Here is a 144,179-nt window from a genome sequence, read left to right as displayed (position 1 = left end):
AGCTTTCTGCAGGCGTCACAGACTAAACGGATGATTGCACCTTTATAGCCAAAATATTAATAGACCAGACATCATTTAGGGAATTTAACCGAAAAGACTTAAGAATATTGGAAAAAAAAGAGGGAAAAACAGGTGTCGTCATTCATTCTTCATCGTAATTTCAGCTTCTATCTCCACTGCTGCGAAACAACAACAAGTCCTCATCGCATCATCTCAGTGTTTAGTCAGAGCTCAGACAAATGAAATAACTGCACTCAGATCAGCTCTTCTTTATGTTATCAGTTTTCTCTCCTCCTCTCATCCCAGCTCACAATTACAAAAGGGCTTCCGGCCAAATCAGCGAGACGGGCTGACGTCCTTATCCGAGTCGCTGAGTGGAACAGATGCAGATGCGACTGTTAACGCGCGGCTTGTCGAGTGGATAACGTGGTGAGAGGGAAGATGTGCCGGAGCGCTCGCGGATAATTGCAGGGATGAGAATTCTTTTTTTTGTTTTGGGCAGGATGACAACAGGCCAACTTCATTCGTTGACAAAATACAGTGGGTACTTTTCCTGTATAGCTATAGCATAAAAAGAAACACTTCATTTATCTTGAAGAGCCGAAATTTACACTTCAAACTTCACGTGTGTCACCATCCAGGGTCTCACGTGGTTTTAATTTTTGTATTAATTGCATTTATGGTGTCCACTATCCTACCTCTGACGCCATTATGGCAACAAATGTTACGTAGTGCAGAAGTTTTTGCTCCTTCCTGATTCCTTCAAATTATAATGTGGAGAAGGTGATCTAGAGATACAGTTTGAGATGCATTTCTAATTTGAAATACCAGTAAGTATATAGTATATATAGTTTATTTATATAGCGCTTTTCTAGAAGATCGTTCCAAAGCTTAGGAGCAACAGCCTGAAATGATTTCTCTCCTCTGGTCCTGAGCCGTGTGCGAGGAACCATCAGTAGATTCTGATCCACAGACCTCAGAGCCCGAGCTGGGGTGTAAGGCTGGTGACAAGTATTCCTGAGCTTTTACTTGTGTGAGCTCTTTGGCTTGGGGGGGCAAAATTCATCCCTCATAGTAATTTTAAGTGGCCTGCATAAGCATTAAATACTTTTCTTCACTAGTTTATTAATGAAGTACACAAATGCCATTAGGATATTGAATGGTTGAATTTATTTTTTCAAATAATGAAAGGTTGAAATCATTTCAAATATTCAATATTTGTTATATTTTAATTTCAAATATTCAATATTTGTTATATTTTAATTTCAATTATTCAATATTTTTTAATTCTTAGGCTTTTAAATTCGTTATTAAAAAATATGAAGCCTATTTTAATTAAATATAAATTTAAAAAAACATCAGCCAAAAACCAAACGAGTACCGAGCTACTTAATCATATTTGCATAAACGATCAGGTGACGTCATCACTGATGCATCAGTTTAGATATTTTCATGACCAAGTATCAACTTTGTTTTAACAGCTGGAGTTTAAAGATCTTAAACTACATCTCACGAACGATCGGAAGATTCATGTGATCGGACAGGAGATTAAAAAGGAGATTATTGACATGAAGAGACATAAATCAGAAACATGTAGAGAACCAGACTAAGGAGCAGAAAGAAGGAAAACAGGAAGAAAAAGGGCAGAATAATACCTGACTTGAGTCATCGACTTCATCTCTACAGAAATAAAACTGGTCTTTTATTCGAGGTCAAAGGTTAAACTTTATTAACACTGAAGAAGAAACAAGAGTCACAAATAAACAGTGAAGTCAAAGAAAAGCAGATTCATCCAAAAACACGTGGATCACGTTGAAACCTCAGAGAGTCTCTGACCTCACATCTGCTGATGCTGAAGACATCTCCACAGGTACTGGGAGCTGCCCTCTACTCCTGCTCCTCCAGACCACAACAACAACACATACCATGAAGATCACAACACTGAGCAACACAGACCTCACTAGATGGTGATCGACCTCTGGCTCTCCGAACATTACAAGGGTCTTAGATGTGAATACACAACTTTTGTCTTTCATAATCACACACCAGAACTCTCCGCTGTCTTCCAGAGAGATGTTAGTGATCACCAGGCTTGTGTCTTTTTGTCCTTGATATAAAACAGATGATGGTCTTCCTTCAGTTCTGTTTGTCTTCATGAACCAGTGAATGTCATCAGGCCGTTTCCAGTCGCCACATTGTAGAGTCACGTTCTCTCCTCCAGTGAAGAACACATCAGCAGGCGGGTCAGACTCAGGACACACAATCAGGTAGTAATAATCATCCTGACGACTGCGATCACAGAAGTATTCACCTGTGTGGTTCAAGGTCAGTTATGGAAACATCAGAGTGTAGTTGTGACTCTCTTCATATTTCATCATTGAATTAATCCTCCACACATGTGGTTTGTTTTCACTGATGTCAGAGCAGTTCAGCTACAGATTCTCTCCCACCCAGTAATAAATAAACTTTTGTAAAGAAACAGAAACTGGTTCAGTACTTCACAGCTCTGATGGTTTTTCTCCAGACAGTAAAAATCGACCGAACCAGAACTTAAGCCTTGTTCTTCACTTGCTGTAGTTTGTATATTGAAGACGTTTAATCATCGATTAAAGCCAATTCATCGTTTCCTGTTCTGTGGTTATATTGACCTAAAGCCCACTGGACACTCTGGTTTGGTCCCACAGCGTCACAATCCAGCTCCAGTGTCCGTCCAACATAAGGGTTCAAGTACTGATGTCCTTTCTTTGGTCAGTCACAAACCAGGAGAGTGGAGTTTGTCTCGTGTGTCACAATGTTCTGATTCCAGGTTTGTTCTTGGTACTGATCTGAGTCTGAAACCTCCAGAGGGTCTATTGTAGAAGAAGCTTCTCTCTGCAGACTTGAGTCATGATGCTGTGAAGAGTTCCACAGAAGTTTCTTCTCCTCACCGCTCCATCTGGAGACCAAGCAGAATTCATCAGCAATTTTGTTCAGGATGAAGTTATGAGTTTCCTTCCATCTTGAGGATTTTAGCCTGGATGTTGTTGAAGAGCGCCACCAGCAGCAGGATCTCTGACGCCATGTCTTCATCTGTGAGTGAACTCTGCAGCTTCATGATCTCAATCTCTTCAGCTTCTAACCTACGATTTGTGGAACCAGACGATATCATCAGGAGGATGCTCTGCATGCTACTTCCTGTTAGCTTTATCAGGTGTGAAGCGTCAACGGAAACTGTTGTCCTCATGATTCACACTATTTTAATGCAATTCAGCTAAAAAAAAAAATCATTGCTTTATTCAATTTACTTTTTCACTTTTATCAGTTAATTTTCGCAAAACCTTGCACTTTTAAAAATATTAACACACTCACATTAGCATAGTTTAAAGGCATATAAAAGTCCTCCGACATATTTAACTTCTTTTAAAAATGAGCTGCAAGTCGTCTTCGAAAACAAAACAAAAACACCGTCTGCCCTTTGCCCACCCTGACTGACATCTTCACCTCTCGCTGCCTGGGCAGCCAACATCCTGAACCCTCGCTAACCTGTTCACCTGCTGCCCTCTGGTAAAGGTCCATCCAAACTGGCACAAACAGACTCAAGAAAAAGTTTCTATCCCTCAGCTATACGTGAACTGAATAAACACAAATAAGGGATCAATAAAGACATTTGTTCACACTTCGTATTTTTTATATTGAATTTAAAACGCTATGGATTAGATATTGAATAATTGAAATTAAAATATAACAAATATTGAATAATAACCTTTCAATCTTTGAAAAAAATAATTTCAATCTTTCAATACTCTGATGGCATTGGTTTACTTACATAGTTTATGGTGTTCACAAAAAACTCATAACATACAACAGGGGTTTTCAAAGCCGAGACTAGGGGCGCTCAGAAAATGAGAGGGGAATGTAAGAAGGGAAATTTATATATATTATACAACATACTCACAAAAAATATAATATTTTTAACCTTTTGCTCTGAACATACAACACAAAAACTGTTCAGTTTCATCCTTAACAAGTAAATCGCAGCTGCCTGGCAAACAGGAAATGGACAGATTTCTTACAGGAATTAGGAAAATAAAGAAGCAGACCAACTAGATTCTGCAGCTAAAAAAAGATTTCATGGTCGTCTAAAATATGAAAATCTGAGGCATCCTATATCGGGACTGGTATTACACACAAATAGGAAAAATTCCCAAGAATGCATAACAAATAATTATTGAAAAGTGTATAAAAGAAAGGAAATGCACGCGAAAAGTTTATGCTTCTTCATAAATGTTGCCGCATTTGCTGTGTTTTTGCAAAAAAAACGGGGTTACCATCCATAGGATAATGGTTTTTCGGTTGGCTTTGGCTTGTTGAACATTGAAAACCCCCTACAAAACATGTGCATTACATTGATACTATATGGCTCTCATTCATTTTCTATAAGCGAGGTTTGCTACTTCCCCACGACCACAGGCCAGCATGCACTGCGTCACCGTTTTTAAAAAGTTGGAACCATTTGTCACTTTTGCGAGTAGGTTAAACCAACTAGTGTGATGTTGCTGTAAAGGACGTTTGTGGTTAAAGTCGTGGAACAACAGATTCCATTTCCACTAACTCACATCCTAAGAAAAAAAAAAAAGACCAAACTTTTCAAAGATGCTCTACCACGAGATAAGGTGTCATTGCAGTTTCTGTTTTAATGAGGTCACTAATTATGCTTCCTATCTCCGGTCGGAACCTGATGGACACCGAAACCCAGAGGAGAAACGGAGAGAGAGGCGTTGCTTTAACCTCTTGATAGCTTCGCCTTCTCGCCTCTTGCTAATTCTCTGCTTTAATTTACGAGTCGACGTGATTGACCCAAATTCACCTCCAGAATTAATTCCAAAATTCCGGCAGCAGCAGCAGCAGCCTGGTCTTTGAGTCTCTGGAAGGTAATTTCAATCATTACTTCAGTGAATTGAATCTTCTGAAAGAATAAAACATGAAGGCACCATATCGAGGCATCTCAGATATTTTTGTGTGTGTGATGGTTGTTGGATCGATGCTGCCCAAATCTTTTGTTGTGCGTCCACAGATTTCTCCGCTTCAATGAACTCGTGCTAAAAATGTTGCCAACATCTCAGCCAGGAAACACAGTAGGAAGTGCGGGAAAGTTTCAGATCATCCAACAAAGTTCTCTCCAGCGAGTTCTGGACGAACACGTTTCGAGACTCAAATGTCAAATATTTACCGCTGATCCAAACACATTGGAGAGTCCAAGCTTGGCTCAGTTGCCATCAGGAGACGAGTCGACTCGCTGACCCTGGTTCGCCGGCTACGTTGTTCAAGATGGGACCAAGGAGGGGATTTATTTTGGAAACGTTGAAGGTAACAATGTTTGACAGTTAATTAAAATTAGATATGGCCGTTTGACAAGATTCTGACGGTGGCTCATGTTTAATGCAGACGGACGGGCGGGAACGCCGATCTTCAGCTGGTTCAAGGTCTGCCTGTGCAGGGAGCGTTCCTAGCTTGAAGGAGGGATGGATGCCGCACATTTTATCTGATAAAAAGGGCTATAAAAGGTGCTAAATGAATGGAAAGCACACAAACTTAAAAGAAATCGCCTTTGTTTCCATTGTAACAAACTTCTGACTCAATATTCCACAAATTATTGGATTTGAAACGACACAATTCCGGGTTGAATGTTGAATTCTAGTATCTTTAAAACATCTCTACAAAAAAGTCCAGAACCCCCTGGAGAGAAAAGACATGTTTCTGCCATCTTGTCCTTTCAATCAACAGGTAAGATGGACATTTGCCGACTCATGGAAAAAAGAAATTCAGCTTCTCCAAATCACATGGGTTGGCAGTTGAACCTCCTACTGATGTTGGTGACTGTCGACTTAAGACGAAAATCCCTAATGGTTTTTGAAAATACTTCGGTAACAAGGATTTAAAGAATGAAAAACACAGATGAACTTCTGCACCAAGTTTAAAAAGAGCTTGAAACACACATTCCTATGGGTTACGATTGATGAAAAACATTGGAAAAACAGGGACATTTTAATTATAAAGGGGGAAATATCTAGATAAATACTTACTTTACCAAACAACTTCCTAATTGAAGTTTTTGTGTGGAAATATGCAAGTCGTTATTTCAAACCACAACTGATAAAAACGAGGCTTACATAAAAAAACAAAGACAAATATTATGATCATTCTTATCCATTATTCTAAGAGTATCATGTTTTACACTTTGATAAGACTTTTACAACAATGCAAATTAGGCTTTAACCCTAGTGTTATCTCTGGGTCAAGGTGACCCAAAAAACAATGAAATCCCCATCTACAAATAATACATAAGCAGAGGTGGAGGTCATTCACCTTGACCCAGAGACAACAAAAGGAATACCAAACACCTTTGTGTTCAGGCCTCTGGGTCACATTAATTGCAACTGTAATTATAACACAAGGGTTAAGCAAAAAAATAAAATGCAGAAGTTTTTCATAGATTTGAATATATGCAAGTAAAGGGATGGATGGAAAACAGTCTCAAATAGAAGTCAAAAGACAGGTTTCATTTAAAGGGGTTCAGCTCTAGTTTCTTACAATTGTATATTGCATTTATTATTAATTTACACTTCAACATAATACTTTTATTTGGGGTTTTTTAGCGAGTAAATATTAATCCATCAAAACAATGTTTATGTAAATTGAATAAATGTTGTTGTAGCTTTCCTTGAATTTCTCGAACTCCTGTGTTGTTCTCAGTATTATCTTGATCTTTAATTATGTACTTTTTTGATTATTGTTTTGATTGTTTAAGCGCTTTGTGACCCTGGTCTCGAAAAGCGCTATATAAATAAATATCATTACTTACTTACTTAATACATGCGTAATGACCAATAACATTTATTGTTATTTTTTCATGTTTGGTTCCATTTGCTTGACGGCTCCTTACAATGTTCACAGAATATATTGTTGCCAAATTTTATTTCCTACCCCTGGTGTAAATGTATGTATTTTTCTGTTGTAGTGTAGAAGTGCTTAACACGAGTAAATAAATGAAAAGATAAAATGTAAGGATTAAAACTTTTTTTTAGCTAATATTTGCAATTCAATGAATAGTTAATTTATTGTATTTTATTAAGATAATTATATTTTAAAGTTTAATCACAAAACAATGCATGTAAATATGAGACATACAGCTGCTGGTCCTGATAAGGTGTCTGCTCGACTGCTAAAGACCTGCGCTGCTGAACTAGCTGAGCCACTCCAGCATGTCTTCAACCTCAGTCTACGGCTGGGGAAAGTACCAACTCTGTGGAAGACTTCCTGTATCGTTCCAGTCCCTAAAAAGATCCGACCGAGTGTGCTGAACGATTACAGACCGGTGGCACTGACTTCGCAGCTGATGAAGACACTGGAGCGGCTGGTCCTCAAACATCTCACGCCACAAGTCCAGCACGCGCAAGACCCCCTGCAGTTTGCCTACCAGCCAGCAGTTGGTGTGGAAGATGCCATCCTTCACCTCCTGCATCGGACCTACTCCCACTTGGATAAAGGAAGCGGTTCAGTGAGAATCCTGTTCCTGGACTTTTCTAGTGCCTTCAACACTATCCAACCCACTCTGCTGCAGGACAAACTGACTAAGATGCATGTGGACCCTGGTCTGGTCTCCTGGATTACGGACTATCTTACTGATCGACCACAGTATGTCAGGCTGAAGGACATCAAGTCTGACACTATGGTGTGCAGTACAGGAGCACCTCAGGGGACAGTACTGGCCCCTCTCCTCTTCACCATCTACACTTCAGACTTCTGCTACAACTCAGAGCTGAGTCTCGTCCAGAAGTATGCTGACGACACTGCCATTGTTGGATGCATCAGGGACAACAGCGAAGACGAGTACAGGAGTCTGATACGTGACTTTGTGGACTGGAGTGAGAGGAACCACTTGCAGCTGAACACCTCAAAAACCAAGGAGCTGGTCTTGGATTTCGGGAGGTCCAGGACAAAGCCACGTCCAGTGTCCATCAGAGGCGACGAGGTGGAGATAGTGGACAACTATAAGTACCTCGGTGTGTGGATGGACAGTAAACTGGACTGGCCCTGCAACACAGACCATGTGTATAAGAAGGTTCAGAGTAGACTGTACTTTCTGAGGAGGCTTCGATCATTTAACATCTGCAAGAAGCTCCTCTGCATGTTCTACCAGTCTGTGGTGGCCAGTGTCCTGTTCTATGCTGTGGTGTGTTGGGGTGGAAATGTGTCCAAGAGGAGTGTCAACAGGTTGGACAGGTTGATCAGGAGGGCTGGTTCTGTGGTTGGAATGAAGCTGGACTCACTGGTGACAGTTGCTGAGAGGATATCATTGAACAAACTACTGTCCATCATGGATGATGACAGTCATCCTCTGAACACTGTCATCAGTGAGCAGAGAAGCAGAATGAGTGCACGAATGCTCCTACCCAGGTGCAAAACAAATAGACTCAGGGACTCATTCATCCCTCGGGCTATTAAATTGTACAATTCTGAGTTCGGGGGCAGGAGTGGAGTGAAAGTATCTGGATGTTCTGTTCCATGTTAGTCTTTGTATCTTTGTCTTTGTTGTTTTTCTTTCCTTGACCTATGTCCTTTGTCTTTGTCTTTAGACTTAGATTGTGTCATCTTGTTCTTCCTCTTTATGTTCTTCTTATTTTATTTTTTATGTATTATTTTTTATTGTTTATGAAAAATTGCTGGCTATTGGTAAAAAACAATTTCCCAAAGGAGACCTCCTGAGGGATCAATAAAGTTTTACCTTACCTTACCTTACAAGTTTTTTATTCCTGAAAATAAATGCATAAACTAAAAGGGGCCCCCGGGGGGTTAATTAATATTAAAAAGGAGAATTTAAAGTAATAAATTCATCAGTTTTGTAGTTTAACTCTGACCTTATATGTGTCCGAGCTTTGCTCTGGTCTTTTCCCCATAGTCCTGATCCAGGTTTTCATAAAACTTCTACACGTATAGTTTCAAGAAAGTAAACTCACGACCGACACTTTGTATGAACCATGAGTGTGTGTGTGATTGACGCACACCTGAGTGTTGTGTTGCGACGAGAGACTCACCGACTGCTCCACGGCTGCTGGAGAGGATTAAGGGCTGGAGGGCACTCGACCGGCTTTTAAGGTCAAGTGGTCGGCGAACCCTCTGGAGCTTCGCGCCGGCATCAACTCTCACGACTGAAGGATTTGGGAACTTTTCTTTTTTTTTTCGATTTCTTGCCAGTCTGGATGAGCAGTGGAACCACAGAGAGAGACTTCTGAGAGATTTTCTTAAACAGCTAGAGGGGAGGAGGTTATATAAAGCCCAGGATCAATGTGCGGCATCGCTTGCTCAGAACTGGGCGAGATAAAAAAACATTCCTGGAGAAAACACGAGATTAAAAAAGAAGAAAAAAAAAAAACATTCCGTGAAAGCTTTAAAGTGTTTTCTTTATTACCTGTCATCGAAGGCTGTGAGGTTCCCGAAAAATCTGTGCTGCGATTGCGTCCACATAAAAACCGCCTGATGAGAACAGAAGGCCACGTCACGAGTCGCACAATGACGGTAACGATAGAAAGTCTTTGAGAGCGAGAGTCAACCGATGTGTGCGGGACGTGAAGGAACACACCGGGAAATAATCCAAGGTGTCAGAAAAGTGCCTTTTTGTTGACGGATTTGTGAGTCAAATCGACTTAGAAACTCCTAATAATGACCACATTGACAATCCCAGTGTCCAACAGTTCATCCCAGCTATGTGGTCCAAGGTGTGGGGGGGGGGGGACACCCTGGAAAGGACACATACAGACAACAATTCCATGTAAACTGTACGACTCAAATCATCGTCGATGCAAATCAAGATTTTTTTTTTCTGCCTCCTAATCCCACAATTAGAAGTGAAAACAGTGTCATTTCAATATAAAGACATTTCATGCAAGAATTATTACAAGCAAACCAATCATTCCAATCTCGCCAAAAAAAAACGAACATAGAACCCAGAGCTGGGAAAAAAAAAAAGAGCATTTTAAAAAGGTCTCGTTCCAAATGATTGGACAGCGATATGTCAATCAAACCTCCAGTCGTCCCGCCGCCACCGTCTCCCCCCTTTCTTTAATGCAAGAACATGTACAATGTTTCAATTTTCTAGAACAAAAATCTTCAGAATCATGATTAAGATCTTGTTTCAAGGACAGATGTCACGAGTGATACTTCACATTCATCGAGTGCTTCACAAGAGAAGGTGCCAACATTCTCAACCGCGTCTGTACAATTCAAATTTTAAAACAAACTCACTCTACATACGTTTTTTTTAAAATGATGGATTCAAGTTCCAGTCAGACAACGACATGATTCTCGTGATCATTTTTAGGATCAAGAATTAAAACGGTGGGTTCAGAGCGATTCGTGCCGGTCAACTCGATAAATATCCAACACAAGGTATAAAAGAAAAAGTATGAAACAACGACGTGAGATTCGAGATGATTATCGAGGTCAGTGAACGCACCATCTGGCGCGTTCGGCCTGCGGGGACGCAGAAGTCGAGCGCTGATGATTCAAGTTGAAAAATCAAAAAAATCTGAATTAAATTGAAACAAATCGCATGATAACAGACTGGACTTTGAATTCTATCAGTCTGGACCACAATAATGAACGAGAGAAGTCGACAAAACAATATTTGATCCATGAATACAGTCACACAGAGTAAGGTATGAAACCGTGACATTTTAACGTCCTAAATAATTAACCCTGAACAGTGATGAACAAACAATGCGTTTGTTTGATAAAATAAAGAACCTAATTCATAATGAATCCGGTGAACATCTGAAAGTGAGTGAAGCCAGCCTGTGTCTTCTCTGTCTGGCGTCAGGGTCCCCGGGGACATCCGCACGGGTCCCCGCAGACCTTCTTCCGGTCCCAGAGGAGGTGCAGCTCGTCGGCGGTGTGTTGGGGCGACGACAACATGTCCAGGAAGCACTCCTTCTCGCACAGCCAGCCCGAGTCCTGACACACAACGTTCCAACAAACATCAGCCTCGCAAACAAGCTAATAATAAACCTGGCCAGAAGGAAGTGGTCGTGGAGGAGATTTAAATAAAAGAGGTGGATATGTTGCGGAATAATTCTGATTGATTTTTAATGCGCGGGATCGTTTCACGGTCCGGCGGACGCCCGTTTCGAGCATCTGTCCCTCCGGTGAATGTCCGACTTTGAATTGATGTCGTGTTGCCAGACTTTTGATGGAGTGAAAAACAAGTCGGGGGCTGAAGCTGAACCGTCGCCGTCGGCTCATGAGTCGTGTCGTTCAGAAGCTCAAAATCTAAAGCACCTTCATCATGAACCGGTTCATCACAAAACTCATAACTTCTACACAGACGGGCAGGAAAACGGCTTCAGAATTTAGGAATCAGCACCTTTAATTTGTGGACTTTTCGCGATGTTTGAATCGTTTTAGTTTTTATGATAAATTAAAAAAGGTAGACAATATCAATTCACCTAATATCGCAAATTTTGAATTCTAAATTGGAGAAAATAAATATATACATTTCCTTTTTTTGGACTTTTTAATCATATTTTAAGTTCATCATAGTTTTCTATGGTTCCATAAAGTGTTTATAAAATACTTATACCTACTTAATACTTATATTATTTTAATTCTACTTTACAATTTACAGGCAAATACTCAAGACTTCTGTTCACTGTTGTGTTACAATTAAACTCCCCGCCATAGAAAGTAGCAGACATTATTCTCTGCAGCTGACGCAACAATGAAATACTGTGAAATGCAGAAGACAGCTAAGGACGAGAGGATACACTCGACTAAAGCTCCTTCTAAAGCTGCTGTTTGGATTTTTTTTCGCTTTCAAAACAAATGAAAGTAGTAACGACTTTGTCAGGAGTCATGTGGTCTTTATATTCTGTAACACCAGAGTCAAGTACTTGGGTGACAACGGTAATTGCAGTATTGCAATATATCGCAATGTATCGTTGCTAGGCACCGCGGAAAAGTTGCTCTGGTGTTGGTTCTGTTTATCTATTGTCCATTTTGTGTGTCATCTGACCCCCATGTTGTTGCCATCTGGCAATAAAAGTTTTTGTTCTAATAAATTGTATCATATCTAGAGTCTTACCAACAGACCTAAAATATTAAAACCTCTATATCAAAGTACATTACTCTACCAGATAAGTCGTGGGTTTAATGAAACCTTCCCGAGGGCCACAAATGACCCGCAGGCCAGACTAACATTAAATAATATTAATTAATTTATTAAGGCAACTTTAACTTCTTGTCACGTCCACTGACATTATGAGTAGATTATCGTTACTTGTACCGTATTTTAAATAAAAAAAGAATTTAATGTTAAACAACTGCAGATAAACAGGACGAAAGACACCGATTAATTCTTTAATCAATGGTCTCCTCACCTGGTACTTCTGAGGTCCGACAGCAGCCATCCAGATGCCCATGCTGACGTCTTCTCCCTGAAACCACAAACACATTTCCTTGAATCTTCCATTTCGAACCCGGCGCTGACCCGGGGTTGCGACCTCACCTGGTAGGCCTTCAGTGTCTCCGCGTTGCTGGCCAGCCACTGGATCAGGTCCCGGGACACCACGTAGCCGGAGCCGCAGGCGAACGCCGGGTACGCCGGGCTCGCGTATTCCAGCTCCTGCCACTTCCCGATGCGATCGACTGCCCAGCTCTGCCGGAAACTGGGTTGGAAAGAAGTCATAGAACAGGTCGGTGAGAACGTTGTTCGGGGGTCTCTACAGTAGAGGGGTCACACTCACTCACACGAGGGGGGAAACATTCAAGGTTTTAGGTAAAAACAATATTCTTATATTTACCAAGCAGCCTTTAACAGGAAGTGTGTTAAAGCATATTTAAAAATAAAAACATTTCAAAGCAAGACTGAAGTTTATGAATTTTTACAAAAGTAATGTAAATACAATTTTACGACGCTTTTTAATGAAACTATAAGAGTTTATAGCAGAGTTTTTATCGTGTTGGTTTCACACTGGACCTCAGATGAAGTCATTTGACAGTTGAATTAATCATCAGATCACATTTGTGTTTAAAGCACACTTATTATGGTATCTCCTGACCATCAAACCTGCGGTCCAGGGGCAAAATCTGGCCCACGAAGTCATATTATGCGGCCTGCCGAATGGTTGGCTCAAAATCAAAGCAGATCAATGTTGTTATTGTGACTCATCACGACGCCAGTGTTAAGAGATAAGATGAGGAAGAGAGATTATTGAGGTCAAAAATTATAAAGGGTCGTCCATTAACGGCAAAACTGATGTCACAGTAACATATTTTAGTTTGTTTTCGGAGAAGATCGCATCAGACTCATATACTTCCTGTTAAAGAGGTTTGGTAAATATATATTTTATTATGCCTTTGACCATAACTGTGACAAGATTTTTAACCCCTTGTGTGATCGACTTTGACACCTACGTCTGAACCCATGTAGCTAATGTCCTGGACAACATCAACTTCTGCTGTTGTGAAGTTAATAAGAATAATGCGTCTTCCCCTATGATCAGCGTTACCGCGGCGAGATGGTCTCTTATTTGCGTCGGCTGTTTTACTCATCGATAAGGTCGGCATGGCGACCTGATTAAGTCGCCTCATCATCACGCCGGGATCTCAAACGGCACGTCTGAGATCCCGTCGTGCACATTAAGAATCTCTTCGGCGACATCGGCAGGACGAGAAAATTCAACTCACTTTCCCCACCAGAAGTTGCTGCGCCGGAGTCCCTTGTGTTCGATCTTGGTTAGAACGGCGTCCACGTCCACGTAACAATCATCATCCGTCTTCAGGAGCAAGTGGAAATCAGCGTTTTCCACGGACCTGCGTGCACGCTCGATTAAATCCACAGTTCAAGACGTCAGAAGACACGAGAGGAGAAGTCTCGCAAGGAAACATCAAACAACAAGTCAGCTCGCTGGCAGATGACTCACAGATATACCCCCCCCACACCCCCCCCAGACTGCGATTGCCATCAAGTCAAACAGAGGAACATTTTCGTGCTGATGACATGCTTTCGTTTCGGCCCGCTGATTTCCTCCGAGGGCGTCGACCTCGGGGAGGCTGAGAACGAAGTCACTACTGTACCATTTATAGAACTGCAGCAGCTTGGAAGGCACGTTCCTGTAGGTGTCCACCACGTCCACGAACACCATGTCTCCGTGCCTCAGGCTCTCCCGGTGTAAGGTGGCGTCTTCCTGGCTCAGCCTGGAGGCGTGAAGGTCCATCCTGGCGGGGCGGCCGCGCAGGAGGCTGGAGAGACCGTCTACATCTGGAAAAAAAACAACTTTACTAACACCAGAAACTGAATAACATCACTTACTCATAAACAAGCCTTAAAAACCCATACATTAAATATCTAGAAAAGCACAAACTAAATCTAATTTTCACTTGAGATTATTGGCCAACATTTTTGTGTCAATAAAAGTAAAGAAAAATAACAGCTTGTTCTGCTACGCAAAGAGTGACAGATCTTCAAATTTGTATGCATCCAGATGCTAATTAGGAACACATATACATTGTAATATTCGGTCTCCTGTGACGTTATTAAACCCCACAAACTACTGTTTTTTTTTTAACTGAAAAAAGGGTTGTGAAACACTTCAATAAAAAAACAAAAACCTGTGTTGAAACTAGATCATATATTTTTTTAAGCTTCCCAGATATAATTTTTATTGGAACAAGGTACAAAAAATGTGGAATACAATATTTAGATTTCCGATTAAACGTCAAAACTATAAATATTAACTAGTGTTAAACAAGGGAAAGGTTCAGCAAAAGAAAAATGTATGGTCAAACATTTGCACTGTGTGTGTGTGTGTATATATATATATATATATACATACATACATACACACACTTTTTTTCCATGAAAAGTCACACTTATTTACCACCATGAGTTTTAAAATGAATAGAAAATATAGTCAAGACATTGACAAGGTTAGAAATAATGATTTTTATTTGAAATAATATTTTTTTTCCTTCAAACTTTGCTTTCATCAAAGAATCCTCCATTTGCAGCAATTACAGCATTGCAGACTTTGGGCATTCTAGCTGTTAATTTATTGAGGTAATCAGGAGAAATTTCACCCCATGCTTCTAGAAGCTGGATTGGCTGGATGGGCATTTCTTGCGTACCATACGGTCAAGCTGCTCCCACAACAGCTCAATGGGGTTTAGATCTGGTGACTGCGCTGGCCACTCCATTACAGATAGAATACCAGCTGCCTGCTTCTTCTCTAAATAGTTCTTGCACAACTTGGAGGTGTGCTTTGGGTCATTGTCCTGTTGTAGGATGAAATTGGCTCCAATCAAGCGCTGTCCACAGGGTATGGCATGGCGTTGCAAAATGGAGTGATAGCCTTCCTTATTTAGAATCCCTTTAACCCTGAAGAAATCTCCCACCTTACCAGCACATATTAATCTTTTTCTTTTATTGGCCAGTCTCAGATATGGCTTTTTCTTTGCCACTCTGCCCTGAAGGCCAGCATCCTGGAGTCGCCTCTTCACTGTAGATGTTGACACTGGCGTTTTGCGGGTACTATTTAATGAAGCTGCCAGTTGAGGACCTGTGAGGCGTCCATTTCTCAAACTAGAGACTCTAATGTACTTATCTTCTTGCTGAGTTGTGCAGCGGGGCCTCCCACTTCTCTTTCTACTCTGGTTAGAGCCTGTTTGTGCTGTTCTCTGAAGGGAGTAGTACACACCATTGTAGGAAATCTTCAGTTTCTTGGCAATTTCTCGCATGGAATAGCCTTCATTTCTAAGAATAAGAATAGACTGTCGAGTTTCACATGAAAGTTCTCTTTTTCTGGCCATTTTGAGCATTTAATCGTCCCCACAAATGTGATACTCCAGATACTCAACTAGCTCAAAGGAAGGTCAGTTTTATAGCTTCTCTAACCAGCTAAACTGTTTTCAGCTGTGCTAACATAATTGCACAAGGGTTTTCTAATCATCCATTAGCCTTCTGACCCAATGAGCAAACACATTGTACCATTAGAACACAGGAGTGATAGTTGCTGTAAATGGGCCTCTATACACCTATGTAGATATTGCACCAAAAAACAGACATTTGCAGCTAGAATAGTCATTTACCACATTAGCAATGTATAGATTAGTTTAAAGCACTGTTTAAACAGTGCTTTTCTTTCAAAAATAAGGAAATTTCTAAGTGACCCCAAACTTTTGAACGGTAGTGTATATATATATATATATATATATATATATATATATATATATATATATATATATATATATATATATATATATATACACACACACACACACACACACACACACACACACACACCTATCTATTATTATTAGCTTTCAAATATAATATTGAATAACTAAAGTAAGAGTTAATCAACTTCTAAAAAAATGTTTTCATTTTTAAAATCCCATCACAACACTTTGTTTTTATCCAATATAAATATAAATATATGCGGTCTTATAAAGAATATAAAGTCGTCTTCTACTTTATTGTATAGATAGATAAACTTTGTTAACAACTCTGGAGATCAAACAAAGAACAAAGTTCAACGAACACGGTGCAATACAAAGAACAAAGTACAAAGAACACGGTGCAATACAAAGAACAAAGTGCAAGGGCTAACACAATTAAAGTTTAAAGAACATGGATCAAAGAAAAGGATAGAAATATTAACATAGAATAGAATATTTACATTATATTCTCCTGTCCCCAAACTTAGAATTAAACAGTCTAATAGCACGAGGAATGAACGAGTCCCTGAGTCTATTAGTGTTGCATCATGGAAGGAGCATTCGTGCTCCATCTGCTTCTCTGCTCACTGATGACAGTGTTCAGAGGATGACTGTCATCCTGTATGTTAACACATACACAAGTATGAACTTTTGATAATAGTTGTAGTTTTATTGATTTGCTTTTCATTCGAAATGGTCCTGGTAGTTTGTAATGTTTTTGACCATGATACAAGGTTGTATGAAATTGTTTTATTAGTCATATTTGAAAGAAAATAAACCGGATTTCTGTCCCTTAAAACCTCAATACACAAATTTGAAAATGTCGTTTATAGTTCCCCCTGGTGGAACTGTGTGCAACTGAAATATTGTGGCTCGTTTAGCGATTTCTAATTTTCTGCGTGTAAACTTGTCTACAAAATAAGCCTGTTGTTGCCGAAAGGAACCTCATTTATTCCTTCTGGTAAGTGTCTCAGTAAATCATATGAAAATACCTCTTGACCCAGTGATGTAAAAATGTGGTTCTGGCCATGTGACACTCCAGCCCAGAGAAAGTTAGTAACATAATTAAAATAACAAACAAGTCATGACTGTTCAAATTAAATTAATCATCAGGAAATATGGAAGTATAATCACCATAATGTCTAAATGTTACGTAGTGTTGCTTCAATATAAGCAGCAGTTTCAATCCAAGGTTGCCACAGAAAGTTACCGTAGATGGTGAACATGAAACCTCCTGCCAAGCCAGGAAATCCAAGAGCACTTCGATGTGGAAGAATTCCCTCCGCGACCTGTGAAAGACCAGAAAGAAAATAAGAGTCATATCTCCTGCCGTTGTCACACTCGGACGCCGACATCCACCGGAACGTACGGAGGAGAACTTGATGACGCCGCCTCCGTCGTTGAGCCGCACCGACGGGTCGGCGCTCGTCAGTCCGTCGGCGCTGGAACTTTCCCACACCAGCGTCCCCTCGAAACCCTGAACAACAGATCCTCGCACTTTCAGGAATCACTTTAATAGAAACCAAAAGACGTTTTTTTTTGTGTTTTTTCCTTCTGTAAACACCAGAGGAAATGAAAACTCTGTGTGGAATACAGAAGCAGCACAATGAATACACAACGAGGTCACGTCCCGTCACTCCCCGGAGGAGCCTCGTCGTGCCAGTTGTATTCACATCCAGTCTATTTGTACTCACCGAGGTTTTCATCGTTCTCGCCCGAGTGGAAATTTAATCCTAATTGCAGTTTGAAGAGCACGTGTTTGCTCGCGCTCATTATGTGATTAACCTCTGATCTCATTTTACAATTCCTGCTCAAATTTATTCTGGTTCCAGTTCGATTGTGTCCCGCTGCAAGAAAATGGAAAAATTGCTTCCAGACAAGCGTGATTTTTTTTTTTTCCTCGGTCACATTGTCACACGTCCACGTTCAATTTGACGCCTTTCCCCATCCCGATGACGGATTACGATGTCGGGGCTTTTTATGTGCGATCAGATAACTTTTGTTAATCCTCTTGATCGGAGATTCGTTCGTCGGGAGCGTCGCGGCCGTGGAGAAGTCTGCGTGATCGTTTCCGGCACAAATAAGTTGAAATATTTATGTTGTTTCTCCCGTATGCGAAGATCAGCAGTTTCTTGGGAGGAGAAAACGCATCCGGAGACACTTAAAATGTCTGACGCATAAGTCAACCTGCTGCTTCTCTGCTCGCGCCTCCCAGAGGCTTTGACGACTTAAAATAAATAACAGGGATTTTTATTTTTGTATCAAAGCGAGACAAAGACGGTTTGGATTCTCTGATACGAGGCAAATGTATCCTTTATCGTCTTGACATTGGTGGTGAAAAAAACAATTAAAATTACAATTAAACAACATCTTTTAATGATTTTTGGCTTAGCTTTTAGTCTTGAGGAGTGTCAAGTGTTGCTCTCATCAACAAAATGATTCATCAATTCACAAAATCAAAGACGCAATCAAACGCTGATGGGAGTAGGCTGCGACGCGGCACGCTAGCTCGCCATTAGAAAGAATCAGGGCAAGTGTATACAGCATTACAGTTGATGCAAACTTGTTTTAATTTTTTTTAAAAACCCACTAAATATGGTTTACAAATGTCAACATGCGTCTATTGACCAAAAAGAGACGTGTAAACTTCAACACACGTGTGAAAGTAATGTTTTCAGAAAGAGTAGACATGGCTATGGTGCATTCAAAAGCCAAGGATAAATGATGCTCAAATGTTTAAAAACAGAGCAAAGTGACCCGTCCAGTTATGTCTCCCAGCCAGAGTGGATGCTTGGTTAAAAATTAAAGTGATTTAATGTTGATGTTGAGGACTAAAATGCCAGTAATTGAGATAAGTGTCAGAGGCGGGGATGTCAACAATACCAGGAAAAAACCTAAATGGGTTTTTTGAAGAACAACAAACATAGTCACATTAAATTACAACCTACAGTACCACGTTCCTGTATTTTTATAAACTGATTAAGTTCAATAATGAAACCAATTATTATCACTAGAGAACTAAACTAAACAATTTCCCGAAGAAGACCTCCTGAGGGATCAATAAAGTTTTACCTTACCTTGCCTTAGAGCCACATCTCTTATTAACATGAAGTTAAAAGTCCTACCTTGGGCAGGATGAACTGCTCCACTGGCTTGTACCACATCCCGTTGACAAGCGTCCCCGTGCTGATGGCACTGAAGCGAGCGGTCACCACCGCCTCCTGCACATTATAATTAAAAAAAAAGAAAAAAAAAGTTAAAACTTCACAACACGGCAATCTCAAGTCGGCGAGCCTCACCTCCTGATCCAGCTGCAGGAGCTTCACCGTCACATTGCTCCGGAGCTCGGGTCCTCGTGCGAACACGCCCAGCCGCGTGATCACCACCGGGTGCAGGACCTTGAAGTCCAAGGCGATGGCCGCCACATCAGAGGCCGCGAGCGCAGCGGGGTCCGACGCCGACACCACTTCTATATCCGCCTCCGCCGCTGGGACAGAAAGATCCGACGTTACCGAACAAGCGACTGGGGAGTCCATTAGCAACCGTCTGGTCACAAGCGCTTGTGAAGACATCAGCACTTCTTCAGACCGGCGTCTTTAAAGTAAACTTGTGATGGCCGGTGTGCCTTCTTAATTACAAATAAGCCCTTTTATTACCCGGGAGATCAATGAAAAGATCCGGGCGGGTAAAAAGGGAAAGCTTCCTCGCTCCTTTCAACGGCTCCTTCTCAGAGAGAAGATAATTAGCAGCGACGACAGTCTGGGATTTAATCAAACAGAATGTTGCTCGCACTGGCGATCTTAACGCTTCAGAATGTATCCGTTATTCCGCGACGAATACAAATGTGCTCGCTTGTCGACGTAAAGACTCTCTTCACGGCCGCTCTAAATTATTCAAAATCATAATATAACTTGGCATAAAAAGGATCAAAGATAAACAAATAAAAAAAAAAAACACCGACTTTATTAGACTTTTCAAACATGTTGGTGCCGTTGGATTGGTTTTGTTCAAATATTTATGATCCCAGGGGGGGGCGGAGGATCCTGACTGTAATGATTCCCGCGTCGATGCAGACTTTGACGCCGCTAAACATATGTCTCGAGGTGGAATGCGAGTTTGAAGTTCAGGGAAAATCATTTCTCCGCAGACAAACGAGTGCTAAATGATGAATAAATCTCTCTTAAGTGAAGTTTTTCTTTGTCACTTAATTGCAAAACATTTATATTGATCTTCCAATGATTCATTTATTCCTTCATAACCACTTCAAAGTAACATCTCAAGGTAAAACTTTTTTTTTTTCATAATTTGTCACAAAAAAAATTCAGAAATACCAAATCAAACAAACTTCATCGCCAAACACGAATAAAAATAAAAAAATCCTCTCTTGATCCACTTGTGCTCTTAATCGTCCACTTCAACTGCCTACTCTAGCTTTGACGAGCCATTAAAACTATCAAACAATATGAAAAAAATAGAGATGAAAAAGCTACTGAATTATGGCTCAATTGAAAATGTTCTTACTTAGTACTCCGTACCCATAACACCAACTACATAAGTTTACATTTCCAAATATTTATTGCATCGATTGCCGACCCATCGTGGGTTAAGTCTGTCGCTAAAAGTTCTTCTAAGTTCAGGAAGGAAATCTTTAAAATTGGTGTGAAGTTTTTTTTTTCTTCCCCCCCCCCATCTTAACGACGTTCCTTATTCACCCGAAGTGGCACTTGCTATTGGGTTTGCAGTTCGAATCCCGGGCTAGAGTCCTCTGCAAGGGAACAGATGGCTCTGCTCGCTGCAAGAGTAGAGAAAGAATCGTTGCCTCAAGTGGAGAACAATGGGAAGTGAGATTGATCGCGGAATCGTGGAACATTTGGTGGCGTAATGAGCTCCAAACTGTTGTGGGAAGAATAGAAGCTGGCAGGAGAAGGAGAAGTATATATCTCGGCTCGGGGGTCGCGGCTGCTCTCGGGCTAAACCACATTTAAAAAGTCACACGGTTGGATCCATGAGTGGGCGAGGGGACGGACCAAGAACCAGTCCAAGTCAATTTATGGCCAATATGAGTCCACATTAAGACGGTAAAGTCAGAAGTAAAGACTGTTAAAATGTCATTAAAATGGAATAACAATGGCTCCTTCAGCCTCCAACCTTATTATAGCGCCAAGCAAAATAAGAGAAAACAAATATTTAATTGACTCTTGACGTCGCCGATTCCAGACTCGGGCACCGGACTGCTTTCATTTTCTCTTCAAATAAAAGGCGAGGCTGCCGCCTTCCATTCTCGAAGCGAAGCTCGTCAAAGCCGTACAACCATTAACAGAGCGGAGAGCGAGGGAACACAGGCTGGAAAAATAAAACGGCGCCGTGACCCCGAAGGCCGTCATCTGCAAAAAAAAACTATTCTGAGGAGCGGTAATTATGTTTTCGTGAAGTCAGCGGCGCAGACAAATAGAGGGAAAATGGAGATTTTAGGCGAAGGTGGGAGACGGAGACAATTACTGCAGACGGCGAGTCAATTAAACACTTTGTTTCAGTGTTTGTTAAGGCTTTCGTTTTTCTCCCCCCCCCCCCCCCCCCCCCGAGCGAAGTGTCCACGTCTCCTGGTTGTTGACGGAGGTTTTTCTGGCTCTGGCCTTGAGAGAGGAAAAGAAAAGAAGTCCTCGAGCTGTGAGGGAACACTAAGAAATGCAGTTTCTTTCTCTCTCTCTCTCTCTCCTCATTCTTCCGACTACTTTCTCGGCGACCGATCTGAAAAAAAAATTCCGTACCTGGCTCTGTGATGTTCAGTAGGGCGCAGGAATAGGGGTCCTCTCTGTCCTCCTCCGGGAAGGGGCACCCATGTTTGCCGATGATGAACCTCACCCCCACTCTGCAAACCAACACTACTGTCAACTCAATATTGTCCGTAAAAAAGGTGTTCGGCTTTCCGTCCTATCACATGTCCATCTATCCGTCCTCTGTTACCATGGTTACCAGGGGGGGGTCGTTAAAGGCCAAAACACCTCATATCAGATGGCAGGAGGAAATGGAAGAAAGGGAGAACAATATTGGCCGCTGGTCAGGTGAAGATAAGGGGCTTGATGATGGAGTTATCGGTCAGTTATCAGCTGCAGGCTTTATTTCCTCCACGGCGGGGGAAAAAAAAACAAGTGAGGAGAGTTCCAGTCCACTGACCTGTGCTTGAAGTGGGGGTGATCCTGCAGGTAGCCCAGCCAGGTCTCTCTTATTGCCTGTCGCAGCTCATAATGATGCCTGGCTGATAGCACGCCCACCAAAACTTCATAGAAAGGCGGTGATTCATCTGCAGCACACACACAGATAGACAAGTTTGCAACAGCTCCGGTGCGAGATCGAGACTCGTCGTGGACTCTTTAGGCCCGAGGGTCGAGTCGTTTTATAAACTCAGAGGACGGAATAGATCAGAAGACGGAATAGACTTCGACGCCTCGCTGTATATGTGAGAAAACTTTATCCTTGCTCCTGACGATGATCATAAATTTTAAAAAAGATTTTATATCTCCATGTTTTTGGGAGGGAAACATGACAAATCATAATATAAACGTTCGCCTCGTTTATTGCAGGGGTTATGAAAACCAGATGCATTAAAATCCGCAAGTTCTTTTTTTTTTTTGGTTTAATTTAACAAAAGGTGTTTACAAACTCAACATTGCATTCAAGATGCCATCCCTCTCAAAAAAAACCTTCCAGCAACGGTGAATTGAACAATGCTTTGCCGCCCACATAACAAGCCTTCAGTCACTTTTGACATGACTACTGATGTGTCGTTTGAAAAAAAACAAAAAACAATATTGTAGAGACCCATTAACTGTTGTTAAATACAGCATTTTGTAAAAGGGCATCATGGGAGTTCTCGGTTTTGTCGGCACCAGATGGGTTCGGTAATTAGATCGTACCACTAAGTTCTATGGTTTTTCTTGTTTAATGCTGATAAAATCAAACATCCGTTTGTACCAGTGTGAACTAAGACAAGGATCTTGGACGTTCCGGACGGCAGCTTTGAACATACAGAACCATATGAAAAAAACTACACGTTAAACAGAATAACTGCATAAAGTGATCCATGATACGACAAGTGGGGACCAATGTATTTTTAGAAGCCTGAGTTTGTTTTAGTTTGAACTTCAAATTGGAGATTTAATGATTGCTTATAAAAGCAGTTAAAAAAGAAGTTTACAGCCTACTGAAGGCAGCTTTGAAACATTCCCAACCCATCAGTTGACAAGTTCAAAATACATACACACCAATTAAACGGATTCATTTTACAACCTGGATATTCACAATAGGATCAAGTAACATTTGTTTTTAAATGGCCAAATTCAGTTCACAATTTTGGAAAATGCAAAGAAAGCTGCGACAAACTGCCTGGACTTGCATCATGACACAACGTTTTTAATTCAAATTATCTCTTAGAATGACAATTAACTAAGATCTCTTTGAACGTGATCAAAGGATCAATATGGGGACCAAGACGCTGTCATGAAGGCTCTTTGACAGGCGACTTCAAGTGCGATCAATGGGTCCGAGTTTTCTTAATAAACGGCGACACAAGTACGTCGACCAACTGAATTCTTTAATGGCCTGTCATGACCACGTCAAGAACTCTCTGAAGAAGCTTGTTTGGGGCACTCTTGAGAAATCTCAGAGACAGATCCAACGTGTAATTGTGCAAAACTTTTCAGTGTTGAATACGGTTTCTAAGACACATGCAGCTCAGCAAGTAAAGCCAAAGTGGAAGTACAAAAAGCAAGGTGGCTGCAGAAGTACATGATGTCACATAGAAGCATAGCCACAAAAATACCTTTGTGGAATTAAAACATATTTACAACCTGGTTAAACGAACAGATCTTAAATAACTTGTAATTCATTGCGATAACCAACCGTTTAGCCAGTGACATAAATAACTTGTAATTCATTGAATTAAATAACTTGTAATTCATTGAGATAACTAACTTGTTAGTTGGACCAGCATGATTGTAGTGTAGATCCTCATCATTATCAATGTTCTCGCCTCAATGGCAGTAGAAGCAAGTTTCGAGGTTGTTTACTCTTTGAGCTTCGCTTCTGCAGTGACTCACCGTTGACAAGAGCATACAATTCAACAAGTGACTCAAGCGAGGGTCCAGACCACTTCTGAATATACGTGGACCTGAAACCAAAGCCGACCTTCTAGAAAGCGGAGCCTATTAAAGCCTGTGATCCCAGATGCAAGTGTGAAGCAGAAGCACTTCACTTACCATCAAGTTCTTTTCTTTAATTCAAGAAAATATGCTCGCAGGGTTAAAAGGCTGAGGTTACATTCCAACACTAATGGAATTCTACTGAAAGTCATTTTAACCTTGGCGAGCAAGAAGGCATCTTGGGAAATGGAAAAGGCCGCTAATGAGGTTAGATGTTTCCTGAGAGGACGAAACCACCTTTAGATGTGAAGAAAACATGTTTTCAGGAGTCTGTGCTGCTTTAGCATGAAATAAGTTGGTGAGATGCATTCAATGATCAATCCACAGGTGAGGGGAGGGAGGGCTCCTCGTGGACAATGATGTTTGTGGATGTCACACTGATTTCTAAAGGACCAACTCATGATAAGACAGTTTTGTTTTTTTTTTAGAGGGAGGTGTCCTTCTTCATTAAGGACTAGACATGCATTGATCGTGTTAGTATCGTAAAAACACTTCACATCAACTTTTGAGGTGCATATGTGGTGTCCAACAATCACTAAACATTTCAAAGGTGTGAATAATAATCAATAACATCCATAAAAATCATGTTTTGAAAGAAAACACGCACATGTTCATCTTAATTTTTCCATTTTCCACAGATTATGCATATTTCAAACCTTAACAGTTTTTGTGCTGATGTTTTTGTATGGAAGTATATTAGTGTCATTAGAATATTTAATGGTTGAATTTTACATTTTAACGGTGATTTTTTTATTGAATCGTTTTTTAAAGCCTTGAATCACTTTTGAATTAAATACAATAGTTTTCAGTGCCATCAGAATATTGAACGGTTGAATTTTACATTTTAACTGTGATTTTTTTATTGAATAGTTTTTTAAAGCCTTGAATCATATTTGAATTAAATACAATATTTTTTTTCTTTACAGTTTTAATGGAAGTATATCAGTGCCATCAGAATATTGAATGGTTGAATTTAATATTTCAAATATTGAAAGGTTGATTTTATTTTACATTTTAATTATTCCATAATTTTTAATTCACAGCCTTTTAAATTTAATATCAAACAATTTGAAGCCTTTCAATTCAATATAATAAAATTCAAAGCCTTTTAAATTCAGCATAACATTACCACCAGACAGATCAACTCAAATGCTTCAATTTTGTATATTGAATTTAAGACTTCAAAAATTTTAATATTGAATTTCAAATGCCTTAAATTGTTTTCTTATTAAATTAAAAATCTGTCATTTTTTTTTTATATTGAATTTAAAAGGCTTCGACTTAATATATTGTACAATTAACAATTGAAATTAAAATATAACAAATTCAACCTTTCGATATTTTAAATATTAAATTCAACCGTTCAATATTCTAATGACACGGACACACTTCCATTTTATTTGAAAAAAAAAAAAAGAAAAAAAGTTTAAAGAATCTTCACATCATCACAAACATTTTCCACAGAAAAGCAGAGACTCATCCACGTCACTCAAATATTTACCAATGGAAATTGGACTTCTGCGATCAATTAGATGTGAGCAAACAACAATGGCACGAGATTTGATAAGAAAATAAGAGACGATGATTTTGAGGTTATGAGTGGGAGTGACTGGAAAGGAGGAAATCTAAAAAATGACACGTGGAGAGACTTGGAGACTAAAGTAAGAAATGATTCAGACAAAGGTGGAGGAGACAAATAATATTTGAAAAGGATGGACAGAAGGACGGGTGATGAGGGTCGAGGTGAGGGAGGATGAAGAGCACAGGTGTGACGAGGAGGTTCATGCGACAAACCACGATGGAAAATTCTAAAGCATCTTAAAGAATTGACGGCGTTTTATTTAATGACAATGTCAATTACTTTTTGACAGTTTTAAGGGCATTTGTAAAACTAAGAATTCTGAATGGGTTTAAGAAAATCCATGCACAAAATGAACAAAACAATTGGGACTTAAAACAGAACTGAAAGAATTAAAACAGAAATTTCGGTACAAATTGAAGAAACGTGTTGTGTTATTATAATAATAATAATAATTTGGGAAAATGTGTTAAACAACAACGCTGTTAATGACACGTAAACTGATATTTAAGACGCGTTTTTCAGTTAGAATTAAAGTTGACGCCATGATAACAGTCCAATATTTACGGAGGATCTAAATCAAAAGAGGATCCAAGCCTTCAGTTCTCGCCTCAACTCAGCCACTGATTCTCGGATCGCTTTAAGTCCCAGCGACGCCCAGAAACTCTCGCAACTGTCAGACCCACAACAAAAACTACAACTACACCCTCAGGACTACAAAAGCTCAGCGGGAAAAGTTAGCTAAAGTTCGACGGCTCGCGGAGGTTCTGCCCGGCATTTTGTGTGCGGGAGAAAAAAAAAGTACCGGAGCGTGTGTCGTTGTCCAGCGGGGTCGCGGAGGGAGGTCGTCGAGCCAACCACAGGTGCACCAACAGGGCGACGGCACAGGGCAGCAGCGTCAGCGCTAGCCTCCGCATGGACGGAGCCCTTCATTCAGCGGGAGGAGGCTTCAGCTGTAGCGGCGCAGGAGCGATCCTTCCAGAGACTCCTGGTGCTACACTAGCGCTGAGCCCCGGAGAGTGAAGCGCTCTTCGGCTGCACCGCTTCATGTCTTCCTCCGCCGAGAGGAGAGACGGACCAATGAGGAGCCGGGGTTTGTCGGGCGCGATGAATCATGGGACATGGAGTTTAACACTTTGTAGCCTATTAGCACGAAATGTTTTATTGAATTGAAAATATGAGATTTTGTGGTAAATAGATGAGGAATATTTTATATTTTTAATAATAATAATTTGGGAAAATGTGTTGCTTATCCATGATGAACCAATAACACAACACTTTTCTTCAATTTGTACCGGAATTTCTGTTAAAAAAATGTCCGTCCTGTTATAAGTCATCATTTTTCAGCCCTGTTTAATATAATTTTTTCAATTATAATTTAAAACAGGGTATGAAATGCTTTAAATTAGAACAGGGCAGTGAAAATCCAAACTTAAAACAGGGTGAAAATATCATAACTTTAAAAAGCATGAAAAAAATCATAACTAAAAATAGCTCAGAAAATGTTATAATTTAAAACAGACTTAAAACCAACTTTAAAAAATGGCAGAAAATGTCATAACTCAACAGGGCAGTGAAAAATTAAAATACTAACTAAGAAAAAGGGCAGGAAAATGTACAACTTAATAACAGGGTTGGAAATTATACCATTAAACAGGGAGGGAAAAAATACAACTTAAAACAGGGCGAAAAAAAAAAATCATAGAAATGTGAGTGTATTTAAAAAATAAAAAAGAAGGGATTCAAATGGACACAATAACTGTTAAACATATACCCTTTACATGCTACAGAAATTGGTTAAAAGACAAAAAAAATCCAGTTTAAAATCCAGGTTTCAATGTATCTTTATAACTATTAATTTAAATTTGAAGCCAAAAACATGTTATTTTAAGCTCTAGTGAGACATAAAAGTGACTTGGCAGGACTTGTTTAGTCTTAAGTTTAACACTTGCATGTTGTAAATGTCAAATTTAACTGATACAATCAAAATCAAAATTCAGCCATAACCAACAGGAAGTTGTAAACAGCAGAGATTCGTACGACCAACCCCGAAACCGTATCAGAATTTAATTTTCTCCTAATGGTTTATCACACTTCTGTGGAAGCAAATTGAACCCGTAAAACACTGATAAGAGCCAGAGACAGCATTGCTGACTTCATCGCAATAAAGAGTTTAAATCTCGGCGCTGCAGTCCATGTTTTCCAGTTTAATAACGAAGCCCAGAAAAAAAATAAACTTGTTTAAATAGCAGAAAATATAGTCTTGCATACGTTCACGCTCTGAATCTTCTTCAAGAAGCAGTCGCTGAGGCACATTAATCATTTAAGCAGAATCTATTGTGCAGAGAGAGGAGCGTTTGAAGACGATCTCTTTGGATGGGGAGCCACATCTTCTGCTCAACTTCCTTTCAGGCTCTGAAGGTAGATGTTGTGTGAGTCCCAGACACCCTCATGCACCAGGTGCTCGTATTTCTGATGTAGTTCATAAAGTTTTTTTATTTAAAAAAAAGGTATAAAACTGATATAAATGAAGGTGGTGGACTCACCTGCCACGACCAGGTCCCTTCGGGCGGCAGCAGAGACCATCGAGTCGTCCATCGAAGAGTGAAGAGCTTAGAGTGTCTTCATCAGATCAAAGATGATTGGCAGCTCCAGACACCGTCAGGTTATCACTCACAAGAACCTGCTCTATAAGGGCATTAATAGGTAATAACTTGAAACAGATGAGCTGACCTTGATATTTTTTATTTTTTGTCCCATATATATTGAATTATTTTGTGTTTCCAATCATAGCAGTTCTGAAAACCATGAAAAGTGATCCAACTGTGTGTGAGAGTGACAGATAAATTAATCTAAACTTCGTGATTTAAAGACAATTTATCAACATTTACTCATTTACAGTTTGAATATTATTGAGTTTATACTGACTTTATCTAAATAGTATCTAAATAATCTTGAAAGCAAGTCCAGTCAGTAAATAAATAAATAAACTAAAATTAATTTATTAATTAAAATGGTTATATTCTCATTTGGTCAATTTTAACATGCTTTAATCATTTTTTAACAGCACATCTGTCTTCTGCAGTGTTTGGCAATTTTGTTATACAGTGGCTGTCGTGGGGAGCCATTAGGCGAAAACGAGGGAGCCAACAGTATAGAATCAAGTAATAAAATCAAGCTAAATAAGCCAAAAATTGTATAATTTATTGTATATATAATTTTCTTTATGTATTTATATTCACTATAATATTTTTTAGGTGCAATTCATACTTAAAAAAATTGACAAATTTGTATGTAAGTAAGTGAGTAATTAAAAATAAAAACCCAATAGTCATATTCAGAGTGAATAAAGTCCAAGAGCCAGGTCTGCTCTACTGGCCATGTCTACTTCTCTGTACTTGGTACTGTTCTTGTAAAAGTGTGGCTGATATAAAGCGCCACCTGGTGGACCACTTTGACAGAGAACACTTTTTTTCCTTTTAGATCGTCACACTACATATTGAAGATGGTTTCCTCACTCAAGTTCTCTTTTTCTTTCAACCAGTGACGTGTCTTGAGGTTCATGGTTGGTGAGGCACTGACTCCTTGAGTGTCATATTTACAAGTATATAAACCTAAAAGTTAAGCTTATTCAATTGGCTACTGGTTATTTCTCATCAGCATTCTTCACACACATATGACGTTTAAAAAATATATGATATAATTCATAATTGATTGGGGAATTTACCGTAAAGCTTAGTGAGAAGAGTGAAGAATCCAGACTGACGGCGTTAGACAAGTCGTGCTGTAATTACAGATAGACCCGCCTTTTGTTGCTTCTGATTGGTTAATATTGCGTCAGGCCTTCTGTGATTGGCTAGATTTACGCAAAACAGGAACAACGTTTATCATGGTGAAAAGATAAATATTGAGTATTATATGGATCAATATAAGCATGAGAAAAACTAATAATATTTAATTTAAGGGCCAAAATGTAGTTTTACTGTAGTATTGTATTTTTCTTAGTCTTATCTCTTTTTTATATGATTGAAATAAAAAAAACAACATTTCTGGTCTTAATTTTATCTGTAAATAAAGTCTATTCGTCTTTCCTTCGCCACACAAACCTCAGTAAAATTCCACGTTTATTTCCTTTAGTTTTAAAAGTTTCTCCGCCTCAATGGAGATGTTAGTAGTCTGTGGAGGCTCATTAGTGTGTGCCTCCAACTTTGCCTTTTCACTGCGGTTGAATTTCCGATTAGCGAAACTAAATAATACTGTTAAAAACATTAAACTTTAATGGTAAAGAAATCAGCCAGACTTTGGAAAATCAAGGCAAATAAACGCATCTGTGAGCATTAAATTGGCGACATTCAGAGTTTCAACACAGTTTGTCTTAGATTGTGCATTGAGGTGAGGCACTGCCTCACCTGCCTCCCCTGACTGCGTCCCTGCTTCGGACATATTCAACTCTAGAATAAAAACTCTCAGAGACTCGCAGTTTGCGACTAATTTCTCGACTCCAATAACAACTTCAACAACAGTTCTGGTGCAGGAAGACGAAAGAGGCGTCACATGTTGGGTAGATATTTCCTTTAATTCAGTTTATCCATCAAAGCCTGCTAATTAAATGCTATCGTAGTTGTAATGACTTCCAAAAGGAGAAAAAAAAAGAACGATAACACCACTTGAAATGATAAATACAGCTGCACATCGTCAACAAACTCCAGAGCAGCACCCCGAGAAATAAGTTGGATCATAATAAGTCGTCTGTGTTCAAGAAATAAACTCATGCAATATTCATATCTATGATTTTGGCACCGTCCTGCAGATGAGGTGAGAGCACCCCGAGGTCGAGCTCAGGTCACCGCAGAGAAAAAAAAAAATCAAATAACGCTCTTGTCTATAGTCACTGGAACGCGGCGGCTATTCAAGAACCGGAAATCTTATTTATACACAAAAAGTATCGTCAAAAAACCACAGAAGGGATCGGAAACATGTAAACGGACCCTCGTCTTAGAAAATACTGTTGCATGGTTTAGAAACGTCATCATACAGGAGCACGACACGTCAGGTGGCGCTCGGTGCCACAGATATCCAATAATACCACCGATAATGATAACGATCAGAACGATTCATCATAAAAATCTGCATTTTTTTTTGTGTGTTTTTTTTTTTAACGGAAACATGTGCTTTTTTTTCTTTTTTCTTCTTGACTAAGAGAGGTCTGACGCCCCCCGGGCAGACGTTGGCACTGAAACATACTGTACACCCTAGAAGAGACGCCCCACCAAAAAAAAACCGAGGCCAAGGACGGAGCGGGGGGAACATGCAGGCCTTTAGTGAGGTCAAAGGCTGCCAATCACTCGAGGTCAGGCAAAAAAAGGAGCTCAGGAAACAGGCCCAGACTGCAGGTTTAAAAAAGAAAAAAGGAGTCTGTGATTTGAAGTGGATGAAGAGCACGAGCAGTGGATCACGGCGAGCAGCGACACACTTTCATAAATGGACTAAAGGCTACTTTGTGAAAACCCAGACAGAAATGCATTCAAAGTCCTAAATATAATGATCATCTAATGACAATTACGACATCAAGTTGAAGTAGAATATGATGGGAGAAAGAAAGTAAATATCAATGATATCAATATATCTTAAAATTAAACTATTATTAATCGAGTTTTAATGTTTTTATTAAATCTATTCCATTATTTAGGCTTATAGAGCATATTTGCTTGATTATACATTTTCGATTAATATTTCCCTCATTTTAAATACGTTGTATACATTTATTTACAAAGATAAATTACTGAATGGATGAACACATGAATTACCAGAATTTAATTTAATAATTGTAAACTTTTTAATTATTCAATTATTTTAATAAAGGTATTTTTTCATATAATACATGCTTATATGGCTTAATCTTTGTATTCTGTTATTACAATAGAACACATTTGTCCTTTTCTTAAAATACTTTTTTTTGTCAAATTTAATTTCTACTTCCATATGGAAAACTACTACAAAACAAAACTTAAAAAAAAAAAAAACTTAATTCCCGGGTGAACACAAAGACTGGACCTATTAAACAATTTAAATTACTATACCATCATATTTTCAAATATTTGTTCATCACTCTTAACACTAAATAAATAAGTTCACATTTTTAACTCAGCCTTCTTAGCATTCATTTCCTTTGAATAATTCCAATATTGAATTTAGAAAACAATTAATTGGCTGCAATAGTGTTGAATATTGAAGAAACCCATTCACAGAAAAAGTGATTAATAGAGATCTGAAAAAATATGATTATCTCTAAGACGTATTGCAGTTATACCTTTGACCACAGGTGGCGCATAGATCGTTAGCATCACAGCCTTCTTATAAGTGCTAAAAATAAAAGTTTTTAATCATGAATTATGGAAGCGGACAGAAATGAGTGGAACAATCTGACTAACATGAGGTCAGTTATTCGATGATGATTTTTTTTTTAAATAAAATTGTCCAAAAAAAATGCTGTTGTTTTTGCTGGAGCAGCTCAAGAGGCTGCAGCACCACTGAGGGAACAGATAAGTAAAAATAAACTTCATGAGGGATTAGAACCACCAAATCAGTTAGTCCTGATGTCAAAACATTGTGCCGTTATTCACGTGTGCGATTTGTGCCATCACTAAATTTGAATTGGACGTAGATCACCTGAGCGTTCGTCAGCAGATGTGTGTGTGCTCTCACTATAGCAGCGTGGATCGGCGTGTTTCGCTCGTGTGCAGATGTTTTCAACAGATGTTCAGCTCATTGTTAAGGTTGACAGGAGAAGAATAAACGGAGGCTATTATAAGATTTGTTTTCAAGAAAAAAAAAAAAGTTCCTTCACTGACTTTCTGGAGATGGCGCTCACATGCTAATGTGATGAAAGCGTTTCCTGCTGCATATTGGGACGAGTCTGGGCCGAGGTTCTGTTTCCTGAGGCGTGATAAGATCTAGCACAAATGAAAACATCTCTCATCTCATTAAGCACTGAGCAAGGCTGTTCTCTAATAACAAAGCAATAACAAACCTATTTAACAAGACAGGACACTCGCTGGCTGCCAGCGTGGTTGGCTGACGCCTCCATTACCCATCAGCCCCCAGACATAGCCGACCGACAACAGAGTCCACCTGGCAACGCCTAAAAAAGGCCGGCGGCTTCAGGTGTGGTGAAGACGGAGAAGCCGGGCAATCGCCGCGCCTGCGCCCGTACAGCTGCCCCCTGCAGGTCATCAGAGGATGGCGCAGAAAAACTTCTTCTCCCTGAAGGGGTTCTCGGAGGCGGGGACCGGGACGATGAGGGGGTCGTCGCGTATGTGGGCGTCGCAGTACGCCATCAGGTCGGCGGCTGCTTTGGACACCTGGAGACGAACAGAGAGAAACATTGATTATTCATTGTCTACCTGATGTACGTTTGACGGTGGAGGTGTAAGAAAAGAACGATACACTTAAATATCACAATATTTTATCCACAATACTGTATCTATATTCAACAGAATTGTAACCTAATGTTTTTCTTGGCTTTCAAATCAAATTTTATGTTGCAATGAAGTTTGTATAAAATAGATAATTGACATGAAAATAGTCATGGCATTTTTTTTTGTTTTTGTGTTTCAATTAAACGTCTGGCCACTAGATGGCAGCAGTCATCTGCAGCCCTCAGCTAAAGAACAATTCAATTCCAAGAGATCCCGGAGATGACTGAGGACAAGAGGATACAGTCGACTCCGGCAGCTTTTAAATCTCATGTTTACAAGCTGCCGGAGTTTTTGAAACAAATGAAAGCAGTAACGACTTAGTCAAGAGTCAAGTACTCTGGCGGGTAATACTAAACATACATCCATGTTTCACAATATATTTTATTGTTGTCCCTGTATCATGATACGTATGGTATCGCTGGATTCTTACCAATACACACTCCTACCTGTAGGTATTACTAGAGATTATTTTCTTCCCCTTTCATTATTAAATACAGTTTAATTTTTTAATTAGTAATAATATTTCAATATTTACTTCAACAAAAAGAAGAGACTTGTGGGTCAATCTGGACTTTGACGGGCATACATTTTAAAAGTCTTCATAAAAAAAAACAACGTTTAAAAAATTATAAAATAATAATAATTAAAAAAGATGAATAACATTTTATTGGTAACAACTGATTAAATCCACAAAAAAATCAATTATTAGGCCCTAAACAACTCCCCAAAGAAAATGAAAGTAATATATATATTTAACTTATGATCAATTTAATACTTTCAATTCGCAATTGAACATTTTAATATTTGGAATACATGTTTGAAAGGTAGATTTGTGAGTGTGATATTTGCGGAGCATGATGAAAAGATTGATAATATGCTTACTTTTATCTGGACATTACAATTAGTCCCGGCTGTTTAAATCCGGGAAACTCATTTCAATGATTAAATAAGACATTTGAGTACACGCAAGTACTTTTACTCAATCATTCTATCTGCATTCCTAGGATTAACCCCCCCCCTGTAACCCTGGAGTACTGGGACTGTGAAGCAGGAGTTTTGCTTTCATAAAAGCCAGTTCTTCAGCACTGTCGCAAGAAAGTCCTCATTAAATCACGGCATTAAACCGAGAGGCGTCTCCTCGCCTGCAGCGCCATAGATTCTCCGATGAACTTTCCACATGTGAAGTGGAAGTAAAGTCTCTGAACATTAATTATGCGATGGCGGGTCTGAACTCCTCTTGTTATCATAATTGGCTCTCCAACAGCATCTGATACGGAAGATGTAGTTAAAACAAAAAAAAAAAGGATCAAGAATGCGATCGCAGAACTCCTCCAAAATGGAGATCGGGGGGGGGGCGGCGGAATATATGCGGCGAGGTTGGAGGCCACGGTCTCTCCGACAGGCATCAGCTGCTGTTCTAAAGGACACTGCAGGAATGGACGGAAGGTTCAGGAGGAAGCTCGAGGAGGACATCACGCTGCAGTGTCACGGTGCACTCGTGCAGAAGAACAAAACGTTTTTAGGCTTCGCTTCTTTTCTTTTAGACTAATCGTTCCACTGACAAACGCTGTTGTTGTGATTGGCTTAAAAAGGTTGTGCTTCTTGTTTGTACTGCGAGTGGTTAGATTTAAAAAAAAAATAAACTGTGATATTTGTTGAAATAGAGCTGCAAGCAGGCGTGACTCGAGTCAGCGGGAGTAATGGCTAAAATGCGTGTTCTTGTTTTCTGCTCCGAGTGGCTTTGAGACATAATTGAGTGAAGGTCTTTCACCATTAGCAGACATCTCTCTCTTTTTTGTGTCCGAGTCACCACGTGTGTTTTCTTAGTTAGTCATTATTGCCTTGAAGAGATTGTAAATTAATGGAATTCAGCTCCAGTGTTTCCTGTACAAGACCAATTTTGATCCCGCACACAGGAGGAAAATTAAGCCATTTTGTTTTCGTCAACAAGCCATTATGTGAGGAAAATGAGACAAAAAAGAGGAGAGTCGGGGTGTAAGCCTGGATCAGATCACTGATGTAAGCTCTGACCATGAATAGATCTGAAAGTAAGAACCAGAATTTTTAAAATTGATCCTCAAAGAAACTGGCGGCCAGTTAAGGATCGGGGAAATGTGAGTTCTTCTACTAGAGCGGGTCAGAATTCTCGCTGCCGAGTTTTGTCTTAACTGCACAGCTCTTTCTTGTAACCACGACAACCCACACATGTCAGTCACTCGCAACGCATTGTCAGACTACAAAGTGGAAAAAAATGGATTCAAACGTATGAAGCTCCGGATAGAAAATATCAAACGCAGAAGCCACAGCACAAGTTCAACAGCACAACCAAATTAAGCAACAACTGTTCTGCATTGTGTCGTACCATGTAAACATGAACATTAACTAACAGATCTCAATTAAATATCAGATTAAGTTAACTGAAAACAGCGTGTATTTTGGTCTGGAATGGGAAAACATCATTCTTGAGAATAAAAATATATTTTTGTTTTTGTTTTTCGGTAAAAAGTTGTTATAATGCTGTTTTCTTTTTAACGCAACGCCAGTCAGAGCTTCTTTAGGTTGAGGCAGAAAACCTGATGCTCATATTTACTTTGCAAATGTCTAAAATGTTTAATTCACTCTTCATATACAGAAGAACAAAAGCAGGAAGTAAATACTACAAGATTAGCGCTTCATGAAACGTCTTTAAAAAAATGTAATCAAAGGATAAGTTCCGATCAATGCTATAATGACTCAAAAGTCCGACTGCCTATCCGATGTAATAACCGTCTTAGTGGGCTCATCTTCCAAATGCTGTCTTACCCGGCGGGGTATCTCAAGGTCTGACCCATGTGTGGGATTTTCTTTTGCCTCAAGTCTCCTACCTGGTGAGTTTCCATGAATTTTAAGAGGCAAACAACATCTTCACACCTGCTCATTTCAAACTCCCCTGCCTCCATGACCACTGCCCCGAAATCTTTGAATATTGAGCTAAAAAAAAACAAAAAAAACCCCAACGAGCCTCTTTCACAGTCAGAGTTTTATCTCCTGTGATTGTCAGGATGCCGCGGCGAAGTTACGGAATCTCGTGAATACTAATTCTCTTTGTCGGTCGAAGCAAACTTTGCTGAGACAATTTCTGCGTCTCAGAATGTTTTTTTGCATCTTTTTTTTGCGGCCGCGGAGAAATCAATCGCTGTGAACGCACAAGTGCATCGTTTATGTTTTAACAACATTTTGTTTATTAGTTATCGACCCGCGGAAGATTGTATCTGTGGGATTGTGTTTCTGTTTTTCGGCGGTGGATTGAACCGACGCGGTGACTCAAAGTTGTTAATTCAGTTTGAGTGTAAAAACCCAGAGCCGATCGAGGATTTATAAATCTTCAATACCTTGGGAGGAAACTAGACCAAATCCGATGCAAGATGGTGAGTCAGCAGGACTGAATTATTATAATTAAAGGAGATGAATGAAGATATAATGACGCCACAGATTATTGCTCCGGAACACGTCGATAAGGATAACAAGCACATCTGCATCCTGCCTCCGGGATCGTGTCGAAGTCGACCAGCTTCTTCAAACCATCATATAGGTATTAACCCCTGACTGCTGTCTATAGTTACATTTACCAGGTCTGGACCACAATATTGGAAGGAACGCAAAAGGCAGATCAATCATAATAAAGTTAACAACAGATACAAGGTTTTAAAGCAACAGAAATTGCAATATTTTTTAACAAACTCAAAGAAGATACAACACAATTGTAAGGAAGATGTTGCTAGACACACACACACAATTTCACAGGAGAACAGGTAGAAAACAAACTTCACGAGACACGAGACACAATGATAACATGTTTACTTAAATTGAAAAGCACTGAATCTGCATTTTCGATAACATGTGATATTCAAAAGACATGTTTTCACTTTTTGTATCCGTCTAAACTGTAAAAATAATACAACTTTGTGTTGGTCTCTGCAACATACGATGAATACACCATGTTTTTCCAGTCACGGTACATTTAAATTAGCATTTACATTTAAATAGCATGTTTTTCTTATAGTTAAGAGTAGAGTGCAGTAAATTCAAACTATTTGATCCACCTGTGGAACGTTCAATACCCTAAAACTGTCCGATTGATTTACGCTGGCCATGTCAATCAAACTCAGCTGACATTTGTCAATACCATACCATTGAACTAAGACTAAAACCGACTTGCCCAAACAAACCAATACTACTCCTACTACTACTACAATGGAAAAAAGTATGAATACCAAGCATCTTTGGAGGCGTGGTTACGAGGGAACATTTTTAACAGTGCGGTGTTGACTCAAATGTTCATTTGGATTTGCAGCTTGCTAACACCGTTGTTAAGATCACCTACCCCACCTTCAAAATACCATCCTGTAAAGCGATTGACCTTCATGTGTTTGTGCCTCATCCAATCCCTCGATTTATGGCTATAGCTGCTTGTCGATTCATTTTCAATTGACCACTTATCACTTGCAGTTAACTAAAAGAGGAAGCAACATTTATTTTCATACGCTAACACAATAAAAAGTCACATGACCACAAATATTTTGCTGAAAATCACTACTTGTGAGTTCACTGTACTTCAGCTGTCAGTGAGGGAAAAAAAAGTTATTTACAAAAGCTTATTTCAGAACTTGAATATATTCTTATCCAGCTTGTTTTGACAGGACAACATACAGTCTTGTGTGATACAGATAAGATGCAATTGAGTTGAAGTTTAAAGTAACGTATAGAAAGATATTTAGAAAAAAGGGATTGATAAGGTGATTAGTAAGAGAGTTATTTGCGGTAAAACAGTTGTTAACATGATGTAAAACAGATTTTTGAGTAAGAGACTGACGCATGAACCACTCATGACAAATTATGAAGACGAGAAGGTTCGGCTCATTTCTACGCTCTGTGAACAATATTTATCTTACTGTCGTGCTGAGTCACGACTTGAAGCTGACAGGAGCAGGACTCTGGTGCGGATGATTGAGAGCTGCTGGAGCCAGACTCTGATGACGGCCGACGACCAACGAAAAAAAAAAAGAATAACTTCAAGGTGAGGAATATTTTAAAGTCATGAGTTTTTACAGGAGCAGCTGCATGAGAGGAATGTGGAGGTCTTGGTGATCAATGGAGGGATGAAAGCATCTGATCTCCACACACACACACACACACACACACACACACACACACGCACACACACACGCACACGCACACGCACACGCACACGCACACGCACACGCACACGCACACGCACACGCACACACGGCTTTGGACATTTGGCCGTGAGCACGAATGTCAGCGCGAACTTAGCAGCAGACGCACAATAGAAATGTAAACTTGGAAAATCTTTCATTTTCTTTTTGTTCCAGCTTTTGAAATTCACACTGTAAAGACCTCCAAATGTTTTCATACAAAAAGAGCAAATTCCATAAATCAAAGTAGCATTGTATTACAATTATAAATTGAGAAAAAAAATAGTTTTTATGCATTTTTATTTTGTAAAACAATTGTAGAGTCATTCAACAAACTATTTTATTTCTCTGGTTTGTTAGAAAGAAATTACATATATATTAAAATATAATTATTTTGTTGTCAAACAGATAACTAAGTGGGGTTATAAGGTTAGTATTCATAATTCTAATAATGAATCATTAATTATTAGAAAAGAATAACATATATTATAGAATACTAATATAAAAATAATGAGTAAATTTTTGTTCGAATTTAAAAAAAACACATGAGTTTTGTGCTATAACACAATTTATTAAAATTAAAATTATTAGTAATAGTTCGTAATATGTAGCTTCACAATTGTTGATTTTCAATTATTATTTATTTTCTTTACACTTTCTTCTCTGTTCTATAGAGCAGTTATGTAAAAGTAGATTAGTCTTTAACTCAACTTAAATATTTCATTATCCTATGAGTTTAGTGTCTGTTGTTCTTTAAATAACAAAAGACTTCTTGAGTAACTTTTGATTTAAATTATTTCACTGACTCGAATATCAGCTTTAAAAACAGCTGTAGATGCCGACACTTGACTTTCCCCACAAACGTCTCACATCTCTTTTGGGGAACAGGTCAACTGTGAAACATAATTGCTACAGTGTGCCCTGGGTCTGCCCTGGATCTCCCCCCAATTGCCCTGCTCAAGCCTCACAAAAAAAAATATCGTGCTGGAGTCGAGGCAGCAGCCTGACAAAGTTTACTGGAGACGTCAAAAAGCCAACAGTATTGAATCCGTTGTCGATGACAGACGAGCGACTGCCCATCGTTCCCCTTCAGCGATCATCTCTGACCAGCTCCTCTCTTCTTACTAACGCATCTTTATTACACATGCGAGTGGCACGCTACCTCCTATGCTAAAAAAAAAAAAATCTATCAAAAAACAGATGTGACATTTGGAAAAGGTCTTGGAAAAGGAGAATCGATTCTAAATCAAAATGTCAAATTATAAGAGGAAGTGTTTAATGGGTCTGGATCAGAAAGGCTGTGTCCTGTTAAACCCGAACAATCGACGCTTGCCATCATTCATTTGTTAGACGGCGATTCAAGACACTCGGAGACAAAACTCAAGTGAAGATAATACTGTCATACTGACAGTGAATACGACGTGATAGTGTAGTGCTTTATTAAATGCAACAAAAGTTTGATTCAACGAGTTGTAACTTTTGCTTTACATGGATTAGCAGGGAAACTTTAGAAAGTTTTAGAAAGTGAAAGTTACCTAATAAAGGAGACTCATTTCTTAAAATCACCTTCATACACCAACTTATTAAAGGCTCTATCACAAAAATGAAACATTTTATTCTCATGTGCAACATTCAATAATGTTAAGATACAGTTAAATTATTTCAGACTTCCCATTCAAACTTATTGGATAGTTCGTATTGCCAAGAATCTGGCGAAACGATACGTATTGAGAGATATATTAAGTTGCTTTAAAAAATGTCATTGTAGGAAAATTGTCACCACATAGGAAACACACAATATTGTTACATTCTTAATATCAACGTACTGGACTCCAACAAATATATCTATATCAGTACTACACAATAAATACAAGTGAAATCAAGTAAATATTTGCTAATATGTTAATTGTACAATTATACAGTGCTGTTAATTATTTATACGGTATCGCAAAAAAAAGTATTTAAGTGTATCAATGTTTTGTTCTTACAGTCATAATAGTTATATGTCACTCTAACGCAACTGCTATTAGTTGTTGTTGATTTTATGGAAACATTCTGGGGTGTTTTCTTTTTGGAATAGAGCCTTGTAAAATTACTTTGAAGAACTATCCCCCTCTTAAACGCTGTTAAATGGATTTAAAAGAAAGGGTTTTTGTATTTTACTGTGACATTTGTAAATTGATAAACACAAAAGAATGATGCACTTTTTAAACCACATCTATTGCAAAATAACATAATGAATTAAGGGAAAAATACTAAAACAAACAAACAAATTTGACCGGAAAACAAAAAGATATCAGTAATTTTTAAACATACAAAAGGACTTAAATGAATTAAGTAACAACCAAAAAAATAAATAAAAAGCTGTTACTAACAGCATATTACAAACTGTAATCTTCTGAAAAAATTTGCAAATGATATTATGTGGCTTTGTGTAAAAAAAATAATATTTGTGAATCATATTAAATAGAAATTATTAAAAAAAAAAAGCTGTAAAAATGCACCTGATTTTAAATATTCCTTTGACAGAGAAGTTTACAAATTAAGTCCTTAAACAAAGCACTAGTAAAACTTATCCTTAGAGTTAAAACGTTTTGAATCAACTGCAGCAGGAAGTTCCAGAGTTGAAATCAAAGTCAAAGAAACTTTTTTCTTTTCTTGTGACATCAAGACTGAAATGCAAAGAAAGTAACATTCAGAGGAAACAAAATCTATCTTCTACCTCTTTCATATATATTTGCGTGTCAAGGGGAAAACTGGCTCCCGATAACAGCCACTGCCTGAATATTTGGTGTGACGCTATTAAACTAAATTGCTCTGGAGGCGAAATTACTGAGCTGGTTTGCGTTTGATGATAGATTCACGCCTGGCATCAACGACCTGGGATTGAGAAATTGGGAGAGAAAAGGGGATTACGGTAATTTGTACTATAATTCAGAATGGCAATAAAATGAGCTCTCGGGGTCTCGGGGAGGAATATTAGGGACTTTTTCCACGAGAGTCCACGGAAATGAGACGGAGGTTTGATGTGGGGATGGAGACGTATGGGAGCATAAAACTCAGCTTTACATTTAAAGCCAAGATGGATCCCGACCCTCTACATTAAACATTAAGGCTGCTGGGAGAAGAAATGTAGAGAGAAGTTCTGCATTTGTTTACATTCATTTGTCGACCTGAATATGAAAAACACAAACGTATGAAACATAATAGACCTTGCTGTGATAGATTCTTTACAAGGGTCTTTTAGACTACAAAAATAAATAATGAATATTCATATATCACCAAGATCAGAGGTTATTTGCTGGTTAAGTTTATGATTAAATAAAAGAAGGAGCTGCAGTGTATACTGTGTCTTGTACAAGAAACTTTCAGCTGCTCTACCTATTGCTTAATTTCTAGCATTATTATCTTACATAAAAATGACATTTAAGGTAAGGTAAGGTAAGGTAAAACTTTTTTTTAGTCTATAGATAAACTCAAATAAATTGTTAAAAATAAATACATCTTAATTCCAATGTAAATGTGTGCCTATCAGGAGGTCTGCGCTCTCTTAAGTGTTTTTTCTCATTTTTAAAATACTAAAAATCCTGTGAAAGTTCATGTTCCACTAGGGTGGACTTCACCTGCTTGCCATCACCTTGCCAGTGTAAACAGGTTCCTGTCAATTTTTAGTCCGCGCACGTTCCCCATAAATATCCCTAGTCAACAACCTGGAACGGAGACTCGCTACAATTATTAACATTTTAATTATAACTCAATATACGTCTATGTAAAAATAATAAACAATATATGGAGTTAGTAAAGTATTCATGGATCATTGAGGCGTTCATGCAGAGAGAAGTTTGGCATTAAAAAAAACTTTCCAAGTCAGCGAAGCTAGAGGCTGAATGGAGGCTAAACTAATTTTGTAGCTTAAATACAATAGATTCTTCTTCGATGTGGAAACTCGACGCATTGATGGATCACCTTTAGAACGTATAGTTCAGTGACAATTTAAAGAAACCGAGATAAAAGTATCCCTCGCTCTACAAGTCAATGCTAGCAGTATCCCAAATCGTGCACTTTTCCAAGTGCACTGGTTAACAGTATACCTGACGACAGTTCACGTACTTGCCTAGTGTGCACATTTTCAACAGGGTAGTACTGTCTCAAATCAAACACTGTCGCTACACACTTACAGGACATGACTCGACAGCTTCTTCTTCTACTACTTTTAAACACTGATCGCAATCAGAAGTTGAAACACTATCACCGACACTTGACAGGACTTTTCTCCAATCTGAACAAATTATTAAGTTGTGTTTCACTGTGTTATTACCGTTGTTGTGTTGTTTTGTCGTAAAATTAGTGTTTTTCTCGGGGCATTTACGGCAGTATCTGCTCCGAAGATGCGTCATCAGTGACGTAGCTTCCGTTTAGCGTCATCTACGTCACTAAGATGGCGGCCGTTAAGGGTGGAAAGTGTCCATCGATCCACACTAAATTTTCTGGCCAATTGAGTGCTCATTGCGCACTACATTTTAGCACACTGCTCATTGGGACGCAATGGTGGCTAAAATATTAAGTGCAAGTGCAGCTCTGGACTACCAGCTTTATCTGAATGCTTTATCACATGACCAAGCACCAGAAAAGGCAAACAATGAGTGATGTCATCAGGATATAAAAGGGGGGACTGTTGATCTCCAACCGGGGTAAATAAGCCACAAACATTTTTTTACAGTAGCTTTGGTCCGCATGACATCTGTGCTGTGTCTCAAATCGCATACTTCTCTTAGTGCACTGGTCGTTAGTATGCATCAGGATAGTGTACGTACTAACTAGTACGCAAATTCTCCACAAATAGTATGTCTCAAATCAAACACTGCCGCTACGCACTAACCGAAAATACGGCGACAGCTTCTTCTTCTACTACTATTTAATGATGATTTCAGGCAGCTGTAGGAACACTATCGCCACCTGCTGGCAGCACGTTTTGTTTGGATCAAGAAATATGGGAAACGAAATATTCGCAAGATATTTACGCCGGTATCAGCACCGAAGACGGGTCATCCTCCTACAGCTCGCTGAAAATGCATCTGTAAGTATATATATATATACATATATATATACATATATATATATACATATATATATACATGTATATATATACGTATATATATGCATGACGTAACTTCCGTTTACAACTTCAAGGTCACCAAGATGGCGGCCGTTTAGGGTAGAAAGTGTCCATCGATCCATACTCAGTTTTGTGGGCGTTTTAGTACGACAATTTAGCGTGCATGGCGCACTACATTTCACATACTAAGAATTGAGCCGCACTTATCTTTATCGCACTTTATCTTAACGCTTTATCACGTGACCACACACCACAAAAGGCAAACAATGAGTGACATCATCAAGATATAAAGGGGACGACTGACTGATCTACAACCGGGTAAATAAACATTTTTATCAGTAGCTTTGACAGTACCATGACGTCAAATCACATACTTCTCTTAGAGCAAATCGGTTAGTATGCATCAGGAAAGTGTACATACTAACTAGTAACAAATTCTCGACAGATAGTATGTCTCACATCAAACACTGCTGCTACACACTAACCGGAAATGACGCGACAGCTTCTTCTTCTACTACTATTTAACGATAATTGCAACCAGCTGTAGGAACACTATCATCGCCACCTGCTGGCAGCACGTTTTGCAAGTTTGGATCAAGAAATATGAGAAATTAAATATTCAAGAGATATTTACGCTGGTATCAGCACCGAAGACATGTCATCCTCCTACTGCTGGCTGAAAATGCACCTGTAAGTATATATAGATATATATATAGATATATATATCTATATATATATGACGTAACTTCCGTTTACAACATCAACGCCACTAAGATGGCGGTCGTTCAGGGTAGAAAGTGTCCATCGATCCATACTCAGTTTAGTGTGCATGGAGCACTACATTTCGCATACTAAGAATTGAGACGCACTTACGCACTAAAAATACTAAGTTAAAGTATGCGATTTGAGACATACTTCTGGACTACCAGCTTTATATGAACGCTTTATCACGTGACCACACACCACAAAAGTCAAACAATGAGTGACGTCATCAAGACATAAAGGGGGGAGACTGACTGATCTCCAACTGGGGTAAATAAGTCACAAACATTTTTTATCTGTAGCTTTAGGCCGCATGATGTCTAATCGACGACCACATATTGACCCCAAACAGCAGCCATTTTTTTTCCAGATTTCCACATCTTACCCGTTCATGTCAGAACTAGCAGCTCACCTGTTTAAAGCCTGGCCCCCTGTAAAAAAAACTTGGAACTTCTCTGCCTCCATTTAGATTTAACCAAACAATTCAACATGCTAGCGTTGTTAGTTTCCCAGCAGCGCGGAGTGGGCGTGTCTTTTAAGCCAGACTGTAATTACGCTGCAGCCCCATGACGGACGGAGAGTCGCTCTAATTAGCGCGGCTCACATTCCTGTGGCTGATTGAGCAATTAATAAAGAACGTCGTTCCCTCCATCACCGGCGGAGACGTCGCCGACACACGAGCGCTCCCCGAACACACGCTTTTTAATTAATATACCCACCACTGTGGGCGTCCTCTCGCCTATCTTTTGTGATCCGCTCTTATTCCGTCTCGCTGCTTCCTCCTCTGGGGGTCGACGGGGAGAAAACCTGGAAGCGGCTCGTCGAAAAAACAACTTGTAGAAAGTATTTATAACAAAGCTGTGTTGCCATGGTGACCCGGGAGGTTGTTTTTTTTTTTGCTGCACGAGTGGCTCTTTCGGCTTCTCATCAATCAATCAAGAGATGCTCGAGTATATACACGACCCAGTGATGAGGTAAATCTGTGTTTGGATTTTTTTTTTAACGGTTTTGAGCTTCAACCCCCAAAGAAAACGTGGAGAAAAAGGGGAAAGAGATTGTGTGATAAAATATTCTTTCATTTGTGGCGCAGCTTTTTGGTCACACGATATAATAAATGATTATTTATAAAATATTCTTTATAATAAAAATGATGAAACCAGAAGGTTGCCCAAACTTCCTCCACGATGTCATCATGGTTAGAGGAAAGTGTTACGGAGAAACTATCGAATATTCTTTCTTAGTCTCTGATGAAACGGTTTCCAGATCAATTTGAATAAAAGAAACATCATAAATCACCGACGTTTCTTTGGAGAAATACAATCGAAGCTTCTCGATGAGAAACTTTATGATGGGATCTGATCATCTTTTCCCCTAAAAACACCGTCGTTACTTTTATAGCTTCATGATGATGGACGTGCGCGGCGATAATGAAAAAGAAGAAGAATAGCGGAAGATATGAAAGGAATAGAAGGAGGTGGGAAAAAGAGGTAGATGAAAAAAGTTCAAAAATCTTTTTTTTTTAAAAGGAAAAGAAGGAGAAACAGTTGGAAAATAAGTATATCATGATGAAAACTGGGACAGTGATGATAGAAGAAGAGAAAAATGGCTGAAAAAATATTGGAAAAACAACAATGAAGGAGAAGATTGCACAGATAACAAAGAAGTAATGGAAGAAAAAAAAGAAGAAGAAACCAAGGCAGACCATCAAGAATAAAGAGAAACAGATGAAGTCTAAGAAAAACATACAAGAACAAGAACAATTGAAAGAGAAGATGGTAGGAGAGATGAGGAAAGAGAAGACGAATAGCACACATTAAAATGAACAGAAGAACATAATGAAGACAAAGATGCTGAAAGAGACGAAAGAGAAGGAAAAAAAAGAGAGAAGAAACGGTAATGAAGAGAGAATTGGAGAAGCATAAAAAAACAAATGAGGAGCAGGAAAGTCAAGAAGGACCTACATTGGATTTGTCTAAATATACAAATTTATAACAAAAATATAAAACTTGATAACAAAAAACGTGGATAACATTAACAAAACAAAAACGTCCAATAACAAACGAACAAACATTTTTAAAAAGAGGCAGATATAACTGTGAATAAAACATTTTGTACGAGGGCGTGTCGGCCACAAAACCGATGCCGAACTGACGGGATGAGCTCGAAAATGAATAAACAAACCAACAAATGACTCAGACTTGGAGACCCGGGTCATCAGGTTGGCTACTCAAGTGTCTCGGTAAATCCAGCGGTAAAAGAGCCTCTGTTTATGAAACCTCTCCAGAATTATAATTAACTTCTGACGAGCTGGCACTTCCTCGAACATCAGCACCGTGACTATCACCGCGACCCACATGGACGACACCGCCACGTTCGGTCGTCTACTTCATACACGCTTCGATGAAAGTGTTTTTGTTTGTCCGCGGTGGGATGGATCCTGCAGAACATGGATGGATCACATGCACGAGGCGCTGGGGAAGGTCGGCCTCGCAGAGACAAAAAAAAAGGGCTGACCTAAATAAGAGGAGAGCTGGTGTCAGAAGCGGTCAGTGGTCTCTCCTCGAAGCCCGTGGGCTCGTGTAGTCACCGCACGCCGGACTCTCCAGCTGAGCTTGAACAAGTGTCGCCCGCTCTGAAGGTGAACCGAGGCTTAATGTCGCAGCGTCAGGCCACGTTTGTTGTGAATTATCGCGATGTGAATCCGAGCCGCCCTTTGTTTCCTCACGGATTATTAAAATGGACCTGTGACATGTCTCACTCACAATCACAGGTCGGTATTCTGCTGCAGTATGTTCACAGTCTGAGTGACCGCCTTGGAACGCCCCTTTGACTGCATTTGAACAAGATGAAAGCCTAACAACGTGAAAATATTCATTTTATTTCATCCAGAAACACATTTTACTACTGGAAATCGTATTCAATAATATTAAACACATTTACAATGATGTAGATGTACATTTTTTAACCATTTGACTTTTTCTTAATTTATTTATTTTCATAATGTTCACTAATTTCAATATAACATTTATATAATTAGGAATTTATTTAATTGTTTGACCTAAATCGCCTACTTTTTGAACTTTTATTTGAAATATTATATTAACTTTTAAATTTATATACATCATATTTATTCTATTAACTAAGATTTACTATAAATTTGTAAAATGTTGATTTTCATCAATCTTCTTTTGGTTTTAACCAGTAATACAACATTTGTTTTTTAAAGATATAACTAGTTTTTCTTCTTGTATATCATGATTCTCCTTATTTGAAAATGATTGAATCTTTTCAAAATAAAATGTATGTTTTATTTTCAAAAAGATAGTTTTAGTATATATATATATATAATTTTTTAACAGATTATTTTAATGCAATAAACTGAAGAACCAACTTGAATAACATGGCATTATTAAAATCAACAAACCTCTATCTACTGAACCATTTAACAATAAACAGATAATTAAAATGTATTAGTATTTCTGATGAAAACAGACACTACAGTAATAATAACATTATAAATTACACGATACACCTGGTGGTCACAACGACGGAACATTCTTTCAGAAAATGGAGTAAAACACAAAAATATTAATTGGTAAATGCAAAGAAAATGGGCTTAAACATTAATTAATAATTATAGAGAAGGTGTTTCCACATTCAGATACATATTAGTATTCAGTAGTTTGTTAGTACAACTTGGGTTGTGAGAGAGACACATGTAGAGAAGTAAAAGGCTTTGACTAATGTTTATGTCAGAACTGGTGATGTAGATATTCACACCAAAACTGTATTTAACTCAAAAATGCATGGATAGCTTTGTTACACATTTTTACTTCACTTGTGTTAAACTTAAGTCAAAATGTCCAGCCAAATAATTTTATGAGATGGTTGTCTCAAAATAAAAGTAGATTAATGTTTTCGTCAATAATGTGACCTATAAAGAGTTCAGTGTTTAATCAGGTTATCATTTTCTACACGTGTAGTCGAGGCTTGTAACCGATGTGTAACCGGTTACACCTACTTGCACTCTATAACCACTAGAGGGCTCTGTCTACTTTATAACGCATCCTAATTATTACGACAAAGCCCTTCTAGTAATTATCAGACCAAAAATGATTCATATTCTTCTAGATCCACTTCAAATAGTTGCTAAGTTACGTCAACATAACAGATAATTACACAATTGAGTTTGCAGTATTTTTCAAACTAAGCTCTATTTTTGAGAAAATAAGAGTATTTTAAGTGTGCCGTATAAGCCTTATGCATTAACTCTGGTTGTATTTACCCACCTCGAACCAATTTTACGTGGTACATAGTGCTCAAAATTCCGTCAAAATGAAGCTGCACTGTGAGTATCCTTAGTAATAGTCTGCGAGGCTATTCTACGAAACAGCACTATGTTTATTTTGTAATTTACGACCATTTTAAACCTTGTACAAGTAAAATAAACACAGAATAGTTGTACCTGTGTTTTTAACGATTGTTCATTAGAGCTTGAGAGTCATCGCTGTCCAGTCGTCTCAAATCTTTATTGACACCACACTTTCCCGTCTTTTATCATATAACCAAAACCTCATTGGTCAACAGCAGCCTTGCATCACTTGCCGGCTTGTATTCATCGGTAAGAAAATATAATTTCTCTATTATTCTATATTAAAATGTTGTGAGATTTGATTATTCCAAACCCTCTTATCAATTTATTTTTTGGGTGATAACCCCAAACTATGTTTTCTTTTAAACAATCACAAGAATATGGCAAACGATCTAATAAATAGTAATAAAAAATATATTAAATCGTTGATTTTAAACAGTAAAGAGTGTGAACGTGACAATAAAGGATATCAAGGCAGACGGAACGTTGCCCCGATGCTCTTCATTTGAAAGCCACAAAGTTTATTTCCTACTTCTGAACGGCGTTTTGTAAATTTACCGTAGAGATTTGCGATTACTTTTCAAATTTAAGTGCTGCTCATGACAGGAGAAACCTGAACAGCCGATAGATTGACAGCAGCATGATGTTGTAAAGTGACGACGACTCGACCAGTTGTCTATACATGTAGTGATGCTGTAATGAAAGATAGACCCGCCCTATGTTGCTTCTGATTGGTTGATATTGCGTGGTGCCTTCTCTGATAGGCTAGTTTTACACAAAAAGGAACAATGTTTACTATGATTTAAAAAGATAGATATAGGATGTTGAATTGGTGAATATAAGTGTGAGGAACGTCAAGTGTGGCGTGACACGCACATCATCTTCATCACAACATATCAAGAAGGTTGGTTCTGGACCTACCTTTATTCTGTCCATGCAGGCTTCCATCTTCAGCTGCTCCACAGCTTTCCTGGCTTGGGAGATGCTGGCCGTGCTGTTGTTGGCGATGCCGTCCTTCATGATGATCCTGTGAAAAAGTTGAGACGCAAAGTTATTAAAATAGAAAGGTACGAGTGTCTGACGTGAAACACCTCAGCGTCAGATCCTTCTTCTACTGCACAGGAACTCCAAAGACATCCCTTCTTTTGAAAACTGTTTTTTTTTCCAGTTTCATCTGATTCACAAACAATCAAAACACTTTCTCTGAAGGTTTGTCATCCTTCAGAGGATGTTAGAAGCCTCCTGAGAAGACATCGAATCCCGTTTCATGTTCAATTCTTTTAAACATCGGCTCATCGTCAATGTTAGATCTGTTGTCTTTGTTTCTATGATGTGTTAATAGTGTTGGTCTGGCAGTTTGATAACATTTTTATAACTGTAGAACCATGAATACAACAATAGTACTGTACAATAGTACAGTAGTTTTTTTTTCGTAATTGTTGCATTTGTTTGGATTGAATCAAAAAACGCATCATCAAACTGAAAAAGTTAACTGAAAATGTATGTTTCCTTATCTAATGAAACGTAAACAGAATTTTTGTCAAAACTGTTAAAAATGCATTTTAAAAATGTATTTATTAATCCAGGTTAATCTCACTGAGATTAAAATGTATTTTACAAGAGAGACCTGTGCTGTGTCTCAAGTCCCATACTTCTCTTAGTGTACTGTCGGTTAGTATGCATCAGGATAGGGTACTTTGTAACTAGTACTCAAATTCTCGACAAATAGTATGTCTCAAATCAAACACTGCTGCTATGCACTAACCAGAAAGTTTCCATCGATCCATACTCAGTTTTGTGGGCATTTTAGTACGACAATTTATTGTGCATTGCGCACTACATTTCGCATACTAAGAATTGAGACGCACTTATGCACTACAAATACTGAGTTTAAGTACGCAAGTATGCCATTTCAGACTGTGGCCAGGATGGACAGCATAACACAGTTACACATACAAACAATTTCAAGTTCCATATTAAGTGCAATCGTACGACATAAGAAGAAAAAAAGAAACAAGATTACTGACTCAAAACATTCACAATTGCATTACATTAATAGTTACTAGATCCTGAAGCTTGAACTTATGACTAATGCCTATGACTGTTCCTTTAGCTCTGTACAAGGTAAAGGAACAGTCATATGCACTGTATCCTGAGACCTTAATGCATGGGGACACACTTTAGAGACATATAAACAACGATAAATAACAATGGAGTTTATCTAAAAATCGCCTTTTAGATAAAAACATGCCAATGAGCAAGTCGTCGCATAAAGGGAGAAGGCCAGTTTACTCTCGAGTACAGTGATGAGTGATAAGAGTCTTCATGTACAACACATCACCATAGTCAAGAAGGTAGCTTCGACTAGTCGTCGTCGAGCCTCGAGAGAAGAACATGATTTATTCCTAAAGTAAAAACCTAACTTTAGTTTACGTTTATTTACCAGGTTTTGTATGTGAATTTGTCTAAAGCAGATTATATTAGATTAGATAAACCATGTGGTCATCAATCATCAATCCCAAGTATTTGTAAAAAGACACCACTTGATGACCTTGGGAGGTTAGAATATTATGATTTATCTGAATCTTTTTGGAATTTGAAAATAACATAAGTTTGGTTTTATCAGCATTTAGAACAAATGCTGATCAAAATCTCTTTTCATGTACAAAAGCCTTATCTAGCGAGGACGCACAACAAAAGATTACAGTATCATCCGCATAGAAATTAAAAAGCTGCAGGTTATTAATATACAAGGTAAATAAAAGCAGTCCAAGAACTGAACCCTGGGGAACTCCCTTACACACTGTCAGTATCCCATAAGTAAAATCCATCAAACTGAGTAGTCAACAGTGTCCAACAAATATCATAAAGTCCCACTGAATCTCTGAAATACCAACCAATTCTGTTTTTTTTCAGATATTAGACTTGGATCAGGCTGCTACATAAACCAAATTATATTATAGCAATATTAACGTAAAACATGCCGTAAAACCGTACATGGAGTTCCTTAAGCTGTGACGTCAAAAAATACGCTTGAGTAGTGGTGTACTTTCAGGTCTACCCTAGAACTCACGTCATCCCAGAGTTGACAATCCAAGACAGCTTTATGATACTGATGATATTTGCCTATGTTAGGGAGTTTTAACGTAAATGTGACGTAAATAAAAATGAAATAGTACTTCTACGGAAATGACGGTGTAGAGAAGGACTATGGTTCCACCAATAAGCATTGTCGTCGAAAAGCACGGAAGAATTCACGTATATACAGGACTCGATAACGATTTATAATACAATTTAAAAGCAATAAGCTGCACATGTCAGCCAATCACGAAGCGTTGTTATAAACAGGAAGTGACAAAAAAATTAGGTTGAAAAATGTCCAAAAACCAAGTCATGGACCAAAACTGATTTCAAGTCTGCAACGAGCGACACGCGGGTATTTGGAATGTTTTTAAGTGAATCATTTTGGACGAAGATAAAGACGACTGAGCTACACTACATTAAAATGAACAAACATTTTTACCTACAACTCTGAAAATGACTCAAATTACTCTTTCCAATCCAACAATAACATCAAAAGTACAACCCATCACCGACTTCCATAATCCTTTCAGTTTCCCAAAGAAAAAAAGTAGTATTCCGTACTTGAAGTACATTTCATAAAGTATACTTGAGTACACACCCGTGTGTGAAAGGTCAACCACTACTTCAATTTTACTTCAGTAGAGTATCCTTATTTATACCAATATATTCATAGCACACTTGAATATACTGTTTTTTTTTATGGAGCAGGACTCGAACCCACGACCCTCCATGGTGAGACATTCGAAAATGAAGGTGTTGTTAGCATCATTGATTAGCATTATTGATTAGCATCATTGATTAGCATCATTGATTAGCATCATTGATTAGCATCATTGATTAGCATCGTTTGTTTCTCCATTAGCATCAGAACTAGCAGCTAGCATCATCAAAATACTGTACACACACACACACACACACACACACACGCACGTTGACAGACATTTTTCATCCCTCGTCGGAACCGGCTCCAGGCCCACATATATAGCATCGACTCACGGCTCGTTTTTTTCTGTTAATATTTGATATTCATCGATTATTTGCTGCTCGGTCCAACATGGTCGCCTCTTATGTTCTGAGGGGCCTGCACGAACCCACACCTACACACAACACACACAACAACACTGTGGCACCAGAACACACACACACACCCTCACACACTCTCACACACACACATTTAAAATTGGTCGGGGGTTCGACCAGAACCAGATATTGGACCTTACCTGAAATGTGCTTTTTCCAATTCACAGATCCCTGGGTTGACTCCACCCTACACACACACACACACACACACACACACGCACGCGCTCACACACACTCACTCACGCGGGAGGATCTGTCAAAATATCGAGAGGAAATCCCAGCCTCTGTTTTTTTTTTTTTTTTTCGGTTCCGACTGGACCGGGTGCCGGCGCTGCTGGAGGAGGAGGTTCGGTTCCGGGCGGGATGCGAGCGGGCGGAGGCGCGGGCGAGACCGGGATGATACGCAGGCAGCAAAAGGGGGGGAAACCTCCGAGTGACGAGTCCAGGGCGATGGAGGTTCTGAACCGAAGGGCGGCCGTGAACGCAACACCCGTCGGTTTGTATTGTTGGCGGCGGCAGGAGCTGCAGGATCCCCCGGTTCTGCTGCTACATCAGCCTTGACATCATCGTGTCCCCCTCTCTCCTCCTCTCGCCTCATCCTTTTACATTGTTTTTATTTTACCTTTTTTTTATCACGCGCTTTTCCTTTATTGTTGTCTAAATGTATTTATTATTATTATTATTATTATTTTCATGATACCGTTAAAATACGCATGTTTTTATTTCCTTACTTCCTAAAACGCCTCCTCAGGCGATGTGATGTAACTGAGGATGTTGGACCTGCTGGAGATATTATATTTATTATCTATATTTCAAATATTGATACTTTATTTATTTATTTTATTATTATATATTATTATATAATTTGTTTATCCTTTCGAGACGGATTTACAGTAACGACTGCATTCATTGTTAACAGAAATATTCAAGGAAATATAGAAACACCATATAGTCTGATGAAAAATAAATAAATTGTGCAATGGAAAATACTATATTGTGCCATTTAAAAATAAAATTTTCCAATAGAAAATACGAAGATAAAATATTGTGCAATAAAAAATACTAAATATAATATTGTGCAATAAAAAAAATACTAAATATAATGTTGTGCAATGGAAAATACACAATTGTAAAATTCAAAATCGTGCAATAAAAAATAAGATAAAAAAAAAATAAAAAACTCAATATTGAGCAATGGAAAATACTTAAATATAAATTGTGCAATTGAAAATACTTAAATATAAATTGTGCAATGGAAAAATACTATATTGTGCCATTTTAAAATAAAAGTTTCCAATAGAAAAAACACAATTGTAAAATTTAAAATCGTGCATTAAAAAAAGACAAAAAAAAAACAACTCAATATTGTGCAATGAAAAATACAATATTGAGGAATGAAAAATACAAAAATATAAATTGTGCAATTAAAAATACAGAAATTTGAACACAAGAAAAGCCAAAATACAATATAGTCAGGATCAGTGTGCAATGAAAAAAATACAACAAAAAAAATGTGTGTAAAGAAATATTCTATATTGAAAAATGGAAAATACAAAAAGACAATATTGTGTCATTAAAAATTAAATGGTGTCCAATGGAAACCACGGAAATACAAAATTGTGCAATAAAAAATGAGATGTGCAATACAAAATACACAATTGTGAAATAACAATTCTAAAATTGTGCAAGGAAAAATGAGAAAATACAATATTTAGTAATGAAAAAATAAAAAATACACAAATATTGTGCTTAACAATATTGTGCAAATCAGAAAGAGGAGTAAATACGATAGCAAAGATAAAATATGATGTAAAAAATGTAAAATCCTAATATAACTAACTTATATATACAATGTAGAAAAAGTAGAAAAAATAAACTAGTAAAAATAGTGTTTATTTATTTAATGTACTACTCTGGAACTAAGTAATAATACAAAAAAAAGGGGGAATAAAGAGCCCTTGTGTGAATCGTGAAACATTACGAACATTAGTCGAGAACATTTGACATAAATTAAACACTTTCTATAAAATTCATGAATAAGAAATGAAATTAAGGAAAGTATTTCATGATAATAATCAAAAGTTTTCTTGATTAAGAGAATTTACACATTTATATACGTATACACCGCATTGTTTGCTTAACACACAGTTAATTTATTTAAGTGATATTGTTTTCTTAAAGGTCGACTCGTGTGGATTTAATTGTGTCTTAAATATATATTGGACTTTATTGTATCATCAGTATGTAACTGTAAAAAACTCTCTTTTCATTTAAACAATTACATTAGAAAATGTGCTTAAGCCCCGCCCACTGAAAACACTTTGTTTTTATGGAGATTAAATCTTGTTTATCATAACCACGCCCACTCTGCTGTGATTGTTCAAACATGAATGTTTGTCACTGTGCGTCATCAACCCAGGAAGTCTCCACCTCCAAGGGACTCGTTGTATAAACAAAGCGAGGCGCGATTACAGCTGGCTGGAGGAGGAGTGAAGACCGTTATTACATCATAATGGACTCCACTCTCGTAACCTCTTGTTCGCAAGATTTCAGACCGGGGAGAACTTTATAAAGTAATAAGTTCAAAACATGGTCATGATGAGGGACTTATTGAATCTTGAAGAAGGAAGACTTCAACCTTTGAAACATGAGAGTCAGGAGAGTTGGATTTTCACATTAGATGCTCTTTAATATTCTTCCATTTTTAAAATGTAATGAGTGACTGAACGCAATTTCAATGTATTATTTGTCATCATTTTGGTCTATTCTTATCTTATTAAAAATTGTTTTAATTTGTTTTTTTTTAACTGTGTTTGTGTATACAATAAAACAAAGTTGTCTTTACATCATGTCAATGTCTGTCAAAGCTTTTAAAATATGTTTCATTCTTCCCGAATCTACCGATTTTCTTTTAGTTACCAAATCATGATGGAATTAAACACACAAGACCAGCTTTGAGACATTTGCTTCTCGTTCTTGCACATAGTTGATATTCAACTCACAAAAATAATAAACCCCTGAGTCATAATTTACTAGTAATGCATTAAAACAGTATATAGAAAATAAATTGGTTAGTTTCTACGTGACCTTTGACCTGATAAGAGCCACATAAATACACTCAAATGGTTCTGATCCGACCCAACATCCATCGGTTGCGAAATAAAGACACCGTCGGTAATATTTCATCAAATATTTATATATATATATTTATAATATAGCAGTTTATTTATACATACACACATACATATATACAAAGGAAACGTAAAAGTTGAAACAGCGTCAGCAACACAAAACGACGCTTAAATGATGCAAAGCTTCAATAATTCAGAGAAAATATCTCCTTCAGAGTCTCAAACCATCTTAAAATTCCTGCCGTCGTTCTCCTTCCTTAATAAAAAAAAACAAAACAAACAACAAAAGAGTTAAAAAAAAAAAAAAAGTGTGTCACGAACACGAGCGGTAAACAAAGAGGAAGATATTTCATGACACGATAAAAGAAAGCGAGAAATATTCCTGACAAAATATTCCCTTTCTTGTAAACGAGTGCGAGGACTTAAGACGGCGGAGGAGCGAGCGAGACCACGTTCAGTATTGCTCTCGGAATCGAAGCGCCTGATTGGCTGGGGCCAGATTCTTAAAGTGCATTTGATCACTTCTCACGCCACGGGAAGAAAAACAAACAAAAAACGGGGTTTGGAATGTGAAGGTTAGAGATGGATGGAGTGTTTGGAAGATTCCTGGTCGACAACCGGAGCGTGCAGAAGACGACAGCTTGATTGATGGGAGTGGGGGGACGTCAGAAACCTTCCTCCCTCTGAGGGGGTCTCGAGCTTCTTCTGCCGCGAGTCAAAGCGATGGACGTGAGCAGCGGGGGGGACGGACCATCAGTTTTAAGGAAAAGTATCTGGTAAAGTGTCTGGTGCAGCAAGACCTTCCACTGCGCCCATGATACACACTCTCTCTCTCTCTCTATACATATATATATTTATAAATATACATCCACACACTGCATCATGGCTCAGCCGGCGGCGTAGCTGCTCAAGAAGGAGTAGAACATGGGCAGCTTCATGCGCTGCTGGTCCCGCCGACACCAGGCCATCACCGTGCCCTCGCTGTTGGCCGTGTAGAGGTGGTGCCCGTCGCACGAGTAGGTGAGGCTGAAAACGGCGGCAGAGAAAAAGGGGGGCGCCGGTGAGCGACATTTGTTCCTGAACCCGTCAACGATCGACAACCTGGCGTACCTGATGATGGGTCGGCTGGATTTGGCGAAGGTGATTTCTCGGACCGGTTTCAAGTCCCAGGTGCTCCAGAGCCTGGAGGACGACACAGTTACTCGTGTGTCGAACCATCATCTGGCCTCACAACTAATATCCTGAGTAGTTTTTAAAATCACTACAGTCGAGATAGATGGACAATAATTGAAGGTATTTTAAGAAACATCGAATATCGAAGAGTCTAAAGAAAACCTCATTGATGACGTTTACAAATAAGATACAGATACACAAATAATTGTACTACGGAGCCTTGTGGAGTAATACTACGGAGCCTCGCGGAGTAATACTACTGAGCCTCGCGGAGTAATACTACGGAGCCTCGCGGAGTAATACTACGGAGCCTTGCGGAGTAATAATTCAGAGCCTTGCGGAGTAATACTTCAGAGCCTTGCGGAGTAATACTTCAGAGCCTTGCGGAGTAATATTACTGAGCCTTGCGAAGTAATGTACTAGTGAGCCTCGCGGAGTAATACTATGGAGCCAATGCGGGGTAATACTTCAGAGCCTTGTGGAGTAATACTTCAGAGCCTTGCGGAGTAATACTTCAGAGCCTTGCGGAGTAATACTACTGAGCCTCGCGGAGTAATACTTCAGAGCCTTGTGGAGTAATACTTCAGAGCCTTGCGGAGTAATACTTCAGAGCCTTGCGGAGTAATACTACTGAGCCTCGCGGAGTAATACTTCAGAGCCTTGTGGAGTAATACTTCAGAGCCTTGCGGAGTAATACTTCAGAGCCTTGTGGAGTAATACTTCAGAGCCTTGCGGAGTAATACTACAGAGCCTTGCGGAGTAATACTTCAGAGCCTTGCGGAGTAATACTACGGAGCCTTGCGGAGTAACACTCGAGAGCCTTGCGAAGTAATGTAATATTGAGCCTCGCAGAGTAATACTACTGAGCCTCAGAAAGTAATTTACTACTGAGCCTCGCAGAGTAATATTTCAGAGCCTCGCGGAGTAATACTACTGAGTATAGCGGAGTAACACTACAGACCCTCACAGAGTAATAACACTGAGCCTCGCGGAGTAATATTACAAAGCTTCACAGAGTAATATTACAGATTTTGCGGCGTAATGTGCCACTGAGCCCCGCGGAATAATACTACTGAGCCTTGCAGAGTAATACTATAGACCCTTGCGGAGTAATATAATACTGAGCCTCGAGTTTTACTACAGATCCTCGCGCAGTATTACAATAACATTTTGTGTATTTGTCCATTTTTGAGAAATTTTAAGTTTTTCTTTATAGCCTGAAAAGTACGGTAGTTTGTTTGTCCAGTAACAAAGAAGGTCATTTTCAGCCAGAGATGTGATTTAGTTTCACACGTCTCATTTAAAGCTACAAGACGTCCTTCACTGGAGCATCAGTCGCTCACCTGACGACGCCGTTCTCCAGTCCGCCCGCGATCACGTTGACCGACACGCCCTCCGGCTGATTGGAGAACGCCACGGAGCAGATGATCTCCCTGCAGTGGACGTGACCGATGAGGTCGCCGTTGACCGTCCACAGCCGCAGGTCGCTCCCTCCGCCCACTTGAAGACACGAACACGTCAAAGAAGTTCTCAACGTTTAAAAAAAAAATGGAAGCGTTCGATCGGAACCGAGCTCTCACCGGAGTCACAGACGGTGGCGATGTCTCCGGTGGTCTCGCTGGCCGAGACCGCCGTCACTGGACTTTTGTGGCCCGTGAGACTTTGTACGTAGCAGAGCCTGCAAACATTGCAAATACTTTTAAATCACAAATATTGACCTTCCTTCTGGTTTTAACAGAAAATATCAATGTTTTCATAGGAACTCAAACAGAAAAACTATTGTGAGGTATTTTATGTGTTATTGAAAATAAAAATAGGTTTTTATGTAACTGCTTATACATGAAAGTAAGATCTTAAATTAGTTCACAATTCATGCATGTGGCCTTGGAATTTTTTGGGGGAAGAATGAACACTATTGTCAATAAAAACAGGAGCGTGAAGTCGTCCAGAGAAAGTAGAGACCGGCCGTGGACTCACCTGTTGAGGTCCCAGAGGATGCAGGTCCCGTCCCTGCTGACGCTGATGAGGATGCTGTACGGCTTGCACACAAACAGGCTGGTGACTTCCCCCGTGTGGCCGTACAGGTGAACCTGAGACTCCACCTCCATCTCTGAGGGCTGAGGACGAGAACACACACACACACAACACACACACAAACACAACACACACACAAACACAAAAAACACACAGCAGTGAGTCACAGAAAAAATCTCATGAATTTCAATCAGACTTCAAAGACGTTTTTGCAAGTGTCGTCTGAAGCAGCCGTTTTTAGTCTTGTTTTTTCTCTCTGATCTCTTTATCAACATCATGTCATCCCTTCATTCTTTTATTAATTCATCTACCCGTCGATTTTTTCCATCCATCCAGCCTTCCACCCATCTAACCTTTCATCCGCCCACCCGTTTATCAATCCTTTTAACCATCCACACGTCTATTTTTCCATTCATCCGTCCATCCTGCTGCGCATCTATTCATCCTTCTGCTCATCCATCCACCCTTCCTTCTACCGATTCTATCCATCCTACAATCCATCCAACCCTCTATTCAACCACCAATCTTTCTTTTAATCCATATATCTATCCACTCATCCATACTTCTTTCATCCACCTATCCTTCACCCTTCCTTTATTCCACCCATTCATTGATCAATCTACATGCTTCTATCCGTCCCTATATCCACCTACTGTATATACCCGTCCACACTTTTATCATCCATTCAACTCTACTTCTGTCATCCATCCACTCTATCTATCTATCTAGTTCTATCTATTCATCTATCTTGTTCCATCCATTTATCTTGTTCTATCCATCCATCTATCTTGTTCTATCCATCCATCCATCTATCTTATGCTATCTGTCTATCTTGTATTATCTATCCATACATCCATCCATCCATCCATATATGTTGTGCTATCCTTCTATCCATCCATCTATCTATCCATCCATCTACCCAACCATCAACCAGCCTTCCATCCATCCGATCATACTTCTGTCATCCATCCATCCATCTATCTTGTATTATCTATCCATCCATACTTCTATCTTGTGCTATCTGTCTATCTTGTATTATCTACCCATCCATACATCTTGTGCTATCCTTCATCCATCCATCTATCCATCCAGCTATTTATCCATCCATCTACCCAACCATCAACCAGCCTTCCATCCATCCGATCATACTTCTGTCATCCATCCATCCATCGATCTTGTTCTATCCATCCATCCATCTATCTTGTATTATCTATCCATCCATACTTCTATCTTGTGCTATCCGTCTATCTTGTATTACCTATCCATCCATCCATCCATATATCTTATGCTATCCTTCCATCCATCCATCCATCCATCCACCCAGCCATCTATCCATCCATCTACCCAACCATCAACCAGCCTTCCATCCATCCGATCATACTTCTGTCATCCATCCATCCATCGATCTTGCTCTATCCATCCATCCATCCATCTATCTTGTATTATCTATCCATCCATACATCTATCTTGTGCTATCTGTCTATCTTGTATCATCTATCCATCCATCCATATATCTTGTGCTATCCTACCATCCATCAATCTATCTATCCCTCCATCCATCCATCTATCCATCCATCTACCCAACCGTCAACCAGCCTTCCATCCATCCGATCATACTTCTGTCATCCATCTATCCATCATGTGAGGTGAATAACTGATCTTCAAAAAGATCCAGGAGGGGTAAGCCTGCCTCCCTCTGATCACGGACCGTCCCACCTCTAATCTCGCTGGAGGACTCGGCGCTAATGTTCTCTGAAAGGATCCGAGCTCTGACTAACGAGGTTGAACGCCGGAGCGAGAGGTGGAGGGGAGTCGGGGAGTCGGGGGGAGATAAAGTAGCTGGATCGGGTTCCGGTGTGCGGGCGGGAGAAGGTGAGAGGCCGCGGTTGTCATGGTAACCCACCGTGGTGCTGGTGAAGCGGTTGCTGTAGGCGGTGATGACTCCACACTTGCTGCCGGTGAATAACTGGCAGCCGTCGGGCACCCAGGCACAGCTGGTCACCTGGAAGAGAGACGGAGGAGTTCATGGACGATCGACTGACTCGTCGCATTGTGAGGAAAAAATAAAATCATCGGATATTGGAGACTTTTGTTAACTGCTGTTAAACGTCCCAATTTCTTTTGCAGCAGAAGGCTATGGGTACGATGCAGAGCAACCCGGCTTATTGGACCCACTTTAGGAGCATCTAAACCTTTACTGCCAGATATTTATTGGAGAAAAAAAAGGGACAAAACACTCATAAGACATTTGAAAACAATTCTACAGCCACAAAATCCAAATAAACCCAGGTGATCCTTATAGAACTGTGATCATGAAAGAGTAAAGAAACGAGTGCAATGGTCCCTCGTCATATCTCACACCAATCACACTTATGGTGCAAACAAAACTCTGAATGCCCATGATGCACTTCTACACACTGCTTTATTTATTGACAGTTGATTGGTCGCTACATTACAGCATTTAAATTAATAAATCTATTTTGCATTGTCAAAAGGGAAATGTCGGCTGGGCGGCAAAGCACTATGGGAGCTGTTCACCTTTATTGAGAGGGTTGTTGGTAGGGATGGCAGCTCATATGCAATTTTGTTAAATAAATAAACACTTAAATAATCACTACTTAATTGTTTTGTTTTTAGACCCCTAACCCTGCAATAAACGAGGGACCATTTTTCTACATTGAAAAAGCTTCTCTGCTGACCTGATGAAGCTGCGAACACTGGATGAAGTTGATTGGCGGTTCGCTCTGTTTGCTTTTCAGCCTCAGGATGTTGTCGGCGTAACCCCAACTCAAGATGGCCGACCACTGGATGTCGGTGCTGTGCATGCTCCGAACACCTTAGGAGGAGAGAGGGGCGGGGGTTGAGATTGACAGATTGTTGGTCGGCTTTCACATGGTGCTGCTCGTTACCTTGCTCTTTGCTGTAGATCATCATCAGGCAGAACTTGCGCGACAAGCCACAGATGGCTCGCGTCGGAAGAGCCAGCAGCGAGCCGAAGCGCTCGCCGTGCGGTTGGCTGAAGCAAACCACCGGGTCGGGGGAGCTGGGTGACCCGACGTACTCGCCCCACTTTAGACCTTTGATCCACGGCAGAGGACTCTGGAAGGAGTTGACATTTTAGACAAAGGTGAAACTTGAAGACGCGTCTTACATTAAAAAAAAAGGCAAACTAACCGGACAGGAAATTTCCTTGGTTTGCTCTTTGGACTCTCTAAAGGCCAGTTGGACCAGGATGCCCATGGCCGCCGGCAGCTCTCCCTCCATCAGGAGTTTGGGACCAGCCCTGCTCATGTGTGAGGCGCTGAACAGCTGCCGGGGAGTTTGTCCGTACGTCTTGATCATGGTCTCCAGGGCCCGTCTCTGGACCGGATCTTCTACGGCCGACACGTCCATTCCAAAGTATGTCTGTGAGGGAAGAGCAAGCATCAGAAACAAGGACTCCGGATCTCAATGACGCTAATACATGATGATATAAGTATTTTATGTTACAACTACTACTAAAACCCATGAATAAATCAATGTAAAACTCTATATCTGAACAGTTATAGCTTCAATAAACAAACACACAGAATACACATGGGCTTAATAATAGGGGTGTGTATTGGCAAGAATCCGGTAAAACCATACAGTATATTGTCACATAATCGATACTGTAGGAACAACAATATATGTGTAGTATTGTCGAGTACTTTACTCTGGTGCTGTAGAATTTACAGACCACATGACTCTTGACAAAGTCGTAGTCGTTGCTTTTACACAAAAATATGTCCAAATATAAGCTTTAAAAGCTGCTGGTGTCGACTGTATCCTCTCGTCCCCAGTCATTGCTGGGATCTCACAGCATTTCATTGTTCCTGTTGCTGCGGAGGACATAATGACCGCTGAAATCTAGCGACCGGAAGTTTAAATGCAACACAAAAATAAACAAAAGTGCATGTTCATTTTAAATACAGATAAAAATAATTTAATTTCACACACACACTATTGAAATATTAACCATACAATAGATATGACAAAAATAAAACATGATTTGAAAGGCAAAACATTTAAAAAACGATTGATTTATTTATACTTATACAATGCTGGCAATACGGTAGGATGAAAAAAACGATCACGATATTAAAGTGTATCAATATTTTCATACACCCTATACTTTCTACAATATACTTATACTTTATATTACTTACTTACTTACTTACTTACTTTAAACAATTTCCCGAAGGAGACCTCCTGATCAATAAAGTTTTACCTTACCTTACCTTAGTTTTGTGAAGAAAGAACAACCATTTTTTTAAGCGATAAGGGAAGTTTGCATTGGGTGTACTTTATTGTTGTCTGTACTACCTATTTCAGTTATTTAAACTAAACACTTTGATTTTTATTCTTTGACATTTATTTTAATTGAAAAGGTTGTTGTGTGTTTTGTATACAGTGTTCTTTCATTTTGATGTTGTAATTTATTAGGTTCTACAAGATGAGGAAAAGCGCTGTCTCTCCACCTACCGCAGGGTGGAAGACGTTGATGGCCTGGACGGCAGCTTTGCCCTTCTGCTTCAACCCAAACACCAGATCTATCCACTGGCAGAGGGTCTGAGAGACCTGGTCGGACTCCAGCGCCTGACGGTGGATCAGGATGAAGAGTCGCGGGTCGTTGCGGGCCCAGGGTGGCAGGTTGACATTGTTGACCCTCTCGCCGTTCTGACGCACCCCGAAATCAAACCCTGAGGACAGAGAGTGTCAATGAAGGAGCGAGGAAGAAGAAGAAGAAGGATCCAGGGCTTTAAATGATCACCTTCTCTGTTGACCAGGAACTCGGGAAGGTAGAAGAACTCTGGCACCAGCTCTTTGACATCGGTCATGGACTCGTAGGACGACAGACGCCACGTGGTGTTCATGGAGTGAAACGTCCGGTCTGGGATGTCGAAGCTCTGGTCTGATTGAAGACAATTCAAATCGAGGTGAGACATTATATACGGAATCATATCATCGCCGTCAGAATATCGGATGGTTGAATTTAACATTTCAAATGTTGCATATTGTAAGTTTTTTTATTTTTTTTATTTACGTTTATGTTGCCGTGTCAAAAGCTATAAACAGCATTTATTGGTTGGCTGGGCGGCAAAGTAATATGTGAGCTCACTGTTACTTAGAGGGTTGACGAGAGGGACGGATCCTCAAATGCAATGTAGGGTTATCAAATTCAAATAAACGTTGAAAAAAAATTCCCACAAAATCGTATTTCCCAAATCATCTGATTTCAAATTTCTATATTAAGAAAAATAAATGTTCTGAAGACACCATTTATTAATCTGTAGCAATTTCAATGCAATATAAAAGTGTTGGTATCACAGTCCCAACATTTTATTTATTTATTTTCTACATATAGTGTTTGATATTTCAATTTCAATAATTAATTAATTAATCGAAATTAAAACGTCTAAATTCTTTTTTTTTTTTTTTCTAGCCTTTTATATTCAACAATTTTGCTAAAATTGTGCCAACATTTTCGTATCATCTTTTCGAAAAAATGTGTTTTTGAATCATTGGAATTAGAATATAAAATTCTTTGTGTACATTTTTTTTGTTGTTGAAGATTTTCGAATTAATTTACCAAAATTAAACTTTTCAATATAGATGTTATTTAATCAAATTATTAAATTAAAAAAAGGATTTTCAACCTTTCAATACATAAATTATTGAATTTAATTATTCAATACAAACTAATTATACCTTTCAATTTTTGAATTCTTCAATTATAGAAAAGATTATTCAATGCTTGAAAAAAAACAACATTTAACATGATAAATTCAACCATTCAAATAATGGGATGGCACTGATCTTCATCTATAATTCTCCATCATAATTTGGAACAAGGTTCCATGAATACATCGAGAACCAGATGAAAAGATGCCAAGAAGGATCAGAGGCTGGGAAAAAAAAAAGATGAGAAAAAGAAAAGATGAAAGGGAGAAAGCTAAATGTAAAAAAAAAAAAAAAGAGGGCGGTAAACTTTAATAGCCGACAGGGAGACGGTTGGATGCGAGATGAGGATGTTCCATCACGGCTAAAAGCTGCGCCATTCAGACATAGATGTGCCGTCGACAGGTGGCACTCAGAGCCACTAAAAGCTTTTCACAGATGGACGATAATTACCTGATGTTAAAGAGCCATCGATTGTTCGACACCAGTGTTTCCAGTCCTTAATTCATCACGTAAAGAGTACACAAACGCAGATGCAAAACGAGCGCCCGGATAAAAGGGTTCGGGCTCGTCTTTTCATCTCACCCTGGTAGGCCAGGAACATCTTTGTGAAGGGCGGCATCCGGACCAGGAAGTGCAGCACCGTGCCGCTGTTGGAGTAGTGCGAGCCGTAGTGGTAGGGCTGCACCGGCGGCATGGGGTCGTCCTCGCGGATACCCTTCTTGTACTCCTCCTCGAGGTACTGAGAGACGTAGAGTACTTGTCAAAGGGGTGGAAAGAGTGGATTGCGTATAGAAGTAGTAAATCAGTGCCAAAATGACTCCCTCTCCGATCCTTAAAACTCTTCACTGGCTTCCAGTTTCTTTCAGGATCAACTTTAAAATTCTGGTTCTTACTTTCAGATCTATTCATGGTCAGGCTCCTCCTTACATCACTGATCTGATCCAGCCTTACACCCCAGCTCGGACTCTGAGGTCTGTGGATCAGAATCTACTGATGGTTCCACGCACACGGCTCAGGACCAGAGGAGAGAAATCTTTTCAGGCTGTTGCTCCTAAGTTTTGGATGGATCTTCCTCTCTCTTTGCGCTTGATGGATCTACTGACTCCTTTAAGAAACATCTTAAGACGTTTCTATTTGTTCAGGCTTTTCCTTGATTTTCTGGAACTCCTGTTGTGTTATCAGTTTTATCTTGACCTTTAAAGTATATACTTTATTGAATATTGTTTTGATTGTTTAAGCGCTTTGTGACCCTGGTCTGGAAAAGCGCTATACAAATAAAAATGACTTACTTACTTACTATAATTGTCTTAAAAGTAAGACATTTTTTTCATTTAATACTTCTTACTTCTGTGATCAACCACAGTGATGAGGCTTCTGAGCAGCGACAACAAACAGAAGCTTCGTTCGTGAAGCAAAAAGAAAGGAAACAAGTGCCGTGTCTTACCTTGTAATTGTCCACATAGCGATCCTCCTTCTCTTTGGACTGAACTGCGATGGGTTTGATCAGGTTCCTGCATGTCAACAAAACAACTTCAATCCCCACCAACAAAAAAAGGCATAATAAGAAATCAAAAAGAAGAGAAGATCTAAGGGCAGGATTTTGACTAATGTTTCCTCCCAATCAAACGCGTTCGGATCATTTGCACGAGTTTGGTTTGATCTGCGGCGTGCACGGAGATGTGGAGACGATGGAGACATCAGAGACGTCCAATTAGAGCTCCGATACATCCGTCCCGAAAAAAAAACAACAAGACGTCCTAGTCGGTGTCTTGTTAACAGTGGAGTAGAAACATCCTTTCATTCCTGAGAACATTCTCTGAGACATGACTGGATTTGTACTGAGTGGTTGGCAGTGTCATGTTGACAGAGAGAGCTGAGCTAAAGGACATTTAGTGGCGGTATACTTTCAAGGCTTGCAGGCTTTACTTGGTGACTGAAAAAACTCAATTTCGTTAGGAGTATTAACCAGTATACTAGCGAAAAAGAGTGAAACAAAAACTTCATATTATTTATTTTTACCAGAATCTTGTCCGTGTTTATAATTTTCTTACTTATAATTTTTGAAGTCAATCCTAAATATGAACCCCTCGGGTTCCTTAAACTAAATTTTAATTTATTTTACCACTTTGTGTGCCTGCGTTTCCTTTTGTCATGAAATGTTATCTTATCTTAAGCTGTTGGTCAATATTTTCCATCGCCAAAGGATGTTTTTAGGGAGAAGCAACAGGAACTTTTGCTACCACAATTACATTAAATATTATTTGAAACCAATTAAATTCCTGACTGCTTAAGAACAAGCCACATGAAAGGAGGTCCCACCTGTAGATGGTGGGGTCCTGCAGGTCCAGGGTCTCGCTGACGTAATCCCGCAGGATGAACGGGAAGACCGGGTACTGCATGAGGTCGTTGAAGGAGCGGCCGGCGTGCTTGTTGAGGTGCGTGAGATACTCGAAGTTGGAGATCTGACCCGAGCCCCACAGCTGCGTGAGCGGCGTGATGTTGCCGTGCTCCAGCAGGTTGGGCAGGTCGGAGGTCAGGATGTTGTGGTAGACGTCGTCACGGAACTTCATAGAGACGAAGACAGAAAAGTTTGAGGATTAACGAAAATTACAACAGCGTTTCCTCACCATATTGAGGTTCGCCTTATGTGGTCTCGCTGTTTGCACACGGTACGGAAATGTATGTATATCCATATATAAATATATAAATATATACATACATATATATATATGTATACACACACATATATATATATGTATACACACACATATATATATATGTATACACACACATATATATATATGTATACACACACACATATATATATATATATACACACACATATATATATATGTATACACACACACATATATATATATATATACACACACACATATATATATATATATACACACACACATATATATATATGTATACACACACACATATATATATATATATACACACACACATATATATATATATATATATACACACACATATATATATATATATATATACACACATATATATAGGTTAGGTAGAACTTTACTTCCCTCAGGAGGTCATATATATATCATATAAATGACATATAATATATATATCATCTATATATTATATATATATTTATTTACACACACACATTTAGACATTCTTATGTGTGTAGGCTTTTCCCTGTTTTTCTGGGACTCTGTGTTTGTAGGTTTGTATGTATATATATATATATAATATAATAATATATATATATATACAGGGAAAAGCCTACACACATAAGCATGTCTTAAGATGCTTCTTGAAGGAGTCATTATATCCATCAAACACAGAGGGAGAGGAAGATCGTTTCAAAGTAAAGACTTTTAAGATTCGGGGAAATGTGAGTTCTCCTACTATAGCAGGTCAGAATTCTCGCTGCAGAGTTTTGTATTAACTACAGGCTAGACAGCTCCTTGTTGTTTAGACACGAAAATAAACTGTTACAATAGTCTAAGAATAAGTCTTAAGAACTCATTCAACAAAACGAGGGATCGCGGCACACGATCGTAATCTCACCTTAGTATTGTCGAAGGCGAGGAGCAGGGTCCTGCCGTTCGTCAGGAAAATCTCCACGGCGTTGTCCCTCAGCTGCCACCATCGCTTGTGCACCTCCTTAATCTCCTCGTACGTCCAGGAGAAAGAGGGCGCCTCGGTCTCCCCGTGCAGACTCTGTCCAAACACATTGGCCGACACGGCGTTGAGTAGTCGTTCTTTCTGGGCCGGGGAGAGCGACTGTACCTGGCCGTCGTGAGCGTCCGCCGCGTTGTCCTCCACGAAGTACATCCCAGACTTCCCTGCGAGAGCGGAGAGAGGCGACGTGAGAGCAATACAAACATAAGCCGGTGAATAAATGACACTCGCTCGAGTGTTAAGAGAAGAGAGACGACCGACTCGCAGCAGGAGGCCACAACTTTTTGTTGAGTGTGAAACTATATCGCGCGAGTGCAGCCGCCAGAGAGACGGACGGTATCTTACCCAGGAGCAGCTCCCCTGCTGTTTCTCTGGAGGGGGCGACGCTCACACAACGCCTGGTGAACCTAAGAGGGAAAAAAAGCAACATTCCTCACACGTCTTGAAACATTAAAGATGTGCCGGGAGCGTCTTGATGGACTGTCAAAGAATTATTCATAGTACCATGAATTTATCTTTTTGTGGAGAATGGAGTTTATATATTATATGAGAATGTATTAGAGAAAGAAAAACATTTAACTGGTAATGTAAGATATTCTCAGGATTTTTAAAACCAAAATTATTTAAATCCAACATATCTAGAGAATAGAAAAATAGAATATATAGGTTTTACCTTAAAAAAGAAATAGTTATGGAAAAGGCGATAATAAAAAATTAATACTAAGTGTAATTAAAAAGAAAAATAAATGTTCCTAATTACAGTTTTATGTAATCGCCATTTATATTGTATGAAATAAGAACATATCAGGGATAAAAACAGTTAATTAATATGATAATGTTAACTATAATAAAAATGAATGGATAAAAATATTGTAAAAAAAAAAAATACAGGACCCATGATTTACTTTAATATTATTTAATTTTAATAATAACCAAACAAAAAAGGGACAAAAATTCATCAAGTAAAAAGTTCCCAAGTATAAATGAAACAGAAAACATTTGATAATTGTACTTGGGATAAAAGTTATTGAAAATCATATCATAAAGTATAATATAGTAAAAATTAATCAATGAATATACACCTAAAATACATATATATATGCACAAATAAATAAATAAAATGTGTCTAAAATTGTATATATTAATAAATATATATTAGTTTATGATCAAGAAATATAGGATGTATATTTACCTTAAGATTTAAAATATAAATGAATAAAAATGAGGACTAGATATTGTAAAAAATAATATTCAAATAAATAAATTGCAGTTGTCTGTGTGAAGACAACTATGATTACGTCTATATATTCAATAAAGAAATATAGCTCTGTACCTGATGGGCTCGCTGGTGGCTTTATCCTTCACCGTGGACGAGAAGGAGGAGTGAGTCTTGTCCTCAAACAGGAAGGAGAGCGGAGCCTTCGCTGCGTCTGAACAGAACAATGGAATGACGTTTAATTTTAACTTCAAATGCATCGTCTTGAACATCTTCACCTTCAGGCTTGCGTCTGTCCTTCAGCAGGTACTTGTTGGGGATGGTGAGGTAGCATCTTTGGAGGCGTCGACGCTCACGATTGGGTCCCTCAGTGGGGTCCAGCTGCCAGGACGTTGGGTAGGAAGTCGGGTCGTACCACACGGCACTGAAACATTTACCGTTAAACCTTGATTCGTTCATTTTGTTTTCAACGTTTCTAACGCTGGAGAAAAAGAGTGAGTCACCGATCATGCGTGAGTTGCTGCACCAGCTCCTGCCAGTGGCGGCTGGCGCTGAGATCCGTCTTGTAGAGTCCCCGGATGTGCTGGATGACCTTCTTCCTCTCCATTCCTTGTCGCAGAGACACGTTCTGCGTGATATCGGCGGCGATCTTGGAGATGTCTTTGGATTTGCCTTCCAGCCTCTGAATGAGACTGCAAAAGAAAAAAAAAGGAATCAAACACCGAAAGCGAGGAGGGGGTGGGGGGGGGGGAACGACCGGCCTGAACTTGAAAGTAAAGTTTTCTCACTTCCTCTGACTGCTGGACATCTTCTTCTCCCAGGCGACCTTGCTTGTTTTCTCCTCCGCCTCGTACTTCAACTTCTCCTGTTTTGAACCGAACAAGCATTCGGCGTTATTTCGCTGCGGCTGAAAGTGACTTATCTTCAAAAGACGTGCCTCCGTGATCGCCTTGAGCAAGTCTTGCTTGTGCGGAGCGTTGGGAGGGATGCAGCGGTGTCCACAGAGCTTCAGCGAGGTCATGAAAACACCCACGGTGTTCTGCTCGTCCTTGCTGAGGCCGTCCTTGTGGTCGTGCAGCATCTCGTACAGGTACAGAGACAACTTGGGGCCGTGCTGTGCGATCAATGATTCGACTTATCAAAACCAATCAACAGCTTCTGCTTGCATTTTATTTGGTGCTACTGACCTCCAGTCCTGGACTTAGACTCTCTTTCAAGATGTCCAGATGTCTGGGGTCGTAAACAAAGTCCAGCGCCTCCTTTCTATCCGACAGGGGCCGTGCAGGACTCAGAGTGTGGACCAACAGACGACCGATCTGCACCCGAAAAGTGTCCCTGCAGGACCACAGGATCCTCCTCCACTGTTGATGCGGGGCTCCACCTCGACCCGTGCTGCCCTGTGGACGTCAACACAATGAACCTTTATTGAAACATGACGTGTGCATCGACACTAGACCTTTTTAAACATTATATATATATATATATATAGGAAGTAGATCCTGCAGTATAACTGACAAAACATAGACCCGATTCACCTGCACGTGCGTCAGGGAGGTTTTTCACTACATTAACTCTTGAAAGATCCCTTTGATTAAAGCAGTTAAAATGTATTTTGAATTAGAAAATTGGATTTTCTTAATGGTGTGTAGCGATTAAAACATTTTTTACACTGAGCTGCAAAGATGAGTTCACAAAGAGGGAGTGAGACAATATTATTATTATTATTATTATACATTTTTATTATATGACCATTTATTGTTGTTGATATGCCCATCATTATTTTTGTTATTATTATGTTATTAATTGTTAAATATTATATTCATTTTAAATACAATCGTTTTTATCGTGTTATTGTTTTTAATATGTGAACTGAATGGTTTGCTTTTACAATGTACGACATTTTAATCTATAAATTAATAATTAATATGTACAAAAAGAAACGTAAATTTGCAAGTAGTTACACTTAACCCTTGTGTTGTCTCTGGGTCAAAATGTTTTTGAGGTACTGTATGTAGTGGTTAAAATCACTCAGAAAAGAAAACTTCACTTATGATCCACTAGTAAACAAAAGGCATGCATGCTTTGATATACTGGGGACAGATTTGACAGACTTCTAATAAGAGTGAAACTGACAAAGAAGTAAAAGGTATTTGATAAAGGAAAAGTCTAGCAAAAGGAGACTCGCATTTAATTATAGTAGTTTAAAAAAAGATTGATAAATCCCAAAAATGTTTGGATGATAGTGCATCAGTATTCAATTACACTGTATTGATTTTTTTGTTTTTATATATATAAAAATAAAAACTATAAATAAAATGATTTTCAATTCATGTTTTGCTTTGAAACATGGTTTTATTTTTACAATTTTTTTTGTACTTTTTAATAGTGGCGACATTCATTACGTCCTTCGCAGCTAAAGTAGTAATGAAATCATGCGAGATCCCGGCAACGACTGAGGACGAGAGGATGCAGTTGACTTGTGCACCTTTGAAAGCTAATGTTTGGGAAATTTCATAAGAACTTGGGCAATCCTACAAATATATAATTGTTTCGACAGTATAACAATATATATCGTATTGTGGCCTCGGTATTGTGAAACGTATCTTATCGCCAGGTTCTTGCCACAAGCAGTAAAGCGTCAAAAAGTAGGTCATACCATGCTTATTTTGATCCCGTCGATCATGAGCTTCATGACGTCTTTCTGGAAACTCTTCTTGCTGGCAGGAGGCAGGATGAAGGGAGTAGGAGACAGCGGCACTGAAGAGGAGGAGCTGCTCTCCTCCTGAGTCTGGTCACCCGGCTCGGGCGTCAGCAAGAGCTGGTCCGGGTAGTCGGGGATGTTCAGGAGGTCGAACAAATCCGGACTCACGTCTGGAAAAAAAACAACACGATGATGAGGGAGGGTGGGGTCACGACCTGCTGCTATGATGAAGTGTTCTGACCGTGGTACACGAGTCTGTTGACGGCGAGGATGACCAGCCGCTGCAGTCTCTGCACGAACTCCGTCTCGCTCGCCCGGATGGGGTTCTCCTGGCTCATCCTCCTCTGCATCATCTGATTGAGCTCGTCGCTGGCGACCGATCGCATCCTCATCAGGAGGGAGTCGGTCTGCGCCAGAGAGAAGCGCCGGCGGCCTACGAGCACCACATAACACATCGTGAAGTTTCCCCATTTTTCGTTGGAGGGAATATTAGTAAACACTTGATTTGTGGACGATGGCCACGAGGTCAGTCATGCAAACAGCCTTTTTTTTTAATTTGACCAAATGATACTTGACGAGTATCATTTGTGTTTATGTTGATTTAGTTTGAGGTTTGGTGAAGCAGCAGGGAGAAGAGCTCCAGTAGAGAGTTACCAGGCAAATTAAACCCCCAGAGTGGCACAATTGGTGAGTTCACTGCAACATGAAAAGTCGCCTCCTACATGGAGGAGGCGCTTTCTTGCCGGGCGCCGCTACCTGCGTCACAGTTGAGCATGTACGATGGAGATCCTGAAGGGGACATGAGAGGAGGGTCCTGGGACAGGAAGCAGAAGGGAGGGGGCAGCGGGATCTGGCCGTAAGACCGGTAGTGCTGTCTGGGAATGCGGGGGATAATGGAGTCTTTCAACGCAATGGAACCTTCAAGGCCGGGATGAGGGATGAGGGATCAGCGACGATTGTTGAGCACTTTATGGACTCGCTTTCGATGGGAAAAAAAAGGACTTTTGGGAGAGTCCGACAAACTCACCAGCGATGCTTTTTCTCTTCTGGTACATGGCGTGATGCGGCGAGCTCGGCGTGGTGACGGAACTGCTCAACTTCTGCGGTTCCTGCGTCGAGGTGGTCTTGATGAACTCGATCGCTGACTGGAGGACACGGAACTGCAGGGCGACGGCCATTTCTGAAACAAAAATGAATTAAAAATATAAAAAATAAAATATTTAAAAGTGGCTATTGTTTGGCTTAAGTATTCTGGGATCTGATGCATGAATTGCCGTCAAGGTTCCCATTTTAATATTAAAAACAATAGCTTTTATACTACAGACATTAGATTATTGTCTAAAAAAATCAGAAGTTAGAAAAAACATTAAAAAAAACTATTTTTTATAAATGTAAAATATTTTGTTTTTTTCTGACAGCAAACACAATTGCATGTAAGGCAATTAAGAAGTGCTTTCATTATATTTTTAAGATAAGAAAGCACATGTTTATTCAAAAAGAAAAACACTATCAAGGGCTTAAATGTAAATATTAAATTTGACTTTTTAAAGAGATAAAAATAGTATGTGGGACTTTTTAGACACGGTTGTTCATAATACTGTTAGAAATAACAGCCAAAGTGTAAATATATACTGTATATATATAAAATACTTGCGTAAATGACACTTAAGTAAAACATTTTTATTAATTTTAAACACATTTTTTGTCATCTTATATCTTAAAGTAGGAAAAAAGATTAACTGAAAACATGACTTGAAATCATGATACCATGCTGTGTCTCAAATCGCATACTACTCTTAGTATACTAGAAGTTAGTAGGCATCAGTTTAGTGTACGTACTAACTAGTACACAAATTCTCCACAGATAGTATGTCTCAAATCAAACTCTGCTGCTACACACTAACCGGAAATCGCATGACAGCTTCTTCTTCTACTTCTATTTAACGATGTTGCAACCAGCTGTTTGAACGCTATCGCTGACACCTGCTGGCAGCACGTTTTGCAAGTTTGGAAAAATAAATAAAGAAAAAATATGAGAATCCAAGACGTGTTTATCCTCCTACTGCTTCTGAAAATGCACCTGTAAGTATATGAATATATATGCATTAATATATGACGTAACTTCCGTTTAAAACGTCACTAAGATGGCGGCTGTTTAGTGTGGTTAGTGTCCATCGAACCATGCTCAGTTTTGTGGGCGTGTTAGTACGCCAATTTAGTGTGCATGGCGCCTGCTGGGTATTGAGACGCACTAACGCACTAAAAATACTAACTTTTAGTACGCTAGTATGCGATTTGAGACACAGCATTAGTTTTGAAAGCACACTAGATGGCGCTCTCTGTTTTATAATCATTTGCTCTAATCTACAAATTCAATAAAACCTGGCATCATTTTCAAACTTAAAGAGCACCATCTAGTGGCCTTTAAAAATAAGACACTGTATCAGGACAGTGTCTTCATGGCACATCTGTTCCACGAGGCCTCGTCAACCCTTTACTACTCGAGACCCGACTGTGTGGAATAATCTTTTCATGCCGCGAGATAATCCATCTTAAACATTCCTCATAACAAGGGGGTGTTTGTAGCAACCATTTATCTTGCGAAATGTTTTCTGGTGAAACACTGAACTGACAAAAATGCTTAACTTTGATGCATTATTTAACTAAAAGAAAGTGTTGACAACTTTTCCAAATCGATCATCTTTAAACGGCTCTCGGAGGTGATGACAGACACTCCTGTATTCTTCGCACAACAGAGTATGACAGCCGGAAATCCCAGAGGAGAAGAAAGACAGAGGCGACTCATCTCGAGTGTATTGGATTTCATGAATCCGGCGCTCACCCTGTGTGCGACGCATCTTGCTGGTCTGCATGAAACCCAGCAAGGTAATGAGGTCTTCGATGATGCGGAAGTACTGGGACCCAGAGGAGCTGCAGGAGTGGATGGTGACGGCGACTAACAGCTGCTGGATGTCGCACACCAGCAGCTTGTAGTCGTTGAGGGGAATACTAGACGGTGACAAACAAGAAAATACTCAACACGGGATATGATCCCACCTGTTGTCTGCGGGAGGAACACAATTGAAATCAAGTCTGGCGAGTGTACGGCGGGGTCTTTACGTACCCGTTCTCCATCCCGTTGAGGGTGGAGAGCGTGTTGAAGAGCACGTAGAGGAGCCCGTGGTCCAGCAGGATGTCTGCTAGTTTGGGGCAGGCGTTCAGCAGCTGAAGCAGCATGCAGAGGCTGTTGTGCACCAGAGAGTTCTCGTACAGGGAGTTCTCGATGAGTCCTAAAATCGGGATGATGCAGCGCTTTGTGAACGGTAAGATGCCGTCCATTTCCTCCAGATCGAGGCTGCAAATAAGATAAGACGATCCATGAGATCGGTTTGCTTGTTGAACAGATGTTCTTGTGTCGAACAGACTCACTCTTCCTCCAGGCCCACGGAGCGTCCAAACAGCATCCCCAGGAAGCACTCCAGGAGGCCCTGGCTCCCCTGGTGGATGTAGAGCTGGTTGGCCAGCAGTGAGAAGCCGTGACTCTTCAAGAACTTCTCCTTCTGCTCCTTGTGAGCTCGGAAAAAATAGGCGTCCAGCAGCTGTGGAGGGGAATGAGATATGACCACATCTGCTTTTAGGTATTCATTTAATAAAAAGGTATTTCATCCTTTTTTCCTTGATTTTCTGGAACTCCTGTTGTGTTATCAGATTCATCTTGCCCTTTAAAGTATATACTTTATTGAATATTGTTTTGATTTTTGTGACCCTGGTCTGCTATACAAATATAAATTACTTACTTAGTTAAACTACAAAATAAACTTAAAAATAGACTTTTTAGTCTGTGATTACTAGGAGTGTGATATAATATTGATCCACTTAAATATCCAAATTCTTTTTTTCAATATTCAACAGCACTTTGCTGGGCGGCAAAGCATTATGAGAGGCGTTCAAATAAATGTTGTTTAATTGAACAATTTAAAAATGTAATAGTAACTACTGCTCAGACACAGTTTAATACAGAGAGGTTTTAAAACTAACCTTCAAAATAAACTAGGAAACGTTATGATGTGGATACCAAGATAATGAAATCGCCGGACTTGTGTTCTGCATGTGTTGTGCTATGATACAAGTAACAATTCCACATTCTGATAAAAATTTCCACAACAATTAACTAAAGCGAATTTAAGGAATTTTTGTTACAACTAAATCTTCTCTACAACGCAGTGGAGATTTTTAATGATTCTAATGTGACGTCCCGTCCTCAACCGACCTTCATGACGCCCTGTTGAATGAGGGGCGAGGAGTGGTTGACCAAGACGATGAGCGCCTCGGGCTGGATGAGCTTGTCCATCACTTCGTCCAGCATGAGGTCCGGCAGCAGCAGCAGGACGCCTCTCAGGAGGTCATAGAGGCCGCAGCAGATCAGCACCAGACAGTCCTCGGTGCTCGCCCTGAGACACACACACACACACACACACACACACACACACACAACTGGTCAGTCATTGGATAAAAGTTAACATCAGAGGGGAAAACGATTCCTCTGCCTAAATATAAAATACACGTTACATTTGTTCAATTATTAATGCGATTATAAAAATGACATACGTGTAGAACATTTGAATAAATTAAAATCACTGATCGGAAACAATTTGCTGTGCATTTAGAAAATGCTGGGAAACATACGTCTATGACAGAGCAGCGGGATCTGGTGTGTCCCAGCTACTCAGGGCAAATGTGAACAGGTTGCGAATCCATCAAGGGGCCAAATATCACATACAAACTAAAATAATTTTACTAGTTAATCTGTGTTTATTCACTTGGTTAAGCTGCCAGCATCATTTTGTTGAATTGTGTTGTAACTTAAAAGTTAGCAGCTATGCTTTTATTCAAGTCACTTTTTATGTATTTTGATCAAATTTCCGATAGATTTTAGTGCTCCTCTTTCAGCATGCATTGCATGGCTAAATAGTAAGATGTCAAAAAATGCTCAATTATTCTTTATTTTTTACGCTTAAACTTACTTGGATCTTTTGTTATTCATCCTATTTTTTATAATAAAAAAATAAAGTAAAATGGAAACATATTAATAATTTGAATATCTTGAAATAAATTCATTTTATATCATATCTCCATGCTTGTACATAGACCTTTCATGATTTATATTGAAATAGTATGTATATTTAATGAAATAATGCTTATTTTGGTGATATATTTACGTCATTTTCACCATCAAATTGAGCCTCTTTTTGAGGGGAAATATACAAACTATACTAAAAATAAACCTGACTGCAAATACTTTCATTGATTGATGACATCTTGATGTTCTTCACAATCATGAAGAAAAGGAGGTTGTGTTCTAGTACCTGTCGTTGGACTCAGTCTTGCTGTGCGTCCTCTCGTAGCCAGGGGAGTAGGTGTAGCTCTCCCAGTCTTCATGCACAGAGTTCCGGTCTCCTGAACTCGGCCAGCGACTGACGGCTGAAGATCCGTTGGAGGCGGGGAAGGCCAGACCCAGACTGGCCAGGTTGCTGTGGCTCCTCTGGAACGACTGGATGCCCTTCAAGCTGTCCGGCCGCCGCGGGGCTTCGTCGCTCGCCCATTCGAACCTGTCGTCGGACTCCACGACGCCCACGCTGCCCTCCGCTAGACTGTCCACCTCGGCCGCCTCGTCCCGATCCTCCTCCACGCTGATGGACGGAGTGTTGAACTGCATCTTGTCGCCCGCTTCTCTGGACTCGCAGATGGTCTTCGCCGATTCACAGCTGCTGAGAAGCTGCCCGTCGCCTCCACCTTTCTTCAGGGTCTCGGTGCTGCCCAGAGCCTGCTGGGTATTCAGAGAGTCCCCTGCCTCGCCCGAGCCGTTGTGTCCCAGGCGTGGCGACAGCAAGGGAGAGGAGTACGGTGACAGTGCACGGCTGGGTGGGCGTAACGACTGCTCTTCGCCTCCGTGTTCAGGTGAGGGAGCGTGTTGACCTGGAAGACAAATAGTGCAGCAAATCAAGTTAAGTTAATATAGTTCCTACAGCTTAAGGCAAGTTAAAATTAAGACATTTTTAATACAATTTAGTTTAATTGAGGATTTCAGATCATTTTAAGTCGAAAACAAAATTGACTTAAAGAAGAAATGAATAAGATTAAGGTCCAATTTTGCCCAAAGGTTTATTTTCACATAAAAAGTAAGTAAAGTAGAGTAAGTAAGTAAGTAGAGAAACATCTTAGACTAACGCTCCTACTAATCATGTGTTCACATTTTTCAAATTTTTGAAATCTTTTTTAACACATTATAATACCAATCATTTTAGATTCTTTCATTTAATGCCTTTTAAGAAATTGTAAGGATCCTCAGGTACCCTTCAATACTTACTATGTTGACTATCCTGTTCTGGCTGAACGTGAATTTGTACCAATTATATCAAGAAAATCTAGAAAACTAAACAACATCCGAAAGCATACATTTAATATATATATATACATTTGCAGGCGTTAGATCACTTTATCTCATAACACATCCCTACCTGCCTCACATTTCTTCAATTCAAATTATTTCGTTTAATCCAACCATCTTGGAAAACAGCCGTTTTAATTTAATCTTTTAGTGCTCCGACTCATGGGTTACACTGTATGAGAATTAAATCCGATCATTGGATTACTTTTTAACTAGCAGTGTTCTGGTTCTATGACCTTGTAGTGTCAATACATTTGTTTCCTTTAATTTTAAGATATTGCTTAAATACAAAATCCAATCAGAAATATGTAAAATAGTTTAAAAGCTGAAATGTATCATTATAACATTGTATTTAAAGTTTGTATTGTTTTAATGTCAAGATACTGAAAATTAAATTGTTTTACTAAGTTATCAAATTATAAAGCAATAAAATACACATTAATGGAGTAAATATGTACAGATTTATAGGTTTAAATGTCTGTCACAGTGAGATTTAAGCACAAGAAAATACAAACTCAAGTTTACTCCAAACCCAAAGCTGCCATAATCCGTCACATAAATCTATATTTAAGAAGTCACTGGTTGCACTTTTTGATTTACGATGTTGCTTGTTTGTGATCCGGATACCTTTGAGCTGCTTTCTAATCTTTCACAGAGCAATAACCCGGAGACATAAAGCGCTGGAGAAGAAACACGATTAAAGAGGAAGCTATAACAGCAAGGAAGAGGATAGTTTACGTCAAGCTGTGCGGGACAATAAAACTTTAGAATAAAAAAGGATGAAAATGGCGTCTTAAAACAAAACAAAACAGTAACGCAGATGTTTTATAAAAGAGGGGATGAAAGCTAGGGCAGAGATTAAGAAGCAAGATAAATCATTTCAACAGCAGAAAGCGTGGTCGTCTAACAAACACACGTAATGATTAGAACACCTCGAGCGATGGTGTTTCTATTGCTAGTTAAAACAAATGAGCTTGTAATTCATCAGCGAGAGAAAATTGGGCTGTTAGTGTCTTCATGAGAAATGTGGATCTTTTATGATTCCAAGTGGCTTCCAGCTATTTTTGTGCCCGTGAGTTTTTCTTTCATGCGTCTGTACCTTCATGGGGAACATCAGAGAAGACGGTGGGGGAGAGCGACACCACGGAGCTGCTTGCAGACTTCCCTCCGCTGTTGGAGTGTCGCAGGTGCATTATCGACTGAACCTTCTCCTGGTAGAGCTTTCCATCTGAGGAACAAACATCGGCGTTAAAAAGAAAAAGGGATCTGGATGAAAAGACATTTTCGCACCTAAGTGTAGAGAGAAGTAGAAGCTGGACGGAGTGTGACACACGTAGGTGTTGGTCGGCGGATGGACCGCCAGCAGGAAGTTGTAGATGAGCTTCAGCAAGTCCAAATCCGGAGGAGAGCCCAAGACCTCCTGGATGATTTTGACGAATGATAAACAGACGTCTTGAGGGATGGAGGTCAGGTGCTCCTGCGGACAAAATCACAAGTGTTAAACTTCGGTTCGTCTGAAGAGATCTAAGGAGATCCATTGTGTACCTGGAGCACCTGGCAGGTGAGGAGGAAGCGATGGACCACCTCGGCTTTGAGAAACTGGCGGATGTTGAAGACCTGGTGAGGGTGGTGCACTCGGATGAGGATCTCTAAGGCAGCCAGCAGCGTCTCCCAGACTCCGACCTAAAGCGAACGAGCACAGATTGTAAACCATACGGAGAAAGAGGTGACAGTGAACCTGTGACACAAGACACAAACAAGAGAATAACAGCATGATGAAAACTTGACGCAATGAATAAATGGTGAGACCACTGAGACGGCAGCGTAAGGAACTGACAAAAAGATAACTTACAGAAGTAAGAAGAGATGGAGCCTGACATTGAAGGCTGTTTTTAAATGCATGTCTTACTTCAGTATTACAAAGACTGTAAAAAAAAAATATTTTACTGAAGTGGCCTTCATGTACATTTTCTTACTTTTTAATGGAAATGTGTGGTTGGACAGCAAAACACAGTAATTCTTATTACATCAATTGTTCCCAAATTATTAAGACCCAAAGAGAAGTCACAACAGTTTGCAAAAAAGACAAAAATACACATTATATCAAGACATATATTACAGATTTTTTTTAAAAACAATATAAAAATGTACAAAAACAACAATGATAAAGAGAAAAAAATCATTAAATAAACGTCAAATCAAGTAACTTTTAATAAACTTCTTTATATTTATTTTGAACCAATTATCAAAATTACCAATATTTATCTTATTCTTAGAACATCATCCCATTAATATTTGTTACTCTAAGACGGCACCCTGTATAGTCCACCCCTACTGTGAACATGCATGAAGACAGCCCTTCCATAATCCCTTGATCCCTGCCAATTAAGTTCTGGATATATTAACTTCAAATGTCATATTTTGTAATTTCCAATTCATGATAAACTTTTCTTCTAGTACTTTTCAGCCCATATTTTCCCAAAATCTTCTTGTTCATCTGCTCCGACTTGTTTTTTTTCACCCTTCAAAGCATATTGATCGATCCGTGTTTACCTCTGCATTGGCCCAAACTTTCCAGTCCAGCAGGACATCTGACAGCAGCTTGATGTCCTGCACCACGGCGATGGATTCCGTGTCCAAACGGAACTGGCCGTCATCCCCCAGGACCAGCAGCGGAGCACTGCAGCATCCGTCCAAGAGAGTCTACCACGGAAAAAAACGTACAGTCGCACAAAAGTTGAAGTAACTGTTTAGCTCCGGCGCCGCTGCAGTAATTATGAAACTCCCCTCGCTGTGGAAGGCAATTGAAAGTTAACGCCTGATTGAGACGACAAGCTCACATTATAGACCTCCGCTTCTGCTGTTGCTTAGAGGCGTATTTAATAAAACAAGAAAACAAAGAGGGCCAGTAGACAGAGAAAGCAATCGGAGCTGCTGGAGGAACACAATCACATTTCATCACTTCAGACAGTGACCTTTTCAACAGTAAGCCATCAACGAAGCTCAATTACAGACACGACCGGAGGCTCGAGTCCCGGCAGCTCCGTCACCAACATGAGAGGCGTCTCTCTCTCTGCCCCCCCGATTGTTGGAGGGAAAAGGAAAAGAATAAGCAGAGAGAGATAGTCTGACTCACTTTCAACATGTGGTATCCTACGATGCATTTGGACTTGATGAGGACCTGGTGGATCATGGAGTAACCATGGTAGCAGTCCATTTCGTGGATGCGGTGCTGGTTGAACTTGCACAGAGACAGCAGCACCTGCAGGGCCAGCGCCTGGGTCTCCTCGCAGTCGCTCAACTCCACGGTCTGGATGAGAAGAAAGAGCGAAAAAAATTCTCTTATTTATGAGACGGCCGACCATGATTGGAACAAAGGGGTTCACAACTCAACAGGAGCCGTTGCAAACTGGATTTCTGTCCTTTGTGCCACATCACAGAGATTATTTTAGTTTTCATCTGCAGTTTCTTTCATCCAACTGTCTGGTAAAACAGAGACGCTTCAGTTGCACGAAGGACCGCATGTTTCTTTTTATGTGAGCCTTTATTTATAGATAGCATTATGCCAAAACTGAAGAAAAACTAAAGTTAAATGGCTGCTTGATATGGAACAACCACACAAACCCAAAATAAAGGCGAAAACCTCCATTGACCTGCTTTCCACCCACTTCTGATTCAATTATCAATATCATCTTTGGCTCAGTGTATAAGGTAAGGTGATGGATGAGGTGAGATGGATGAGGAAGATAATAGAAGCATTTTTGTGAGAAGGGTTACAGGAGGGGGAGCATCAAGTCCTGATAGTGAATGTTTCCAAACAAGAGGAAGATAAAAAAAAGTTTTTTCTTATCGATTGCTCGCTCAAATAAGGTTTATTGATTAGAATTAGTTCTCAAGTTTTTTTTTATCCATTACTCAAAACACAAAGGAGCCACGTCACAACATTTAACATGAACAACTGTTACACACCAGCTACCATAATATGAGGAGTGACTGCTCAAAGATGAGGTTCAACAATATACTAATCTATAATGTGACATTTTTGGGGTAAATCATAATACCATACGATTAAAGACAGGAAAACACTGGTGTCTGGTGTGTGTCAACAAGCATCACAAAACATGACTTCCCATTTATGAAGTCTCCTTAAAGGCAGCAAGTCTTTGCTAGACTACTTCTAATAAAAGAAGCAAGCAACTCCAATTCAGTTTTTCAAAATAGAAATGGGTGGCTTTCTATTGATATTGACTCTTTTTAACGTGATGGTATCTTGATAAAGTACTAGAAATGATAGTTGCCCTATTTCAGATTATTTGTGGTTGACTGGGAATCCACAAGACTGAGGTGTAAGCAACAATTTCACAATAAAAAGCTTTTAATTCAAAAAAGAACATTTTCTGAAAATAACCTGCATTATTAGTTTAAAAAAGTACTCTTTAAATTAAAAGAAAATGTGTAATTATTGGAGTAAAATGATAAAAAGATATAGAGAAGAAACAGAGAATTTTACGACATTGTTCCTGACACCAGGGGGAGCCAGAAACACCTTCTTTAAAAGCTACAGATAGGGCCTTTAATAGAAAATAAAATAATTTAATGTTAAATAAATGTACTTTAAAAGTAAATACATTAAATTGATGGATAAATAAATAAACCAAGAACAGAAATGAAAAAAACCAATGAAACAATATGTTCAATATAAATACATCATTCGTACAATTAATTAATTCACAGTGCAGTACCGCAAACTCACAAAAGGGGGAAGCCATTTCAATGAGAGAAAACTAGATCCTGGTAGAGCCTACCTGGGCGAAAAGGAAGACGAAATTCCCTGTCCCTCCGATTTTGTGAAGGACGCTCTGCAGACCCTGGGTTTCGACGGGTAGCAGAGTTTTGAGTGCCTGCGGCTCCAAGGAGACGCTCTGCACCTCTTTGGAGCTAAAGGGCCGTTGGGTGACCACCGTCTTGGCTTGGCCCTTCATCCTGATGACCGGCTCGTATATGGTGTAGACTCTTGGACTGCTGGGAGCGTAGACGACTGCCAGGCTCTCCTGGAAGATAAAACATCATGGTAAATAAATACATTACAATTCAACTCGGCTCTTGATCTGAGAATACTTACAACTAAAACTGTTGGATCCAGGTTGTTGTTTTTCATCAGGAGCTCGCGTACATGATCACATTTGAGCCCCTCTAGCGTCACGAACTTGGAGAATGACCCGCTGGGCTTGCCGTACTTGCAGGGCATTATAGAGGTCAGGTCGGGGCCGCTGGTGTACAAGAAGAAAGCCTCCTCAGATCCAACTCTGGACCCTGAGGATAAACAGAAAAACATGAGCCCTTATAACGTCAGAGAGCTGTTATTAGCAGAAAACATTTGTTTTCAATTCGTAGTTATAACAATTTCATGTCATTTCATAAATAACAAAACCACATGATGGTTCAGCCACAGGAGTCCCGTGTGCACATTTCTCTCCTTCACAACATTCTTATCTTATGAGAGTTCTTCTTTTCTAAATATAAACTATTACCAGAGAAAAAAAATGCAGAAGTTGAATTTGGTCTCAACACTTGTATGGTTAAGATCCAGATCTTCAAAGATACTGTGGAGTATCAAGAAGACCAAAAGTTTCATCTCAAATCCAACTAACTAACAGATCAAATGTCTTAGATCAGTTTCTAAGCACAATTATCCACATTCTATAAATGTACCAAAATAAACATGACATCATAACAAACAGAAATATGTCGTATACGTGTGTTTGCCTTTAATCAGAGACATCAAACATGCATCTATAGCATTTAAAAATATTGTAAGAATTTATTTTGGCCAAATAAAAGCCATTAAAAGCAAATAAATATGATTTAGGGTGGTCTAAGAATCTTTATTTGTACAAATAATCCTTTGTTGGGAGTAATTTGTATTGTCTCAAATTAAAAAAGGCAACAATAAAGTTAAATAAAATAATTTAAAGAAAAAGTGGTCCTTTATGTACGCTGATACAAACGTTGTTTTAATTGTCACACAAAGTGTTTTAAATAAGCTTCAACCCTTTTATTTTGAAATATTCTTTTGAAAATGCCAAACTTCTCCCCACCATCCATCTCTGAAATTGACACATTTTTGATCATGCCTTCACTAAAGCCGCTCAATGACAACCTCTACATCTTCATCTCTGAGTTCTCTAACTCAGCTTTCTGTTCATCAGTCTCTAAATATAAAGTGTCAAACTCAATCTCAAAAGGAGCCACAATTGGAAAAGCAGACCGAGTCACCTTCAATTTGAATATATCTCAATATCTTTCATCAAACTATCAGGATCCTGCTCTTTTTTCTTTTGAGTCTCCAGGTTATCTTTAGACATTTATCATCTCTATTTGTTAGAAAGGAGCCAGACGAACAGTAGAACTGCAATATTTGCTTTCCACAAATAAAACTATTTTAGGTGATGTAGCCCATAACTTGTCCTATAAATATTTAAAGCATTTGCTGGCCAAATAAAAGGACTTGGCAGGCAAGAAATGCCCTCTGGTGCCTTGGTTTTGACACATGCCTAAAAATAAGCTTTGTCAAACACAACACAAAGGGCCAAAAACTTCCTCTAGTCAAGCTTGTGGGCCAAACAAAATCTCAATTCGTATTTATTTCTGAAAGGCTCACACCATCCTTTATATTCCTAGACTGCCCTCCTCAATAAATGTATTCCCTTCGACATCAGTTTTACAATCGTCAGGAGTCCCTGACATTGACAATATCCGTTGCCCAGCTCAACTCAAACACTTCATTACATCTTTATTAGTCTCAAAACCAACACGGACATCAGTCAACTTTGATTTTGAAGCAACCTTATTGTTGGCTAAATGACAGGGACCAGGTTTGGCCCCTTATTCAAGTTAGTCACATGAATCATGTATCACAGCTACAGAAGTATATTACGGTATATACTGTGTATATTACAGCTATAAGTGTCCTATAAACCCTTGCTTGCACCTACTCCGACCTCTTAATTGTAGTTAAGGTAAGGTAAGGTAAAACGTTATTGATCCCTCAGGAGGTCTCCTTCGGGAAATTGTCAGTTATGGTCTGATGAAGCTTCATGAAGCAGTGTCATGTTGTTAAGAGGTCAGTAGGTGGCGCCATCAGTTTAAAAATAATGTGATGAATCATTAGAACAGTCGTTCAAAAAAAAAAGGATGATAGTGCAGAGACCGCCATCTAGTGGACTTTGAAGATAATGACACTGCTTCATGAAGCTTCATAAGACCATCACTATTTACTTGTATTCACATGTCTTTCTCTAGCCCTCTGCAATAGCAGAAAACATCTCTACCACATCCACTATTTTGTTTATATCAAACCTCCTTAAACCTCCTCAATTGTCAACTGCGTTCTTAACAATAATAATTTAATTTCGTTTTTGACATTTGACTTTAATCTTCCTGGGACAGAAAGAGTGACATTAAAAAATGTGTTTCCTACCATTGAAGAGCAGCACAGTCCCCATGCTCCAGCGAGCACTCTGTTTCATGAACTCCTCAGACGAAGGAATGCAATGTCCCAGCATACAGAAGGTTTTGTTGCTGTCCGACGACAGGCTGGACTTCCTGGGGAGAGTGTAATCCAGAAACACCTCGCATTTCCTAGCCACAAACAGCTGGTTAGTAACAACTCTGGATGATTTCGAGGTTCAAGTTTTACTCCTCACCGGATACCACAGATCCAGACGACGACCCGGCCGTGGATGTTTTTCTTTCCCTCCGGTTGCTGAGTGTAGGTGAGACTCAGGTGCTGCCACTGGCCCGGTTTAAGCAGTCCCTCTCCCGACTCCGCTTGAGCCAACAGCCCGGCTTTCATCTCATCGTTCGGATCAATGCAAACCCTGATAAAAAAAAAATCAATCAAGCCATTAATTAATATAAACAACAATTTTACGTATTTATTATCAGATTCATCAGCCCTCACCTGAACGTCAGCGCGCCCGTGGAGAAGTCGGCCCACACTTGAAGCATCAGCGCCTTCGAGCCCATTGACAGACAATGAACGAAACCTTCCTCGATCTGCCTCATCCCAGGCAGAGAAGAAGGCTGTTCCGTGGGGATGTTTCTCTTCTCTGCAAATTGGTAAAAGGAGGCCATTAGCACTTCATTAGATTTACAGCCCTGTCAGGATTCGAAACACACTTTTGAAAATGAGCACAACTCCAGAGAGTTTTATCGCGACTCAAAAATTCACACACCATCTGAAAGCACAGAACTAGACCTTTTTAATCTATTGACGTAGGACTGCACACACACACACACACACACACTGACCAGATTAACCTCAGAAGAGAAGAACTAAAACTGATTTGTTGCAATTACATAGATGATGAGTTAGAGCAAACACACAATGGGTCAATATATTTTAAGCTGTTCAGCTTGGAGCCCATAAAAACAAAAGAGAAAATATCACTTGAATGTGAAACTGTATTTTCCTTTCGGGAGACTCCATAGATGAATCTCATTCACCTGAACGATCTCTGTGTTTGCACTCTTTTATCAAACGCTGATTAATTCCTCGAACATCATTTTGACTTTGATATGAAGTCATTTATAAAACTCTTGATATCCATAATCTCTGATCCTCATCCTATAACCTTGGATCTTTATAAATCACCAACATGAACATTAATCTACTTAAATTTTGAGTCAACCATCCAGCAGGCCCAAATAAGTTGGCAGGCCGGATCATCAAAGTGAATTGAACAGCGATATTATTTTAGGCTTCTTTAGGCAGCGTTCCCTAAAATCTGTGATCGCAAGTGTCACTTAACACCACAAAAAACTGAGTAATACATTTTGTAATTGAAAATAATTAATTCAAACTTTATTTTCTTTTTATTTAAACATTTTTTTCCATTTCTAAGTACCTTGTTATGTTGTAAAGTTGGTACATTTAGTTGCTTTATTTTAACCAAAAACTAGTAATACTGGATAACGTCAAATAAAACAAGGGGTTCAGAAGGTAAGAACTTGTGGATAAGATTGTGTCCCGATTGCTCTGATGGTGAGCTGGCCGGCTGCGTCGCAGCCTACTCCCATCAGTGTGTGATTGTGTGTGCAAAGGGGTAACAATTGTTGTGCGTCTGCTTAATGCATTAAAAAGAAAAGGGAATTAATAAAATAAAACTGAGTAATGCATGCACTAATGACAATTTTCTAAACCATTTAAAATCTGTAGTTTACCTTTACTGTACCGATGTTCTTGAAGGAAGTAAAGTTTGATGGTCTCACCCTTTTCCGACTCCTGGTCCTCCTGCTCCGACACCCTCAACCACATGGAGGCACTGAAGCCGCTGGACATGTGCGGCCAACAGTTCTGTCCGACCAGCGGCAGGTGGAGCGGCGCCACGTGCCAGGGAGACGTGCGCATGTGACTCGGCCTGGGCTCGGCTTCGCCCTCCCTGCGCCCGGGCGACAGTTTGCCCTTCCACAGCACGCCCACGCTTTTCCCTCCGGCGGCTCCGTTTTGCCTGGAGCCGGGCGACATTCCTCCCGGCGTCGAGGTCCCGAGGATGATGGGAAAGTTCAGCAGGTGCAGCGGCTCTATGTTTACGTTGGCTTCCACGATTTGCTGGATGCCTTTCAGCAAAATCTCCTGTAAATAACGTAAAAAACGTCGATAAACTCTCGCGATTAAAGCCGATGGTGACTGCAGATGAGGGTGATTTATACAAGACATGTGGAGCCTAAAGAAATGTTTGTCTACGCGATTAAAAAAAACCTGTCTAAATCATTCTCGCTAGCTTAACGGCACCTGCTCCCGGGTTTTTAATTAAACCGAGGAGCGTGGTAACAACTTATCTTTGCACATCTGCTCCGCACACACAGGTGTTAATTGTAAAGAGATTTAAAGATTCAGGGGGAGAGCAGATGTGTTAACCATATTTTTGGGAGAAATAAGAAGGAGAGAGAAGAAGTTGTACGTATGAAGGAAAGGGGTATTTACAGTCGGTGGGGTCTTCTCCAGGAAGAGGCGTATCAGGAGGGCCAGCTCCTCCGCTGTGATTCGCTGGCTCACCATGGCAACAAGCAGTTCCACTAGTACCGTTTGACAACCTAGAGGACACCAATAAAGAGCCGCTCATAAAATACAATTATTCGTTGAGACATAAAAACATATAAATCAGATATTAAGCCTTGTTTTGGATTAATCGTGTGAGGAAAGACTCCATCCTCCTGTTGTTTAGGATCTCTTAGAAGAAGCGTGTAAAAAGTCTACAAACCTTTGAGGGAAGGCTCTGCATTGCTGAGGATGTTGTGAAAGCCAGAGAGAATTGTTTTGACTCCTCCCTGCAGAGACCGAGACACGGGGGGTTCAGTATTTGCCGGGGCAAAGTTGAGGAGCCGCGGACGGACCGTTTTACGGAGATAAAACCAAAAAAAAAGGGTGACCTGGTCATAGAGCAGAGCGGCGTTGCGGCGGTTGGCTCGGACGGCGCCGAGGAGACTGTGGAACACATGATTAAGGACCTCCAGGTCCGGGGAGCTGCCGGCCAGCAGCTGCAACTCCACCGTGCAGATCTCTGGAAACAGCAGGATGCCACGCCCGGGCCCGTCTGCCACCGCGGCGAGCTCGCGGAGCGCCGCCGACTCCACCTTCAAGCCTGGAAGACAGGAGATTACTTTACACACACAAAATCGTCGGGAGGAAGGTAAACACGACGGTGACTTACACGCCCGTCACGCAAACACAAGCTGTTGATCAAAGCGTCCATTCAGAGATTTTTCTCCCTGCTTCATTTCCAATCGGACTATCTTGGACGCAGCTTGTAAAAATGATTTACTCTTCGCTCGGGCTCAAAGCGGCAGCATGGGAGTTCCCTTGTGATTTACAGGAAAGCAGCCCAGCAGACTCTCACGCGGCTTCTGGGACCTCCTTTTATTAATGAAGCTGGCTTTCTCTCCCGCTGAACTGCAGCTTTGCTGACAAGCTCCCACATCCAACCTTCCCTGGGCTTTGCATTCATGTCATTAGCCAATTAAAAAAGGTTTTATCTATTAGAAAACCCTGAAGAAAAGAAAAAGATATATAGCTAAACCAAATTATGTTCCACACGTACTATAAATACTAACATACTGAAACACTTTTGTGACGCACTTCAACATAAACTGGACTGGAAATAGATTCCAGGATGAAAAGGAATTTTCCAGGATGTTGACATCTTCATTTGATGGATACTTTATGTCACAAGGTCCAGCTCATGACGTCCTTTGAGAGAGTAGCCGCCTAACGTTGTAAACCCCTAAAACAATGAGTCTATTCTCAGGGGATAAGAAAGTAGAACAGCGCCATAAGGACACATTCATGCATTGAGAGCAAAGGAACCTGTTTAGAGAAGTGAACGAGCAACTTCTGCTGTGTCATATATGCACCACAGAAACACTTTTTGAGACTGAAAAAGATCATAAAACGCCTCTTAATGCTACCTTTAATTTTGTATCCAGTTTAATTTATAAATGTATTAAATATGTAAGTCTATATATGTAAAGGAAGAGCAGAATAGAGAACAACCAGTTGCTGTGGAAGTCCCTCTTGAGGAGCAGTGACATGTCGACCTACCCTCTTCCTGCTTTGCCATGTCGTCAGGATTGCTTTCGCTGTCGGCGTCGTAGCCCTCCTCCTCTCCCGGGGGCTTGCCGCTGCCGCCACCACCCTGAGCCTCATCCACCTCCTCGGACAGATCTCCTGCCGGGGCCGCCCTCTCTGCCAACACCTGGAGCTTCTGACGTGATGAAGGGGGGGAAGACGAGCAAGCCCGAGGAAGAGGAAGCAGAAGACAACAGAGTGAGAGACGAAGAGAGAAGGAAAATTAATGACAGCACAAAAAAAAAAAAAAAACACACACTAGAGTGCCTCAACTTAACTGGTTGACACAATTTGAACGAGAAGATTATGCTAATGTTCTCAGCGTGATGATTTTTGGGAAGCAAATTACCAACTTGGTGTTTTCAACAGATGGAGGCAAAAAGAAAGACTTGGATCATGAGACAGATATCAGCTGATTCGCGTGGCACTCACAACCCGAACCATTTCACGTGTACCGTTAGTCATCATACGAACAGATAAGCACTCGCACGACTCTTCAGGCGTTACTTGTGAACGAAAATTGGCTGTGATGCACAGCATTGGATTCCCCCTTGAAGGAAGATTTCCAATTCAATTGCAGGAAAAAACAAAGATTGCGAGGAAGCCACTGTGATGTAAGAGCTAGAAATGGCTAAGCGAAAATCACACTCCACGGGGATCAGAATGAACTAAGCTCTTAGGAAATGGGTAAATCTATTATATAAGAGCTTCAACCTCCACTGTGGGAACGAGCTAAGACACAAAAACATTTTAAGACGGAGAAATAACAAGTCTGAGGGTGCAGGAGTAACAACCCGAACATAATCTTGACTTAAGTGAACACAGCGGTTCTGAAAGTGCAGACCGGGGGGGGCAGGGAATAAGGCGTGTTATCGAGTAAATGTAATAGTTTCCTAGAAGGACAAACATGATTTCAGTAACTCCAATAATCACGACAATATATTTCTAACAACACCATGGATGGGCTTGGTTGGTGCCCAATTAGCCCCTATTTGGTGCCTTTGGATGATGTCTACATCATTCTAGTTATTGTTATATATTTAAGTTAAAATCATGATTTGTAGCCAGTTTATTTTGAAGTTTAAGTTTCTTTTTTTTCTAAGTAAAAAGGCCTTTTTTAGGTTATAAGTGAAAAAAGATTGTTTAATTAACTATTTAATTCATCTTATAATAATTCAAACAATGAACACTAATTTGATTTTACATCCTGAAGAAAGCATTCATAGCACTTGAACAGAAAAAGGTGTCTGTTGATGCGAAATCTGTTTGACGAACTGCATTGACAATTAACATTTTAATCCGAATTGGCATTAACACAAAAATTACTAAACCTGTATACAAGTGGAATTTGGGAATTTAGATATTATGGAAGTTGTTCAAAATTATTGTGGAAGATAAAATAAAAATAAATAATGCATTTTTAATTTCACCACAGTTTTAGAACCGTTTAACGTAATTACAATAACAAACTCTTGGATAAGTTGGATACTCAGATGTTTTTTAGCCAGCGGCACCATGGTTTTGAATGTTAAATAGGTAATAAAAAAAAACCAAAAGGCCAAAACAAAAAAACATTGTTGTTGAATTGTTAAGTCTGAGCTGGTTAAGACCATTACAGCTGACAAAAAGATCTGGGATCACCCTGTAGAGGAACATAAATGAGAACCGTTTAGTGGAAAGTACAATTTAGCTTCAATTAATTTCCTGAGAGTTTTTTTTACCCCTGAAAATAATTTTACTGATGATTTTTTCAAAACACATAAAAGGGTTCCAAGAATAATAATACCTCAGGGTGAAGAATAACATGGGTCGATTCAGGCCATCACATAAAATCAATTCTAAACACACGAGAAAACATGCTTTGTATTTGACCTAGACTGAAACATCTCTTGGCCCCCATTACTGCTTCATACAATAGCCGACTTTGTGTTCATATACGTTCACATGTAAAGCAATTCTATGACGAATGTAATTGTATTGTGAAAAATCAAAAATGTATGTTTACATGCGTCAGCAGCCAGGCCATACTTTTTCAGAGAACAAGTCTCTCATGATGAGGATGTTTTGAAGTTATTACTTTCTAAATAAATTTCTCCCATCAAGAAAATCTCAGCGAATGAGAGGTTACGAGAGCAGAGCCCATTGGAGAGCACAGAGCAGGGCGATTGTATTAAGTAATCTTGTATGGGCTCCCCCTCCAGCCAGCTGAAACATGCCTTGCTTTGTTCATACAACAAGTCCATTGGAGGTGGAGACTTCCGGGATTGATTGACCCATCAGAGTGGGTGTGGTTATGGTGAAAAGGATTTAATTTTCAGAAAAACGAAGCCTTCTCAGTGGGTGTCTCTTAAGTGCAATAATAAATATTTGAATGAAAAGAGAGTTTTGTACAAACAAACACATACTGATGAGTACAACAGAGGTCCAACATCTATTTAAGACACACTTAAATCAACACATTAGTTGCACTTTAAAGACAAAAAGCTCATCAGTTGTATGTAAAACACGGATTACAATTTGTGTCTTGTCAGATATAACATTATAATACAACAAAAATGATAAACAATGCAATTAAATTGATTAAGTATGCAAATATAAATAGGTTTACGGTGGTCATGTGTGTGTGTGTGTGTGTGTATATATGTGTGTGGTAACACATAAAAGACTCAGCGTACATCGTGCCAAAGCGACAGACGTCTGATTAGGCGATGGCTTAAAAAAAACACACGGATCGAATGACACGAGAAAGTAAAGAGTTGCAGGTAGTTTCACTCACAGTGTCTCCAAAGGCAGGACTCACCCTGTCTGGCTTCTCCTCGGGTGGATCAAGGCAAGAGGTCACCTCAGCCAGGGCCACTCTCAGGAGGGAGTCAAAGAGGGGTATAGCCAGGTCAGAGTTCACCACGCCGGACCGAGAGAGTTGATCTCTGACTTCGAATAAGGTCTCTTCCACGGACTGGAGCTGAGGACGGGGAGAGACGGGACACAGTGCAGCTGTGAGTGCAGACACGAAGACTGTAAACGTGGTCCAATTTCTGAGTCGATTTGTACCTGGTAAGAAAGTTCTGGCTCGGTCCTCTGAAGCGCCGAGTTGGAGCTTTGAAGACAAATGGCCAGCAAGGCCTCGAGCAGACGAATACTCTGTAGTTGCCACTCTTCCTCAAGTTTCTTGGCAGGATCTTTTGCGTGAGTGAGTTGAGGATCCGCCGCATCGTGGGTGGAGTCTTCTTTGACCGGGTGAGACCCGATCGAGGCCGAGGACTCCGGGCTGCCTTTGCTTTTGCCGTCTTTCTTTTTCTTCGCTTTCCCGTCTTTGGTCTTGCACGAAAGCTTCTGGATCACCATGGTCATGAGTCGCAGGCATACGTCCAGTCCTCCCAGACGATAGAACTGCCTCTGGAACAAGGGGCTCGCCAGGTAGACCCAGCGACACACGGACCACACGTCCGCCGCCCGGCGCACCTGCTCTTTGGAGGGCAGCGTCACGCTGTCCGGAGAGAGGTAGGCCAGCCGCCCGCCGAGAGGCTCGCTCGCCGTGCTGTCGTAACCCGAGGTGTCCTCCGAGTCGTTGGCTGAGTCCCGATCCGAATCCGCTTCTTTGCTGACGCAGAGGAACGCCACGCACAGGAAGAGATTGATGGCGTGCAGTTGAGTCTCCACTTGGCTGCGACCGGGCCCGCGCCCCTTTCCACTGCGGCTCTTGTGCTGCGGGTACGTTTCCTTGAGGCCTTCGTAGAACTTGCTGAGTCTTTTGGGGGCTTCTCCGGCGCCTCGGGAGCCGAGATCCTCGACCAGGCCCAGGACCGCCTCCCTCTCCTCGGCGTAAGCGCTTTCCATCTCGTGGAACACGCTGCTGGTCTGCTGGTGTCCGACGCCGATGATGAGAGTCTCGAAGACTTTCAGAGCCAAGGAGCACGTCTGGTCCAAGTACACCAACTCCGTCATCTGGTTTAGACCATTACAGCTGACGAAAAGATCTCGGATCACCCTGTAGAGGAACATAAATGAGAACCGTTTAGTGGAAAGTACAGTTTAGCCTTTTTTTGAAGAATAACATGGGTCGATTCAGGTCATCACATAAAATCAATTCTAAATGAGAAAACATGTTTTGTATTTGACCTAGACTGAAACATCTCTTGGCCCCCATTACTGATTCATACAATAGCCGACTTTGTGTTCATATACGTTCACATGTATAGCAACACTATGACGAATGTAATTGTATTGTGACAAATCAAAAATGCGTCTTTATATTCGTCAGAAGCCAGGTTGATGGATACTTTTTCACAGAGAACAATGGGAACAATTTACAGCCTAACACATGATACAAATGTCATAAACTCATGAATTGATAAACAAAGTAAATCGATTCAAATAAACATCAGTCAACCCAACACACGATGGGACACCTCCATGGATACATCCATGGAACTCGTAAGTTTTCACACATCCCAGAAAGCAATTTGAACCTTTTAATAGCCCTTATTGATTTAAACGTCGAACACTGACCCGTCCTTGTTGCTTTTTCACAAATTACAACCTTATTTTAGTGTCATGTGTGGTCAGCTGTCTAATTGAGGATATATGGCGTCACGACGGTTCAGTGGTCGAACATCCTTACACAGCTGATCAATAGCTTACCAGGTCTGACTCGAAGCACAAAGCCCTGATCAATTATTGATCGGCATTAAGTAGTAATGAGTTCCAGAGACATATCTGATGACAAATGTCAAGTGGAATTTGGCCAAATTTGATTAATAATAAATGTTCAGTGTTCATTTATGGAACCAATTAAATGGAAAAACGTCTTAATTTATGCCTAGTCTTTCACAATATTGCAGGAAAAGCCACATTTTAAGGGGTCATTTAGTTGAAGTTTTTATTTATTTTTAAGTCAGATAAATGAAGGGCACCCATATAGGCTGAGATCATTTTAATTGAATATATTAGGTTAGGTTAGGTAGAACTTTATTGATCCCTCAGGAGGATAATATAAATGATTCAATAAAATGAATTTAAATCTAAACGCTTAAATCTTTTACTGCCAAAATTTCCAAAGCTTGGTAAAATATATATCCAAGCATTCATTAACTTGCATCAGTGATCATCTACAAACTAAATATTCATGAAAATAAAGTAAACACATGGATGAAAAGAGAGGGTCAAACTTTTGGCTTGCGCCGTCATTACTTTTACATTTCAGTGATGGAACGTACACAGCATTCAGCGCTTTTAATGGCCGTCATTAGAAGGTAAAGCATCATAAAAAATCTAGTTTGTCATTTGAGGCAAGACAGAGAAACAAAGAAATGTTTTCTTAAGAGAGAATTATGCTGAATGCAAACTCTTGCTACCATCCTTAAGTACAGTGGATCATAGTAATGCTAAACAAGATGTTCACATGAACATTAACACCCGACTAATGTGCTGCTAATAAGCCAATGAAAAAGTACTTGAGTAAAGATAATACGAGTCTCTTATCTTAATTGGTAACCCATATTTAACATGCCAAAAACAATGATGTGAAAATCTGAAATGTGGTGCAGAATATGGCCATTTCTTAGAAATTCTCTTTGCACTGTGAGCATCTATTAGAGATAAAGAAAGATCCTTTCTAAGCCAGACCTATACTAAAACTTCATATGGACTATCACTTTTAGAAAACAAAGGTGTTTATGAACCGTTTAGTGCTGAACCTAAAATACTAAGATGAACATCATGAACACACTTTTTACAGGCCATTGTAGATTTCATATAGGATAGTTTACCTTGACTTGAGGAGACCTGGCAATGTCTGCAGGTACACCAGCAGCACCTCCACCGGGAGGCACTTGGTGTGGTAGCTGCAGACCTGCGTGCACGCCGTGGAGACCCCGAGCTGCTGAGCGTGGTGCGCCAGCTCCACCCCTCGCTGCAGCACCGGGTTGAAGATGTGCGTGTAGAGCTGCCACTGGATGATGGCGTTGCCACGCAGCGTGAGGTGGCACACGTGGCCGGCGATCTGTTGACTCAACTGCCAGTCGTCGCCGAACACGATCTGCTGGTAGGCCTCCAGGGCGTCCCACTTCCACAGCATGTCCTCGGTCCCGCCCCCGCTCGGCAGGATTCCCTGGGAGCGGTAGCAGAGGCTGGTGGTCACGGCGGAGGGCTCCCCATGTTGCAGGGTCTCCTCCAGGCCTGGCAGCTGGCTTCGATCCAACGTGCAGATGTTACAGGACGCGAGCTTCGCCTTTTCCGAGGGCTGACCGCCACCCAGTTGGTCCAGGACCAACCGGGCCAAGACGCCGAGGACGTGGGACTGGTAGCTCCGCAGACCCGGAGCCTGGAAGGCGTGAAGCAGGGGTCCTACCACGGAGCGAGGGTCCATGCAACAACAGATACCGACGGCCTGAACCCCGGCGAGCACCTGCAACACGGCGGGGCCGCTGGGAGACAGTCTTTGCAAAAGTCTGAGACACTGGTGAGCACAGGCGGCGAGGCAGCAGCAACGCTCCGGGTACCTCACAGGGTAGCCCTCCATCCCCTCTTTGTCTTCTCCTTCTTCCTCGAAAGGGTTACGCCGGGCGGCCTGTTTGAAGGCGGAGACGGGGAGCCCGGACAGATCTCTGTGGTGATGCAGGAAGTGCGAATACTCGCAGCGGCGGTGACGCCGCCGGGCGCACACGGACTGATGCAGCTGCTCCGACTTGGCCTTTTTCACAGCACTTATGATTTTGAATATCCCCGCGATCAGACCCCGTAACCTCTCGGCGGCTTCGGACCCCACTTCGGTATCCCTGTACCTCCCGAGTCCCTCCAGCCGCAACACGGTCGCCTCGAAAAGCTCCAGTCCGCGGTGCTGGACGAACTCGTGGATGAGATCCAGGGCCTGGCTAAAGAAAAATGGGTTCGAGGTCGACGCCTGAAGGCAGCCCAAGAGGACTTGAATGACCCCCTCCAGGAGCTCGGGAAGGAGCAACGCCCTGTGACGGAAACGTGAAAAAGAAAAGTCATCTTGGACTTCCTGTAGGGTTTTTTTGGGGCGCGGGGCAAATGGATTCGACTGCCTCTCTAGACAGCTTCGTATTTTGAGAGTCGCCCGGAGCAGATCGGTCAAACTGCGCCTCAGGCTGTCTGGAAGCGTCTCGCTCTGACTGACGTCCACGGACATCAAATGCAAAATGGTGCGTAAAAGCATCCGCTGAACCAACGCTATCGGCTCCTCGGTCCAACCCCCCGCGAGCTCCTCCGCTCCCATCCCGACTCCGCCCCCTATTCCAGGCCCACAGCAGTCCCCGAACTCGGTCAATATCTCTGTGAGCGTCGGTACGACGCTGACGGCCAGGCCGGGGTTGTGGTTGATGCTCATATCAAACTTACAGACCTTCTCCAAAAGTGAAAGCAACACATGGCAGAGATCGAAAGGGGAATTCTCCATGCGGTTAAAGATGGATATCGCTGCCGGGTCGGTCAAGGTTTCGTGGTCTAGGGCCGCCTGGTAACCAGGGGGTCTGGAGTGTGGGTACAGTGCACTCATGGTTTCAGTGTTGGTGCTGACAGAGCTAGATGTTACTTGCGGGGCCTCCGTTCGGTGGTGCTGACAGCTCACCCGGATCGTGGAGCCGTGGGACCTGCGGCTCCGCGAACCCCCCGAGCTCGGGCCGGCTTTGTCTTCGGCGTTAGTCTCGGAATCTGAGGTAGAAATCTGGGACCTTCTTGCATCCTTGACGGAGTATCTTTGGGCTGTTCTGCGATATCTCCTCGACTTCCACGTGCCGCCGCCGACCAGCAGCTTCTTGCCTAAGTCCTGCGCTTCGGTCGTGGTCTTTGGCCCTGACCTGACTGGGACCACCTTCGCCTCCCTGCTGAGGAAAACATCCAGCAACGACGGCAGGGTGAAATCTGCAAAGAGAAACTGTATGAGAGGCTTAATCTGGGACAGAGAACTTGACATTTCAGGTCTTTATATAAACCAAAATTTAAACCTTTTCCCAGAAATTACATTCCCCCATTTTATTTAACCTCGAGTGTTGACGTTTTCATTAAAAATGAAGCAGATACAACTTTTTAAATAAACTTTTCTGTATTTATTTATCTCACAAGATGTTTACGCAAACACTAAGCCGTGTCTCTACAACATATTGGTTTCCATACTTTATTAAAAATACCACTTAAACTTCATATTAAAGACATTATATTTTATATTTTATAATTAATTACATTTATAATTGGTGAATATTTTGAAGAGTAAAAGGACCTTTATTTATCCACGAGTTATATAATGTAATATAATGATGATGTTTTATTATATGAATATTTATCAAACCAAAATGTACATGCCCCCATTTTTTTTTTATCTTCGAGTGTTGACGTTTTCATTACACATGAAGCAGAAACAACTTTTTAAATTAACTTTTCTGTATTTATTTATACTCACAAGCAAACTCTAAGCCGTGTCTCTACAAAAACTTTTTTTCCATACTAAAAATACCACTTAAAACTTCATATTAAAGACATTATATTTTATATTTTATAATAAATCACATTTATAATTGGTGTATATTGCTAAGAACAAAAGGACCATGACGTATCCAAGAGTAAATGTAATAAAATGAGCTGCTACTTCCTGTTTTATTATATGAATATTTTACACAAATTCCTACAGTGGTTTCAATTTCTTTCCTATTCTGCTACATGCAACAATAACCCTTTTACTGTCTTGTAACTGTCGCATGTGAGGAAGTGTTTAGTCTGCGAGAAAACAGTGTAAGAATTAATTAAATACAAAAATGTCTAGCGTCTATGCAAGAGGGGACCATCATTCCAGTACTAAATGCCAGTGTCATCCTGAGGTCACAGAACTCCGGATGACCCCAGCTCGGTGAATAACACTAGCGCAGGAAAATAAATAGTCCATTTACCAGACTCTGAATATCACATTTGAAAAGGTTAGCAGCTGAACAACGTGTGTTCAGTCATATTTGGCTGTAAAAAAAAAAGAAGCAGCATCGCTTGGTAAATAATCATTTGTGACAATTAAATTATTATTACAGTACATTCTTCTTACCATTGGTAAAAAATAAAACTTTTAGTCAGAACAGAACTGTTTCCTCTATTTTATGAACTCACCTGGTGCTTTTTCTTCCTGCACAGGAATCTTCCAGACGAGCGGGAGCAGCGACAGAAGCAAAGTGAGCAGCTCCTCCCGGCACGTCAACTCCTAGAAGATCAAAAAAAAAAAACAGAAAGAGGTTACCCAGAAAGCCTTTCTCTCCTCCTCTCCCGTAGGTGACACTCAGGTGTCATATCAGGTCACTCCCACCCCAAAAACCTACTCTGTCGACTACCGTTCCTGAGGATTCAGAGCTCCTGGGTTTTGCATCTGAAGCTGGTGACTCGTGAGCCTACAACTGAGGATGAGTCTGGCGGAGTAATGTAACATCTACCTGGAGTATCTCGTGTCTGCATTCCTCACGGAGGGGAGAACCGCCTTCTTCGGGTGTTAATTAAAACAATCAACAGCAACTCGAACGTGTGAAATTAAAATGACCAGCTATCTGGTATAAATGACAATATAGAACTAAGTGAGAACAGTAATATCGTTAAGTTACTCACAAATGTTTAAACAATTGATATTTTCGTCCTCGATTTTGACTTGTTTTTTTTGTCATATAGTTCTCATGAATTCACATAATGTGGCAAAGAGTAGATTTACAGCGATATTAACTCATGACGCACTAGTTAAATCAATAAAAGTATCATTACGGTCTATAAACTCCAGCACTCAACTCACGTGTCCGACTTAAATCGAGGCGTAAAAACAGCAGGGAAACAAACATGTTTTATCGACACGAGTCAGTGTGTGGCGTCATGTGGAAAATCCTGTTTTGTGCTTGAACAATTAGTTAGCAAAAGACAGACAAGCATTAAAAACGACATTCAAAGATCACTTGACCTCGATGACCATGATGTTACAATTCTTAACACAAGAAATATGTCCTTCATTTATTGACCACTAGAGGGCGTATGTCCATTGTATTTTCTAGCTTATATTCAATTTCTTCTTTTATTTTTAAAGCACTCACACGTGAAAAAAAAAATCCATCTCAACGATCCGATATGAACATTATGTTCCAAACGACAAGCAGAGATGTAGACATGCCACTTCATTTTGACCCGAGTTCAAACCCCTTACCTGGTCTATGATCGAATCCAGCGTGCTGAGCAACAGGAAGCCTCGACCTCGGACCAAATACTCGCCCAGCGCCACCATGTGGCTTTCCTCCTCGTCCTCTTCGCGCCCCTCCGCCCTCTGGGCCACGGCGCTGCACAGCTGATGTACATCTGTCAGGAACTCCCTGGCCAGAGTGTTGCTGGCCCCGCTCATGTCTGAGCTGCAACACAATAACACCCAACTCGGTCAATTACAGTCCATAATAAGCATCTAAAAAAAAAGGTTTAAATCAAGATGCTAAATAGAATATCATGACTCAACAAACAGAACTTTTAATGCCATTACAAAGGAACAACGATGCATAAATTTATAATTGGATGTTATTAATTGATTCAAATATGTCCTTAATTTAAAGGTAAATATTGAATTGGAATGAATATTTGGAATAAAAACAAATAATAAAAAAATGTAGGGCTCATGTGACATTTGATTATAAATCTATATTGAAATGCAAATAAGACACACCTGGCAATAAAATACAGAACCTAATAAAGGGGAATAAAAGAATAAAAAAAACGATCAAATCACAAGGTTAGACTGATTGTATTGTAACAGTAAGTAACAAAACTTTAGAGAAAATATCTGTATTATTAACCTTCATAGTGTGATGCAAGAAAAAACATGCACAACCGAGAAGAATCTCAAAATCTTAAAGGATCAGAATATAAAGATCAGGTGACATATTTTCATACTTAATTAAGTGAAAGGCCTTTTTTTTTTTACTTGAAGCGTTTATTAAAATGAGGTCACAGTCTTGGGTTAAGCCGCTGTGGTTCGCAGGATTAGTCTGGTAATTAGGTGAAAAAACTTCAAGTTGCTTCTGTCAGAAAGAATTCCAATATATATAATATATAAACACGAGCAGACACTAAATATTCACACTTGCATCTTCCATGAACAATCAACGTAAGCAGAGAGAACCAGGAAAAGAGACGGAGAGAGACGATGGAAAATCATCCAAAAGGTTGATGAATATATTCTATTTTAAAGTCAACCTAAAAATGTATTTTCTATGAACCACAGATCCTTCTTCAAACCTCGAGTAAAAAATGTCTGACTTTCTTTAAAACTGCTTTGAAGTCTGAAGGATTTAAGAATCACCTGCTGACACTTTACCACTCTGTGCTGAAAAAGAAAAACTATTCATTATTGTATTAAATAACAAAAGCTGCTTCTAAAGGCACAAAAGCCCCCCCTACAGGATAATAAAACATAGTAAATAATAAATAACTTTCCTTAAACTAGTAAGTGTTGGACTAGTCCATTTCAGAGACAAATAAAGCAGATCCAACAATAGCATGTTGAAATAATCAATAGTTTATTCAAGATTCAACATCTCAGTTGACCTTTTTTCCCCTAATAAAGTGCATCTATCTTACCTAAAGTTACCGGGGCAGAGCGTTTGTTTCCGGTCATCTTGAGCGAGCACCGAGCTGGACCTCAGCTCTGCCTGCTGTATCTGCATACCTCCTCCTACAACTGCCGAGTGAGTTTTCTGTCCCCGCGACACAAATTCCATTAAAATGGAATTTCAAACGGAAGCCTTTCCAGAGTCGCGGCAGATCAGCGAATCACATGAAAGCATGTGATGTCACATGGAGAAGGGACCGGTCTTGGGAAGACTGACAAGAAGCCCCCAGGGCCCTATGGAAGCCCTCAACGATACAAACTAGAATGTGTTCTTTTTAACTGCAGGCTTGGTGTGACCCTATTTACGAGGCACACCAACAAGGACTTTATTGGCCATTTAGATCTGACCTGTAGGATTAACCCCGTCTGGCTCCCCTTCAAATAAAAAGAAAGTTTCATTTATATGGATCATTTTAATATGTATTTGAATTATACATTATACACATACTTATCCGTCTTAACATTTATTTATTTAGCGTAGTAAACGTGTTTGTCAATAACCATACATTTTCTTCCAAAGTATAATCATTTTAAAGACGTTTGTATCAACTTTTCAAATGGTGTTGTTTTTTAACATTTAATATTTTTAAATGTTGTGAATTTAAGAAAATATATTGATGTCATTGATAATTTTAATTTTATTATTTAATTAATTGGATTTATTTAAATACATCAGGTCCTACTTTATATAGTTTAACATTATTTATATATATATTGCCTTTTTTTCTACTCAGATTCAATCATTTTAAACCAAAAATACCTTTGTAAACATCAGGTCCTGAAATTATTTAATATTAATCGTTTTCCTAGATTGGCATTTGCCTCAAGCATTATTGTTCCATGGTTTATTTCTGTTCCGTTACTAATCGTTTACATTTAAGATTCATTTTAATAAAACAATGATAGTTGTATTTAATTATAATATTTTTAATTAATTTCCTGTATTTTATCATTTTCATTCTCTTTAAATTTAGTTATAATGATAAATTATTATTATTAAAAAACATATATATAGATATATATATATATATCTATATATTTAAAGTTAAGGAAAAAAACAAATTCAAAGAACATTATTTTTAAATATATTTTACTAATTTTGTGAAGCATCCTCTTAACAATTAGTTTATATTTGAGTCGAACATTTCATTCCATTTGCTTCTATCTTGTACTTTCCATCCTATGTTTTTTATTCCAAACATAGGTTGTAATTATATGTATACATATTTTTATTTTGATAATTTTTTATGGAAAATTGCTGTATTTTCTGTGGCTGTTGGAAAAAAAAAAAATTCCCGAAGGAGACCTCCTGAGGGATCAATAAAGTTTTACCTTTACCTTTACCTTTATGTGTATTTAAAATATCATAGCGTCATCCCTGTACAAAGCTCATCCGCATCTGTCGAAGAAAATAAAGGTCAGAGGTCACAGAAGGACTCACCAGAATTTCAGTGCATCTTTGGAACTTCGGCTCGTCTGATGCTGCACGTAGTGGAAGAGGCAGAGGAAGTTCTCCAGACTCTGAAGACTGACCTGGTGGGGAAAGGAACCGAATATTGAAGAGTCGAAAGATCATAATAATTCATCTCGACTGCCAATAAGGTCTCACGTAGTCAAGTTGAATTGAATTGAATTATCAGTTTGATTTATTGCTCTCTTTTTTTCTCCGTTTCCTGTTGTTGAATACATTCGTTTGGGCTTCAAAAGAATGTCAGTGATTTTAAACAAGAGTAGATGATCATATTATTCGTCAAGGCGGAAACAAACAGCCCCGACATGGTGACTTTTGAGCAACGCGTGACGTTTGTACGACCTTGTGATCGACGAAACTAGCTCGACGGATAAATGGCGAGAATAAGCAACCGCTCGTCCACAACACAAACAAATTAGACCGAACTCTTGACCGGAATGTACTTGTTTTGAAACAACACGGTAGAAAGAAGCGCCAGGATTACTCTCTGTTGAACGGACAAGAACGATGGGACGGTTTTGAGTGCGACACGGATCCTGGACGGATACGGCAACACTGACAAAAATCAAACTGAAGCAGAACCAATTCATTGATGTGCTTTCGTGTAAAAAATTGATTTTATTACAAAGTCTCTACAGATCCAAAGCCTTAGTTTCAAGAATTCACAGTCACACAAGTGAGTGTTTACTGACCCAAATAAAAACATTCTCCCAACATTCGTTGGAAGGGAAAAGGTTTAAAAAATAAGACACATTAAAAATGTCAGGACCTCATGTCGGTGTTGAGTGTGGAAAATGTGGGGGGGGCTCACATTGTAAAGGGGAAAACTACCAAATGAATCATGTAGAAATGTTTCTGACGACTAATAATTGTAATTGGTTCCCTTCATATTATTCAACCTAAAAAGAAATGCATTTCGATTATTTGTCCACAGTTATTCAAGGATTTACATTGTGGATAAGATGGACGGATAGATAGAACTTTAGGAAGATTTATAGGCAAGAAAACTTTGATATAATAGTGAAAAGGGTTTACTTGACTAAAATATAAACCATAAAAGAACTATGATATGAATACAATTGTATGGAGTGCTGTTGAAGCGATTTTAAATAGCAATGTATCGTTCAAAAACGAAAATCATGATTGCAATCGATGGCTATAATGATATTTTCTCACAATAAAACAAACATTGATTCATACATTTTTCAGTCTTTCTCATCATTTTACAGCTCTTTTTATATTTTCCATACTAAGCAGTATTTTCCAATGAGGGACAAAAGTATTCTTAACAAACTTGAAGATATTAGAGATATTATAAAGATATTAGCAGCTGCACCCAAAACAAAACCTGCCCCTTTTTATAGTCAAATAATCTACATTTTGCATGAAGTTACTTACGAGGTGCTTGTGGTAATTCCGAGAAAATATATTTTATTATAACCAGAATTTGGTCGACCTGATGGTGGCAAAGATCATTATTAAGTTACACGTAACATTTGCTTGCAGGCGTAGGGACATGATGTCATGCGTTTTTTGTCATGTGACCAAAAGGAAGTACACATCATAGTAAAAGTGATCGGTACAGTCGCAGTGCGATACAGCAGGTCTCACACCTCGGACCTAGAACCTACCACAGGGACCATGTTAAACAGCCATCTGACAATAAACTACACAACGGTGACAAAACCACAGGAAGTCATTCAGAGTACTGTTGTTTGTATTATGTACCCAACTTCTTTAAGAGCAACGTCTGCTCGGGAAGTGATTTTTTCTTTTTCTTTCCATGACAAAAACACAGCTGGACATCATGTAAATTCATTATTAACGTGTTAACCTAGTCACAACCATTTTCCTGTAAACCCATCATGAGGACAGTCGGTTATGAACGCTGCAGCACGTGAACATTCAAACGTGTATTATATTTTATGATAATTTCTCTGGTGTTTTTCATACATGAGGAAATCATCCATGGTCGGGTCATGGTCAGGAAACATAGAAAGTGAAAGATGGGTCACAACAGGAAGAGGTCAGTACTTCACTTTTTTTTAAAACAATAAAAAGAGGAATAAAAAGGTCCTGTTGAAGTTCTCATCAACCCCCTTAAAACATGGATGTAAGTATTGTTGTTTGTTTTTGTATGAAATTGCAAACGAACAGTGCTATTAACATTTCTAAAAATATCATGGCTGGAAAGCTGTGTACAAAACCAAACAAAAATATTTAGGCAGTCACTAAAGAAATGTAAATCTTCAGCTGAAAGAACGTATTTTAAGTAAATAGTTGTTTTTGGATATTGTAGAAATGTCAACACACACATTCACCTTTAATATTTGTGTTCAAAATGACAAAGAATTCACAAAGTTGTAGCTCAAGAAGAAGCTGAAGATAAGAAACAATCTTTTCTTTCAAAATATAGATAGAGATAGAGGCAAGGATAAAAAATATCTACCATATATTCCTGTATCTCTTATCTTCAGCTGGATGCGTCTCCCACTGGTATGTTTCAAAAGAGCCAAGAGAATAAAAGAGGAATGACTCCCAGTATATTTGAAGAAGAAGCCTCAAAAAAGGAAGTTAAAGAAAGAGGCTTCTTTGAGAAAACTCCTTGGAAATAACGCTTTCCTTCAAAATCTAATTCAACTTTATTTTATGCACATTTCGGTCGATTGATTCAAAGATAATCTGCAAAACTAGTGACCGTTCGATTTTTTCACTTACTTTTCTTAACATTTATTTAAACTTTTAACATTCAACAATGTGTATGAGGTGCTTTTCCTCTCAACAACCCTCTGAGTAATGATGACCTGAACCGGTTCAATAGTGCTTTGCCGCCCAGTCGCCTAATCATAGCCGTCAATCACTTTTGACAAAGCAAGATAGGAGTATGACGAGGGATTACTGTATTGGCCATTCGCTACAAGCTAGGAGCAGAGAGACGAGCTAAATTAACCTGTTTCATGTTTTTTGGAGCCATTTTTTACCTTCTATAAACTGTCAAAAATACATAATAAAATTAGAAAACTAGAGGGGAAATAAATCTCCCTCAATCCCTGGATAAGACTTGTGAAAACATGTTATTTAAGAACTAGTAATGAGAAAAATAAAAAAGCAGAAAAAGTATGTGAAGAGTAACAATCAAGAATAAAACTGAGACTTCAGGCAAATTGACTAGAATGCACATTGCAAAAATAGTAAAGCATTTTCTAATGACTCAAAAATTCACATGCAATGTATGTGTCAAAAGCTAAGTTTGGGACCAAAATATCTTGAGTGCAAGAGACCTCGAAATGTGTGTTACCTAGCAATGTCGTCTGGTAACGCAATTTGTCGCTATAGAAACAGGAAAGTAAATTTTTTATTTTATTTTATTTTCCCCCAAAGGTCAAATAAAGCTACACTTTATGGTAAGAAGCCATACAATTGCATGATAAAAACATTCTTGAACCTTAATAGAACTGTGTCCTATTTTCTCAATTTTCTAAAAAAAACGTTGCAAAATTCCATCCACAACTTTCGATGTTGAGAAAATAGTATCGGCAAAAAAAACATTACTTCCTGCCACTCCTTGGCAGATGTAACGATTAAATAAAAGTGAACAAAAATGAAGACAATCAAGAACTAGCCAAAAAATATATATATTTTCGCATCACATGATATAAATTATTATTATTATTATTTTTATTATTCTAAGAAAATATTATGAATTACTGACAAATGACCACATCCAAGACTTGCTCATGCATTGTAATGTTTGATGCCTCAGAAAGATCTAAGATTTCAGAAATTGAATGGATTAAGGTTGAAATCCTCAACTATGTCCATAGAATCAAATTTACGGTAACGGGAACTAACTTCTACTTTTCCCAGCAACACCAGCATCATGGTTGTGACAGCCTGACTCATTCATGCCGGCCAAGACTCTCAAGACCTTTTTCTGTGTAATTGAGTACAACTTGGCAGCGGTGGAGCCGGCGATGTGATCTCTCCCTCGTGAGAGAGGACGTGGGCCTTTGGTTACGCAATCGGGGTTTTTTTTTTTTCTTCCTTTTCCCCGTTCGAGATCACTACTGATCTAATTTGCGATTTAGGTGATGAGCATCATGAGGCGTCCTTAACGTTTCGCATTTCCTCACAAACTTTAAGAAAAAAAAAATTCAAGGGAATAAACAATTTCACACAACGACAAACATCGATGAAACATGTGGTTTTTGTGTAAGTCGGAGCCATGCTGTCAGTTCGACCTTTAATGGATATCATGAAAAACAACAACGTCTTGCTGTTGCTTCGAATTAAACAATCATTTCTTATGTTGCCGTGGTTGAGGGAGACGTGACGGTGTGGAAAACAGACTTAGGTATCCTCTAACTCTAGACAGGACAAAAATGAATTATTCACTGTTTGGCTAATTGTTTGGAACACTCCCAGCTAGCAAGGCGAGCTGCACAGAAAGTAGTGGAGGAACTTGAAATATGGAAGTTTTTTTGAGTGAAAGTTTTAACTGTACGATGGTGCATCGTAACAAGCTGTGGGTTGTTTAAGTTGAACTAGAAAAAAAGTGTAATGTCATCAAATAAGATGACATGGAACTTATTTTCGGTTGTTTCTGTGTTGAAATTAAATCATTGGATAAGTTCCCAACAAAATATGAAGAGGATGGTATTATTAAAACAAAGGGCATAAAAAAAATAAACGGATAAAAGGCTTTGAAAAACCTGCTCCTCTGCATCAAGAGAACCAGTTTTGACTCTGGTATATCTAGTCGATAAATCTCCTGGATAGGGCTAGGTATCAAACCGAAATTATATAGTAGTACTGAGTATCGAAACCTGCATCGGTGCCAAGTTTCAATACCCCCGCATGATCGAAACTTGATAATTTGTGGATTTTTCTGAAGAAAAACGTATTGGTGGCAGAGGCAATAAACATCATATGACCAGAAAGCTTGCTAGCAAATGTTCTTTTTAACTGGAAATTATTGGTTATTTAATTTTTTCTGTAAGTAAACGGCTCGCAGTGGAAAATTTACGGATGATAAAAAATGAAACTCAAGATTTATCATTTACTTTTTGTTAAACTGACAAAACTGGTATCGGAAAAAAGTATTGTTCAGGACTTGGTATCAAAGTGAAGGTATCGGTATCAGTATCGATGATACCCAGCGCTACTCCTGGAAGACTTAATAAAACATTCAGGGCGTTTAACACGGGGGACAGTTTCCCGATATATATATATATATATATATATATATATAGTTGTATCTGCTCGAAAACTAATTTATCTTGAATTATCACTTTAAACTTCAGAATACACATTATAAATTAGAAATAAAGTTTTACACTTCAATGGATTTCTAAAGGAAAATAACATATAAAGTGAAGGTAAATGTTTTTATTATGATTTTCAAAGAGCCCATGTTGAATGACAGGTTGTGCTCATGAGCTCTCTTGACCAAAAGGATAAAGATGGAGACGATAAAACCTCGGCTTTTATTGTCACGAGTAAATCACGGTAAAAACGTGCGAGTTCAAAGGTAGTACCATTGGAAGGTGTGCGAGTTTGTGTTTGTGTTGTCGTTGAGCAACAACCGTGAAGGAGGTGGATTAGGACGGGTGTGACATGGCTGTCATGTGATGGACTGCAGTACATCAATCATTGTTGGTTCATTTATCAAAGATATGGTCAGTAGACGAGAAGTCTAGATAGCAGAGTGATGGCCAGGATGAATGAGTTGAATAAAGTAAAAGGTTTTATCATCACATTCAGTGTTATTGGCGTCGACTTTGAATAAAAAATAGAAGTTCATTGAAATGGTCATCGTTCGAGTTTGTTTTGTTTTTATTTATCGAGTCATAACACGGCAAATGAGATGCAATTAAAAATGTGACGTTCGATAAAAATAGCGTTTATTCAATGACTGATTAACTTTGTGGTTACTAAGGCAGGCAAGATGACAGTTCCTCCATCTAGATCAGAACCATAAAGGTTATAGCACCCCAGTAATGCAATAAAAGACGATATTCAAAGCATAATAGCAGGGAAGACAGAGCTAAATAGCTGTTGCTATTGTTTACAGCGTGTAACTTCACTTAAGTCTTGTGCTGTCCTGACATGAGGGGTTTACTATGACGATAATTATAATATTTTAGTTTTCAGAAATATGAAAACATGCTTCAAATCATGTATGAATATAATTATGAAGGCAAAAAGAAACTGGAGAATGCAAGGTCTGCAATTTCCCCCACAAAACCATCATATACAGTTTTGTTGGTCTCATGGTTGCAACGATTCCCCCATTTGTGTAACCTTGTTAAAATTTAAATTATATTTGACTTCAAAGTTCTTCGTACAAGTGAACAAAAGAGGACGTTTTAGTAGATCTCGGAATATTTATGATAATCTTTTCGTTGGAACATGTAACAATATCAAGTTTTTATGTCACTGTTTTTATCTGATTAAAAGATATCATTTGGATAAATGACCCAAAACTGACTATTTTCAGGACATGCGCTCCTGAACACAAGGCTGCCACTAGTGTATGTAAAAGGTAGCACGAACAAACATCCGTTTGAAACACAAAAAGGAGATATTTACCCACTAAACACAGTACTTAAAAGCATCCACGGTCTAGAAATAACCACTTACTTACTTACTTACTTACTATTGTTAGCTAGTCTTAGCCCACATCTTATCTTTTGGAAATTATTAGACTTACCGTCCCAATTTATATAACCATCGGCCATTTATTAACTGTAGTTCTGAACCCTGTCATTCTATTTAAGCATTAAGAATCAATCCGGATTCAAGGAAGATTGCACAACTCCACACAGCAGACCACAAGGAATCACAGGAGTGTGATCATTAAACGGTTGAAGACCAAAGACAAAGAAAGACAAGAAATACTTTCACTAATATCTTTCCCAACATTTATTTTTAAATAAATGTAATCTTGTACTTCTGGTTGCCTATCAAAAACTGTACCTTTAAACTACAAAATGGAAACTAAAAATCTTCTTTTTCACCATCTATTGGTGTTATTGCATCCAGAGTCTTTGCCGACAGCAGATACAATCTGTAATTACTTTGGAATTTGGAAGAAAAGGGAAAAGCTTTCAAGAGGGTTCGATGTTATGAAACATCCTGTTTCTTCTGCTCAAAATGAAACTAAACATAGACATTGCATCAAAACCTTGTTTACGTTTCCACACTCTACCGAAAGAAAAACTCTTAAAAACAAAATCACGCTACAAGGCACGTGTTCCTTTTTCGAGTACGGCTTCCAAATTGTCTTAACTACCGAAAATCCCCCTTTTGAAGAGACGATAATCAACAATTTGTTATAGTCTTAAAACAAGAATGTAATGATATTTTTATGGTCCTTCTAGGTGCGGTGTGTTTTGTTAACACTTACTTTGCTAATGAAGTTGATCACTTGACTTGGTGAGTGTTTTATGTTCGGTTCACATTTAAACGTGTACAGCTGCGGAGGAGATTATCTCCAAGTTTATGGAAAGTACGAACAGGAAATGAGCAGAATACTGCATTTGCTCTGCTCACCTCAAAAGGAAGTCCCTTCACACAAGATGGTGATTTTATATTCATTCGATCATCCTCGTCTTATCATAGAGAGAATATAATATTGTAAAAGTTTCATAGTACTCACATAAGTTAGAGAGAGTGTGAGCAACCCATGAAAGTATTACAACACAATGTTTTCTTCTGCTACAGTTCAAATATCTTCAGAACAAAACTTGAATATCCACGATAATTTATTTAAAACTTAGCTGAGGTCAGCCAAAAATTAAATACCCATAATAATTTGTGCTAAAAGCTCTACACTTTTGGAATCCTGCCCACTCCGTGCCATATATTTTAAAAATCCAAATTGTTAAATTAATTTAAAACAAAATGGATCCAATAACAGAAGAAAGTAAAAGTGAAATCATGCTCGGTTGTTTTTTTAACCCCTCCTCCCCGAGGGTTTTTACGATCTTGTCTTGTGACGATCTTTTATTAGGCTTTTCTAGCAAACTAGTTTGTTGTTACTGTACATTTCCCAACACTTTAAGTCAACATTTGAGAGCTGATAAGCCAAAAAAGGCAAACATTCAAATCTACAACTCGTACTTGTAAACTGATAATGTAATCTGGAGACGACATTCCGAGTGAAATTTCTTTTCACGAGGATCAATTTATCAATCTTGGGGAGAAAGTTTCCCAATCGGGTGAATTACGCTGGAAGTAGGCCACGGTACACACAGGACAAGCCAACGAGGGGATTGTTGCTCGGGGCGACACGTCACAACAACAACAAAATATTTAGCATTAACACAAAAGGAAGTACTTGCCGTAGTAGGCCAAGCGTCAGCGTCGCTATAGCAACAAGCCCCCTCGGACAGCTGATTTATGTACCGACGGGATAGATAAGGACAAGGAGCCTCATCATCGAGGCAAGACAGTCCACCAGATAAAAAAACCCTTGTTTCTGACAAGAACTGACATCATTTGCTTGGAAACTTCTCACGCTCGACACGGGGCTTAAAACATCCCGTCTTTGCTCTGCAGAGCTTTGCTAATCTGAGTCTTGTGATCTGGCTGCTGTGGTCATACAGCGAGGAGGGTGTGCGCACATGTACGTGGGCGTTCGAGTGTGTACTTGTTTGCGTGCGTTACCGATTTTCGGAATCTTGTGACGAACCGAAAGGTATGATCCGACACGACTTCATCGTTGAACGATCGACGGTGGCACCTGAATCGGCACGTTACACATCGTTTACCACATCGTTCGTGTGTGTATTGATGTACAGACATAAGTAGTAGTGTGACAAAATATCAATACAATCATGTACAGTGATGTTTTTTCCATGATCGTTTTAAAATAACTTTATTTTTTTAGCTTTCAAGTCATATTTTAATGTTATAGTTATTTTTTATGGTTGATAATTCAATGAAGTGCGTGTCAAATATAATACTTTAACTCTTTATTTACAGTTAACATTCAAATATTCATCCTGTTTGATCAGTTTTATGTTGCAAATAAACTTTATGCAGTTAAAGGATCGATGAAATTTGCGAGAACCCAGCGATGACTGAGGACGAGAGGATACAGTCGACTCAACCAGCTTTTAAAGCTGTTTGGTTTGGTTTCAAAACAAATAAAATTGGTGAAGAGTCATGTGGTCTGTAAACTCTGCAACACCAGAGTCAAATACTCAACAGTAAAATTCTACTAAATATATGCTTCTTCCTACAGTATCACAGTATATCGTATCGTTACCCCTGTATATGTTAAGTTGTGCAGATTCTTGCCAATACACACCACTTAAAATAATTTGTGCCAAAAGCTCTACACTTTCCCACTCTGTGCAATATATTTCAAAATCCAAATAGTTAAATTAATTTAAAACTAAATGGATCCAATAGAAGAAGAAAGTAAAAGTGAAATCATGCTTGGGTTTTTTTTAACCCCTCCTCCCCGAGGGTTTTTACGATCTTGTCTTGTGACGATCTTTTATTAGGCTTTTCTAGCAAACTGAAATAAGTAAGGGTGTGAGTAAATATCAATACAATCATGTACCGTGATGTTTTTTTCATTATACCTTGATTGTTTATAAAATAACTTTAATTTTTTAGCTTTCAAGTCATATTTTATTGTTATACTTCTTTTTTATGGTTTATAATTGAATTAAGTGCATGTCAAATATAATACTTTAACTCTTCATTAACAGTAAACATTCAAATATTCACCCTGTTTGTTCAGTTTTATGTTGCAAATAAACTTTATGCGGTTAGATGGTAGCCATCCTCCGCAGCTAAAGGATGGATGAAATTTGCGAGAACCCAGCGATGACCGAGGACGAGAGGATACCGTCGACTCAACCAGGTTTTAAAGCTGATGTTTGGACACGTTTTGGTTTCAAAACAAATTAAATTGGTCAAGAGTCACATGGTCTGTCAACACCAGAGTCAAATAATCAACAGTAAAATTCTACTAAATATATGCTTGTTCCTACAGTATCACAGTTTATCGTATCGTCGCCCCTGTATATGTTAAGTTGTGCAGATTCTTGCCAATACACACCACTTAAAATAAGCATCATGTTTGTACTAATTTAATCACAATGCTTTCCCCCCAAAAAAACACAGTAGTGGAAAATGTTATTAAGATAAGAACCGAACCAGGACAAACAAGTAAGGGAGGTTAGATTTAACAAACAGGTTACAATGGAAAATGATTTGTTAGTAAGTAATTATTAACCTTAGTTAACTCAGAGAAAGTCCATTAATTTAAAAATATATCCTTTTGATTTAGTATGTCAAACCAGAATATGATATTTACTAAATTATAATATGATTTAAAAAAATGTGGAACTTTAATATAAAACAAGAAAATTGCAGTTGGATGATATTGTTGTTGTTGTTTTTTTTTAAGTTCATTCCAAATTATTTCTGGCAGCAGCAACTTACCTGCAGATCCGCTCCTTGAAGTCTACAGTCCATGTACTTCTCCCATGCGAAGCAGAGCTCAGCCTGCAGAGGACTGGCCATGGTATCCACGCCTCCAGGTACCACACAGGTCCAACAAACACACTCTCCCCCCGTGGCTCCGATTGGCCTGGACCAGAACCAAAGCAAACCCCGAATATTCTCCGGAGTTTTTCATAGCAGTTTCATGATCCACTGACGTCGAGGTTTCTTTCTCCTTCCTGTGCTGGGGCTCGGCTGCAGGATAAAGTGACAGTAAATGGATGAGGAGGGTCTGAACATCTGTCAGGAGTCACTGACGCATCATGACACCTGCGTTGAAACTAGTCCTGCGCGCACAAGTCTTTTCTCACACAGTTAGCATGTGCTAGCAAGAGCGTCGCTGCACAGGCGCGCTACAGCTCTTCACTTCCGGCATTGAAGATTGAGAAAATAAAACACAGTTTGCTTTATTATCAATTTAACTCTTCAAAAATACGTGTTAATATACGCTTAAAATAATTACTTTTAATACATAAGTAAATGTAAGACAATCAACTACATTTTTGGGGGAAAAAAAACAAAAACACATAGGGTTAAAAAATACACATACATACTTTTAATTCCACTAAAATAACCAAAAATATTCAGTAGAAAATATACCTTGCTACTTTAAACTATGAAGAAAAATACTCTCATGTATTTAAAAAATTAAATCTAAAGTAACACTTAAGACGATTAAATTCCAATGTATTCATGCATTAAATGGATTTTAATCCGCAGTAACCCCGTGAAGCAACACAAAGTAGAAATTATATGTTATATAATGTTTCTGGCAGCTTGTGAAAAGAAAAATGAAAACACCTGAACTATGGGTTAAACTGTTAAATAACAAAAGTAATAGTTAATAGAGGTAAAAGATAATTTTGAGTTTACGTGTTCGGTCTTTTCCGGAACAGCTAATCCTTCGCTCGTTTAGCTTGATGCCGAACGAATAGGTTAAAAAAAATGTAGATTTAACAGACACGAGTATTTCATTAATGCTCGAATGGAAATGTTACTTATAACCGTCAACTAAACATTAACATTTACAAGTTTAAAAACACACTTCTGAAGGATTTCGGTTATTTCGTTGCATCCCAGCGTTTTGTATGGCAGCTGTCAAAGCTGTCACAACAGCGACACAAACACGCAGCTTTCGCAATTCTCGAGAATAAACTTATTCAACCGGGTTTAGTTTCACGCCATGAATGATGATTTAAAGAAGAAAAAGGGATCAGAATTCTCCACATATTTACCTTTTCTCTGATAAACTGCCAGCTAACGCTGCTAGCCTTGTTGATGGACGCTGTGGATTTAACCCCTCTTTCTGTCTGCCAGGCAACGACCGCCACCCCAGCTCACGTGTTATTAATTCTAGTGCTGGTCATATGTAACAAATGGGAAAGAGTAAAAAATAAAGAACAGTATGTGTTACTATAATTAAAAGATTGGAATCATCCATTATTAGAATAATATATCAATCGCTGTTTAAAAAGTGGAAATTATTTTAAGGGTTCGCAGATGTAACTCGCTTTAAGTTTACTTTTTGTTTAACTAGAATTAAAAAAAGAGTAGAATGTGTATTTAAATTGTGTTCGTATACAAATCATCAGTCTATTGTATTTGACAGAATATTCCTGTAAGACAAAACCTGGGGATAACAGCATAAAATCAACCCTCGCGGTTTTCGTCACGAATTGAATTAGTTTGATCCATATATTTTCTAACACGCAGCCCTTTGCGTCTAATCGCGCGTTTATCATTCCGATTTTTCTCCCCAGTCTTATCTTCCTGAACATGTTATTTATTATTTTTGCTAAAATATACTAATTAAATCGATCTTGAATCGATAAAGACGTAGGCGGTAGATGGCCATCCTTTCTCGCAGTAATAATTCGGGGCTAAATACGTGGCGGCGTAAATATCCAGTCAATAGACGTGCGTTTGTTTCCAGCGGATGACGCACGAGCCCCCGATCAATCTTCACTGACGGGGATTTGGGTTCCTTGAATAAGTGGCTAAATGTTTCCTTCCTTTATCCTATTTTTATTTAAATCAGTGCTGCAAATAAATTCACATCTCCCTTTTATTTAAGCTGTAACACGATTGCTTCACATTAGAAGTTTTCATTTGCATTTAATGTACTTATAAATACTCATTACACGTTTAATATTATATTATCCCATGTATTTAAACTTCAGTACAAATAAATAATGACAAACTTCTCCAAACTACTACTGCTGCGTACAGATAATAAACATGGTCTTCGTGAGATAACGCGACTTATTTGTAATGCACCAGAGTCACCACACGATGTCGCCGTTACCGTGTTAACCCTCCAACACAGACAAACCCAGGCTTTAGAAAAAAAAAAAAGTTTATTCATTAACTTCCCAGCATGAAAACTCCTGCTACCAAACTAAAAACGCTCCAGAATCAACAATCTCACTAAACAACCCGCATTCGCAGGAGATGACGTCATGCAATAATGAATTTCACATTAAATTATCGACTTATGCAGTCAGTGTACGAGCACCCATGTCAAAAGTCATCATAGTAGCAAAGACCATATAACATCTTTGATAGTAGTGTTTGTATTTACAATTCTGTAAAGGCATTTGTGTTGTTTTTTTTTTTCTATCATAAAAAGTACAATTTGGATAAAGAAAAACACTGACAAACTCAAGGCCCAGTAAATCACCTTTGTTTTTCAGTGGCATGTTCAGCAGCTGCAGTTTAAAAATTTGCTGAGAGACTCCTAATTTGAGGTCAAACACCCGATGGGTTTGATCTCACTTCCGCTCAGTAGCCGCCGTCTCTCTCCACGCAACCCACGTCCGATACGTTGTCCGGACACTTGCAGGAGCGACCGTTGGGTGTTGCTAGACAGAGGTGAGAGCAGCCCCCGTTGTTCCCACTGCAGTAGTTCTGGCCTGTTTCAAAGAGGACGGAGAGAGGGGGCGTTATGACAACAACTTGCATTGTTTGATGGTCGTTCCTGGAGAAGCAGACACGGGACAGATGTTTGAGGATCTCTGTACAATCCTTCGAGCACGTAGCTAGAAGGGTGGGAGAGTCAAGTCATCCAGCCCTTGATTTAAACCTCCTGTCATGTTCACTCGGCTGCTCTGACTCCAGTGTTGCTGGTCAAATGTCAGTTCTGTTTTAACTGCTCGTAAATAAACATAAAAAATCCACTTTAAACATTCTTCTGTGAACAAAGTGTCAGAGAAATGATGAATAAAAATAACTGTAGTTAAAAGAAACTTGTGTTGTTGTGTGTTAGTTTCTTTGTTGGTGTGAGTTCTTTTTCTATGTTGCCGTGGTATGTGTGTGTTTCTATGCTGAAGGTGTGTGTGTGTTTCTCAATCTTTGTTTTTGGTGGTGTGTGTTTCTGACTTGATACGGGGTGCGTTTCGTTCCTGTGTGGGGATGGTGTTTGTGAGTTGTTCTACTCTCTTTCTGTCATGGGGTTAAGTATGTGAGCTTTGTTTCGAACTTGCTGTCTCGGGGTGGTGTTTGTGAGTTGTTTTTTGTACTTTCTGTCTTGGGGTTTTGTGTGTAAGTTGATTCTTTGATCTTTTTGTTTTGGGGTGGAGTTTCTTTCTCTGTCTTGGGGTGGTGTTTGAGTTGTTTTTTTCTTTATCCGTCTTGGGGTGGTGTGTGTGAGTTTTTTTTTTAAGTTTTTTTCTTGGGGCTTTGTGTAAGTTGTTTTATAATTTCTGTCTTGGGGTGGTGTGTATGCCTTTCTTTTTCTTTCTTTTTTGGGGTGGTGTTTGAGTTGTTTTTTTCTTTATCCGTCTTGGGGTGGTGTGTGTGAGGTTTTTTTTTTACTTTCTTTCTTGGGGCTTTGTGTAAGTTGTTTTATAATTTCTGTCTTGGGGTGGTGTGTATGCCTTTCTTTTTTGGGGTGGTGTGTAAGAGTTGTTTTTTCTCTTTATGTCGTGGGGTTGTGAACGTAAGTTGTTTTTTTCTTTCTGTCTTTTTGACTTTATTGTGAGAGTTGTTTTTTTCTCTTTATGTCTTGGGGTTGTTTACGTGAGTTGTTTTTTGTGATGGGTAGGAGTGTATGAGTTGATTCTTTTATTTTTATGTCTTGAGGTGGTGTGTGTGTGTGGTCTTTTCTCTTTCTGTTTTGTGTGTGAGTTGTTTTTCCCCTTTTGTCTTGGGGTGGTGTGTTTATTTTCTCTTTCTGTGTGATGGTATGTGTGTTACCCACACAATATTGACTTGGGTTTGTAACAGGAAGTTCAAGGATTACATTCAACCTCATGCTTCTGGTTCTTCAGTACCTGACGGACACTGAGCGTACGCCGTCACAAGCCCATATAGCTTGGTTCGTTTCTGGGGCTGGAACTCGTCCGACTCCTGGCCGCTGTAGCGATCCACGGCAACCACAGCATTCCTGATGCAAACACAAGAGAGAAGCAACATTGGGCGCGAGGCTAAAAAACTCATCTGACCGTCTCTCCTCTCACCACCTCTAGACCTTCTCTTGTGAAGCCTCGCTGAGATCAGAGGGAGGGAGGGAGAGAGAGAAGAGAGGGAGAGAGGGATAGAGAGAGAGGGAGAGAGTAAGAGAGAGGGAGAGAGGGAGAGAGAGAGAGAGGGATAGAGGGGCCCCGGGCAGGTCACTCACAGACGCCGAGGCAGAGAAATTGCAAGCAGCTGCCACTTTTTAAGATGCCTCTTCACTCCACATACACACAAATAGGCGTCTCGACCCCCAACCCCCCTAAACTCTGGCTAACACACGGAATCAGCTGCATGGGAAAAACTTTTCGCCCAAAAGTCTGAGCGGAAACGGTTGTGTATTATTTCGTCGTGCAGTCATTCTTTATTTATTCTTCACCTAAACACCCCATAACAAGAAATATAAACTTTTTTTTAAACAGGAAATTTAAACTGAAAGCTAACTTAATAGCTTAGCTCAGGGCTGTCAAACTTTTCAGTTTTATTGGATTTGTACCGTGTAAAAATGTTGACTTTGATAATGTGTTTCTTATTTGAACCACTGACATCTTTATAAATCACAATATCAATCAGAACTTTGATTTTTTTGTTTTGAGCAAACCATCTATTGACATATGTGGCTAAGCAAATTAACTGTGCTAACTTCAGTCATTCTGACTGAAATATACCACTTTGTATTTTTCTATTTATTTTTGAAATTCAAAATATTATATATTTAGTAAAATTCCCATTAAAACAGGAGTAGTCAATTTAATTTCCTCAGGGGCCACATCATATACGGGGCCATCAAGCCAAGAGAAAAATAATGAATTAATTATAGAATAGAATAGAATAGAATAGAAAAGCTTTATTCATCCCCAGAGGGGAAACACACTTTCACAACAGCGCAGTTAAAAAAAATAAAATGCAAGGAAAAAAGAAATAATAAAAGAGATAATACAAGATAAAACAATCTTAAGAATATACAAATTATTTACAAAATGATTTACAAAATTATTACAAAATTATTATTTACAAAATTATGATGCTAAGACTGAAATTTGATAGTTTTTTTCTTCTACTAAATGTATGAATATCATGGTAAATACTAGTGATGTGCTGATGAAGCTTCATGAAGCAGTGTCATGTTGTTTAGAGGTCAGTAGGTGGCGCCATCAGTTTTAAAGATGATGTGATTTTCCATTATAACAGTTGTTCAAAACAAAGGGAAATAGTGCAGAGACCGCCATCTAGTGGACTCTGAAAAATAATGACACTGCTTCATGAAGCTTCATCGGACCATCACTAGTAAATACTATAATACTGTAGACGTGGTTGAATTTATTATGATGGGTAAACTTAAATAAATAAAATATAAGATAATAAATAAACTTTCGTCTTAATTTGATGTATAATTTATTTTATTTATAAGATTTTATTTATATTTAATTTAAGATTCCAAAGGGGAAAACTTAGCATATTTTATATATTTTACCATTTAAAATAAAATACATTAAATGCTTAAATGGTGTTAATAAGCCCTAAAATGTATTGGGTTATATTTAATTTAAATACATTTAATTAAAAAAAATTATATATAAGCACTACGTTAAACTTATAAAGAATTTGGAATACATTTTCTTTAGATTGCCAAAGGAAACCATTGTATATGGTCAGTTTTCTAGTTTAACCTCAAGTGGGCCGCAAAGATAGAGTCAGAGGGCAGTGTTCGGCCCCCGGGCCCCACATTAAAATAACAATCCTATCATTTTCATATTAAGGACAGTTTTCTGTCAATTAAACTTAATGGAATGAGGTCAGACATGTTTTTCTAGTCAAAATGGCTCGTCCTGAATGTTTTCTTTAGACCCTTGTGTTATCTCAGGGTCAAGGTGACCCAGATGCCCGAAAACCAATGTGTGAACGACCTCCCTGGCTTCCATAAATACAAATGATGTGGTGGAGGTCGTTCGCCTTGACCCAGAGACGAGGGTAAATAAATAAAAAAAGGAAATAAGGGTTAAAACAATAGTTTATGCTGTGATTATCATCTTGTTTTACACTGTCCCTGTGTGGATAAAATTTGGAAAAAAATGTATTGAAAATGTTTTAATTTAGGTTTTCTTTTCATTTTAACGTCACAGTAGTTAGCACAAGAAAGGTTGCTGGTTCCATTCCAGTCCAAGCCAACCTTTCTGTGTGGAGTTTGTATGTTCTCCCCGTGTTGCGTGGGTTTACTCCGGGGACTCCGGTTTCCTCCCACAGTCCAAAAACATACAGAGGTTGATTTGAGAACTTTTGGAAATTTTCCATAGGTATGAGTGTGTGTGTGAATGGATGTCTGTCTTTGTCTTTGACAAACCTTTTCCAGTCGGTGTAGAAGATGTTCTTCCCATATGATGTCATTCCGAACGGATACAGCATTCCTTCAGCAACCTGCCTGCGGTCTCCACGTCCAGGATTCATACACTCCAGCTTGTGGGTTCCTGTGAGCGAGAGAACCTTGAGGAACACACCAGAGGTTTGTTTCATCGACGCGTGTCCATCACAGACCTGCATCCGCCCAGCACAGCAGGGAATTCTGGGAGTCATACGTCAGACCGTTGGGCAGACCCAGGTTCTCCTTCACCAGAACCCTCCGGTTGGTGCCGTCCATGTAGGAGGTCTCGATCTTGGGTCCGTCACGGTTCCAGTCGGCCCAGTAGAGGGCGCTGTAGGGGACGAATGGCCGGAGTTGAAGGAGACGAATGAGAATATCTTCAGAGGGTGAAACTCTACACACCCATTGGGGGGGTCTGCAATAATAGCACGGGGGTTGACCAGGTCGGAGTCTATAATGACACGACGCTGGGTTCCGTCCAGGGTCGCCGCCTGAATGTGGTCCTTCATGGAGTCGGTCCAGAACATGGTCCTTCCCAGGTGGTCGATGGCGATACCCTCCGGACTGAGCAGGTCTTTCTCAGAAGAAAAGTTGTTTTTTTTTAGTGACTGTTGTTAAGAACGCACTGCAGAAGAACAAGCGTACCGGTTCTGATGACCGCCACCGGCTCGCCGCCCTCGATGCTGGCCCTGCTGATGGACGGAGACGTGATTTCGGTCCAGTAGACCATCTTGTCCACGCAGTCGTAGGCGACCCCGATGATCACTTTCTCCTGTGGAACCAACGGTTTTAGCTTAAGCAGAGGTTTATGGAGGTAAGACTGTGAAAGACGTGGAGTTTTTTAAAGTCAAATCTAAACAACCCTAACACATCGATGACAGTTAAGGAAGAAAAAGGGTCAAAAGATGGTGAGTTTATGTTTATTAGTGTTGGTAAAGGCCTAAAAAATATATATATTTGGGTATATTTTGGCTGTGAGTGGCAAAGCCAAGAGACAGACACAGCGAATTAAAAAAGGCATAATATGGTGGAAATATAAAATCAAGGGAACATTAGCGATAAAAAAAAGGACATTATGACATAAAAAGATAAGCTATAAGTATTTTTCTTCTACTAAATGTATGCATATCATGGTAAATACTAGTGATGCGCTGATGGAGCTTCATGAAGCAGTGTCATGTTGTTTAGAGGTCAGTAGGTGGCGCCATCAGTTTAAAAATGATGTGATGTTTCATTGGAACAGTCGTTCGAAACGAAGGAAAATAGTGCAGAGATCGCCATCTAGTGGGCTCTGAAAACAATGACACTGCTTCATGAAGCTTCATCAGACCATCAATAGTTAATACTGTAGACATGAATACGACTAAGGGCAAAACAAATATATATATTGTATATTTCTCAGTTTATTTGGTAGATAAAAGAGGAAATTAAGTCCAAAAAGAAGTTCAATTTAACTAGAACTGCGTGGGTTTACTCCGGGCACTCCGGTTTCCTCCCACACTCCAAAAACATACAGAGTTTGATTGACAACTTGTGTGTGTGAAATGAGTGTGTGTGTGAATTGTTGTCTATCTAGCGTCCTGTCCAGGGTGTCCCCTGCCTCTCGCCCAATGAAACTGGGATAATGGCATAAGAGATAAGGCATTAGAAAATGAATGAATGAAGGATGAACATTGAAAAAAAAAATTAAAATTATTTTTTAAATTTATGTGTAATTTTTCATTCATTTGATGAAGAAAGTGTAGTTTTACATAGAAAGTACTGGCTTACGCTCATGTGTCCAACACCTAAGACCAAATCTGGACTGAGAAGTCATGACATTTTTAGCTTATATAAATAAATATTTAATCATAATGAAAGAATATATATATATATATATATATATATGGCTCCAGGCAGTGCTTCACCCGGGGTCTATTCAAAAGCATTAGCTCAGCTCTTAAGGTCTTATAACAGACTAAATACTTGTTTGACAGTCTGAAGTTTTATATTCCATCTGTTGTACCAAACACACATTCCACCGTCATCCCCGCTGATTTAAGTAAGGCGGGGGCAAAAGTGTTTACAGGCATCAGTACATTCCCTGAGATTCTTGGCAGGCCGTAAAGACAAGAGGTCGAACTGTGAGCGCAGCAAGACGAGTGTGGGTGGTAAAACATCCTCGCTAACTCACCGGGAGGTGAAGGACGGGCTTGGCTTCGTTCTTCTTCATATCGTTTCCCTCCATGGGGATGTGCTCGATCCTGCCGCTCTGAGCGAACAGCAGGTGAGATCCCGGCGCCAGAGGGTGGACGTCGGGTCGAGGGGTCGGTCCCACGGGGGGTCGCACGCCACCGTGATCGAAGCCTGACGGAGACAAAGGTTGTGAATGGCGACGAGTTTATTTTTGTGTTTTTTGTTCCGTCCCTGAAGTCCTTTCTACTGGCTTGGGTTTGTGTGTCAAAATCTGGACCATCAAGTCATTTTATTTTTCCCGCAAAGACTTTGAATTTCATATGTCAAAATGTAAAAAAAGGAAACTTTATTAAGCTAAAAGTTCGAGTGGTTGATTTTTAATTTTAGATTAAGTAATTTCCTTCCTAGTGGCCCTAGCTCATTTGCCTCTGGAGCCAATTCTGGTCCCTTCCATCTTTTTAAGTAGCCCACAAAGGCATAAAGCTTAAGCCGATTTCTAATTTGACCTACCTTTTTTAGCACTTTGACCTTTTAGCCAAATTTAGGAACATGACTGGCATCAAAAATAAAAAGTTAAGACCATGAGCCACCAGTACAACACAGTTCAATTTTTGAATTAAACAATATAATTACAAAAAAATTGAAATATAATCTGGAATTTCACAAATTATTGAGGAATATGAAAGGTAATTCAGGTGGCTCTATGTTTGATAAAATATTAGTCTATAGTTCAGGTGAGAATCTACAGTATATGCTAACATTAGCCTATATCCCATGATGCAACACTAATAGACTCAGGGACTCATTCATTCCTCTTGCTATTAGATTGTTACATTTTTGAGTTACGGGGCAGTAGTGGAGTGAAAAGATGATATTCTATGTTAATATTTGTATCCTTTTTCTTTTATCTATGTTCTTTATCTTTAGATTTAAATTGTTTCATCTTGCACTTTGTTCTTGTTTCATGAATCTATCGTCTGTGTTACTGTATGCTGGAAAAACTATTTCCCAATTCATCTCCATGTTTAGTCTATCTATCCATCCATCCATCCATCCATCCATCCATCCATCCATCCATCCATCCATCCATATGCTAACATTAGCCTATACTAACATTAGCTTCAAGAATTAAGACATCATATTTTCCTTAGAGGTTTTGTTTGACTTGCATTAGAAGCCCAGACACTGAGCTAGACCCCATATAATAAATATTTCAGTCAGTTTGCTTGCTTGTGTGTGAAGAGACGTTCACTCACACATGGGTCTGTTTCCTGGTCCAGAACGAGTGCCTTGGATCTCGTGACCGTTCCTGTCCACACACCAGCAGTGTCCGGTGCTGCCGTGGCACTGCATGGGCTCGTAGCCTCCGTTCTCATCGCATCTGGGTATGTACTGCCCGACGGGGGGCCTGGGACCCCGAGGGCCGTACTCATTCGTCCCCTGAAGACTGTCCCTGTGGTTTTCACACTGTGTTTTGGTCCTTTCTGTGGAGGATCAAACACTTTAAATTAGACCTCAAAAGACAACTGATAATTGACTGTCTAAGAGGGAAGAAATATATTTATATCTCTTGAATCATCAACTTTACGTCACAATATATTCTGCAGAGACCTTTATTTATCTATTTCATCATTAAAATGTTAATTCAATTTTTTACATCATCATAAATGTCTCTGTCTAATGGCGAGACTGCAGCTGTCGTCAGGAATGTTGTCGTTTACTAAGTTGACTTCAAATACTACTGTGATGAAAGATTATAGAACGCAAAGTCTCTCTGCTTTCAGACTTTGTTTTAAGTTTCTTATTAGGATAAATCTAAGAGGAGTTATGGACATTTAAAATAAAAGTGTTTTGCCCTCATAAGTTACTATAGAACTATAAATCATCATTTATACCAATTTATAATATCATTTATAAATGTTTTTGATGGCTAACAGTTTTATTATTTCACTCATTGAAGTCATTAAAGATCTTTTTTTTGAAAACTTGTTTTTCTCTTCTATCTTTTATTTGTGTATTAAGCTTTATTTTATAATATCACTACATGATTTGAGTTACATTTATTAGAGTTTGTAAATTGGTTTCAAGAGTTTGTAAATTAGTTTTCATGATTTTGTTTCAGGGTTTGTAAATGTGTTTCTGAGTTTGTACATTTCTTTCAAGAGTTTGTAAATGTGTTTCATAGTTTGTACATTTGTTTCAAGAGTTTGTCAATTTGTTTCTGATTTTGTAAATTTGTTCCTGAGTTTGTAAATATGCTTAAAGAGTTTGTAATTTTTTTTCAAGAGTTTGTAAATTTGTTTCAATAGTTTGTCAATTTGTTTCTGATTTTGTTTCAGGGTTTGTAAATGTGTTTCAAGAGTTTGTACATTTATTTCAAGAGTTTGTAAATGTGTCTCTGATTTTATAAATTTGTTCCTAAGTTTGTTAATATGCTTAAAGAGTTTGTAAATTAGTTTCAAGAGTTTGTCAATTTGTTTCTTAGTTTGTAAATTTGTTTCAAAAGTTGTTGTTTTTTTGTTTCAGAGTTTGTGAATTGGTTTTAAACGTTTGTAAATGTGTTTTAAGAATTTCCCAATTGGTTTGAAGAGGGTTTTTTTTAATTTTGTTTCAAGAGTTTGTAAATTTCTTTCCAAGTTTTGTAAATTTGTTTTAAGAGTTTATAATATATAATGTGTTTTTGCTTCTGGGCCACCGTACAAAAGTACTTCATGAAGCTGCTTTCAGTGGACAGTTGGACATTTTCCAATACTAAAAAAAAGGATCATTAAACTTGTTAATGTAGTTTTATCTTAGGTTGAATTTTTTTCCTTAAATATGTATTCAGATAAATAAAGTGTCATTCATTTTTGCTGTCTTTCGTCACGGAGCTGGAACAGTTGAAAAAAAAAAGCGAGCAGCTGTGAGTAGCCGTAAAACCGCAGCAGATGCTGGTGGGCTGACAAAGAAGTAAACAAGAACATTATTATTTAAGCTGCTCCGCCAACACTGTACGTTTTAAAGTAACCAGCTGAAACACATGGAATTCATGCAAAAAAAAAACAAAAAAAAAACTGCTCACCTGGGGAGCAGTACGAGCCGTCGCCATGGTAACCCGGCCTGCACTGGCAAGTGAAGGATCCCTGTGTGTTGTAGCACACGGCGTCCGGGTGGCACCTGCTGGTCTGGCACTCGTCGAGGTCTGTGGAGGGAATCACAAGTTTTTGCTCAACAATCTGGGTCATTGAAAAGATCTCGAAAGAATCAGGACTTCTGCATCTGTTCTCCATGTTTCACTGTCCAGTCACTGCAGCTGTTTTTACGTAACACACACACACACACACACACACACACACACACACTTCCCCCGCACACACCACCATCACTCATGGGAACAGATGGTTTTCACGCTCAGTGTCCTACCTTGGCAGACCCTGCCGTCTCCCGTGAAGCCGGGCAGGCAGGAGCAGATGAAGGAGGAGCCTCCGGTGTAGCTGCACTGAGCGCGCTCAGGAATGTCGCAGGTATGAGTTCCTTCCTCGCAGGCGTCCACGGGACGATCCACAGCTGCAGGGACACAAGAGGGATTTTACTCGCATGACGGGAAAAAATGTTTGGCAAGTACTTGTCCAGAAGTGAATGATTACAGTTAGAAAATATCTGTGTGAGGGTTTATCTTTAATCACAGGCATCGTTATAAGTCACAAATAGCAAAACTAATAGACTCAAGGACTCATTCATTCCTCGGGCTATTAAATTGTACAATTCTGAGTTCGGGGGCAGGAGTGGAGTAAAAGTATCTGGATGTTCTGCTCTATGTTAGTCTTTGTATCCTTTGTCTTTTTTCTTTTTCTTTGATCTATGTTTTTTATCTTTATCTTTAGACTTAGATTGTATCATCTTGTTCTTTCTCTTTGTTCTTGTTCTTATTTTATTTTGATTTATTTTTTATAAAAAACTGCTGTATTTGCTGTGGCTATTGGAAAAAACAATTTCATCAATAAAGATCTACCTTACCTTACCTTACAATTTTAACATCTAAGGTAAGGTAAAACTTTATTGATCCCTCAGGAGGTCTCCTTGAAATTGTTCTTTACCAATAGCCACAGCAAATACAGCAGTTTTTCATAAAAAATAAATCAAAATAAAATAAGAACAAGAACAGTACATCGATGTACTTTTGACCAAAACAATCCCAAGTGACTTCTGTCGGTCTGGATTGGGCCCCCGAGCCATGAGTTTAGAGTAGATATCAAACCTCCTTTTCGGTAAAATGTCAGGATTGTTTTCACAGACTGACGTTCAGATAGATAAATGTAAAGATACAATAGCATGACCTCTAAAAAAAAACTAACGTTTAAAAATAACATTTCAATATATCAGCTCTGGACTGGTTACAACAAGACGTTTGTGTATTCGTGTGTCTCCTAGTTTTTAGAGACTTTGTGTCAATGTGCGAGTTTGTGTTGAAACAATAGATTTGTTTCCGGAGTTCGTGTTTTTCTAACTAACTTTCACTATTAGTTAGTTAAAATTGAAAAAAAGAGCTGCAGTTGATTCAGAACTCACATTTCTCCGATCCTTAAAACTCTTCACTGGCTGCCAGTTTCTTTCAGGATCAACTTTAAAATTCTGGTTCTTACTTTCAGAACTATTCATGGTCAGGCTCCTCCTTCCATCAGTGACCTGATCCAGCCTTACACCCCAGCTCGGGCTCTGAGGTCTGTGGATCAGAATCCACTGATGGTTCCTGAACACGGTTCAGGACCAGAGGAGAGAAATCCTTCCAGACTGTTGCTTTGGCTCCCTGGCTAATTGGGTTTGGAACCAATGATCATCTGGAATACAACTGTACAAGTGAGTAAAAGGAAGTCCAAGGGTTTTCCACTGGAAATGTAATACAGAAAACAAAACGTAATGACTTTTACAGTTTCCTCCCACGTTATGGAGCAGATGCAAGTTTCCTTCCTCGTCTGAATCCCACACTCTTGATCTCGACAAGAAAGACTTACTTGGGATTTTATGGCTCCAAAATAGATCCTTTCCCATGACCAATTTTTACGGGGTTTGAAAGAACCAAATTTACTATGGACCTTTTTCGATTGTTATCAAATATTGCTGCACGTTTTAGTCTGAATTTGACTTATTATTGAATTTTCTGTTCAACAGTGCTCGTGAGTAGAGGTCGACGGGCCCCCTGACATTTGATCAAAGGCTACAAATGACCCCGAGGGTCGGAAAAAAACACCAAGATGGAACAGATTTCTTAAAAGAAAGAAACTGGATGAACCAAAACGACGGAAATTCACAAAATATAAATCAACAAGCAAAAGAAAATACTGAAAGACGCCACATCCTGTGATGAATCTGTACATGAATTGACCAATGGTGAAACCAGAAGACGTTTTGAAAAGCACTCAAAGAAAAGATCCCGGAATGTGGGCTATGTTCTAGCTTTCTTTTATCTCTTCAACTCTTTCTTCTATTCCTCTTTTTCTACCTTTTTTCCCCCGTTCACTTGAATGGGAAAACTCTTCAAGTTATGTTTCAACTCCTCCTACTTTGACCTTCAGGTACATTCATGTACTCACAACAAGAAACTTCTACTTTAAAAAAAACATTTGTCTACTTCTACTACTACTTCTACTGATTCTACTACTACTTCTACTTACTACTACTACTACTACTCCTAATTCTACTACTACTTATACTTCTCTACTATTACTATTTCTACTTCTACTACTAATCCTACTACTACTTATAATAATTATTCTACTACTTCTACTACTACTTCTACTTCTACTAATAATTCTACTACTACTTATACTACTATTTCTACTACTTATTCTACTACTACTTCTACTTCTACAACTCATTCTAATACTTCTTATATTTCTACTACTAATTCTACTTCTACTTCTACTACTTATTCTACTACTACTTCTACTAATCATTCTACTACTAATTATACTTGTAATACTAATTCTACTACTTCTTCTACTACTACTTCTACTTCTACAACTCATTCTACTACTACTTTTACTACTTATTCTACTTCTAGTTATACTTCTACAACTAATCTTAATACTCATTTTACTTCTACTACAATTTCTACTACTTTATTCTTCTCCTCTTTTGTCTTCTTGTTCCTTATCTTCTTTTTTTCTTCTTTGCAACCTTTTTAAGTTTATTTCAACGTTTTCACACCAGTCTTTTTCCTTCATGCCTCATTTTTTATTTTACTTTGAATACCAATAAAGTACTTTCTAGCATTTCAGTGGACAGGTTCAGAATTCACACAGTTTTTTCTTCTGCAAATGCAATTCTTCTAGTATTTTAAGTTATTTGATAAATGTGAGTGTTTGCCGTATACAGTCATGAGACATAAGCTCCTTGGCAGAGGTATGCTTCTTAAAAAACACATGCAAGCTGGCGGAACGGTACTCACTGAGGCAGGTCTGACCGTCGCTGGCGAACTGATATCCATCTTCACACTCGCAGCGGAAGGTTCCGGGCTGGTTGTTGCAGATGGAGTAGGAGCCGCAGATCTGACGGTTCTCGGCGCACTCGTCCACGTCTGACGGGGAACAAATTACAGCCGCGTCCAACCCATTAGCTCTGAAGTCTGGTCACATCAGTGTTTGTCATTATCAGATGTCAGGACATCAGAGAGCCGCTTAATTGGATTTCTTAATTACAAAAAAGTTTCAAAGATTGCATCCGTCTGACACACATCCTGTGGCCCCCGGGCACTTCCTGTCTCTCTATACGGCGGGGCTTGTTTGTGGCGTGGGCCGGGACAAGGATCACAACCTGCTCTGTGAACTCGGGTCACTTTGATTACCATGTCGTTTCCAATTATCCAGTTCCCCTGTAAGGAAACGCTTTCATTCCCAGGAATAGATTAAATCCCAATCAGACCTGGGAGTTGATCTATCTCCAGCATCATCTACAACCTCGACTTAATGTTATCTTATATTTTCCTCCCATTCATGCTTGTATGGTTGTAATAATTAAGATACAAAATGCTAAGAACATGTTTAAATAAACGTTAATAATACTTTTTGTATGTGTATATATGTGTTTCCTTATCATTACTGTTTGTTATTTGGATTTTATCTCTCAAATATAATATTTAAATTCCTATAAAAATGTGAGAATACAACCTTTAATTAGATGTATTCATTATACTAAATATTTTAAGAGGTTTTGTGATTTACTTTGTATGTGCTCATATATTGTACATTTATCTTTCAATGGAAAGGATTTTATTCCTTACTTTATATACATTGTAACGTAACACATAGATGTTTTGGCTACTAATAATAAAAGGTAAGGTTAAGTAAAAAATTAACAACTTTTATATATCTTGTTATCTTTGTTTTTGCTTGTATTATTGCACCAAAGTCTGTTCTTGGCAACAAGTCTCTTAAGACAATAAAAATATTAAAAACACATTGTATTCCAAATGAGATGTATTCATTATAGAAAAAAACTTCAATATTTTGTTAAGTACCTTTATGTGAACACACGTTGCATCTATCAATGCAGAGAGAGAAATTCAATATTCATTATTGAATATTTTGAAACATGTGTTTTGTTTTTTTTGATATTCGGATAAATTAATTATTTAAATTACCCTGAAATGCCCTTTAGTTATACTTTATACGTTTTTTTAACGTGATATTTGAAATAAATTTTGTGTTTATTTACTGTCACAAAAGAACTTCAAATATGTGCCTCGATATTTTTATTTTCGTTCAAAGAAATCCCAATAATTATAACGTATATATCATATTTATTGTTAGTAATGTGTACATAGTTAATACTTTAATATGTAATGGTTATTTTAAAAGAAAATGAAGTACAGAAAAATCTAAAAAATAGGCTGTAAGGCAAAAATAATAAACAATCTTTTTGATTTTATTTGTAGATGATTTATTTATACGTATTTATTCAAATTGTGTATTTATGAAATTGAAGGTACGTAGGAAGAAATAGCTGAAGGAAGTTTTCAAATTTAATTTAACTAACTATTTTTAAATATATCTTTATGTATAAGGTTTATGATATTACATTTTAAAAACATAGCAATTAGATTTACATGGTATTTTCAAAGACACCTTTCATTTATTTTATCATATTAGTGACATTTTTATGAAGTTTGTCTGTTGTGGGATGGTTCCGAAGACTGAATTTATAAAACTTGTGTAGTAATAGTAAAAAATAACTAGTTGTGTATAATGTCCCTACATTATACACAACTAGTTAAGTTATCATCAATTAAGTGCTATCTTGGAATTTGGGAGGAAACCAGAGTGCCCTTGGAAAACCCAGAGAACATACAAGAAGGGACAGAAGTCATCTCCTAACCCAGATCTGGATTGAAACCAACAACCTTCTTGGAACTCATCATGTTTCCTACCGTAGCACGAGCGTCCGTCACCGTTGAAGCCAGTGGCGCACTGACAGGTGAAGCTGGTTCCCTCGCCGGCCCGACACACGGCGTTGGTGTCGCAGCCGTGTCTCCCGGTGAAACACGGGTTGTCCTCCGGCTCGCCTCCTAATTATAGACACTTATTTTAGTCCTGCTTTGTCTGGACGTGTGATGCCGGGGTCCAGGAAGGAAGCGGCCGTAAACAGGATGCCCCGCGGCGACCTCACCGTTGATGTCTCCGATCTTGTTGCTCATGGCGAACCTCAGGATTTCGTTGTTGACGTCGTACATGACGAAGATCTGGTCCACGTTCAGCAGCTGGGTGGGCTTCATGTTGGGCGAGGACTGGTCGTGCTGGCAGCTCTGGAAGGTGATGGTTTGTCTCCACTGGAACGTCCTGGTCTCGGTCGAGCCGTCGGGCAGGTTCACCACGTAGTTCCGCGAGGATGAGGATGTTATCACTGACAGGGTGCAACGAATCTGATTTAAACAATTGTAAATATTGTTTTGTACATCCTGGCTAAATCAATGTTCACCAGCCCAACACACAAACACACACCAGCCCAACACAGGAACACACACCAAGCCAACACAAGGACACACACCAGCAGAACACAGGAACACACACCAAGCCAACACAGGAACACACACTAGCCCAACAGAGGAACACACACCAGCCCAACACACAGGAACACACACCAGCCCAACACACAAACACACACCAGCCCAACACAGGAACACACACCAGCCCAACACACAAACACACACCAGCCCAACACACAAACACACACCTGCCAAACACACAAACACACATCAGCCCAACACAGAAACACACACCAGCCAAACACAGGAACACACACCAGCCTTACACACAAACACACTCCACCCCGACACATAAACACACACCAGCCAAACAGAGGAACACACACCAGCACAACACACAAACACAAACCAGCCCAACACACAAACACAAACCAGCCCAACACAGGAACACACACCAGCTTAACACATGAACACACACCAGCCAGAAAAAGGAACACACACGCACACCAGCAAAACACAAAAACAAACACACATGCCAGCCAATCACATAAACATACATACCACACTAACACAGAAACACACACACATACCACAACACAGAAAAACACACACAAACCCAACACAGTAGGACACACACCACCCTCGCACACTGACACACACACAACCTGAATGTAGAAACACACACACACACACACACATCACCCTAACACAGAAGCACACACACCACCAGAACATAGAAACACACACACAAACATACACACCACCAAACAGAAACACACCTCACCAACACAAACACACACAACACCCACATACAGAGAAAAAAACACACACAAACAAAAGCACATACACACAGGACCCTAACGCAGTCAACTTTGACCAACAACACTCAGGTAAGAGGAGCAGCAACAGTGGTTCTCTGGGTTCGCGCTCACAGTTGTTGCTGTACTGGTATATCTCAGAGTAGGTCTCGATCTGCACGGTGGAGCCGAGGGGGAGCTCTGGGACTCGGCCCTCCAGGGTGGTGCTGACCGCCAGGTGGTCGTGCTCGTCGATGCCTTTGAACTCCTGTCTGATGGTGAGTCTTTCGTTCCCGGGCGCGAAGGTCACCTCGGCCTGCCGTGTGAACTGACCACCTACAGGACGAGAGGAAGTAAAAGGTTCAGTCCGAGCCGAATACTCTTGTGACACAGTGATGGATTCTGCAGCTGCGCACAGAGATTTATGCTCCTCTTAATTCATCTTCGCTGTCCCTGTGCTTTCGGTCGTTCCTTCTCTTACCGATAATGCTGAAGCCGTTCTTGAATCCCGGCTGCTCCAGCGCGAACGCCCACCCGATGACCCCGCCCAGGGCGGACAGGGGGAGCAGTGAGGGTCCGATGGTGGGGGGGATGTCGCTGATGGCGACGTACGAGCGGCCGTCGTTCACCACCACGTAGGAGTGGAGGTCGTTGCTGCTGAACTCTTCCGCCGTGGGAGCGTTGCCGATGAAAATCTTTCCGTGGAGCTTGCCGTTCATCCTCTGAGGCTTCCCTGGATGGGGGAATGTTTTGTTAGTGAAAAAATAACATTCCGTTACGATGCTGTCACATTGCACAACAACCCAAATATTTTCTGAAGCAAACTTGAGCAGGTTTTGTGGAATTTCTACGGCTTCAGTTTCACCATTTTACTCTGACCTCACACGGGCAGCGGAGATATGAGTTGCACTTCCGCACCTTCCTTTGTTTAAAGTCAAAAGGAACTTCTGCTTGATAAAAATGGAGGAAAGTCACAACAAAACTTTTTAGCAACCGTTTCGCTTCACCACCTTAGCTCTTATCCTGAAGGTACTGTAAATGCCATCTATCTTAGCAATGATTGCATTGTTGGTAAGAAGCAGACGCAAAAGTATCCTCTCTCGAGAAAACCTTCTCCTGCACTTGTTGTGGTAAACTGAGACTGATTCCCTGGCTAACTGCGAGACAAAGTCTCTCCACAAGTCCTGGGCCAGCTTTTGGGCCTCCCCTCCAGTGCACAGGCCCACAGTACCTCATTAGCGAGGTGTCCTAAGAGGGTTCCACGGCCAACATATGGAGAACACTTGTTTCACCAGCTTGTGTCTGTGATGTTCTTCCTTCAACCACTAACCGAAGATGGTGATCATCAATAAGAATAACAAGGGCTTTGTCTTTTGGCTCCGCTATCCCCCCTTACTGGACCTGACTTATGCACCACGCTCTAGCTTTCACTTACCAATGAACAAGACCCCATTACAGTCGAGCTTCTACTCCAGCCTGGGTAAGACATTCCATTGTTTTCCTGAACTATCTAAAGATCCTAAAGACTCTTTTGTGTCAGATTCCTATCACCTTATTGTTGGACTTGGATGCAAATCCTTTACGATAATGAATGTCCAAACAATGAACACTGTACTGAACCTTCTGCCACACACTCGATCCCGTTGCCATAGAATCCGGGCCTGCAGTGGCAGCAGTATCCACTGACGTAGTCCTTGCAATCAGCAAACTGGGAACACTTATTTCTGTTGTTTGCACATGTCCCAAGATGATACGAGAACACTGTGAAGAAATGAAAGGGTAGTTAGGACAGAAAATCCACGTCCAAAAAAAGCTTCAATTGGGTCCATGTTGCCACTGGACTTATATTCTGGATACAGGAAACCAAAGGACTGTAATACATGCCCTTATTATCCAGGAAAATAATTTATTATCTGATTCTAGGAAACTGAATAGTGTCCTAACATTGACCCAAGTTATGGTTAATCAATGTCGCTATCTGGGAAATGCACGTTTAAGGTGGTTTGGCAAGATTGTTTATTTCAATTGGACTTGTTTTCTTTCACTGTATTCGAGGTGCTGGGGTGAAACTCCCATAATGCACAAGAAGTCTTTTTTTTTTTAGACAAACATTGATACGTGAGGAATATATCAAACTTAGTTACATACCATCTACATTGATATCCGTGTCATCCACCTCCACGACCTCTTGGTCGTCAGGTCGGTAGGGTTGGTACTGAGCAGGTTGGATGTCAATCTGCTCTTCCTCCGGCTCAAACGGGGGGTACTCCACCTGCTGTCCGTTCGTATACACCCTGGTGTCAATGGTTTCCGTGTCATCCTCGGCAGGTGCGGGGGCTTCCGTCGGAAGCTCGGTGACCTCCCCGGGCATTATGTTGGTGAAATATGGAGATGTTCCTATCTCGTGCACCCACACCCCTCTGAGTCCAGAGTTGGTTTGCCTAAAGGTAGAGGGTTGAGGTGACGGTCAGGAAGACATTGCTGGTCGATTACATTTTGACTTACTCGGCCAAATCCTTAACGGAATCCTCGTCATCAGTAGTTGTGCGGTAGTATGGTCCTTGAGCGGAAAACAGGAAGCCCCGTACGGAACCCTTACTGAAGCCGGCGTGCATCACTACTGCGCCGTCTTCAGCAGGTGTGTTCGTGAACTGAATACCATCGCGTGGATACAGGTGGATCGCGTAAGTGGACGTCTCCAGGGATGCTAAAACCAGCTGGAAGGTGTTTCTCTGTGGGATAAAAAAGCCAGAGGATAATTCATCTGAAGACAACAATAACAATTCGGACCCTGGCAAAACAGAAATGTATTTTTAATGGCATACTATTATTTTGTTACTGTGTCTCTGGGACATCAAATGGAAATTCATGGACTTCGTGGATTGTTTTTACTGACGCCTTAATGGGCAACTGAAGATCTGCTTGCATAGGTCAAGAAATATGAGCACCACCGTTTCCCTTTTGGCTACTTAAGTACGTATGGGACCGGAAAGCGATCCACAATATTGTATCAGACCATTTTTGTTGTTCTGCCATCTTCTGTGGTTCATATGGACACTGAATAAAAGTCTTAGTTATTGATACCTTTTTTGGATTTGTTGGAGAAAAGGGACGTTTTAGTCTTAAGAAATGTATCTAATGCAGAATCAAACACAGGACTACCATCAAGTTACATTTATTAAGACATATGTGTCTTTCTAGAAAGTTGACAAACGCTTACATATTCGACATTCCTTTTAAAAGAAGATCTTCTGACATCTACCAACCTTGTTTTTTATCTCCTCCTCAGGTCCATTAGCGGCCACATCTACCCAGGTGATCACCACGCAGCTTGTGGGACTGACTTCGTCGTCTAACGGGAACGCCCCGTTGATGACGTCGGCCGCCCGTCGCAGAGTTTCCGGACTGCTATCTTGACGGAAAAACACTTTGCCGACGCCGTCGTCGGTGTCCAAGTCTCCCTGCAGGGCGGCGATCATGCCAAAGCTCGGGGGGATATTGCCAAGATAAGTCGACTCCTCTTTCGGCTCTGCTGTGGCCACGAACCCGTTGGTGCTGATCTGAAACAACAGATTGGAGAAGTTTTAAGGAAGCGACCGCTAACCCTTCTCCAGACACGTCGGTTTTGATCTTAAGGCGACCACAACTTGTCGTTTAACACACTTTTAAAACCGCATGAGCGCTTGCAAAGCTGTAAAAAGTCGCTTGACTTCCTGAGAGGAAAACAAGTGCACTACTTTTGGCTTCAGTCGGTCCTTCCTGCCTCTCAGGAGAGCAAAAGTCGTTCCCTTGTATTCAATACACAGACTTCTGGCAAAGTACAGGATGGAGCGCTGAACAACTTATTCTTGGAGGTTTGTACGACAGAGCGAATATGAATCACAGACGAGACAATGGCACCTGATAATTATCAAGGTTGTTTTGGGAGCTCTTGAGGTGGAGAAGCAGATGATCGTCGCCTTCAGGGCACAGACGGTTCACAACAGAATGTCTGGCTCGGTCGGAGTAGAGCGAATGGGGGTAGTGGGCGGCGGGGGGGGGCCGTCGACTGTTTTGATAAGAAGTTAAATATTTGTGCCTGAAGTCATCGCGGTTCCTGTTTCTCTTCAAATAAATCGCTGATGACCCACAAATGACTTCAGCCTGGCGTGAACATACAAAACAAGAACCTTCACACCTGGATGGTTGTTTAATGTAGACGGTGAGCTCACGTTTCCAGATAATCTAAAGACATGACATGACTAATAATCGTCATTTTCTTCCAATTATCAACTTTGCGGCTGAGCAGAAGGTCGGTGCGACGGATCATACCAAGAATACTATAGTTCAACAAATCATGATATATATATGAAGGTAACGACGTCAAAGACAATCAAAAGGGACCAACATTTGAAAATACAGTCTCGGGTCGAATATAAATATTTTTAAGTATAACTGAAAATACTTTTACTTTAAGAGTTGAGCAGTTTTTGGGAAGGCTAATGTTAGCATAGCGCTGCTCTACAGTTCACCAAGACCGCATAACAAGGACTGGCTCTATACCAATTTTGTAGTTGAGAACAAATTTCTTTATCTTTTTTGAAGTTTCTGACTTTTTATTTCCAATGTAGCCATTCAGCCAATAAGACCGTCGCCTCAAATCATAAATATACATCAGTTTTCCCCTCCTTTTATCAAACTCCCTTCCATTTACATTGTGATTTATAGTTAAAAACTCAATTTTCTGCATTATTTTTATTTTTGAGTGGGTTTCGGTGTATTGCCTGGTCACATAATGACTTTGTGGGATGAGATATGAAGTAAGGTACTCCCTAAAATGTCAGATTATTACACAAAAGGATAAATATTTATCCTTTTCAGTTAATTTTTATTGCGTATTTTGGAAAAACACAGGAAGTCAGTCATCCTCTGAACACTGTCATCAGAGAGCAGAGATGCAGATGAAGTGCACTAAAGCTCCTCCCATGATGCAACACTAATAGACTCAGGGACTCATTCATTCCTCGTGCTATTAGACTGTTTAATTCTGAGTTGGGGGCAGGAGTGGAGTGAAAAGATGACATTCCATGTTAATCATTGTATAGATTGTGTCATCTTGCATCTTTCTTTTTATTGCACTTTGTTCTTGTTTCATAAATCTATCGTCTGTGTTGCTGGAAAAAACAATTTCCCGATAAAGACCTCCAGAGGGACCAATAAAGTGTATCTATCTATGTAGTCAGAGCATCAAAACATAAAGTGGAAAATGTGATTATTTTCTAAACGGGTCAATTTGTTTCTGACCATAATTAGATCGCCCGACATCCACTTTGCCATTATAACAAGGATGAAGCACTTTTCTGAGAACACGATGGCCGGCGGGAATAAAGAGAGACTTGTTCCCTCCACACAATGCTGCGACGTTCACACAAGTCATTCGGGGGCCTCACGAGTTAATGGCCGACGATGAAGCTAAAGATGAACCCTGTGATTTGTAATTGCTCTGAGGTCGTGAAATATTTCCTTTTATCTAAAACATTTTGGGTATAGAACCAGATTATAACTCTTTGACAAGGTATTTTTGACTCATTCAGTCATTACACAATAAATCATCAATTCTAGTAGTCGTTCAATTTAGAAACAAGATTAGTTTATTTAATAACAGTTTTCACATCCTTTTTGGAAGAAATAGTAATAAACGAACCTGCAAAAATTTGGAATTATTTCAGAAATATAAAATATTGAAAAAGTCATTCGTAAGAATCTTTAAGGGCTGATAAACTATCAGCTAAAACACTTTTGAAATGGTTGATGCGAGTGTATATACCTATATGCAGACCTATGTAATAAATGCATTGTAGAAAAAGGAACATTTTTTCACTCTATGTGCAAGTGAACAAAGTTCCTCAGATTTTGAAGTGATGTATTCTCTGAATTAGGGAAAATATTAAATATTAGCATTAAATGTGAACTATGAAAGAACACAAAAAACGACGTGTTGTATCTATTGGAGTTACTGAATTAAGGACAACAAAATGTATAAATTTGTCTCAGTATTGTACTGAATGCAAAGTGCAGGGCTTTATGTTTTAATTTATGTATTTATGTATTTATTTTTGTTTGTTTTTGGTTTTGTTCGTCAGATCGAAATGTCCGTCTGGATGTTTTGTAACAAAGTTAAAAGTCGCAATAAAAATATGTCTTAAAAAATTATTAATAAATAAGAGTTTTCAACATTTTTTTGATTACAAATTCATACAAATCAGTTTCAAGCAAAAAAGTCTGATATGACGCAACAATGTTCTTTTATAGTTGTGTAAATATGTTTCTTTTTCAAAAAGTTTTTTTTATACAAGTCATTATGGGATGGTAAGGTTTAGCTTAACAGAGCATACCATAAAAAGTCATAAATCTGTCAAGTAGCCTGCTTGAGACCTTGACTCCGGCAAGGGGTTTGAGTGATCCCATCTGTCGTTTGTGATGTCACTAAAGGACAGAGTGTGAAAGCCAGAACATTCAAGCATTACATGATGATCTTTAAAAAGTGGGATTATTTTTAAACGAAATGTTATATTTAGTATTTTTAAAGATAGTAAAGTATAACAGGCGTGAAACTAATGACTTTTTGGTCTAAATTAAAATAATTGGTGCTTAATCTGGGACATTTGTTGTTGGTAAAATTATAATTTATTCACTATAATATTTGACATTTCCACTTGATCATGGTGTCAAAGCTTATTTTCCGGGGGAGTGCGTCGAGGCTGCTGGAGCACTTGAGTCTCCTGGTCAACAGTAAAATGATAACCTCAGGGGAAGCTTGAAGAATTCAGCAGCACACACACATTCCTCAAAATCCACCGCAGCCCCTTCAGATAAGACAATCAATATTTACTATGAGCTCAAAGATAAAGTCGACCTCCGACCCAGATCCATGGGACGGTTTTTTTCCCCGGTTCTTCACCCGGGGTACCGGATGCGCAATTGCGCAAGAAAAATAAATCCATCCTGATGAAGTCAAAAAGTCAGTGGAGTTTTAAAAAACTTACATATAACCTGTTGAAGGTTCCATCATAGAACAGAACCGGGTCATCCAGCTCCAGTACGTGCGTCTGGTCACTCCCGGGCTCCAGGACCTGGTCCCGAGCGGTCGGACCGAACCTGAAAAGCTCCTCCCGGGTGACGCTCAGAACCGACACCAGAAGTCCAAGAAAAGTGGCGCAGAGGAACCATCCGCGCTCCTGCCAACCCATTGTTGCTGTGCGAGAGCGGTTCTGTTGGAGGGTCCGGCCCAGAGTGACGCACTGGACTCCAGGCAGGAAAAGTTCAGGCAGAGTTTGGAGCGACTTTGGGGCGGAGTTGGGAGGAAGGAGATCTGCGGGGCTGGGAGATGTCAGGGGGCTTTTCTGCTCCTGCAGCCCCGGAATGGAAGCTGAAGTATGTTGGTCCGGAATTCAATCTGGACAGACTTCAGCTGGAACTAAACTGAACTGACAATATGAGTTTTAAAAAAGTTGTGAATCTGCGACAAAATTAATCTAATTTAACTTGTAATGTCAGGAGCCAACACCCCGATTCACCAACTAGTCTTGAACAAAAAAACATTTTAATCTCAGAAACACAAGTTGTGGTTCCAAAATAATAATAATAATCTCTATTTATATAGCGCCTTTCTAGACCAGGGTCACAAAGCGCTTTGACAGCCATTCACACATACTGATGGGAGTAGGCTGCACCAAAAATGAAAATTTATTTGCCGTCATTTTATATTAATATAAAAAGAAAAGGCATTAAAGGAGTTTATCAATATATTATAGACCAGGGGTGAACGTCCACAGAGGCCACATTATAAACTGTCACCCTTGTAAGGGGCCACCAAGCTGAAAGCAAAAACCTGAAAAAAAAAAAAAAGAAAAAAAAGTAAAGTGAAAGTAAGTCATTTTTATTTGTATAGCGCTTTTCCAGACCAGGGTCACAAACAGGGCCGGGTCTAGACAGGCATGTATGAGGGGGCAGCCACAAATCTTGAGGGGGCATTGTGCTGTTACTTACTTACTTACATGTAAGTTTGAGGGGGCACAACATTTATTTGAGGGGGCCAGGCCCCCTTGCCCCTGCCTAGACCCGGCCCTGGTCACAAAGCGCTTAAACAATCAAAACAATATTCAATAAAGTATATACTTTAAAGGTCAAGATAAAACTGATAACACAACAGGAGTTCCAGAAAATCAAGGAAAAGCCTGAACAAATAAAAAAAGGTCTTAAAACGTTATTTATAAAATTCATTTATATGATGTCAATATTCTCTGAAATTATTTTAAGGGGCAAGAATTATTCACAAAAGGTCTAAAGAAAAAAATGGAAATAGTGTGAACGAGCAAAGAAAGTTATATTTAGACTTACTATACTAAAGAAAATACAAAATAAAATTGAAAGCTGTCAGTAACATTTTCTACATGCCCTCATGCTGGCCGCATAACTATCGTAAAAAGGGTGGTATGTGGCCCCCGAGCCACAGGTATTTTATAGACAAAATCATTAGCACATTTTTGTGTTCAGTTGATTTCACAAGTTTGTGAAAATAGATAATGGGTTTTCAAACTTTTTATTAAAGTGTTGTGCATTAAATAATGCATGTTAAAATAAAATGTAACCACCATCATCATTTGCATCTTAAATATTGACAGTTTTCGGATAGTGCCAATTTTAATTTATATAACTTTTCATACTTATGTTTAGAAAAAAGGGTAATTTCTTAGATGAAAAAGGATTTTTTTTATTTATGATTTAGGATCTTGAATCTATTCCAATGCTTTTGCAAAGTTTTTAACCTTATTTTTCCCAAAACGGACAAATTATTGACGCAAATCGAAATACGCTGACATTTATGTGAGAAATTGCAGGAAAAAAAATACATATACCTTGTGTTTCAGAGCTTACTGTGCGACCGCCTCACAGCAAGAAGGTTGCCGGTTTACTTCCAGGTCGGGTTGTGACCTTTCTGTGAGGAGTTTGTGTATGTTCTGTGGGTTTACTCCGGGCACTCCAGTTTCCTCCCACAGTCCGAAAACATACAGAGGTTGATTGGGAACTTGGGGAAATTGTCCATAGGTATGAGAGTGTGTGTGAATGGTTGTCTGTCTTTATGTGTGCCTTGCGACGGACTGACATCCTATCCAGGGTGTCCCCCGTCTCTCGCCCCGTAGAATCTGGGATAGGCTTCAGTCCCCCCGTTACCCCCACAAGAGACTAACCTGTTAATAAAATCGCTTTTTAGGCGACAGAAAACAATCAAAATGTCATTTTGTCTATTCCCTTGGGCACGCTGATTTCCTCCTAAAGTAATTGATGCTAAATCACATGTTAAAAACATAAGGCACAAATTATAGATGGATTTAAAAGCAAAAAAGTAGATCTTAGAGTAACAATGAGTTTGAATAAAAGTGGTTTGTTTTGAAGAAGGTTAGTAAGTAAGTAAGTAATTTGTATTTATAGAGCGCTTTTCCAGACCAGGGTCACAAAGCGCTTAAACAATCAAAACAATACTCAATAAAATAAATACTTTTAAGGTCAAGATAAGACTTGGACTGGAGTTCCAGAAAATCTAGTAAAAAGCCTGAACCAATAAAAATGTCTTAAGATGTTTCTTGAAGGAGTCAGTAGATCCATTAATCGCAAAGAGAGGAAGATCCTTCCAAAGCTAAGGAGCAACAGTCTGGAAGGATTTCTCTCCTCTGGTCCTGAACCGTGTTCAGGAACCATCAGTAGATTCTGATCCACAGACCTCAGAGCCCGAGCTGGGGTGTAAGGCTGGATCAGATCACTGATGTAAGGAGGAGCCTGACCAAGAGATAAATACAATCAGACGCTGGTTAAACACACGAGCACTCAATAAAAAAAAATCACATCTCAAGTCAAACTCCATCTCCCTGGTCATTGTGCCCTTGTTGCCATCACACAGAGATCAGCCGCCTCTTGTTGGGAAGATGAATCTAATAAAGAGCTCAGTGTGCGGGAGGTCCCGCCGAGGGGGGAAAACACAGCGCTGGTCTGTATTAGGAAATATGGACACGGGCCAGAGGTCCATGAGAGCATCACGGCACGGACCAGTGACCGTCCACACTGCCCTCGATGGCCGCTTGGACTGAGACGTTATGTAAAGGACAAGATCACAGAGGAATCATCAGGAGGCGAGTCGTACCAGACGAGAGCTCCGGCCGGACTAATGAGGCGCTTCCACGCCGCCGGGAGACGAGTCGGTCATCCATCGCTCGCTTTGATGCCGTTACATGAACCTGCAGCGTCATCGAAGGGTCAGTGTTTCATATTGTTACCACTCACCTGCTCTTCAATCAACATCCAATAGCACACCAGTGTGTAACAAGTTTCATAAAAGCAAGAACAAAGTGCAAATATAGAGTAAATAGATCAAAGACCTAAAGATACAAACATAGAAAAACATCAACCCTTCACTCTGCTCGTGCCCCCAAACTCTCAGGTATAAAGGCTAATAACACGAGGAATGAATGAGTCCCTGAGTCTATTAGTGTTGCATTTGGGGAATACTCCTCCCATGATGAAACACTAAGGAAAAAAGTGCAAAGTGTGTAAAATGTTACCCAGGTCTCTGGTATTAGTGTTGCATCATGGGAGGAGCATTCCCCAAAAGCAACACTAATAGACTCAGGGACTCATTTATATCAGAGAGTCTGTTACTTTCATTATTATTATTTTTGGATCGTTATCCGTTTCCTGTGTGTGTTGTTTTCAGTTCAGTTGATTTGATTCTTTGTACACGAGTAGTTTCTGACAGTTTTAAGTGTTGTTTTCTGTATCATGTTAGTCTTCCATAAAATGAAAATATAAATTGATGGGAAAATACAAAAAAGGAGAGTAGAAAATTGAGGTTAGTAAATAAAAATAATAATATATAATTAGGCATGAACGTTATAAAATAGCTAAGTATATATTTTTATGTGTAATTTCTTTGTATATACATACAAATGATGAAATAATCAAAGACCGACATGTTA

At 39.5% G+C, this 144,179-nt stretch overlaps 4 protein-coding genes across 7 annotated transcripts; all 4 read right to left on the bottom strand.

Annotated features, from left to right (window-relative positions):
• Positions 1–9,276: 9,276 nt before the first annotated feature.
• b3galnt2 (beta-1,3-N-acetylgalactosaminyltransferase 2) lies at positions 9,277–27,044 on the bottom strand. Its single transcript, XM_087802768.1, has 12 exons — positions 26,831–27,044; positions 22,423–22,549; positions 22,017–22,117; positions 19,548–19,735; positions 19,374–19,469; positions 17,618–17,725; positions 17,459–17,537; positions 14,110–14,293; positions 13,720–13,845; positions 12,539–12,698; positions 12,411–12,467; positions 9,277–10,989 (listed from the first exon to the last, which is right to left on the bottom strand). Exons 1-12 carry the CDS (start codon positions 26,940–26,942, stop codon positions 10,852–10,854), a joined length of 1,476 nt encoding a protein of 491 aa, XP_087658894.1. The 5' UTR covers positions 26,943–27,044; the 3' UTR covers positions 9,277–10,851.
• Positions 27,045–30,582: 3,538 nt separating this feature from the next.
• gng4 (guanine nucleotide binding protein (G protein), gamma 4) lies at positions 30,583–53,798 on the bottom strand. The gene is made up of 3 exons (XM_087802776.1): positions 53,253–53,798; positions 49,870–49,975; positions 30,583–33,386 (listed from the first exon to the last, which is right to left on the bottom strand). Exons 2-3 carry the CDS (start codon positions 49,966–49,968, stop codon positions 33,258–33,260), a joined length of 228 nt encoding a protein of 75 aa, XP_087658902.1. The 5' UTR covers positions 49,969–49,975; positions 53,253–53,798; the 3' UTR covers positions 30,583–33,257.
• A 2,489-nt stretch (positions 53,799–56,287) lies between these two features.
• On the bottom strand, positions 56,288–114,689 carry lyst (lysosomal trafficking regulator). 4 transcript variants are annotated; one of them, XM_087802886.1, is made up of 54 exons: positions 114,369–114,689; positions 103,875–103,966; positions 100,985–101,183; positions 99,919–100,009; positions 96,579–98,691; positions 93,862–94,798; positions 93,611–93,772; positions 90,784–90,946; positions 89,616–89,827; positions 89,447–89,513; positions 89,170–89,279; positions 88,455–88,818; positions 87,145–87,292; positions 86,888–87,061; positions 86,662–86,822; positions 84,304–84,494; positions 83,987–84,232; positions 82,318–82,491; positions 81,735–81,884; positions 80,727–80,864; positions 80,472–80,658; positions 80,281–80,409; positions 78,100–78,709; positions 77,004–77,184; positions 76,163–76,332; positions 75,858–76,088; positions 75,576–75,742; positions 73,761–73,913; positions 73,490–73,651; positions 72,975–73,166; positions 72,689–72,903; positions 71,220–71,429; positions 70,970–71,146; positions 70,821–70,897; positions 70,536–70,724; positions 70,311–70,456; positions 70,150–70,246; positions 69,162–69,223; positions 68,925–68,980; positions 68,703–68,855; positions 67,473–67,717; positions 66,598–66,664; positions 65,736–65,892; positions 64,243–64,383; positions 63,954–64,171; positions 62,625–62,855; positions 62,360–62,549; positions 62,150–62,286; positions 61,354–61,452; positions 59,394–59,533; positions 58,997–59,094; positions 58,760–58,916; positions 57,354–57,425; positions 56,288–57,269 (listed from the first exon to the last, which is right to left on the bottom strand). In XM_087802886.1, the coding sequence occupies exons 1-54, from the start codon at positions 114,447–114,449 to the stop codon at positions 57,131–57,133; spliced, it is 11,628 nt and encodes a 3,875-aa protein (XP_087659012.1). In that variant the 5' UTR covers positions 114,450–114,689; the 3' UTR covers positions 56,288–57,130. The 4 variants fall into 4 exon arrangements, with proteins under 4 accessions (XP_087659012.1, XP_087659008.1, XP_087659009.1 ...); XM_087802882.1 differs by lacking the exon at positions 73,490–73,651 and having other exon boundaries at positions 93,587–93,772; positions 114,369–114,688; XM_087802883.1 differs by lacking the exon at positions 73,490–73,651 and having other exon boundaries at positions 114,369–114,688.
• Positions 114,690–116,721: 2,032 nt separating this feature from the next.
• Positions 116,722–140,463, bottom strand: nid1a (nidogen 1a). Its single transcript, XM_087802887.1, has 20 exons — positions 140,196–140,463; positions 136,437–136,730; positions 135,676–135,902; positions 135,319–135,611; positions 134,791–134,931; positions 133,652–133,903; positions 133,306–133,506; positions 132,058–132,291; positions 131,819–131,956; positions 129,842–129,970; positions 126,817–126,960; positions 126,476–126,595; positions 124,671–124,898; positions 123,413–123,585; positions 121,885–122,011; positions 121,642–121,813; positions 121,413–121,570; positions 121,222–121,345; positions 118,700–118,812; positions 116,722–117,340 (listed from the first exon to the last, which is right to left on the bottom strand). The coding sequence occupies exons 1-20, from the start codon at positions 140,397–140,399 to the stop codon at positions 117,210–117,212; spliced, it is 3,603 nt and encodes a 1,200-aa protein (XP_087659013.1). The 5' UTR covers positions 140,400–140,463; the 3' UTR covers positions 116,722–117,209.
• Positions 140,464–144,179: the final 3,716 nt, after the last annotated feature.

This window comes from Callionymus lyra, chromosome 11, assembly GCF_982586985.1.
Source record: "Callionymus lyra chromosome 11, fCalLyr1.hap1.1, whole genome shotgun sequence".
Classification (NCBI taxonomy): Eukaryota; Metazoa; Chordata; class Actinopteri; order Syngnathiformes; family Callionymidae; genus Callionymus; species Callionymus lyra.
The sequence above is the reverse complement of the archived record's forward strand: the minus strand, read 5'-3'. Positions and strand labels throughout refer to the sequence as shown.

Bases quoted from the DNA above. Each gene is read 5' to 3' on its own strand.
- b3galnt2 (XM_087802768.1), bottom strand. From the start codon at position 26,942: ATGCGGAGGCTAGCGCTGACGCTGCTGCCCTGTGCCGTCGCCCTGTTG. The intron at 19,470-19,547 runs GTGAGGCTCGCC...TATAATGTGCAG, and splicing joins TCCTGCAGCTGGATCAGGAG to GAGGCGGTGGTGACCGCTCG. The intron at 17,538-17,617 runs GTACGTTCCGGT...GGTCTTTCACAG, and splicing joins GCGTCATCAAGTTCTCCTCC to GTCGCGGAGGGAATTCTTCC.
- gng4 (XM_087802776.1), bottom strand. From the start codon at position 49,968: ATGAAGGACGGCATCGCCAACAACAGCACGGCCAGCATCTCCCAAGCC. The intron at 33,387-49,869 runs GTAGGTCCAGAA...GTTCGTCTCCAG, and splicing joins CCTGCATGGACAGAATAAAG to GTGTCCAAAGCAGCCGCCGA.
- lyst (XM_087802886.1), bottom strand. From the start codon at position 114,449: ATGGCCAGTCCTCTGCAGGCTGAGCTCTGCTTCGCATGGGAGAAGTAC. The intron at 75,743-75,857 runs GTACGTAAAGAC...GTCACCGTCTAG, and splicing joins CTCAACGGGATGGAGAACGG to TATTCCCCTCAACGACTACA. The intron at 57,426-58,759 runs GTGAGCGACTGA...GTCGTCCTCCAG, and splicing joins CTGGAGAACGGCGTCGTCAG to GCTCTGGAGCACCTGGGACT.
- nid1a (XM_087802887.1), bottom strand. From the start codon at position 140,399: ATGGGTTGGCAGGAGCGCGGATGGTTCCTCTGCGCCACTTTTCTTGGA. The intron at 132,292-133,305 runs GTGAGCGCGAAC...GCACCCTGTCAG, and splicing joins ATACCAGTACAGCAACAACT to TGATAACATCCTCATCCTCG. The intron at 118,813-121,221 runs GTTTGTCAAAGA...TGTTTGCATCAG, and splicing joins TTCTACACCGACTGGAAAAG to GAATGCTGTGGTTGCCGTGG.